Source organism: Rhinoderma darwinii, chromosome 6, assembly GCF_050947455.1.
Source record: "Rhinoderma darwinii isolate aRhiDar2 chromosome 6, aRhiDar2.hap1, whole genome shotgun sequence".
In the NCBI taxonomy this organism is placed as follows: Eukaryota; Metazoa; Chordata; class Amphibia; order Anura; family Rhinodermatidae; genus Rhinoderma; species Rhinoderma darwinii.
Genome location: NC_134692.1, coordinates 121,441,585 through 121,585,763, shown reverse-complemented (window position 1 = coordinate 121,585,763; position 144,179 = coordinate 121,441,585). Strand labels below are relative to the sequence as shown.

General features: G+C 42.7%; 4 protein-coding genes across 4 annotated transcripts in view; 3 read left to right on the top strand and 1 right to left on the bottom strand.

Annotated features, from left to right (window-relative positions):
• Nucleotides 1-17,994: 17,994 nt before the first annotated feature.
• On the top strand, nt 17,995-24,286 carry ANKS4B (ankyrin repeat and sterile alpha motif domain containing 4B). Its single transcript, XM_075831361.1, has 2 exons — nt 17,995-18,164; nt 22,757-24,286. The coding sequence occupies exons 1-2, from the start codon at nt 18,001-18,003 to the stop codon at nt 23,829-23,831; spliced, it is 1,239 nt and encodes a 412-aa protein (XP_075687476.1). The 5' UTR covers nt 17,995-18,000; the 3' UTR covers nt 23,832-24,286.
• Nucleotides 24,287-34,471: 10,185 nt separating this feature from the next.
• On the bottom strand, nt 34,472-71,675 carry CRYM (crystallin mu). The gene is made up of 8 exons (XM_075831360.1): nt 71,376-71,675; nt 69,738-69,888; nt 62,640-62,702; nt 60,395-60,496; nt 55,992-56,175; nt 50,228-50,349; nt 39,799-39,883; nt 34,472-35,184 (listed from the first exon to the last, which is right to left on the bottom strand). Exons 1-8 carry the CDS (start codon nt 71,540-71,542, stop codon nt 35,111-35,113), a joined length of 948 nt encoding a protein of 315 aa, XP_075687475.1. The 5' UTR covers nt 71,543-71,675; the 3' UTR covers nt 34,472-35,110.
• Nucleotides 71,676-81,707: 10,032 nt separating this feature from the next.
• On the top strand, nt 81,708-103,106 carry UQCRC2 (ubiquinol-cytochrome c reductase core protein 2). Its single transcript, XM_075830230.1, has 14 exons — nt 81,708-81,816; nt 90,238-90,315; nt 90,864-91,013; nt 94,668-94,732; nt 95,209-95,265; nt 96,270-96,394; nt 96,815-96,912; nt 97,079-97,136; nt 99,237-99,332; nt 99,922-100,121; nt 100,295-100,375; nt 100,606-100,682; nt 101,283-101,436; nt 102,792-103,106. Exons 1-13 carry the CDS (start codon nt 81,784-81,786, stop codon nt 101,359-101,361), a joined length of 1,197 nt encoding a protein of 398 aa, XP_075686345.1. The 5' UTR covers nt 81,708-81,783; the 3' UTR covers nt 101,362-101,436; nt 102,792-103,106.
• Nucleotides 103,107-118,434: 15,328 nt separating this feature from the next.
• The window catches only part of MOSMO (modulator of smoothened), a 46,553-nt gene continuing 20,808 nt past the window's right edge, over nt 118,435-144,179 (top strand). The window contains exon 1 of the mRNA XM_075831359.1: nt 118,435-118,812. Within this exon, the coding sequence (XP_075687474.1) occupies nt 118,707-118,812 (106 nt within the window). The 5' untranslated portion in view covers nt 118,435-118,706. The remainder of the gene's footprint in view (nt 118,813-144,179) is intronic.

Below are 144,179 nucleotides of genomic sequence, written 5' to 3'. Positions count from 1 at the left end.
CGCATTTTGCGAGGCTTCTCTGACAGCCGTAAATTTTGAGCTGTGCTTCATTGACTTCAATGAAGAACAGCTCAAATTACGTCTGAAAGAAGTGTCCTGCATATAATGTATATAAGTGCCCTGCACTTCTTTTGACGAGGCTGTATTTTACGCGTCGTCGTTTGACAGCTGTCAAACGACGACGCGTAAATGACAGGTCGTATGCACAGTACGTCGGCAAACCCATTCAAATGAATGGGCAGATGTTTGCCGACGTATTGTAGCCTTATTTTCAGACGTAAAACGAGGCATAATACGCCTCGTTTATGTCTGAAAATAGGTCGTGTGAACCCAGCCTAAGTCAATTAAAAACAGCTCCAAAAACGGCTCAAGTAGTGACATGCACTTCTTTTTAGAGCATGTTCACACGGGCTATTTTCAGCTGTTTTTCGGGCCGTTAAACGTCACGAAAAACGGCTGAAAAATCGGAAGCAGAATGCCTATAAACATCTGCCCATTGATTTCAATGGGAAATACGGCGATCTGTTCCGACGGGGCGTTATTTTACGCCTCATTTTCAAATAACGGAGTGTAAAAAATGCCCCGTAAAAAAAAGTGCATGTCAAGTGCCGCAAAAAACCGCTAGTTTCACTAAAAAAAACGGTTGAAAACAGCTCCGTATTTATAGACGTTTTGTTGTTAAGCGTGTGAACATAGCCTAACGGAACAGAACAGGCAGTTGTTTGTAGGCGTTCTGCTTCCGATTTTTCAGCCGTTTTTCTGGACGTAAACGGCCCGAAAAACGGCTGAAAATAGCCTGTGTGAACATACCCTTAGGCCTCATACACACGAATGTGTTTTTTGCGGCAGCAATTCACCTGCAGATCTGCATTCATTTCTATGGGCAGATGCACACGACCATGGTTTCCACGGTCCGTGCATTGCCCGGGAGCCTGGACCGAAAAAAGATAGGACATGTCCTACATTGGACGAATTTTGCGGTCCGGGGCTCATTGAGATGAATGTACACGGCAATGTGCACGGCCGTGATTTGCGGGTGGCCCGCGGGTGCCACTCATCGTGTGCACATGTACCCTTAAGCCGCAAATCACGGGATGTGCACACCACTACGGTCGTATGCATGGGGCCTTACTGCTCTGCAAAACCGTGCATCTTTTACCACGAAATGCCATAGTTTGTTAAAGCACGGCTTTTACCAGCTGAAGCAAGTCGGTTTTGCGGAGCAGTATTTAGCGGTAAATAAAGACTGTGCCATTCTGCACATGTGACGTTACACTAAGGCTGCTCGTACACGTACTGATTGTGCCGCGATAAGCACCAAGAACCGCACGGCAAAAACTAGAAATGGTTTACTGCAAATTGCAGCAGTTTCACTGCAAGTTTCAGACATTTAAACCATGTGCTTCCCCTGTACTTTCCACAAAACCACGGTAAACCACTTCTTTTTTTTTTTCGCCGCACTGTTCTCGACTGTGCAGCAATCGCTGCAGCACGACTGGTACGTGTACGAGCAGCTTAAGGGTGCATTGACATTAAATGTTTTGGGGTACACAGTAAAAACCGCATAAAAAAATCGCCATCGTTTTGTGATGTAAGTTTCACCTGTGCAATTTTTACAGATGAAACTGTAAAATAAATGTATCTTTCCTGTTAAAAAAAAAGCATGGTTTCGACGCAAAATTTGATGCTGTTTTTACCACGCAGCCACAAAAGTCTCATGTAAGTGCCGTGCGGCTGCAGCTTTTCACGGCAAGTTTCAGAAATAGAAACCATGTGCTTCACCCGTATTTACCACGAAACTGCGATAAACCACGTGCGGTTATTGCTGCACTGTTCAAAACTGGTACATGTACGAGCAGCCTAAGGGCTTATTCACACGAAAGTGAGGAAACTCGTATGTGAAAAACGGCACAACAAGTGCAAATCGGACGTGAAAAACATCAGTTTTTCACGTCCGAGTTGCACCTGTGTTGGTCCCGTTTTCCCGGATTCCCATAGACTTGAGTCAAGCTAATAGGATATGTTCTATTTTTCTATTTTTCAAAGGACCCTTCACACGGTCCGTTGAAACAACGGCCACATGAATGGCCCCATTGAAATACATGTGTCCGTTGTTTTCAATGTTCGTGTGAATAAGCCCTTAGAGTGTATTTATGTGGGATGTTTTTGGCCACGCATTGTTTTAGAGCGAATTGCCACAGCTGTGCGATGCGGATTTCACCGTTTTCGTTTAGTTTTTACAGGTGAAGCTGTACCGTAAATGTGTATCACCTGTAAAAATCACACGCCCGCAATTTTTTAAAGCCAAATATGCCTAATGTAAATGCACCATTAGGTCCTGTTTATATGGCAGAATTTTCACTCTGATTCCAATGCATTTTCCGCATCTGAATCAGTGTGAACACGCTTGTAAAAAACTTCCCCTTGTCTACAAAGAGAAACCACCCCATTGTATGAACAATAGGGACTAATTATTAGGGTATGTGTTTTCAATAGAGTCTATGAGAAAACGGCTCCAAAAACGTCCCAAGAAGTGTCCTGCACTTCTTTTGACGAGCCGTCATTTTACACGCCGTATTTTGACAGCGACGCGTAAAATGACAGCTCATCTGCACAGAATATGGTAAGACCCATTGCAAGCAATGGGCAGATGTTTGCCGACGTATTCGAGCCGTCTTTTCAGGCGCCTCCATTAAGGGTATGTTCACACGTAGTCAACAAAAACGTCTGAAAATCCAGAGCTGTTTTCAAGGGAAAACAGACCCTGCTTTTCAGACGTTTTTTTACCAACTCGCATTTTTCGCTGCGTTTTCACGCTGTTTTCGCAGTGTTTTTTACGTCCGTTTTTGGAGCTGTTTTCATTGGAGTCTATGAGAAAACAGCTCCAAAAACGTCCAAAGAAGTGTCCTGCACTTCTTTTGACGAGGCTCTATTTTTACGGGTCGTCGTTTGACAGCTGTCAAACGACGACGCGTAAATAACAGGTCGTCTGCACAGTACGTCGGCAAACCCATTCAAATGAATGGGCAGATGTTTGCCGACGTATTGTAGCCATATTTTCAGACGTAAAATGAGGCATAATACGCCTCGTATACGTCTGAAATTTGGCCGTGTGAACATATCCTAAGTCTGAAAAGAGGTCGTGTGCACATACCCTTAGTGTGAATTGCAATCTGCTTTGATGAGATAAAAGAAGTGACATGTTACTTCTTGATGCAGTTTCCACTGCATATTCCGACGTGAAAACAGCGTCAAGTAGCCATACGCAGATTATCTCCTATGAGGGTATGTTCACACGGCCAAATTTCAGACGTAAACGAGGCGTATTATGCCTTGTTTTACGTCTGAAAATAGGGCTACAATACGTCGGCAAACATCTGCCCATTCATTTGAATGGGTTTGCCGACGTACTGTGCAGACGACCTGTCATTTACGCGTCGTCGTTTGACAGCTGTCAAACGACGACGCGTAAAAATACAGCCTCGGGAAAGAAGTGCAGGACACTTCTTTGGACGTTTTTGGAGCTGTTTTCTCATAGACTCCAATGAAAACAGCTCCAAAAACGGACGTAAAAAACGCCGCGAAAACGGCGTGAAAACGCCGCGAAAAATGCGAGTTGGTAAAAAAATGTCTGAAAAGCAGGGTCTGTTTTCCCTTGAAAACAGCTCTGGATTTTCAGACGTTTTTGTTGACTACGTGTGAACATACCCTTAATGGGGCTAATCTGCGTGTAGAAACACGGCTGTTTATGCTACAAAACCACAGAAGAAATCCGAGGGTCAGCTTCAGATTTCTTTCACAGTATCTCGGCTAAATCCAAATTTTCACGGTTGTGAGATGCTGTTTTTGACCTTGCGTTTTTTAGGGTATGTGAACACGTAGTGACCAAAAACGTCTGAAAATACAGAGCTGTTTTCAAGGGAAAACAGCCCCTGATTTTCAGATGTTTTTTGAGCAACTCGCGTTTTTCGCTGCGTTTTTTGCGCCGTTTTCGCTGCGTTTTTTACGTCCGTTTTTGGAGCTGTTTTCATTGGAGTCTATGAGAAAACAGCTCCAAAAACGTCCAAAGAAGTGTCCTGCACTTCTTTTGACGAGGCTGTATTTTTACGCGTCGTCGTTTGACAGCTGTCAAACGACGACGCGTAAATGACAGGTCGTCTGCACAGTACGTCGGCAAACCCATTCAAATGAATGGGCAGATGTTTGCCGACCTATTGGAGCCGTATTTTCAGACGTAAAACGAGGCATAATACGCCTCGTTTACGTCTGAAAATAGGTCGTGTGAACCCAGCCTTACAGGATAAACACATTATATATATTCACCTGTAAAAGCCGAACGAAAACTGCATAGCAAACTGCAGCAATTCGCATGGCTTTTACCGCGCAGCCAAAAATGTCTCATGTAAATGCACCCTTAGGGCATAACCAGACGTGGCGGAATTGCTCTGGAATTCCGCTGCGGACAGTCCGCAGCGGAAATCCGCAGCGTACACGTTTCTCCATTGCTTTCCACAGCTTTTTAGTGAGGTTCATTTACACGCTGTGGAAAACTCCGCTGCGGATCATAGGCTGCGGTGCGGAATTTGGTGTCCGCAGCATACACTGGCTGTTGCGGACGTGTAGCGGACTTGTTGCGGACTCACTGCGGAATATCTCCATTGACTTCAATGGAGAGTGAAAATTCCACAATGAAGTCCGCAGATGTTATGTGTGCTGCAGAGCATATTTGTTTTACGAACATGACATTTCTTCATTCTGGCTGGACCTATGTATTTCTAGGTCTACAGCCAGACTGAGGCACCATGCACACTAACGTAAAAGCGCCCGTAATCACGGGCCGTTATTACGGCACGGGCAGGCCCATAGAAGTCAATGGGGCTCGCGTAATTACGGGTGTCTACGTGTGTGCACCCGTAATTACGGGAGCGTTGCTAGGCAACGTTAGTAAATAGTCACTGTCCAGGGTGCTGAAAGAGTTAAACGATCGGCAGTAACTGTTTCGGCACCCTGGACAGTGACTTCCGACCACAATATACATCAACCTGTAAAAAAAATAGAAGTTCCTACTTACCGAGAACTCCCTGCTTCTTCCTCCAGTCCGGCCTCCCGGGATGACGTTTCAGTCCAAGTGACGGCTGCAGCCAATCACAGGCCAATCACAGGCTGCAGCGGTCACATGGACTGCCGCGTCATCCAGGGACGTCGGGCTGGATGTCGAAAGAGGGACGCGTCACCAAGACAACGGCTGGGTAAGTATGAATTTCATTTACTTTTACTAGGCAAAGGGCTGTCCCTTCTCTCTATCCTGCACTGATAGAGAGAAGGGAAGCCCTCTTCCCCTGAATACGCAACGGCTAGTCCGCATCAATTTAATGCCCATTTTAGGCAAAGCCACAACAGAATCTGCAACGCAGATTCTGTGCGGCATTGATGCGGACAGAGTATGCAGAACTCCGCCACGTCTGGTCATGCCCTTAGGATCCATTAAGACATTACAGCTGAGGTGCTGTAAAAACCGCATTGAAAAAACACATATGAAAACAGCATGAGTTTTTAGCATGATTTGGTGTGTTTTTCTATGCGGTTGCGCTTTTACCGCATAGAAAACGCAATAAATTGCGATAAAAACACAATTTTTTTTTGGATGTGTTTTTTATGCGGTGTTAATTGGATCTCAACCACAAAGTCTGAATAGACCCTTAAGGTAAGTTCACACGTAGTGTAAATACTGCAAATTTAGTTGCAGAAAATTCGCAGCATAACACAGTAGCAGCAGAGTGGATGAGATTTGAACAAATGTCATCCACACGATGCATAAATGATGAGCGGAAAAACTGCTCAGAAATTGACCTGCGGTGCGTTTTTTTAAATCCGCATCATGTCAATTGTATTTGCGTAATCTCTGCTTATATGTTGCAGGTTTTCCCCATTGAACCCAATAAGGAGGTGAAACCTGCAGCAAATAGCAGATGTTGCGATTTTTGCGATGGAAAAGCTGCAATTCTGCTGCAAAATTCAAACCACAAAATCTTATACTTACCCAGAATTCTGTGCTTCTTCGTTCAGGCTGGCCTCCCATGTGACCGCTGCAGCCAATCACATGCTGCAGCGGTCACATGAGATGAAACGTCATTCGAGGAGGCCGGCCTGCAGGACGGCAGAGTGACGCGTCGCCATAGCTACGTAAGTATGAAACTTTTTTATGTGCAGTTTTCCGCAGCGGACATTAGGGCCTGAAAAACTGCACCACAATTTAGTGCAGGTTTTCGTCGAGAATTGTGTGCGGAGTCCAGAGCGGATACGCTGTGTGCTTTTACGCAGTGTATCCGCCCTGTGTGAACATACCTTAGGGTGCATTTAGATTAAAAGTTTTTAGCCCGCAGTTTCTGATGCGTTATTTATCTGTGCGGTTTCTACAGGTGAAACGTTAAATTAAGTGCGTTTCACATGTAAAAAGCGGACAGATGAAAAACGCATCAAAACTGCGACAATTTGCAGAAAAATTTGCGTGCATTTTTTAACATGACTTTTTTTTAACATGCGGTCAAAAACATCCCATCTAAATCACCCTTAGGCCAGGATCACACACGCAGTTTTAGTGCAGTTTTTGTCTCCGTTTTCTTTATCCAAACACAGGAGTGGACACAAAAGAAAGGCGATACATTAGTCTTTTCTTTATACCTCTACTTCCTTTTGATCCACTCCTGACTTTGGCTAAAAAAAACAATACCAAAAACTGCATCGAAACTGTGTGTGTGATCTTGGCCCTAGGGTCTATTTACATGTTGCAGTTAAGGTGCAGATGGAAACGCATTGAAAAAGCGATTCTGAAAACCACATTTTTACCGTGCTTCGGGGCACAACCGCATCGAAAATTAAATAGCAGTAAAACGCATGTCAGAGACGCACAGGAGCCGCTGTCAGTTGAGCTGTCAGTCCAGTTCATAGACGGTTTGGGCTCATAGTGGCATTATGCAGCTTCTATGTATTGTAGATATATACAAGCTGCAGCACTAAAACGGTAGAAAATCACTTTTTTAGAACATTAGGGCAAAACAGATTTTGCGAAAAAAGGGGCAAATAATTGACTGCGAGACTTCCCTATATACTTCCCCTCCCTTTATGATCCACACCTGGCATTGGCTTAAAAAACTGCATAAAAAAAGCACAAGTGAAACCACCCTACGAGTACATTTATATAAATCCTTATTTGTTCGGTTTTTATAACGTTTTTTACAAAAAGGGCGTACATTTGCCTCATGTACAAAAATTGTAGTGGAAAAAAACCCTTAACAACAACTCATACAAATGTACTCTACCTTTCTATTTCTTTTTTTTAAATTCACTCCCGGTTGTAGCTTAAAAAACTGCATAAAAAAATTACATTAGGGCCAAGATCACACACACACAGTTTTCATGCAGTATTTGGTGCAGTCTGATGCGTTTTTTTTTATATAGTTACAGCTGCACCTCAACCGCAACATCTAAATGGACCCTAAAAATGGCATCGGTAAAAATACCCAAACACTTGTGACTGTCGCACAGACGGCTGCAGTTGTTTCTGTGCAGTAAACTCCGCTGCGGATCATAGGCTGCGGTGCGGAATTTGGTGTCCGCAGCATACACTGGCTGTTGCGGACGTGTAGCGGACTTGTTGCGGACTCACTGCGGAATATCTCCATTGACTTCAATGGAGAGTGAAAATTCCACAATGAAGTCCGCAGATGTTATGTGTGCTGCAGAGCATATTTGTTTTACGAACATGACATTTCTTCATTCTGGCTGGACCTATGTATTTCTAGGTCTACAGCCAGACTGAGGCACCATGCACACTAACGTAAAAGCGCCCGTAATCACGGGCCGTTATTACGGCACGGGCAGGCCCATAGAAGTCAATGGGGCTCGCGTAATTACGGGTGTCTACGTGTGTGCACCCGTAATTACGGGAGCGTTGCTAGGCAACGTTAGTAAATAGTCACTGTCCAGGGTGCTGAAAGAGTTAAACGATCGGCAGTAACTGTTTCGGCACCCTGGACAGTGACTTCCGACCACAATATACATCAACCTGTAAAAAAAATAGAAGTTCCTACTTACCGAGAACTCCCTGCTTCTTCCTCCAGTCCGGCCTCCCGGGATGACGTTTCAGTCCAAGTGACGGCTGCAGCCAATCACAGGCCAATCACAGGCTGCAGCGGTCACATGGACTGCCGCGTCATCCAGGGACGTCGGGCTGGATGTCGAAAGAGGGACGCGTCACCAAGACAACGGCTGGGTAAGTATGAATTTCATTTACTTTTACTAGGCAAAGGGCTGTCCCTTCTCTCTATCCTGCACTGATAGAGAGAAGGGAAGCCCTCTTCCCCTGAATACGCAACGGCTAGTCCGCATCAATTTAATGCCCATTTTAGGCAAAGCCACAACAGAATCTGCAACGCAGATTCTGTGCGGCATTGATGCGGACAGAGTATGCAGAACTCCGCCACGTCTGGTCATGCCCTTAGGATCCATTAAGACATTACAGCTGAGGTGCTGTAAAAACCGCATTGAAAAAACACATATGAAAACAGCATGAGTTTTTAGCATGATTTGGTGTGTTTTTCTATGCGGTTGCGCTTTTACCGCATAGAAAACGCAATAAATTGCGATAAAAACACAATTTTTTTTTGGATGTGTTTTTTATGCGGTGTTAATTGGATCTCAACCACAAAGTCTGAATAGACCCTTAAGGTAAGTTCACACGTAGTGTAAATACTGCAAATTTAGTTGCAGAAAATTCGCAGCATAACACAGTAGCAGCAGAGTGGATGAGATTTGAACAAATGTCATCCACACGATGCATAAATGATGAGCGGAAAAACTGCTCAGAAATTGACCTGCGGTGCGTTTTTTTAAATCCGCATCATGTCAATTGTATTTGCGTAATCTCTGCTTATATGTTGCAGGTTTTCCCCATTGAACCCAATAAGGAGGTGAAACCTGCAGCAAATAGCAGATGTTGCGATTTTTGCGATGGAAAAGCTGCAATTCTGCTGCAAAATTCAAACCACAAAATCTTATACTTACCCAGAATTCTGTGCTTCTTCGTTCAGGCTGGCCTCCCATGTGACCGCTGCAGCCAATCACATGCTGCAGCGGTCACATGAGATGAAACGTCATTCGAGGAGGCCGGCCTGCAGGACGGCAGAGTGACGCGTCGCCATAGCTACGTAAGTATGAAACTTTTTTATGTGCAGTTTTCCGCAGCGGACATTAGGGCCTGAAAAACTGCACCACAATTTAGTGCAGGTTTTCGTCGAGAATTGTGTGCGGAGTCCAGAGCGGATACGCTGTGTGCTTTTACGCAGTGTATCCGCCCTGTGTGAACATACCTTAGGGTGCATTTAGATTAAAAGTTTTTAGCCCGCAGTTTCTGATGCGTTATTTATCTGTGCGGTTTCTACAGGTGAAACGTTAAATTAAGTGCGTTTCACATGTAAAAAGCGGACAGATGAAAAACGCATCAAAACTGCGACAATTTGCAGAAAAATTTGCGTGCATTTTTTAACATGACTTTTTTTTAACATGCGGTCAAAAACATCCCATCTAAATCACCCTTAGGCCAGGATCACACACGCAGTTTTAGTGCAGTTTTTGTCTCCGTTTTCTTTATCCAAACACAGGAGTGGACACAAAAGAAAGGCGATACATTAGTCTTTTCTTTATACCTCTACTTCCTTTTGATCCACTCCTGACTTTGGCTAAAAAAAACAATACCAAAAACTGCATCGAAACTGTGTGTGTGATCTTGGCCCTAGGGTCTATTTACATGTTGCAGTTAAGGTGCAGATGGAAACGCATTGAAAAAGCGATTCTGAAAACCACATTTTTACCGTGCTTCGGGGCACAACCGCATCGAAAATTAAATAGCAGTAAAACGCATGTCAGAGACGCACAGGAGCCGCTGTCAGTTGAGCTGTCAGTCCAGTTCATAGACGGTTTGGGCTCATAGTGGCATTATGCAGCTTCTATGTATTGTAGATATATACAAGCTGCAGCACTAAAACGGTAGAAAATCACTTTTTTAGAACATTAGGGCAAAACAGATTTTGCGAAAAAAGGGGCAAATAATTGACTGCGAGACTTCCCTATATACTTCCCCTCCCTTTATGATCCACACCTGGCATTGGCTTAAAAAACTGCATAAAAAAAGCACAAGTGAAACCACCCTACGAGTACATTTATATAAATCCTTATTTGTTCGGTTTTTATAACGTTTTTTACAAAAAGGGCGTACATTTGCCTCATGTACAAAAATTGTAGTGGAAAAAAACCCTTAACAACAACTCATACAAATGTACTCTACCTTTCTATTTCTTTTTTTTAAATTCACTCCCGGTTGTAGCTTAAAAAACTGCATAAAAAAATTACATTAGGGCCAAGATCACACACACACAGTTTTCATGCAGTATTTGGTGCAGTCTGATGCGTTTTTTTTTATATAGTTACAGCTGCACCTCAACCGCAACATCTAAATGGACCCTAAAAATGGCATCGGTAAAAATACCCAAACACTTGTGACTGTCGCACAGACGGCTGCAGTTGTTTCTGTGCAGTAAACTCCGCTGCGGATCATAGGCTGCGGTGCGGAATTTGGTGTCCGCAGCATACACTGGCTGTTGCGGACGTGTAGCGGACTTGTTGCGGACTCACTGCGGAATATCTCCATTGACTTCAATGGAGAGTGAAAATTCCACAATGAAGTCCGCAGATGTTATGTGTGCTGCAGAGCATATTTGTTTTACGAACATGACATTTCTTCATTCTGGCTGGACCTATGTATTTCTAGGTCTACAGCCAGACTGAGGCACCATGCACACTAACGTAAAAGCGCCCGTAATCACGGGCCGTTATTACGGCACGGGCAGGCCCATAGAAGTCAATGGGGCTCGCGTAATTACGGGTGTCTACGTGTGTGCACCCGTAATTACGGGAGCGTTGCTAGGCAACGTTAGTAAATAGTCACTGTCCAGGGTGCTGAAAGAGTTAAACGATCGGCAGTAACTGTTTCGGCACCCTGGACAGTGACTTCCGACCACAATATACATCAACCTGTAAAAAAAATAGAAGTTCCTACTTACCGAGAACTCCCTGCTTCTTCCTCCAGTCCGGCCTCCCGGGATGACGTTTCAGTCCAAGTGACGGCTGCAGCCAATCACAGGCCAATCACAGGCTGCAGCGGTCACATGGACTGCCGCGTCATCCAGGGACGTCGGGCTGGATGTCGAAAGAGGGACGCGTCACCAAGACAACGGCTGGGTAAGTATGAATTTCATTTACTTTTACTAGGCAAAGGGCTGTCCCTTCTCTCTATCCTGCACTGATAGAGAGAAGGGAAGCCCTCTTCCCCTGAATACGCAACGGCTAGTCCGCATCAATTTAATGCCCATTTTAGGCAAAGCCACAACAGAATCTGCAACGCAGATTCTGTGCGGCATTGATGCGGACAGAGTATGCAGAACTCCGCCACGTCTGGTCATGCCCTTAGGATCCATTAAGACATTACAGCTGAGGTGCTGTAAAAACCGCATTGAAAAAACACATATGAAAACAGCATGAGTTTTTAGCATGATTTGGTGTGTTTTTCTATGCGGTTGCGCTTTTACCGCATAGAAAACGCAATAAATTGCGATAAAAACACAATTTTTTTTTGGATGTGTTTTTTATGCGGTGTTAATTGGATCTCAACCACAAAGTCTGAATAGACCCTTAAGGTAAGTTCACACGTAGTGTAAATACTGCAAATTTAGTTGCAGAAAATTCGCAGCATAACACAGTAGCAGCAGAGTGGATGAGATTTGAACAAATGTCATCCACACGATGCATAAATGATGAGCGGAAAAACTGCTCAGAAATTGACCTGCGGTGCGTTTTTTTAAATCCGCATCATGTCAATTGTATTTGCGTAATCTCTGCTTATATGTTGCAGGTTTTCCCCATTGAACCCAATAAGGAGGTGAAACCTGCAGCAAATAGCAGATGTTGCGATTTTTGCGATGGAAAAGCTGCAATTCTGCTGCAAAATTCAAACCACAAAATCTTATACTTACCCAGAATTCTGTGCTTCTTCGTTCAGGCTGGCCTCCCATGTGACCGCTGCAGCCAATCACATGCTGCAGCGGTCACATGAGATGAAACGTCATTCGAGGAGGCCGGCCTGCAGGACGGCAGAGTGACGCGTCGCCATAGCTACGTAAGTATGAAACTTTTTTATGTGCAGTTTTCCGCAGCGGACATTAGGGCCTGAAAAACTGCACCACAATTTAGTGCAGGTTTTCGTCGAGAATTGTGTGCGGAGTCCAGAGCGGATACGCTGTGTGCTTTTACGCAGTGTATCCGCCCTGTGTGAACATACCTTAGGGTGCATTTAGATTAAAAGTTTTTAGCCCGCAGTTTCTGATGCGTTATTTATCTGTGCGGTTTCTACAGGTGAAACGTTAAATTAAGTGCGTTTCACATGTAAAAAGCGGACAGATGAAAAACGCATCAAAACTGCGACAATTTGCAGAAAAATTTGCGTGCATTTTTTAACATGACTTTTTTTTAACATGCGGTCAAAAACATCCCATCTAAATCACCCTTAGGCCAGGATCACACACGCAGTTTTAGTGCAGTTTTTGTCTCCGTTTTCTTTATCCAAACACAGGAGTGGACACAAAAGAAAGGCGATACATTAGTCTTTTCTTTATACCTCTACTTCCTTTTGATCCACTCCTGACTTTGGCTAAAAAAAACAATACCAAAAACTGCATCGAAACTGTGTGTGTGATCTTGGCCCTAGGGTCTATTTACATGTTGCAGTTAAGGTGCAGATGGAAACGCATTGAAAAAGCGATTCTGAAAACCACATTTTTACCGTGCTTCGGGGCACAACCGCATCGAAAATTAAATAGCAGTAAAACGCATGTCAGAGACGCACAGGAGCCGCTGTCAGTTGAGCTGTCAGTCCAGTTCATAGACGGTTTGGGCTCATAGTGGCATTATGCAGCTTCTATGTATTGTAGATATATACAAGCTGCAGCACTAAAACGGTAGAAAATCACTTTTTTAGAACATTAGGGCAAAACAGATTTTGCGAAAAAAGGGGCAAATAATTGACTGCGAGACTTCCCTATATACTTCCCCTCCCTTTATGATCCACACCTGGCATTGGCTTAAAAAACTGCATAAAAAAAGCACAAGTGAAACCACCCTACGAGTACATTTATATAAATCCTTATTTGTTCGGTTTTTATAACGTTTTTTACAAAAAGGGCGTACATTTGCCTCATGTACAAAAATTGTAGTGGAAAAAAACCCTTAACAACAACTCATACAAATGTACTCTACCTTTCTATTTCTTTTTTTTAAATTCACTCCCGGTTGTAGCTTAAAAAACTGCATAAAAAAATTACATTAGGGCCAAGATCACACACACACAGTTTTCATGCAGTATTTGGTGCAGTCTGATGCGTTTTTTTTTATATAGTTACAGCTGCACCTCAACCGCAACATCTAAATGGACCCTAAAAATGGCATCGGTAAAAATACCCAAACACTTGTGACTGTCGCACAGACGGCTGCAGTTGTTTCTGTGCAGTAAACTGGGCGGTTTTACCGCAAAATGCCACAGTTCCGCAGTTAGCACTGGTGAAACTCATTAAAACCTGGAAACTGCGCCAATTCGTGGTAAAATATATCTTAAGGCCATATTCGCAGTATTTTGGATCAGTATTTGTAGGCCATAACTAGGAGTAGAACCTACTCAGAAGAAAAGTATACTCAATAGATTTGCGCCTCTTCCAAGTCATGGACCCACTCCTGATTTTGGCTTCCAAATGCTGAAGCAAAATACTGACCAAAACACTGCCATGTGAATGAGGTTTAAGTGTGTATTTAATTTTTTTTGCTTATTTAAAACCGAGTCATTTTTGTAAAAACTGCGTCAGTCACTGCCGCGATTACGAAAATTGCAGCAAAAAATTCATAAAAAATTACTTATATAAATACACTCCAAGGGTATATTCAGACGGTGCAGTTAAATCATAGTTAATTACCGCAATTTCCATAAAATCGTGGAAATAAACCACACCATCTGAACAAACCCTTAGCCCTTATTCACACATTGCAGATTTGGTCAGTAGTTTGCATCAGTATTTTGAAGCCAAAACTAGGGGTGGATCCATATGAAGACGTAGGGGGAATTCTATGTCGGCCTGAAACACGTCAGCCAGGCCCTGTTTCTCCTAGATTGATGTGGTATTCTAGTGTTTTCATAAGGACTTTAAAAAGAACGTATATTTTTAGAAGCAAGCTGGAGCCGGTCTCCTTCACTTTTTGGAGAGTTATATGGCAGTGAGCATGAGCCCTTATTTCTTATTCACACAGTTCAGTTTTGGTGTCTTCATTTATGCAAATTTTGAAGCCACAACCAGGTGTGGATCATAAACAAAGAGGAAGCATATAGGAAAGATTCCATGTCCACTCCTTTTTCTGGCTTTAAAAACTGCACCAAAACTTCACTGTGTAAATATACCCTAAGGCAGGGGTCTCAAGCACACGGCCCCTGGGGCTGTCATCTGCGGCCCACGGAACAGAGAGCCGCTAGTACAGACTCTGCTCCGGGACTCTGGAATTCCCTCACATCGCTGTCCACATATGGACAGTGTGTCAGGGTCTTCCCCAGAGCAGAGTCCTGGGCAGAGCACTAGTATAGGCAATGCTCCAGGACTCTGTGGAATCTTCTGACATCGCTGTCTACATATGAACAGCGATGTCTGGGGCTTCCCCAGAGCCGGAGTCCCATGCAGAGCGCTAATATAGTCTCTGCTCCGGGACTCTGTGGAATTCCCTGACATCGTTGTCCATATATGGACAGTGTGTCAGGGTCTTCCCGAGAGCGGAGTCCCGGGTAGAGCACTAGTATCGGCTCTGCTCCAGGAATTCACTGTCATCGGTGTCCATGTTTGGAGACACGATGTCTGGGGCTTCCCCAGAGCGGAGTCCCGGGCAGAGCGCTAGTACAGACTCCCGGCGCAGAGCCTATACTAGTGCTTTGCTCTGGGACTCCGGCTCCGAGGATGCCCCTGATATCACATTCCCCTAACATCACTGTGTATGGACAGTGACGTAAGGGGCTCCAACAGTAGAAGAATCCCCAGCCAAAGCGTCGGCAACGCTCTGGCTGGGGATTCCACTCCTAGAGGGAGCACCAATGGAGCTATCTACTTGGGGGGGGTGTGGCATTATCTGCGGGGGGCACTGTGGCAGCATCTGCGGAGGGCACTGTGGCAGCATCTACGGAGAGCACTGTGGCAGCATCTACGGAGCGCACTGTGGCAGCATCTACGGAGGGCACTGTGGCAGCATCTACAGAGGGCACTGTGGTAGCAGCTACAGAGGGCACTGTGGTAGCATCTACAGAGGGCACTGTGGCAGCATCTACAGAGGGCACTGTGGCAGCATCTACAGAGGACACTGTGGCATTATCTAGGGGTGTGTTGCATTATCTACAAAGGGCACTGTGGCATTATCTACAGAGGGCACTGAGGCATTATCTGCAGAGGGCACTGAGGCATCATCTACAGAGGACTCTGGCAGCTTCTACAGAGGGCACTGTGGCAGCATCCACAGAGGGCACTGTGGCACTATCTAAAAAGGGGCTGCCCAATCTTGACATGTGTGTCTGCCAAACACTGCTAACTGAGCCGCCTGACTGCACTTAGCAACACTTAAACTGGAAAACTGGATTGCTGAAATAAGCATGTGGAGAAATCTCTCAAATTTTAAACCTAGCGGTATTATTATAATAATGTATTATTATTATTGAAGAGACAGAAGAAAAGTCCAGCGACGTACGGTGGGTAAGAGGAAATCCTGGTTTCCACTTTATTTAGGCAGTCTATGACATATACCACACGGGAGGAAGAACGCAATATAGGTGGTCATCCAAAGGCAGATAGTGAAAGCCTAAGCGTTTCGAATACACACAGTATTCTTAGTCATGGCTGATATCGGTCATGACTAAAAATACTGTGTGTATTCGAAACGCGTAGGCTTTCACTATCTGCCTTTGGATGACCACCTATATTGCGTTCTTCCTCCCGTGTGGTATATGTCATAGACTGCCTAAATAAAGTGGAAACCAGGATTTCCTTTTACCCACCGTACGTCGCTGGACTTTTCTTCTGTCTCTTCTATGTTGTTTGCCTTGTGCCGTCACGGAGATCCAGGCGAGTTCTGAGGATGGAACGCTGAGTTGGTGAGCTGGAGGATCCCTCCTTCCCCCATTTTCCTTTGTTGTTTCTATTATTATTATTATTATTATTATTATTATTATTATTATAGTAATGTAGTATTATTATTATAGTAATATAGTGTTATAGTAATTCAAATAACTACTTGATTAACAATAATTTTGTATTGTATCAAATTTGAAAGTAATGAGGCCCGCCAACTTCCAATTTTTTCTATATGTGGCCCACTTACCCGGCCGAGTTTGAGACCCCTGCCCTAAGGGTATGTTCACAAACTGACAAATTTTTGTTTGCAGAAATTTCTGTAACTGAAAATCCATTCCATGAATCTGAATTAGGTTATTTCTGCAGCAGATGCATGGATTTCTGAAAACCCAATTCAGAATAAATGTACAGTCGCAAAAATGTCTTCAACAAATTTGCAACATGTGAGCATACCCTTAGGCCTCAAATACAGGGCCGTATATGAGTGCATTAACATTAGTTATTTTTGTTGCATTTTTTTCACCACAATTTAAGGGAAAAATTGCATAAAAACCAAACAACTTAGGCTTCGTTCACATCTGCGTCAGGGCTCTGTTCTGTCTGAGCTTTCCATCGGCACGGAGCTCTGACTGACACATACTGAAACCGTAGGTTTCCGTTTCCATCACCATTGATTGGTTTCAGTTTTCATCACTCAATTTTATACGGTGTGTAATACAGCCTCTATTGTAACTTCGTATGCCTCTTTTTTCTTTTTTTCTGTTGGATTCCATATTGCTTCTAGGGGAGAATATGTCTGTACATACGGCACCTTTCCATTTATTGAGCATTGCCACGAGCATGAACCCTAATGCAACCATGTTAATTTCAATATTGCATTTAACATATTTCTATGGCGATGAAATTTCATGTGTGCATGCGGATTTACCTCAGGCAGACTAAAGCGTCTGAACATAGCCATATTATGGCTCCGTAATAAGCCGCCCATAAACCTCTAAGGGGCCATACTGTTCTATATGAATCTAAAAAATGGGGCATGTTCCATCGGATGTCATATTACACAGGTATAAATAACCCCGTAATAAAGCCCTCCACAGAGCACCATATGGAAGCATTCAGACTCCGTTGCGGCTCCATACTACAGAGTCATAAGGACCACATTTGACGCCGTATATCCTCCGGCATACTGCCTAGGTCAGCCACATTGTGTGAACAGGATTATGTAAAATCCCATTCATCACAGTGACACATCCAGCCAAACTTTACCCATTTTGCATTTAGAAAACCGGCATGGTAGACCCTTTGAAAATTTGGACTTGTAAGACATGATCTCGCATTTTGTTCTACGGTGCACATCTTGGGACACTTTCACACGGGTGTATTTTGATCAGTATTTGTACGGCAAAACCAGGTAGTAAATGATGCACTCCATGTTAAAGTTCATATACTGGTTTATTCTCTTGCTTGTCTAGCTGCGGACACCTGAAAAGGGACTTTGTGCCATCTTTATCATCAAGATAATAAATCAATTGCAGCCTCAATTGGCATTACTACATATAACGCAGTCAGTTCCTAGGGTTACTCCCTGTGCTAAAGTAATTTCTAGGGACTTTGAACCCAATCCTACTGCTGTAAATGAGCCATTCCTGAGTGTAATAATTAATCAGCCATTGGTTTAGAAGCTTCTTCCTGGAAACCCTACAGATTGTACGAGAACCCTGCTAAGGCTGGCGGAGCAGTGAGAATGTCCACTAGGTATCACCAAGCTGCCATAGATGGCTACTTAGATATCTTGAAAGAAGCTACTAAAAAGGATGTGAACACAACAGATGGTGATGGAATGACTCCCACCCTATTGGCAGCCTATCATGGGCATCTGGATGTTCTTGAGCTGGTGTGTCACAGAGGGTAAGTAGACAGCGGGATCTATTAGGAGAGCATGGCTAACATCATCATCATATGATAGTAACTAAAGACGTACAGTAAGGCGTAGCTAATAGGGGGTAGCAGTACCAGTCTTATTAATGGCACATGATAGGTGGGGGTTCTGATACAGATTTTGCATTTGGGTCCAGGGGACACAGTACAGAGAAGATGTCAATATATAAGTTCTATATGGTTTTTTTTTGTTTTTTCTATTCTTGACACCCAGTGCTTCAACACTTAATAAAAGGGCTTGTCTGGCCTTTATAGGAGATTTCCGGTTTTAGCAGATTCATGTTTTTTCTTGTATAATTAAAGGCTATACAATTTTCTAATGTACTTTCTGTATTAATTCCTCACAGTTTTTAAGATCTCTGCTTGTTGTCATTCAGTGGGAACATTTATTGTTTACTTCCAGTGGATAAAATTCTGTCCGTGGTCATGTGATGGACACACAGGTGCGGGGATCGTTACAGTTTGTGTATCAGAGCTGTGTCTTCTAATAATCCCAGCACCTGTGTGTCCATCACATGACCATGGACAGGATTTTATCCACTGGAAGTAAACAATGAATGTTCCTACTGAATAACAACGAGCAGAGATCCTGAAAACCATGAGGAATTAATACAGAAAGTATGTTGGAAAATTGTGTAGCTTTTAATTATTTTAAAAAAAAATGCGGCCCAGGCTAATTAATCCAAAAAGGGTCACTGCATGGTCCCCACCGAGTTCCACTTCAATGGGATCAATTTAACAGGCAATAATGTGCAATCATTGGGCCCATCAATTTCACAAGCCCCAGTCCAGTTTTCTGCCCCCTTCCGAAAAACCCATCCAAACATAAAGTATAGGCCTGAGAGCCCAATATCTGGGTCCAATACAGTCAAGGATCAGGGGCCACAGGGATTTATCCTACAACTTCTGTCCTCCATCTTATACCCCATATGTACATTTCATTGGCTTCTGAGGAAGGGTGTTTTGGTGGGATAACGTGATCCCCATTACACAATCTGTCAATGTGTGTGGGAATGGGGTTAACATCATGTAGCATATAATGTAGTGTACTGTATATATACACTATGTTCAATTCTCCAGAAGCAGAGGTATACAATATATCTTGCTAGAGTTGAGAATAACCCTTTTGCTTTATAGAGCTTGTTATACAGTATTACTGATGAGTATTTCCAAATTATTTTCTTTCCCCGGGACTGTAAATTCCATCCATGTCATCAGGACGTCAATCTCTATTACTAATATGAAAGAAAAAGAAAACATTGTCCAAACTCGGGGTGAGCAGCAATAATCGAAATCTGGTGAAATATTGGATTCTCCACCTGCAAATGTGTGACAAGGATCATTTCATTTTTGCTTGCGGCAATCTGTAATAATGCACTTAGAGAAAGCTCAGTGCCAGTTATTGAGCCTCATAAATCACCCGCGATTCTGTGACATAATATTCCATAATCAACACCAGGACGAAGAAATGAATTGCTTATGACATTTGTCACATTTGACAACCTCGTGTAGCTCCTCACTTCCCTCCAAATTCTTTATTCTGATTTTCAGAACAAGACAATTTTACCACCTGACTGAAAATACTATTCACATTTTTATTACTATTAGTTTTGTTGTTATTTGTATTATTTCCACATTGTATTACCAGTGTGCCCCTTTATACAGGACTTTGGTTTGGTACTGAAAACACTTATTCCTGAGTAGTCCGAGGAGTATGGGCTGTTTTTATGCTCATTAACGGGAGAAATTCTTATATATGTATATTAAATATATGTAAAATAGGGAATTGCTTTATATGCAGTAACTTTATATAGTATTGTAGGTTCACTAAAGGTGATCCTACCGTCATGTATCCACTCATGTAATCATTGTATGTATTATCTATCTATCTATCTATCTATCTAACTATCTATCCATCTATATTATATCTATCCATCTATCTATCTATCTATCTATCTATCTATCTATCTATCTATCTATCTATCTATCTATCTATCTATCTATCTATCTATCTATCGATCTTTCGTATCTATCTTTCTCTCTATCGTCGGACTGTGGTTCCTTGGGCCCACAAGACGAGATGATTCTGAAGGCCTACCCTCCATCTATATAGAACATTTACATGTCCATTTTTAATTTTATCATAGTCCTGGTTGTTATCATTGCACTCACAGGACATATCATCAATAAGGTTTCTTAGGTAATTTGTGAATCATCCCAAAAAAAATAGACCCAAGTGGCAAGTGATTGGCTCCAATGTCACCTCCAAATAGGGTTGTCTTCTGCTGGACCATAAGTTTAGAAGGGGCGGATATGCTGCATAAAGGTACACTGTGTATCTGCCCCAGTGACCGCAGGGTATTCTTGCCAAAAAAAAACGCACCAAATTGTGGTGCAGTTTTTCGCCCAGAATGTCCGCTGCGGAACACTGCAGCATTAGCCGGCCTCCTGGGATGACGTCCTGGGATGAGATAAGAATAAGATGGGTTTTTTTTATAAGTTGCATTTTTTGCGGCGTAATCGATGCGATTCTGCCGCAAAAGTCGCAACACTTGACTGTTGCGGCTTTTAGATCCCTATTAAATTCAATGAGGAAAACCTGCAACAAAATACCGGCAATTCCGCAACCACAATTGACATGCTGCGGCTTAAAAAAATGCACTGCTGGTCAATTTGTGTGCGGAATCTCCGCATATCACGTACGCAGTGTGTGGATAAGATTTCTTGAAATCTCATCCACTCCTCTGCTACAGTATTATGCTGCGGAAAATCCGCAATATTTACGCCACGTGTGGACTAGCCCTTATTGTGTCAGAGCCTGGGCCCACTGGAGGATCCTCTTGTTCTCTGATGGATCAGTCCGATTCTGTCTCTATCTATCTATCTCCCTCTCTCATACCCCTCTAAATCAGTCCCCGAGCAGAGCATCAGCTGATGCTCTGCCTGGGGACTCCACAACTTCTGCCCACGTCATTGTAACTGTCCATATATGGACAATGATGTCGGCAGAGCAGTACTGGAGTCCCGGAGCAGAGCATCAGCTGATGCTCTGCTCGGGGACTCCAGTTGTGCTGCCGACGTCATTGTCCATATATGGACAGTTACAATGACGTGGGCAGAAGTTGTGGAGTCTCCAGGCAAAGCATCAGCTGATGCTCTGCTCCAGGACTCCAGTACTGCACTGCCAACGTCATTGTACATATATGGGCAGTGACGTTGGCAGAAGTTGTGGAGTCCCCAGGCAGAGCATCAGCTGATGCTCTACTCGGGGACTCCAGCGATAGGAAACCCCTGAATTGACCAAACATGGACGTCGGAGCAGTACTGGAGTCCCGAGCAAAGGCAATGTGACAGCCCCTTGCAGTCATGTACACGAACAGCACATGAAGCAAGAGCTCAGTTACGTGGGGCCGTGTCGGAGCGTCATCACTTTTAGAAAAGCTCCAGCATTTCCTGAATAATTCATGAGGTTTGAACTGCACCATTTAGCACAGAATTTTTAATTAATGTATATTAGTAAGTTACTTAGTTTCACATAAAGATATTATTGCAATGCAATTTTTGGCACCCGGATAACCCCTTTAATAGTTGAACACAAATATTCCTTTAGCCATTTTTCAAAAAAATTCAGACAAGGGTGTACATACCATAGAGGCAGCAAAATGCTGATGCTATAGAGTCCTTGAAGAGAGGGGTCCAGTCCTGGTTGCTCCCACTCCCTTTGTCATTCGGTGGCAAGGACCTATGCAAAATGGACTCCCCTTCTCCAAGGGAACTGCATTGGGGATGGTGAGAGTTGTCCTGAGTTTCATCATAATGTGGGGCCTAGTTTGACCCTTCTTCTGTGAATACCACTGAATTCAAATAGGATAAAATTATAATTCAGGACTGGATTTCTGAAAATCCAATCTGACATTACTTAAATGGCTGGAATCTTCAGGCCAGGCAATAACAGAACTGAGAGCATAACCAAGCATTCCAGAAAATCTCAAAGATAGTTTTTACTTAAATTGAAAAAATGCCCATATATTAATAAATAAGAAGTGAGAGCAGCAGCAAAAAAGTAGTAATTATGTTTTATTCACTGACAGACATATTATCATTGCTTTGCTTTGTTGTGGCGGCCATTTTTGTAAAAGTGACAATAGAAACTGTCAGCTTGTACAATCAATGGCAAAGGAAAAATTTACCAAGAAGCTAATTCAAAGGTGGCAACCAATATGGATGTGCTTACTGTTGTCACCGCAAATATGGCTAAACTTTGGCTGCTTTGGTAGTCCATTTTTTGCTATCTTTTGCATATTGAGTGTCCTTTCTGTACAGCTACTTGCAAGAGGAATCTTCAGGTAAGAACCACATGAACAGCAGATGATGATTTTCACCATTTGTACCAAGAGTGCAACTCTCTGAAGCTGAGTTGCATACATCGATGGGTTTTATGGGTTTTTGATGCCATCCTTTAGCTAATGGGAGTTTACCCATTACATGACCCATTATGTAAATAACTGTAGGTTTTCCTTTAAGATTTAATACTAATTCTCGTTTGAATGTTTGTCTTTCAGTGGAGATCCGAACAAAAGTGACATATGGGGAAACACACCATTGCATCATGCAGCAGAGAAAGGCCATGCTAACGTTGTAGCATTTCTCATTAATTTTGGAGCAAATATTTTTGCCTTGGATAACCAGTTACGTTCACCACTGGATGTGTCCATCATGAAGGACCGTCAAGAATGTGTCAAAATTTTGGATGGATCAGCCAGTAAGCAAACATCCTTGAATCCAAAGAAGGTTGCTAGATTAAAAGAGCAAGCTATGAAAGATGCAGAACGTAAGATCAAAGAATGTGAGAAGCTCCAAGAGAAACATGAGAGCCAGATGAACAAAAACTATAACAGGAACAAGACTGATACAGTAAATTCATCAAAGGGAACCTTATCAGGCTCAGTAGGTGCCCAGTTTTCAACACCATCGACCATAAGCACACTAACCAGGGGTCTGAAGGACACCTTACAGTTTAAATTAAAACACAAACATAAAAATACAATGGATAGAGATACAATGAGCAATGTGATGTTTGCCCAAGGTGAAAACTCTACTGGCCAACGTGCTAAGGTCACTGATGTCTTCAGTGAACATGATGAAGATGATGAGGGAGCTATGACTTCAGGGGAAAAAGAAAAACAATCTATTTTTAATCGTCCTGGTCTTGGGAACATAGTTTTCCGGAGGAACCAGACAACGGGTATTAGCACTGATTTTGGTGAAATGTCTACAGTTGAAGATGATATGGGTTTCAAAGTCAACAGTGAATTGTTTAGAGCAGAGGCCAACGATGGCAATGAGAATGATAACGACAGTGACGACAATGTGGTCTGGAATGTAGATGATATGGAACTAGATACAGAAGAAGAAAGTTCTTCTCTTCAGGTCTTCTTAGCATCCCATGGCTTACTTGAATTACATGTCACTCTTTTGAGAGAAAAAATTGATTTAGATTCTCTTCTCATGTGTTCTAATGAAGATCTGCAGAGCGTTAACATCCAACTTGGACCAAGAAAGAAACTCCTTAATGCTGTAGATAAAAGGAAAAATGTTCTGTACAAGCGAGGAGAGATCACAGACACTAAGTTATAAAACAAATTTATGTAGGTGTAGTCATCATTTCTATGAGGGAATGGATGCACCAACTCATATATATGTAACTGGAGTGGAAACCATAATAGATGTAATCCTGATCACTCATAGAATGGTGCCACCAATATTATCAGTGTATATTGTAGCGCAATAATGTGAGTTGGTGCCAACTAAGAAAACCCCCAAAGGTGCATTTCATCAATGGAGTAGATAGTATTAAGAAACAGTTATAGAAGGCCCTAGGGTCATTAGGGCTGGATACGGACCTGCTGGATTCTTTATGCTCCTGACAATCCCTAAGAAACTTGCTCAAATCTATTGTATGCACTGTATAACATCATTTAACATTTAACTGTCTTTATTCCCGATGTAACACCCCAGAGGCGTAACTTGAAGCCCCTTGGCCCAATTGCAACAGTATAACAGGGCCCCTCTCCTACCATGTGCCATTTATAATACTGGTGTCTTCATGTGTGACAGAGGGGTCTTTAAGTCTCCTCAGGCAACAGGGTCCGGGCGTGACTGCTACCTCTGCACCCCCTATAACTATGCCCTCACTGTTTTGCTGAATCGAACTTACAGCACCTCAGGGATCTAGGGTGCTATAAGTTCGATTGATTAAAACAGCAAGTGGCTAAGGTGTTACGTCCGGAAAACAGATACTTATTGAATATATCTTACACATTTATAGCCACCTCTCCATTGAATTCTATGGGGTCATTGGCTGCACAGAATAGGTAAAAGGGGGACATGGGTCCCAGAAGTGGGATGTGCACCTTTCATGCATTTTTGAAACATAATAATAATAATAATAATATATTTATTGCTCTGGGTTACTACATTTTCCACTTGTTTTCCTGATAGATATCACTGTGTCATTTACTAATATTATATTCATGTCAACCAATAAATAATCAAAACAGACAATACAAAGAAAATAACTGATTGATTTGTTAAGTGGGGAAATAGAAGGAGTAATAAATAAAAAAGAATAGTGAACAGAATGGTTGTTATGGAAACAGCCGAGCAGCGGTTGCTCGGCTGTTTTTGTGACTCCCACTGAACAGAATAGAGATTGCGCACTGTAATAGTGGCGGGTCCAGTGGCAGATTAAGAAGACCATGGGCCCTGGGCTGTTACTCAAACTTGGGCCCCCCTTCTCCACCACCACCCTGCCGCGCCGTAACTATTGCTAACACTACCTAAACACTAGTACACAAAGTAGGCACATTATGCACAAAGTACACACAGTACACAAAGTACGCACATTATGCACAAAGTACGCACATTATGCACAAAGTACACACATTATGCACAAAGTACACACAGTACACAAAGTACGCACATTATGCACAAAGTACGCACATTATGCACAAAGTACGCACATTATGCACAAAGTACACACAGTACACAAAGTACGCACATTATGCACAAAGTACACAAAGTAGGCACATTATGCACAAAGTACGCACATTATACACAAAGTATGCATAGTACACAAAGTACACACGAGTATGCACATTATACACAAAGTACACCTTGTAAACACATGAATATGGACATTAAACATACATGAATATGGACATTAAACATACATGAATATGGACATTAAACATACATGAATATGGACATTAAACACACATGAATATGGACATTAAACACACATGAATATAGACATTAAACATACATGCACTTACCTTTTATGTCTTCACTGCAGCTCTTCTCCTGCTCACAGCACAGAGCCCGCCGACAGTCTCCCCTCCCCCATGTCCCGAAAGTTAGCAGCAGAGGAGAGATGTTTAGAGCAGGGAAGGGGGGCTGGAGGGGGAGCTTCTAAAGCAGCACAGACCATGGCTGGTAAGTAGAAGCGAAGCTCCCCTCGCCTGACAGGTGCGGTCCTGGCACCGGGGCTCCCTCCGGTGCTAGCGACGCCACTGGGCATCATGGGCCCGCTGGGAGCCTTGGGCCCCGGGCGACCGCCCGAAACGCCCTAATGATAATCCGCCACTGGGCGGGTCCCATTCCTGCTGGTGGGCCCTGCCGCCAGGTCTCGTGCCTCATCTCCCAGGCAGTTGGCATCTGCTGTTCCCAACTGCTTGCGGCCACAATGTCCCTAGTGCCTTTCAAAGGGCCAGCACGCACAAAAGTCAAAAGTACCTTATTCAATCCCTGTTGCCCCCAGTTCACCTCCACCATCCATCCTGGTGCCTGAGCAACATTGGAACTAACAAGTTGTATCCTGCATAGGTTCCTGTGTGCATCTGATTCCAGTTTGCTATAGCTATTACTCTCTGTTCTGAGCCTTTAGCCAGTTATTCGCTATCAGGCTGTATCCAGTCCATTGTTGCTGTCTGTTGTCAGTCTGTATCCAGTTATCTGCTACCAGCCTGTATCCAGTTCGCTATTGCTGTCTGTTGTCAGCATGTATCCAGTTATCCGCTGTCTCGCTGTGTCTAGCTACCAGTCATCAACCAGAGTCCAGCTAACCGCTACTTACTTGTGTCCAGCTGCCCGCTGTCTGTCGACTTCCATCCATCAAGGTACCTTCTGCCAGTGCCTGTTCCGCTTTGCCAGCACCTACTCCACCGGGACCACCTCAAGAGGTAGTGACCTGGTAGCCTCCCCGCAGCAAAGACCAGATCCTGTATAGGGGTTAAAGGGTAAAGACTAGGGAGGCTTTTTAGATAGCGCTCTTTGAGGTGGCCCCAAGCCAAACATGGGGAGGAGACCAGTGCGTCCACAACCTGCTGGTTGTAACCTGGCACAAGCGCGACCCTCTCTCCACTAGTCTCCGCCAGGATTCCGCGCCGAGTGGCCGCTGCACAGGGCGAAACGGGGGTTGGGAGACCCCAGTTCTTCATACAGGTGCGGGTCCCAGAGATGGATATGCCATAAATGTCTAAGATGGAAAAACCCCTTAAAGTCTGTGCTTCCAGAAAAGAGGCAGAGACTGAGGCCTGAAGGAAGTGAATTGTGTGGTTGTGGTGTGAACAGAGTCGGATTGCTGTGTGCTCTAGGCAAGTGGTGAGAAGAGCAGTTATTAAATAGCACTGTGAAGACTTTAAATCCCAGCTATTACCTAATGGGACTCATGGATAAAATTTACACAATATGTGTTATGGCGAACCAAGTATGCAGGCAGCATAACTGTGTAAAATCTGAAAGGTCTGTTTCAAGGCGAGTGCCAGGCCTGGCACCCGCTATCTACCGGTAGTACTCATACAGATGCCTCCCTACATCCTAGGCATAGGTCAACTTCAGTTTAACCATTGCAGGGCTGTTTTGTCGTGGAATTTGTACCCGTGATGACTGACCGAGATATAAAACCCGCTGGATCTGAGGTTATAGGACAGAGTAGAAACCCCAGGATCACTGCCAGTGTGATAATAAAGCTTAAGCTTGACTTGTTCCTTACATGAAGTTCAAGGATACACATATCCTTCCATGTGATTCCTTGAGTGCCCTAAAATGATCTCTGCAGTCGACAATACTCCTCTTTTGCAAACTACTAGAGGATTTGCGAAATGCTCCCTATTATTTTTACTGCTCCAATGCATTTATAATGAAAGGTAAAGCAAACTTTGCAAATGGTCTTAATTTAAAAAATTCTAATTGTTTTGTGTCTACAGCACCTATGCAAACATATAATCTCCATGGTTTCAGACTACAAACAAACCCTATGTTATCTGATCCTGTAGATACGTCATATACCTTTTCATCTTTCCCCTACTTCTTGCTTACCTACCGAAGTGTGTTAGCAAGTATGAATGCAGGATTTGACTACACAGGGTATATTTGTAGTCTGTTACCATGGAGACACATAGGTCACCATAGGAGCTGTAGACAATAAACAGTTGTACATTTTTAATCAATACTACAGGGTGGGCCATTTATATGGATACACCTAAATAAAATGGGAATTCTTGGTGATATTAACTTCCTGTTTGTGGCACATTAGTATATGGGAAGGTGGAAACTTTTCAAGCTGGGTGTTGACCATGGCTGCCATTTTGAAGTCGGCCATTTTGTATCCAACTTTAGTTTTTTCAATGGGAAGAGGGTCATGTGACACATCAAACTTATCGAGAATTTCACAAGAAAAACAATGGTGTGCTTGGTTTTAACGTTACTTTATTCTTTCATGAGTTATTTACAAGTTTCTGACCACTTATAAAATGTGTTCAAAGTGCTGCCCATTGTGTTGGATTGTCAATGCAACCCTCTTCTCCCACTCTTCACACACTGATAGCAACACTGCAGAAGAAATGCTAGCACAGGCTTCCAGTATCCGTAGTTTCAGTTGCTAGTTGCTGCACATCTCGTATCTTCACAGCATAGACAATTGCCTTCAGATGACCCCAAAGATAAAAGTTTAAGGGGGTCAGATCGGGAGACCTAGTGGGCCATTCAACTGGCCCACGATGACCAATCCACTTTCCAGGAAACTGTTCATCTAGGAATGCTCGGACCTGACACCCATAATGTCACCCATAACTCGTAAATAACTCATGAAAGAATAAAGTAACGTTAAAACCAAGCACACCATTGTTTTTCTTGTGAAATTCTTGATAAGTTTGATGTGTCACATGACCCTCTTCCCGTTGAAAAAACTAAAGTTGGATACAAAATGGCCGACTTCAAAATGGCCACCATGGTCAACACCCAGCTTGAAAATTTTCCCCCCTCCCATATACTAATGTGCCACAAACAGGAAGTTAATATCACCAACCATTCCCATTTTATTTAGGTGTATCCATATAAATGGCCCACCCTGTATTTATGAAGTTGCTTAATTTTTCATTATATATGCATTGGAGGTATAATAAAGAAAGATTGGTTCAGTAGATCCTGGTTCAGGCATTACATTAGGTCCCAGTGCCGTTTTGTGCATTTGCTTCATGCATATTGCTCGATGCAAACGGAAAACCACACCAATGCATATGTTTTATATGGACTCTAACTTTTCAAACAACTAAAGTGATCTAATAGTATACCTGATATAGATCAAATTAGAAATGTATTGTTAAAATTCAGTTGTTTTATCCACGCACAATCTGTGTTAAATTAAGGGGGTTTTACACTGGCCGATTATCGCGCAGAAGAGCCTTCGTATAACGCTCGTTGCCAATAATTGCCCAGGGCAGAGATCAGCGGACGAACGAGCTAATGCTCGATCATCTTCTGATCGTATAATTTAAAAAAAGTGAAATATTATCATTGTCGGCAGCACATCTCCCTCCTGCCGACATGATAATAACGTATGGGGACGAGAGATCGGAGTAACGATCGCTCGTCCCCATCCATAGCTCCATGTGACATTAGCAAACGATCGTCGATCAACGATGTCTCGTTTATCGGCGCTGTCGGCCGGTATTAAAAGGCCCTTTACTGCCACTAGGTGTCTCCCTTCCTGTAATCTGCTGTCCACGCCTGTTGTCTAATAATGTCTGCCCCTGGTTACAAAGCAGAAGGTTAGAATATATAAGTAATATGTAAGTGAATGTGCTGCCAATAGAAAATAAATTAAAGGCCCATTAAAAAAAACAAAAAAAAAACAAGATTAGGCATATATTACTAATTCAATTATTATATAGTAAATCCTTTAATCCTGCACCAATGGGATTTAATAAATGCCGGATTATCAGAGATTCTGTCTTTTCGGACTGTCATAATAAATATATGTTTAGAGAGAAAACTCAAAATACAATGTCAACACATATCCTTCTTATACGCTGCGTATTTTGAATGAATTCCGTTGCGGAGAATACGTAGCTAATCCGCCCTGTGTGGGCATCCCATTAATGTAGCACATTGCACACACAGGGAAAAAATTTAATGAAATTTAATTTGTCACACCAGTCATTATAATATACAGGACGTTAAAGTAAATAACCCTATCTGTTTAATAAACTTAAATCTAAATGAAGTTCGGATTTTATACAACCTTTCAGAAAATAACATAAATTACACTTGCTTTTTAATTAGAGAGTAGAAAACCTAAGCGATTTCTTCGGTCTGTCCATTAAGCAGTGTCAAAATCCATTAGCATTTCAAGTTCTCTAGTCCACATACCCAGTTAGTCATTAGTTGCATTGACAGAAGGCGATTTTGATTTATGGCCGCCTGGTAATACAGATAAAAAAAGAATTTTGGTTGCCAATGTAATTTGTATGAGTACAGAAAATCCAGTAACATCACGAAGGCATGAGGTAACCCCCCCCCCCCCCCCCCCACACACACACACACACACACATCTAATTTCACTTACGAATAGATAATAAATTACTTAATTAATTTATGTGCAGAAATATTTTGCGAGAGTAGGAATAGAAAAATGTATTAAATGTAAAAAATATTGTAGTACAAATTCTGCTATTCCGATAACAGTGTCCCTTCTTAGCACACGTAATTTATTTCCCATTGCTTATATAGCACTAACATATTTTGCCGTTCTGTACTGAGATTGCCATCACCCACATCAGTTCCTGTTCCAGTTCCTCACAATCTAAATTTCCCTATTTCAAACACATACGCAATGTCCCAATTTCATAGGAAGCTAATTTACCTATCACTATGTCTCTGGAGTTTGACAGGAAACCAGAGGACCCGGAGGACACCCCCACGAACACAGGGAGGACAGACAAACGCTATGCAGATGTTACCATTGGTTGTGTTTGAACCCAGCATCCCAGTGAAGATCCACCATACTGTACTTAGAGCAATGTGGTCCTGGGCAGATGATGGGACATGCCAGGTATAAAATTGTACATTCAAAGTGTAGTAAATGGTTGCCAGGATAACATACATCTATAATATTTATTCAGAGCTATAGACAAATGTAATAGTGAAGTTGATCGGATGTGTACACACTCAGATTTCACATAACAGATTTCAATGTATCCCATTGGGTACCATCTCTGTCAGTCCCTCCAACATAATGCTAGAATGTATGGTTTACACTTGATATATTAAAGGGGTTGTCCAGTTTAGAAAACCTATTTTCATACACCCTATTAAGGAATTCAGAGTTAATAGAGGGAGATCCCTGTTCAGGACTCTAATCTGTTGGTCAGAGTGGAGAGCGGTTACAAAGAGCGTTTCTTGCCCTGGAAGACCCATCCTGTCCGGCATTACACAAACAACCCATTGATTTCAGTGGGCAATGTGTACTACTTCATTTCCCCTGTGGTGGCACTGCAAGGAAATTGCACGTTTACTGAAAGGTTTCTCCAGATAACAGCTGATCGTTGGGGGACCCAGCAGGGGACACGTTGTGATCGGCTTATTGCATGGCCCCATGCACATGAACGTATTTTTGCGGCCGCAAATCTGCGGGTGAATTGCGGCCCCATTCATTTCAATGGGCACATGACGTGCATTGTCCAGGAGCCTGGACCGCAAAAAGATATGACATGTCTTATTACAGACGTATTTTGCGGTCCAGGCTCATAGAAATGAATGCACGTGGCCATGTGGACAGCCCACGATTTGCGGGCGGCCCCTGGGTGATACTCCGCGGCTGTCCGAGCAGCAAATCACAGCTGTGCACACCACTACAGTCGTGTGCATGAGGCCTTAAGGAAAACTTTTAACGAGTAGGGATTTTCCACAGTGAAGAACCTCTTTAACAAAGGGAATGCAATGTGGCGGATTTATCAATATATTTACTTTAGTTGTCTGGTGTGAATGCATTAAAAAAATATGGTGCTTGGACTGAATACAATATTTATGAAGCTCTAGTGCAGGGGTCTCAAGCACGCGGCCCGCGGGCCGCATGCGGCCCCTGGGGCTGTCATCTGTGGCCCGCGGGACACAGAGCCGCTAGTATCGGCTCTGCTCCGAGACTCTGGAATTCCCTGACATCGCTGTCCACATATGAACAGCGATGTCTGGGGCTTCCCCAGAGCCGGAGTCCCAAGCAGAGCGCTGATGTCGGCTCTGCTCCGGGACTCTGTGGAATTCCCTGACATCGCTGTCCACATATGAACAGCGATGTCTAGGGCTTCCCCAGAGCCGGAGTCCCGGGCAGAGCGCTAGTACAGGCTCTGCTCCGGGACTCTGTGGAATTCCCTGACATCGCTGCCCATATATGGACAGTGTGACAGGGTCTTGCCCAGAGCGGAGCAGAGCACTGGTGTCGGCTCTGCTCCTGGACTCTGCGGAATTCCCTGACATCGCTGTCCACATATGAACAGCGATGTCTGGGGCTTCCCCAGAGCCGGAGTCCTGAGCAGAGCGCTGGTGTCGGCTCTGCTCCGGGACTCTGTGGAATTCCCTAACATCGCTGCCCATATATGGACAGTGTGTCAGGATCTTGCCCAGAGCGGAGCAGAGCGCTGGTGTCGGCTCTGCTCCTGGACTCTGTGGAATTCCCTTACATCGCTGTCCACATATGAACAGCGATGTCTGGGGCTTCCCCAGAGCCGGAGTCCCGAGCAGAGCGCTGGTGTCGGCTCTTCTCCGGGACTCTGTGGAATTCCCTGACATCGCTGCCCATATATGGACAGTGTGTCAGGGTCTTGCCCAGAGCGGAGCAGAGCGCTGGTGTCGGCTCTGCTCCTGGACTCTGTGGAATTCCCTGACATCGCTGTCCACATATGAACAGCGATGTCTGGGGCTTCCCCAGAGCCGGAGTCCCGAGCAGAGTGCTGGTGTCGGCTCTGCTCCGGGACTCTGTGGAATTCCCTGACATCGCTGTCCACATATGAACAGCGATGTCTGGGGCTTCCCCAGAGCCGGAGTCCCGGGCAGAGCGCTAGTACAGGCTCTGCTCCGGGACTCTGTGGAATTCCCTGACATCGCTGCCCATATATGGACAGTGTGACAGGGTCTTGCCCAGAGCGGAGCAGAGCGCTGGTGTCGGCTCTGCTCCTGGACTCTGTGGAATTCCCTGACATCGCTGTCCACATATGAACAGCGATGTCTGGGGCTTCCCCAGAGCCGGAGTCCCGAGTAGAGCGCTGGTGTCGGCTCTGCTCCGGGACTCTGTGGAATTCCCTGACATCGCTGTCCACATATGAACAGCGATGTCTGGGGCTTCCCCAGAGCCGGAGTCCCGGGCAGAGCGCTAGTACGGGCTCTGCTCCGGGACTCTGTGGAATTCCCTGACATCGCTGCCCATATATGGACAGTGTGTCAGGGTCTTGCCCAGAGCGGAGCAGAGCGCTGGTGTCGGCTCTGCTCCTGGACTCTGTGGAATTCCCTTACATCGCTGTCCACATATGAACAGCGATGTCTGGGGCTTCCCCAGAGCCGGAGTCCCGAGCAGAGCGCTGGTGTCGACTCTGCTCCGGGACTCTGTGGAATTCCCTGACATCGCTGTCCATACATCGACAATGATGTGGCCTTATCTACAGAGGGCACTGTGGCCTTATCTACAGAGGGCACTGTGGCCTTATCTACAGAGGGCACTGTGTCCTTATCTACAGAGGGCACTGTGGCCTTATCTACAGAGGGCACTGTGGCCTTATTTACAGAGGGCACTGTGGCCTTATCTACAGAGGGCACTGTGGCCTTATCTAGGGGTGTGTTGCATTATCCACAGAGGGCACTGCGGCAGCATCCACAGAGGGCACTGCGGCAGCATCCACAGAGGGCACTGCGGCACTATCTAAAAAGGGGCTGCCCAATCTTGACATGTGTGCTAACTGAGCCGCCGGACTGCATTTGGCGACACTTAAACTGGAAAGCTGGATTGTTGAAATAAGCACGTGGAGAAATATCTAAAATTTTAAACCTAGCGCTATTATTATAGTAATGTAGTATTATAGTAACGTAGTATTGTTATAGTAATGTAGTATTATTATTCTAGTAATATAGTGTTATAGTAGTTCAAATAACTAATTGATTAACAATAATTTTGTATTGTATCAAATTTGAAAGTAATGCGGCCCATCAACTTCCCATTTTTTCTATATGCGGCCCACTTACCCGGCCGAGTTTGAGACCCCTGCTCTAGTGCCATTTTTTCTGACACAAAAAAGTGTGCGGGACTTCAAAGCTATTACTGTTTTGACCCCATGTTGCTTTAAAACTATGGCAGATTCATCAACAAAGCGTGCGCACTATTAATAAATTCGGTGAACGTTGAGAGAGAGATACTTGCACACGACACGTATGGTGCACCTATAGTAATAAATCTTCCCCTAAGTTGTGAGAAAAAAAAACAGTGTACATATGGTGGTATTGTATTTGGTGAATGAGATAAAAGACAAGTTAAACTTTTACATGGCAGAGATATGCAAGAGGAGAAGGGGACCCATAGTCATAGAACGCTGGTGCTGTTGTGCACCCATTATCATCCCCCGTCTAGTCGTGCTGATCCAGGTACAGCGATAGGAGATTAGGACCTGGTGCCAAACCACCCCCCAAACTTTCCAGAATCAAGACTAGGGGAGCAGCATTTATGTACCAGATTCCCCTGTTCATGGACCCCATAAACATGGTGTAACCAGTCTAGATGGCAGATACACCCCTGCAACAATAGGATTCAGAAATTATTAATTGTATTTTGTTTACTTCTATTTAATTAGATTTTTATCAGTCTGCAGGAATATTAAAATTAAAAGTCTCCTATGATGAATAGGGCTCATCCCACCTTTTGCCAAGACATTCACGCATTTTCTAGGCATGACTATAAATTGAATTTTCTGATAATCTTTATTGTAATCATTTCAAGCAGGAAATTATGATCATTTCAAAAATAAATATTTATGCTGAATTTAATTATATCCCTCAAAGCATTTTTTTTTTTTTTGCATCAGGCCACACTATTAATACACTGCAGTTTATAATATTTAAGAATCGTAAGTCTTACTATATTAACTAACATACACAAAAATTACATTTGGTAGAGGAAGAGGGAGGAGAGAGAAGGGAAGTGTCTATGACTTGTATACAGGTTGGGTGACTAGGTGACTGAAGAAAACTCTCCATTAAAATAATTGACAGACTACAAATATTTATTTAATAAATTACATTTTTAGTTGGTTGCTCAAAGATTAGCATAATTAGGACATTGACACATTATAATTATTATAAAAAGAACATCTTCATAAAAAGAGAGATAGCATGCTGATATACAATTTGCTGGCATATTACAACTACTAGGTAGCAAATTATGTTTAATTAGACAGCAAAACAATGTTGTTTAACATTTGCAGTAAAAATATAATTACTTGGGAATAATAGGAAAAATAAAAGCAGAACATATGCTTATTGGAAACATTTTCTATGGTAATGACTCCTAGAACTGATGAAGAATCTTAGTGTTTGTTTGTTTATTTCTTTCCATTACTTGATAGCCAGGAGTCGTAGACAAGTTTTGCAGAAACATTGTCTTCAATGGCCATGCCTTAAATGAGAAGTGAAAAACAACAAATGTAAGAGGCAAAAGATATTCCAGGCTTAGGATATAACATTAGGGATTGGGAATTGTAAACTCATCGTTTGCCAGTGTTGGATTGGGATACCTTTGACCCATCAGAGTAAATTATTATAAGGCTGGGTTCACACGACCTATTTTCAGATGTAAACGAGGCGTATTATGCCTCATTTTACGTCTGAAAATACGGCTCCAATACGTCGGCAAACATCTGCCCATTCATTTGAATGGGTTTGCCGACGTACTGTGCCGACGACCTTTCATTTACGCGTCGTCGTTTGACAGCTGTCAAACGACGACGCGTAAAATGACTGCCTCGTCAAAGAAGTGCAGGACACTTCTTTGAAATGTAACTTGAGCCGTTCTTCATTGAATTCAATGAAGAACAGCTCAAGATTACGGGCGTCAATGACGCCTTGCAAAATGCAAGGAGGAGCATTTACGTCTGAAACAACGGAGCTGTTTTCTCCTGAAAACAGTCTGTAATTTCAGACGTAAAAGCCAGTTATCGTGTGTACATACCCTAAGGGCTCACCATCAATTTCTACAGAACATGTACACAACTACTGTTAACTGGGATACAGGTCATATCATTAAAAAATGTCAAAATGTTACTTGTGACTCAACTTCGGAAAATTTTTGCATAGCAGCAAGTGGTTGTCTCTAGATGAGCTTCAGATGGGGTTGCCTTGTGTTGGACCTTTGAGGATCATTACTGTGTCTGATACTTGACTCACCGGAGCATCCTCTGGTCCGCAATTCCGGACGGAAAATACGCAGCAATTCCGCTACGTGTGGACAAGCCCAAACATGTAAAAGCTGCAGCCAAGTAAAACCTGTGTTGGCTTGTCATTGCTGCAGTAGGAAAAAAGGATCGGGCAGTGGCAGAATGGGAGCAAAGGATGATCGACGAGTAGGATTTTATTTTTAGGTTTTTCTTATGTTTGTACAACATTGTGAGCTGTTAAAAAATTATTTTTCATTTCCTGGACAACCCCGGTAAATTCTGGGATAGGCATTAAAAAATATGATATGGGGCCCTGCACTTACTAGTTATACCACTGTTCAGTACCAGACTGAGAAGAGCCAAACGAACTAGGATAGGTAAGCTACATTTTCCCATAAAGTTCCATTTGAGGTGAATCAGTGGGAATATTTTAGGGTATATTCACATGGTTTCTTTTCTGGCTGATTTTGGAGCGTAAAAGTCTCGTATTACGCTCCAAAATACATTTGAAATACGCCTGCAAACAGTTTCATATTGATTTCAATGGGAAATACACTGTGCTGTTCATATGAGGCGGTTTTTTTAAGCTGCTGAATTTAAAAAAAGGCCTCGTAAAGAGAAGCAGCATGTCACTTCTTGAGGCGTATTTGGAGCTTATTTTCCATTGACACTATGAAAAAGCTTCAAATAATAAAACGCTTCATTTTCAGCTTCAAAAACGCCCTTGAAAACAACCTCGTACTTTTCAGCCACTTCTTTTTGTACGTGTGAACATACCCTAATGGTGAAAATAGAATAGCAATATTACAGCAATATAAAAAGGAAAATCTCTAAATAACCTAGATTTGGGAGAACTCTCAGAAAAAACTGTTCAGCTCTGCAGCGAATGTCTTTAATCTTCTACCATCAACCTGTGATTGCGTAGCAGAGTTCTGAATCCTGATGACAACAGGTCTGTTCTTGGTATTTAAGCAGCTGCACGCAAACGTCCCCACAGCGAGGACCACTGACTGCTTAATAACTGAAGATGTAGAGGTGACATTCCTCAATTGTATCTCCTCAAATCAGCAGGGCGCACAACCCTCATTTATTTTCAGGACATGAAGCACAGATTATGTTTGCGAAAGTTGTTTTCTTACTTTTTCTATGCAGCTATTTTGAACTCCGTAATGGATTCCGCTCACAATGTAGCCATGACAGATATGCCAAGTCCATAATTTGAACGGATTTCAACGAATCCTGACGGATCTCAATGACTTATAATAGGGTCTGTCAGATTTCCCGTTTTTTTTTTATAGCAAGAATAGCATTGCAGACTACATTGTTTATGCTGTCAGAAATACCAGAACCCTGACGAGAATGCATAAAATACAAGTGTGAAAAGAGGCTTAAGCCATATTCACAGACAGCAAGTTTTGCTGCAGAAATGGTGTTGCATAAAACTTTCTACTTAGATTCCACCATAGATTTCACCAGGGTCGTAGCTAAAGGCCCATGGGCCCCAAGGCAAAAGTCCTTCTTGTCTCCCCCCCCCCCTCCTCCAACTTCTTCTGATGGCCGACGGCCCGCAGCATTTAGCTGCATCGCTGGGTCTCCTAAGTGGTCCAACGATGTAGCGCTAGCAGCCAGGGGCGTCACTAAGGGCTTAAATCATCAGGGGCAATAGCCCCAATACATATACACCTCCCAAAAAAAATTATGCGCGTGTATATATATATATAGACAGCATATCTATAGCACTATGACCTTATAGCTATGGATAGGATTAGATACAGTGGTTCAGCAGACTTTATCACATAAGATAGGCTTAGATATAGGGCCCAGCTCGCTGACATTGGGGCTCCAGCGCTGCACACAGGAAAGGTAAGTATAATGATTGCTTTGTTTTTTTATGTGATACTAATTTTTTTTCTGTGTTTGTGTTTTTTTTACAAGTTCGGTTGTTGGACTACTTCAGATTCGAGAACTACTTCGATGATGGCTTTTTTTTATTTTCAATAAAATGGTTAATGAGGGTTGTGTGGGGGTTTTTATTTCAATAAAATATTTTTTCTATCTCCTTGTATTTTTTTTAAACTTTATTACTACTGCCTTAGCAATGGCCGCTGGCTGATTGACAGCATCCATTACTAAGGCGGGGCTTAATGTTAGCCATTGATGCACATTATTACCCCGGTACCTCCTGCCACCAGGAGTGCCGGGAAGAGTCGGGTACGATCCAGTATCAGACCATCTGTAGTGATGGTGGGGCTCTGGGACGGCCGCAGGCTGGTATGATTAGGCTGGGAAGAGAGGTACCTGGTTCCCAATTACCACTAAAGAGTTGGTTGCACGTAGATGCGTAGCTATAAGACAACAGTATTAAAAATGGAACATGGTAGGTGGGGGTCCTGTTACAGGTTTTGTATTGGGGCCCAGGAACTTCAAGTTATGCCTATTGTGACACATGCATGGTCATTCTCTACTGAACTATATAGGAGACATAGAAATGCACACTGATGTGTTGTTTTTTTTGCCATATCTCCCATAGACTTCTTATATGCCATAATTATTTATCGTGACAAAACTCTTTTAATATAAATATCTGAAAGAACCTCCAAAAATAAATAAATCTCTAGACCTAGTAAGATATACATTCTCTGTGTAATTGCCTTCGATGGCCCTGTCATAGTTTGTTATTTTTGATGGCAAGAATAGCGCAGGATGAAGCAATATACTTGCTATCAAAATGACATATTTAAAGGGTAACTATACTTTTAAGGAAATTTTGACATGTCAAACTGACATATCAGAAGTTTTGATTGGTGGGGGTCCAAGCACTGAGTCCCCTGCCAATCACTTAAAAAAAGCGGCAGAAGCACTAGGGTGAGCGATGTGCCACTTAGTTTCTGATCAGCTTTCTGGGGAAAGCCGAGAAAGCAATATTCAGGCTCAATAAAAAGTCTATTAGCCCATGTACCACTCGCTCGGCTTTCAGAGGAAAGCCGTTCAAAAGCGAAGAGGCACATTGCTCGCCCGTGGGCTTCTGCTGCTTTGTTTTAGTGATCAGTAGGGGGACTCAGTGCTCAGACCCCTACCAATCAAAACTTCTGACATGCCACAATGACATGTCAAACTTTTTTAAAAAGTTTAGTTACCCTTTACGGGGTTCCCCAGGTTTAGAACAAAACGTCTGCTTTTTTTTTTTACCATTAACATCATGGGCTGTGTATGTTTTTTTTAAGCTCAGCCCCATTCACTTGGTGTTCAAGTTCACTAAACTTAAAAAAAAACTAAAGTCAAAGTAAACATGAGGCTGACAGAATATTTTAATTCAGGCACCATGCATGCAGCAATGGTCAACAAATACAACTCTGTGAGATGTTATCAATATTGGACAGCCATGGGGAAGAAAAATGTGTCTAACATGCCTTGCAAGTTGTAACAAACTGATTATGACAAGTGCACCCTTTTGACAAGTTTGGCGCAATTTGCTTAATTTTCCATACTTTTAGGCCCTTTTCACGCAGAGTTTTTTGCAGGTAGAAAAATCTGCCTCAAAAATTCCATCTGTAATTTTGAGGCAGATTTTGACTTGCCTGCAGCCGTTTGCCGCGTTTTTCGGCCGCGGCCATTGAGCCCCGCGGGCAAAAACGGTGAAAAATACGTTCTCTGCTTCCCATTAATGTCAATGGGAGGTCAAAGACGGAAACACCCGAACAAAAGGGCATCTCACTTATTTTTCCCGCAAGCATTTTTTTCCGCTCGACCGTCTTTTGCCGCGGATTCCAACGCCTTTTCCGCGGCAAACTCTATGTGAACAAGGCCTTAGGCATTCTATGACACTATTTATGAATCTCCCTGAATATATAACCTACCTACTGACTTAAAAACGGTTGTCTTATCTGGTAGAGCAGGTTTTTTTCCTTTCAATATTTCACCAATCTCTCCAAAAATAGATGCCTAAATGACAAAAGAAGGCAAACAATTTAATAAAAAATAAAATAAAAAATACACCACCAAAATATTGTTTAATAAATCATTTTCTAGCATGAGTAGTATTCAATAATACATATTAAATACAATAGAAGAATCCATTTGCTTAATTCAATATTTCCTCAATACATGGCACCAACCAGAGCCAGGTGGCTGCAGCAAAAGCAAAAACAAAACAATGTAATACATAAAAAGATGCTTATATGCACAAGATCAGATGTGGCTTCACTTGTTCTTACTCAGGTCAATGTGGAGCTTTGTGTATAGTTTCAGGTACCCAGGTAAAATAAAGATTTAGATCAGTTCAGATCAGATTTAGAGCAGAACGGTTGTCAATCTTATTAGTAGGAAATGCTTGGCTTTTAGTGAAATATTGCAAACCCTAATGATACTAGGGATACTTGGTATAGAAAAAGAAGACACCTGTGGGGTGACTTGTCAGTTCTACTGACATGTCCGTTTTCATAAATACTTGCATTCCCCATGAAATAACAATTCTCGAGCATCTTTTCTTGTGCTTTAACTCCTTTATTCCTTCTGGAAATGTATGAATAAACTAACAACTGGGTTGTCAATTGGTTGTGTCCCTACACAGTCTGACACTGTCAGCACTGATTGGACAGTCTTATACTGAGCCGTGCACCTTTGTATCACGTGACCAAAACAGATTCACTGGAAGTAAACAATCAAAGTTAGGTATATGGGTGCCATATATATTTTTTCAAAACTACTGTAAAAGGGCTCGTATTTCGTGTGGTTCACTGGGCTAGTGTCATCCGCTGTTACTTCCTCCTTTTATTAGGGTCACTAGGGTTCTGCCTAGCTCCCCTACCTTTTCCTTTGTATAATGTTATCTATTTGCCTTGACACTAAGTGTGTGTATGCGCGGTGATTCACGACACAATTGTATAGTAAATAAGGGTTTATTACTAAGGCCTCATGACCACTTCAGTGTTTTTCTTCAGGGTGCTAGCCGTTTTTCTGACGGCTAGCACACTGACCCATTAATTTCAATGGGGCCATGCACACTTCAGTTTTTTTGACGGTCCCGTTGCTCCGTTCCAATCAAAAGTAGAGCATGTCCTACTTTGGTCCGAGATTCCGTGACCGTAAGGACCATGCAAGTCAATGGAGCCGTCAAAAAAACTGAAGGCACACGGACGGTGTGTGACGGAGCCGGGCGGGCAGAAGTACATTACAGATATATTACACTAATCGGCAGCCACTTGTCTCTATCAATCACTGATAGGGAGAAGAGGCTGCTGATTAAAAATAAAATAAAAAGCAGTTCATATGTACCCCGGTCGTTGTCTTGGTGACGAGTCCCTCTTCTTCCTCCAGTCTGACCTTCCTGTATGATGCGGCAGGCTGTGATTGGCTGCAGAGGCCACTGCAGCCTGTGATTGGCTGCAGAGGCGGTCACGTGGGATGAAGTGTCATCCCTGGAGGCCGACCTTCTGACGTCATCCTGACTTGCGTGACCGCCACTACAGCCTGTGATTGGCTGCAGCGGTGACATGGGATGAAACGTCATCCCTGGAGGCCGGACAGGAGGAAAGTAAGTATGAACTTATTTTTTTTATTTTTTATTTCATTAAAATTGGATTTTCTGAGCGCCGAGCATGGTCATTCTAAAGCGCTAGTCACTGTCCAGGGTGCTGAAAGGGTTACCGCCGATCAGTGCAGCCCATTAAATCTTTCAGCACCCTGTACAGTGACTAGCGCTGAACAACCATGCTCTTTCAGCACCCTGGACAGTACCATGCTCGGAAACGCAAACACGGAGTGCACATAGGAGTGCACACGGCCGCTAAAATAGGCACACGGATCCGTCAAAAACGGCCGTGAAAACGGTGATGGAAGTGTGCACGAGGCCTAATACAAATTACCCTAACATATAAGACATATAATACACAAAATGTATGTATATATATATATTCACGGTATAGTATCAGTGTACCTCAATACAATAATAACTTAATATGTATAGAGTATACTAACACTACATGTGGCACAGTATTACAAAAAGATATTACAGTACTATGCTAACACCCACCCACTTACCTAAACATACATATATAATACAATGCAATCACGCTATCTTCTATGTCCCACCCCCACCTGACTGTAAGGCTGTGTTCACACACCCTATTTACGGACGTAATTCGGGCGTTTTAGCCCCGAATTACGTCCGAAAATACGGCTCCAAGGCGTCGGCAAACATCTGCCCATTCATTTGAATGGGCTTTACAATGTTCTGTGCCGACGGGAAGGAGCTGAAACGTTGCCTATGGGACAATAAAGTACCCTCTTTTTTTCACCTTTACAAACGGAGTACTGCCTGATTTTTGCTCTATACGTAATTGAGATCTTGGTCTATCCCTTTGGGCTTGCACCCTCACTATACCGGTGCTGCTAGATCCATTTGTCTATCTATATATATATATATATATATATATATATATATATATAGATAGATATTTTTTTCTCATATAAATGCAAGATCTGAATCTGCTGTAGTTCCGTTTCAGCAAATAAATGTTGTTCTTTGTGTAATGAATTGTTATACTATTTTCTAATCTGTATCAATTCCTTGTGGTTTTCAAGGTCTCTGCATTTCTGGCATTCAATGGGAACCTTCATTGCTTACTTTCAGTGGATAGAAATCTGCCCTGGTCATGTGATGATCACACAGGTGCACGGCTCGTTACTGTACAGTTATCAGAGATGTGTCCTGTAACGAGCTGAGCACCTGTGTGTCCATCACATGACCAGGACAGATTATCCATTGGGAGTAAACAATGAAGGCTCCTATTTAATAACTACAAGAAGATCATAAAAACGGTGAAGTATATAGGAACATTGTATAACTTTTCACTATACAAAATATAACATTTATTTTCTGAAACTGTAGTATCCCTTTAACAGCTGTAAAGGCATGAAAGATACATTATATGGACAGAAGTATTGGGACACACCTCTTAATAATTGAATTCTGGTGTTTCATTCAGTCCCATTGACACAGGTGTGTAAATCCAGTGCTAGCCATGCAGTACTGGGGCGGTACATCTGTCAAACCGTAACACAGGTGTCCTAAGGCAAGCTCAGGGAGGACAGAAACCTCCCGTTGAGCAGAAGGGCATTTTACAAATATTTATTAAAGAATGAGTTGTTCTAAAGAGATCACTGAATTCCAGCGCGGTCCTGTAATAGATGCAATCATTATAACAAGTCAGTTCATGACATTTCTTCCCTCCTAGATATTCCACGATCAATTGTGACTGGTATTATTGTAAAGTGAAAGCGTTTAGGAACGACAGCAACTCAGCCACAAAGTGTCAGGCAAGTTACAGAGCGGGGTCGCCGTGTGATGAGGGGCATAGTGCAAAAAAGACGCCAACGCTCTGCTGACTCAATAACTGCAGAGATTCAAACCTCCTCTGGTATTAACATCGGCACAATAACTGTGCTCCGGGAGTTTCATGGCATGGGAGCTGAGCAGCTGCATGCCAGCCTTACATTACCAAGTACAATGCCAAGCATCGGATGGAGTGGTGTAAAGCCGCAGCCACTGGACTCTGGAGCAGGGGAACGTGTTCTGTGAATCACACTTCTCTATCTGACAGTCTGATGGACGAGTCTGGGTTTGGTGAATGCCAGGAGAACGTTACCTGCCTGACTGCATTGTGCCAACTGTAACGTTTGGTGGAGGAGGGCTAATGCTATGGGGTGGTTTTTCAGGGGTTGTCCTTGGCCTATTAGTTCCAGTGAAGGGAAATCTTAATACTTCAGAATACCAAGACATTTTGTGGACAATGTAGCTTCCAACTTTGTGGGAACAGTTTGGGGTTCAGCCCTTTTCTGTTCCAGCATGTCTGTGCCCCAGTGCACAAAGCAAGGTCCATAAAAGCATGGTTGGGAGAGTTTGGTGTAGAAGAATTTGACTGGCCCACACAGAGCCCTGACCTCAACCCCATCCAACACCTTTGGGATGAACTAGAACGGAGATTGCGAGCCAGGACCTCTCGTCCAACATCAGTGTCTGACCTCACAAATGCTCTTCTGGATGAATGGGTAAAAATTCCCACAGACACTCCAAAATCTTGTAGAAAAGGCCACCCCCAAAAAGGCAGAATATTTCCTTAAAATAATCCTATCTATAGCTATGATCGCCTTGTATTGGCGCAAAGAGGGTTCTCCATCTGTTGCTCATTGGCTACAGAAAATAGCACAAATGTCCAGGTTGGAAGAATTTAGCTATCTGGCACAACGAAATATGGGTAAATACTATAGAATCTGACTCCCCTGGCTTAATTTCCATTCTGACCCTGATGGTTTCAATAGATGTTTGGGTGTCTAATACTTCTCACACCTTCAGAATTTTAGTGTATCTACTGGGATGGGTTTCTGCTCCTGTGCCTTTCTATATGATAATACTTTATTTGGGCAGAGTGTTGGTACTATGATGGATATGTTTACTGTTTTTATTTGTTATTGCACTGGGATCTACTTGTTTATGTAGATTTGTGATTTGCTCTATTTTGATGTGTTCTGCTGTAATTTCTTTATGACTGTATATGTCTATTGCAACTTGTCTTTTGTATATTGAAATGTTTGCAAGTAAAACTGTAAAATCAATAAACAAAGTTTTGAAAAAAATAAAAATAAATAATCCTATCTGATGATCATTTAAATATAAAAGTAGCGGGGGGCGTGGCCGGACAAGCATGGAGTGAGACGTGTGTGCCTCAGCTCTGTCACACCGGGCATTGTAATCGGCTCTAAGCGGCTCTAAACGGCTGAGAAAAGAATCAGCAAGTGCACTATCACCGGCGTCTAGGTTCTGCTTTCCGACCTGCAACATGGGGAAAGCTAAAAATAAAGAAAACTCTGCTAGACTCACGGAGTTCTTTCCCTCCATGAGGTCCCAAAATGGCGTCGGCGGCTTGCAGGATGTCAGGACGGCTGATGAGGGACCTTCTTCTCCAGCTTCCTCGCTGCTTTCTTCAGCTAGTGGGAGAGAACACCTCCGGTCCTCTCATGGATCCTCTCCTCAGATGCACAGTGATAAATCCAGGGGCCGAGTGAGTACTTATGCTGTTCCTCACATTATATCTCCTATGCCACATATGCAAAGTGCAGAGACTTGTCTATCCCCTGCTATACACGCTTCACAACCTATTGCTTCGCCTGTATCGGAAGATACTTTAAAAATTTTACTGGAAGGTCTGAGATCCTCTCTCCAGACTGATATTCAAGTTGCTTTTAAGAATATTCAAATGGAATTCGCTACTTTGGGAGAACGTACCTCTCATATGGAGGATAAAATGGCTGATTTTTCAGCAGCGCATAATGAGCTGGTAGACCTCAACAACTCTTTGGAAGAAGTGGGGTCATTACGTCTGAAGTTGGCAGATTTGGAAGATCGTTCCCAACGTAATAACGTGCGGTTTAGAGGCATATCTGAAGCGATAAAAGCGGAACAACTTGAAGAATTTCTTACTGATTTTTTTGTGGCGCTATTACCTGACGCTCCTTTGTCAGATCTGCTTATTGATAGAGTGCATCGTATACCAAAACCCAAAGAATTACCTGCCGCCATTCCACGGGATGTGATTGCTCGTTTACACTTCTATCGATTTAAAGAGAAGATGATGCAAGCTGCCAGACACCCATCTATTCTTCCAGACAGGTTTCAAGGTGTTTCCGTGTTCACGGATTTATCAGCGGTTACATTGGTGAAACGACGGGAGTTCTAAGATGTGGCGAAGATTTTAAGATCGCATAATGTCCAGTATCGCTGGGGATTTCCTGTCAAGCTAATTATCACTGAAGATGGTCGGAAGGTGATTGCAAACACTCCAGCCAAAGTTCTGCAATTGCTTCAGGGATGGCATTTATCTCCGATTGCTTCTTTTCCTAAGTCGCCAAGATCCAGATCATTACCTAGGTTGGAGAAGGAATGGGAAACTAAAGATCCTGACTGGCTGCCTCTTGTATTTCTTGATGAGTTTTGATATAATGCTCAAAGGTTATTGAAAAATGTTCTCTTTGCTTCTGCAATGGTTATGACATAATTGTATGCTGTATATCCTTGCTGTATTTTCTTAAATGCCATGGTATGGTTCACGGTGATACATTGCAAGTGATGTGTTTCACCATCCCCCCTTTACATCTCACCTTAGGGTTTGGTGTCATCCCCTTCAGGATACTGTTTAATTGTTGTATGTCTGTTTTTGTTAACTCCGGTCTATATAGGGCAGGTCAAAGCTATTCTGGAAATTTCTATTTCAGGGAAGTAGTAAGTCAGTGGGTCCCAGGTAATTGTCTTTTAGAAGATGCATTTCATGTTTCAAAATGGTGTTACAGGTAGTTTCGCTTAATACTAAAGGACTTACTAGTCCGTTTAAACGTTCTATGGTATGGAGAGAGGCAAGACAGTCTCATGCGGATATCGTATGCTTACAGTAAACCCACTTAAACCAGATAGATATCAGTAGGTTGCATCATAAGCAATTCGCGAATATATATGCCTCTCCGGCTTACCACAAAAAAAGGGGAGTTGCTATTGCTATTAAAAATTCTGTGGCTTTTCAACTCCGGGAGTCTCATATAGATCCATATGGGCGTTTTGTGATATTGATTTGTGACATTAATAATATTACCTACACTTTGGTTGCAATATATGCGCCTAATCAAAAACAGTTACGTTTTTTTCAATCACTTTTTAAACTTATCAATAAGCATCGGTTAGGTTCGGTGTTACTTATGGGAGACTTTAATAAAACAATGTGGCCCGCACTAAACTCCTCAGCTCCTTCAGGGTCAGATAAACCGTCCGACTTGTATAATATCATTCAAAAAGAAGTGCTATTAGATGTGTGGCGGCTCCAGCACCTTTTTCTCTCATCCACATAGGACATACTCACGGATAGATATGTTTTTTGTGGATGCTTTTCTGTTTCATAGAATAGTATCTACTAAAATAGGTAATATTGATTGGTCTGACCATGCACCCATTTACTTATCCATTGCAGAAAAATATAGTAATCCTCCTACGACTCAATGGCGACTTAACAATTATTTCCTATCTGCCCCACAATTTGCTAACAAATCCGCTGATTTATTACAGGATTTCTTCTTGCTCAATGAGACTGCTGACGTATCCTCGGCTACGCTTTGGTGCACACACAAAGCTTATATGCGGGGTCAATTTATACGTATTACAGCTAGAGATAAAAGACAGAAAAATGAATTGAGATTTCATTTATCATCCAATATTACTCAAATAAGTGCTTCCAACAAGCAGTTTTATTGCCCACATAGGGCTGCTTTGCTTAAGAATCTACAGAACCAACTCCACCAACTTGATCTTTATAAATATGAGCAGTCACTGAGAAAGGTGAAGGCACGTTATTATGGATATAATAATAAAACCAGCGCCTTATTCGTTTCGCACCTCAAACACAGATCGGCTCAATCTAGGATTCCTTTCCTTTAACAATTTTAACAATTAAGAACTAAAAGGTATTTGATCCCCAAGGCGTAGCTAATGTAATGGCAGATTACTATGCAGATTTATATAATCTTAAGGATAATTTAGATACCCCACATCCTACTATCCATGATTTCCTCCTTTTTACAGGATATGAACTTGCCTTCAGTCACCTCTCATCAGTTGGAGATGCTCTCTGCTAGTATATCTGAAACTGAAATCCTCCAGGCTATAAGATCCTTGAAGCATCATAATGCTCCTGGCCCCGATGGTCTCAGGGTGGATTACTACAAAAAATTTGGTTCTCTTCTCCTACCCCATTTATTAAGTTTGTTTAATGATGTACAGCAAGGTAGTACTTTCCCTGCTGAGATGTTAAAGGCCACAGTAGTTATTTTACCCAAACCTGGGAAAACTCCAGATAGACCGGGTAACTTCAGACCTATATCATTGCTGAATACGGACTTAAAATTGTTTGCTAAAATAATTGCTGAACGCCTAGCTATTATTTTGCCTGATTTGATACGTCAGGATCAGGTGGGATTTGTGATGGGGAGGCTCTCGTCTGATAGCACACGGCGATTTGTGGACTTGTTGGGATTGGTGGAGCGGGGTCAGACGCCTTCTCTGCTTCTTTCCTTGGATGCAGAGAAGGCCTTTGATCGGGTCCACTAGAGTTATTTGAGGATACTTCTGGAGGCATTTGGAATTCATGGTATGGGACATCATAGCATAATGGCCTTATATTCTTCTCCCTCTGCATTGGTGTTTACTTCTGGATGTACATTAAAAAATTTGGATGGAGCCATTGGCTACTTCCATTAGGTCATCAGTTGCTATTAGTGGGATAACGGTGGGGGATGAAAATCATAAAATTGGCTTATTTGCGGATGATGTGCTCATTGCTATATCAGATCCTGAGACATCTTTATTAGAGGTCACTAAGATATTAGAGGATTTTAGTGCAATTTCGTATTATAAGCTTAATATTACTAAGTCTATGGTTCTAAGTATGAATATTCCTCGTCTCCTTTTGGATTCTCTTCGGAAGAAATTTCCGTTTGTTTGGGTTGAGCATTCTCTCTCATGTTTAGGAATACAACTTACATACCCCACCTCTCTTTTATATAAATCTAATTATATACCATTGGTATCTGCGATAGAAGCAGATTTATCCAAGTATCTGACGTATGAGGCATCTTGGGTAGGGAGAATTTCTGCTGTTAAGATGATGATTCTCCCAAAAATACTATATTTATTTAGAAACTTACCTATTTTGCTATCGGTATCCTATCTTAAAAGACTTCAAGGTATAATTAACAAATATACTGTATATGGAAAAATTCCCGTCCTAGAGTAGCTGCGGAGGTATTATATAAGCCAATTGTTAAGGGAGGTTTGGGTCTCCCGAATTTGGCTCATTATTATTATGCAGCAATTTTGGATCAAGCTAGAATGTGGGAAAACTAAGGTTCCTATGAAACATTGGATTTCTATGGAGAAGGAATTACTTGAAGGATCTTCTGTGGAAGCGCGCATGTGGTTATTGTCCATAGGTGCCAAACTTCCAAAATCTTCTTTTTTAACAATCGAAGCAAGATCTTCTGATCTTCCTCTCCGACTGCTTCCGTTTCTGATACCCGATGCTGATATCCAAAATTGGTTGTCGTCAGGTATTGAGTATATTTCTGACATTATGGAGCGCACTCATCTAATGAGGTGTGTCTGAAGTACAACATACCTCGCAGGGATTTCTATAAATTCCTTAGAATACATCACTTGTTGAGTACCTTACCTCCTCTGACCACTTCCCCTAAAACGCCTTTTGAATTGTCATTTACTAATCTGGATAAAACATGTAAGGGGATATCAAAAATGTATAAGGTATTGTGTGAGGGTTTCCTTTGGGATGAGTTTCTGTGTCTGGGGCATTTGGAGAGAGATCTGGGAATCCCTATAAGTACGCAGGATTGGGAAGCAACTTTCAATCTAGCTTGTTCTCTTTCTAAGTGTGCTACACATTTGGAAGCGTGTAGGAAAATAATGTATAGGTGGTATTACACTTCTAGTCGTTTGTCGCGAATATATCCAACATCATCTGATAGGTGTTTGAGATGCCTTACCTCTAAGGGTACTATACTTCATAATTTCTGGGATTGTAAAGTATTGTCCAGCTTTTGGCAGCAGGTAGAAGATTTTTTACGATCTCTTCTAGGGGTTGACATTAAGCTCGCCGCTGCTTTAGCCCTATTGCATGTGGGATTGGTGGATTTCTCTCCGGGTGACAGAAACTTAATTTTTCATGTATTGCTGTCTGCAAAAATATTACTTGTAAAATACTGGAAATCTACAACAGTGCCTAGTATGAGTGAAGTGATATTATATGTTAATAATAATTGTGTTATGGAACGCTCTGTAGCCTCTATTAAACGGTCCTATAAACGTACTTTCTTAAGGGAACAGTGGACCAATTCTAACTATTTTGCTGCACTCTTATGATTTCCTCGTTCGAATATATGGTCATTTTACCATGCCTGGATCGGGAGTTAGTTTGTTTGTATGTTTACCTTTTGTTTATTTGTAAAAATTGTGATCCTAATTCCTATGCTTTATTTGCAATGTTTCATTGCTGTATGTAATGATTGGATGTATATTGGATCAATAAAAAAATTTGTTGATTAAATATAAAAGTAGCTCCAATAGTCATATTGTATTAGCCCTGGGATAAAGTGCAACTGAAGAATGACATTTTTATCTTGAGTCAGTTCTACATATTGATAGGTTAGTACTAAAACACTTTTATAAAAACTTCTTACCCCGGAAAGCACTATATCCCCAGACTCCTTCTGGCTGGCATCTCTGGTGTCCACATATAGCACACAATTCTTCATGAGGGTATCATCCAGTTCTCTCCAGTCCGGCCGGCAAGCACCAAGAGCTGAAACCACATGTTTTCTTATTTATTCACTAAACTCTAAATGTTCTCAAGCATATGATAGATTAATTAGATAGATAGATTAATTAGATAGATTAGATAGATTAGATAGATAGATAGATAGATAGATAGATAGATAGATAGATAGATAGATAGATAGATAGATAGATAGATAGATAGATAGATAGATAGATAGATAGATAGATAGATAGATACCGTGTTTCCCCGAAAGTAAGACAGTGTCTTACTTTCTTTTTATCCCCAAAAGCCCCACTATGTCTTACTTTCGGGGTATGTCTTATATTGTAAAAAAATTGTCGAATTTATTTATTTTTTTTTTTCACAAACTTTATTTAACTGTTTTACATTTTTTTTTTTAGTCCCACCAGGGGACTTCACTATGCGATGTGCCGATCGCATATATAATGCTTTGGTATACTTAGTATACCGAAGCATTATTGCCTGTCAGTGTAAAACTGACAGGCAACCTATTAGGTCATGCCTCCGGCATCGCCTAACAGGCAGATGCTGAAGGCAAACCTGGGGGTCTTTGTTAGACCCCCGGCTGTCATGGAAACCCGACGGCGACCCGCGATTTGTTTGCGGGGGCGCCGATCGGGTGACAGAGGGAGCTCCCCCCTCTGTCAAACACATTAAATGCCGCTGTCACTATTGACAGCGGCATTTAATGGGTTAAACTGCCGGAATCGGCGAGCGCTTCGATTCCGGCAGTTGCAGCAGGAGCAAGTGCAGGGGACGGCGCGGTGACGTATGGAGAGGGGGGCGGCGCGGAAGTGGGCAGGAGGCCGCAATACCCCCGTGTTTCCCCGAAAGTAAGACATATGTCTTACTTTCGGGGTACGGCTTATATTAGCCGACCCCCCTGAAACCCCCGATACGTCTTACAATCGGGGGTGTCTTACTATCGGGGAAACACGGTAGATAGATAGATAGATAGATAAAGTTGATGTATTGTTTAGTGCAAACCAATAAAAATGTAAGGCCCTGTTCACACTGAGGAATCTGCAGGCAGAAAAAATCTGCCTCAATATTTCTTCAGCAAATTTGAGGCAGATTTTGACCTGCCTGCACTGTCTTGCTGCGGTTTTCGCGGCGTGAAAAACGCTTTCTCTGCCTCCCAATGATTTCAATGGGAAGTCGGAGGCGGAACTGTGGCAAGAAAGAGCATGCCGCTTTTTTTTCCTACAAGTGGCTAAAAGCCGCCGTGGAAAAAAGACGCCTCTGTCTCCCATTAAAATCAATGGGAGGTGGTTTCGGACATTTTTTGGTGCTGATTCAGGCACAAACACTGCATAGTTGCATAGCAAGAATCCAGGAATGTACTGGGTGACAACCGCAAATTCTCATAGAGCTGCAGTGGGCTGGTGTTTGCATGCTGTCTGTGACATGCTGCTGCATACGGAAGAGTCGGCAACTTCAAGTACCAGCGAGAAACACGTACCGGTGGATCGTTTTTTCTGCATGCTAGCTGGGGGAAGTTCAAACCCTTGATGGATACTTCAGACTTTACATCAGGGGTGGGCAAACTTTTTGACTCGCGGGCCACAATGGGTTCTAAAATTTGACAGAGGGGCCGGGCCAGGAGCATTTGGAGGGAGTGTTTGGGCCGGATATACTAAAGCATTAAATGTAGTGTGTGCAAACCTCATAGCACAGTAAGAACACTACAACCCAATTTATTAACTGTCTTTCAAATGTGAAAAATAGCCCTTATCAGTTAATAAATTTGTCTCAAGGAATATGCAAGATATGGCATTTACATACTATTTCGCAGATACTGGGAGAAGGAAATGTAAATAGATTAAAATAACATACGCACTGTGATTTATCAAGAAAAAAGTTCTGTTGACTCTGTAAATTAGCTGCCAACCTCTGAGCAGTAGCCGCCCGTTCTTGTGTTGACTGCTTGCTAGCATAGTTTGCATGCTTCGTGGCAAAGTGACGGCTGATATTGTACTCTTTGAAAACCGAAGGGCTTAATGGTGACGTGAAACGAAGTGAAAATTAAAGTGAAATAAAGAGAAATACGCGCCACATTAACCCCTTAATGACCGGGCCATTTTGCACGTTAATGACCAAGGATTATTTTTTGTTTTTCCACGGTCGCATTCCAAGAGTCGTAACTCTTTTTTTATTCCGTCGACATAGCCGTATAAGGGCTTGTTTTTTGCGGGACGAGTTGTATTTTGTAATTGTACCATTTTTAGATGCTTATAACATATTGATTAACTTTTATTAACTTTATTTTAGGAGAGAATTGAAAATAAGCAGCTATTCCAGCATTAATTTTCACGTTATAAATTTACGCCGTTTACTATGCAGCGTAAATAACATGTTAACTTTATTCTATGGGTCGGCACGATTACAGGGATACCAAATATGTAAAGGTTTTATGTTTTTTCTACGTTTGCACAATAAAAACCCTTTTAGAAAAAAATTACTTGTTTTTGCATCGCCGCGTTCCAAGAGGCGTAATTTTTTTATTTTTCCGTCGATGTGGCCGTACGTGGGATTGATTTTTGCGGGACAATGTGTAGTTTTCATTAGTACTATTTTGGGGTACATAGGACTTATAGATTAACTTTTATTTTATTTTTTATGGGGGGAATGGGAGAAAAGAGAGAATTTTGCCGTTGTTTTTTGCGTTTTCTTTGGACGCCGTTCATCCGGCGGTTTAATTAATGTGTTCATTTTATTGGTCAAGTTGTTACGATCGCGGGGATACCATATATGTGTATGTGTGATTTGTTTTGACCGTTTTATTAAATAAAACCACTTTTTGGGGCAAAAAAGTAGTTTTATTTGACTTTGACTGTAATTTTTTTTATTTTTTTTTTTCACAAACTTTATTTAACGGTTTTACTTTTTTTTTTTTAGTCCCACCAGGGGACTTCACTATGCGATGTGCCGATCGCATATATAATGCTTTGGTATACTTCGTATACCAAAGCATTATTGCCTGTCAGTGTAAAACTGACAGGCAACCTGTTAGGTCATGCCTCTGGCATCGCCTAACAGGCAGATGCTGAAGACAGACCTGGGGGTCTTTGTTAGACCCCCGGCTGTCATGGAAACCCGACGGCGACCCGCGATTTGTTTGCGGGGGCGCCGATCGGGAGACAGAGGGAGTTCCCCCCTCTGTCAAACACATTAAATGCCGCTGTCACTGTTGACAGCGGCATTTAATGGGTTAAACTGCCGGAATCGGCGCGTGCTTCGATTCCGGCAGTTGCAGCAGGAGCCAGGCTGTGTATAACAGCCGTGCTCCTGCCGCTGATCGCGTGGGTAAACTGTCAGTACCCGCGCGATCACAGGACGGATATATCCGTCCTCCTGCGCGAACTAGCAGCTGCTGAGGACGGATATATCTTGGACAAGTTCGGCGGGCCGGATTAAAAAGCCTAACGGGCCGTATGTGGCCCGCGGGCCGTAGTTTGCCCATGTCTGCTTTACATCCACAACCGTCTGAGCGGTAAAAAACGATCAACTTCTGTGCCTTTTCTTACGCTTTAGACCTGCATCTGTGGCTCTCCAGCTTAATTGACACAATTTGGAGCAACCTATATAACTATAGCTTCTGATAGAAGTGATCTGGCCGCACCTTACTATGTGATACTTGGGCAAGGCATTATGGGGCATGTAGTTAAAGGGGTTGTCTGGGCACGAGGCAGTTTTTCATACTGATGAACTATCCACAGGATGATTAGTGGGAGTCTGACACCTGGATCCCGCACCGATCATCTGTTCCGGCTTCCTTCAGGCACCGGATGTCTGTGCCAGAAGCAGATGACTCCGTCCACAGTATAGCGGCCGTGCTGCAGTACTGCTCCTGCTCAAGTGAATAGGAGCAGAGTTGCAGAACTGCAGCACGGCCGCTATACAGTGCACGGAGCCATCTGCTTCCGACACTCCCCACTGCATAACATCCAGTGCAGAGGCAGAAGCAGCCGGAACAGCTAATTGGTGCGGGGTCGTGGTGTCGGACTCCCACCAATCATATACCGATGACCTATCCTGTGGAAAAACCACCCTGTGCCGGGACAACCCCTTTAACAGAGCTACTGCCTGATTTCTACAATCAAAATGTTACTCATGATTATAATATGGTTTAGGTTAGTGAGCGGTGGGAATAATTTCATATGCCTGCTGAAGTTGATCTAGTTTTTATTTCATGTACATTAAGGCCTCATTTACACGAGCGTAATATACGCGCGTGCTTTTCACGCGTGTCGTACGCACCTATATTACTCTATGGGGCAGTTTAGACGATGCATGAATTTTGCGCAGCGTGAGTGCGTTGCGTAAAACTCACGACATGTTCTATAATCGTGCGTTTTTCATGCAACACGCACCCATTGAAGTCAATGGGTGCGTGAAAACAATGCATGCCACACGGACGCTACTGCGTTGCATGCGCGAAAATCACGCAAGAGCTGTCAAAAGGATGAATGTAAACAGAAAAGCACCACGTGCTTTTCTGTTTACAAACATCCAAACGGAGTGTCAAATTAGAGATGAGCGCACCGAACTTCACCGGGTTCGGCCGAACTCGTTTTGACCGAACCCGGCAAAAAATGTTCGGGTACGCGACGTCAGGAGACAGTCACTGCCCACGGTGCTCAAAGACTTAAACTGTTTCAGCACCATGGACAGTGACTTTCGATCACAATATACATATACGTGAAAAAAAAAACAGAAGTTCGGACTTACCGATAAGTCCCGGCTCCTTCCTCCAGTCCGACCTCCCGGGATGACAATTCAGGCCAAGTGACAGCTGCAGCCAATCACAGGCCAAGCACAGGCTGCAGCCAATCACAGGCTGCAGCGGTCTCATGGCCTGCCGCGTCATCCTGGGAGGTGGGGCCGGATGACAAGAGAGGGACGCGTCACCAAGGCAACGGCCGGGAGACCGGACTGGAGGAAGCAGGCAGTTCATGGTAAGTTTGAACGTCTTTTTTTATTCACAGGTTGGTGTATATTGTGATCGGCATTCACTGTCGAGGGTGCTGAAAGAGTTACTGCCGATCAGTTAGCTCTTTCAGCACCTTGGACAGTGACGGGCGTCGACTACCTCATCTCTATGATGGCGGCTGCGTGAAAATCACGCAGCCGCGCATCATACACGGATGACACACGGAGCTGTCAAATGCCTTTTGCGCGCGCAAAACGCAGCGTTTTTTGCGCGCGCAAAACGCACACGCTCGTGTAAATCAGGCCTAAAGCAAAGGAAAAAGTGTTTGCAAAGATGCACTTACCCTTTAAAAGGAAAAACCCAGCAGAAAATATCTTCCTGAATGTCATACATAAATGATAGATAAAATCGGTGTCATGACCTTGGAATCCCCACTGATTCTTACAATAAAGAGGCAGCAGTACTCTGTAGCTCACCAGAACAACTTTTCCACTGTTCATGTATTTCCAACAAAAGAAATATCCGAAACGACATTCAAAGCAGAGCACTATTGAAAACAATGGTACTTTATCAGGAGCCCTGTGCCAGAAATCTCCAAACAAAGCATAAGAGATTGGAGTGCTCTACAGAACTGCGGACTCTATTTTTCCATTTTGAATATGAATATTACTCTTCCACAGGAAAGAAAAAAAAACAGTATTAACCACGGTACCGTTTATGTGTGCACCCGGCTTGACCCAATCCCCGAAAAGAATCGGCTCTATAGACATTGTAGCTGTGATAATTACATCTGCATCAGTCACTGCTTCTTGTGCCGTCGAACAAACACAGACATTTCCTTCTACAGCTTTTGCAAATTTTTCAGCTTTTTCCCTTGTGCGACTCCAAATCCTGACCTTTTTGGTGACGAGAAAAAAAGAGCTTCATAGGCAGCAATTTTAAGAATATGCTTTTTCACTATTATGAAAGAAGTTTACTGAGCCACTGTGACAACAGTTTTATCACCATAGAAAACCACAAATGCCATCCAATCTTAAAAATGTTGACTCTTGAATGACCTTTTTTTGAAAAAAAAAAAAAAAAAAAAAGGTTTGAAATTCTGTGCTGATTAATTATGTCTTATATCTTCAGAGCAGTCAGATCTGTTTTTCTGAGCTCCAAATCCCCTGCATAGACATAGATTTAAAACATAAAGTTTTAGCTGTCTGCAGCCACCAGTAGAGGGAGCATGGGAGGTTACTGCATACTGTAATTCATTGAACTCAATAATAGTACAGTATGCAGTAAGCTCTTAGACTCCCTCTAGTGGTGGCTGCAAACGGATAGAATGTTATGTTTGAAATCTACTGTATCTCTTTGCAGGATAATTTGAGCCCTATATCAGAAAAATAGAGATCTGACTGCTATAAAGCAATATTAAGAAATTATTCAGCACAGAATTTTGGACCTTCAAACAACATAATGATAAAAGAAACACTCCAGTCATTATATAATGCCTTATTGATGACTCTTTTTGGAAACCATTGATAATCAGTGTTCAAAACTTAATGAAAAAATATTAACACCTTATTCTTCAACATTCTCTTTCTTTCGTCTTTGGCATCCTGCGGTAGCTTGGTAGTCACCTGACTGTTTGCTTGCCTAGTGATACCTAATGAGGAGTAGGGAAGCAACATGAGAGGGTGGGGTCTCTCACACTGTTCTTATGTGGGAAAATAGGTGTCAAGATGATAACTTTTACAATAAAAAAACAATACTGTAAAAATAGTTAGCTCAAAGCCTTTACAATGTGTAGTTATGGAATAGATTATATATATATATATATATATATATATATATATATATATATATATATATATATATATATATATATATATATATATATATATATATATATATATATTGTATACACATCTAGTTGCATTGTTAGCTAAACATTTCCTGTAATACTTGGGCAGATTATAGTTAGTGGGAATTAAGCCGAGTCAAGTCAACTCATCCGTAAGCAGTTGAAGAATTTGAAAGCATTTTGTCAAGGCCGCTTATAACATTGCTGTCAAAGATGTCAGCGTTTGGGAATGCAATCAAGCATACCGGTGAGAATGACATTGGTGTCTCATAACTGTGCTGCAGGACTCATGAATGTATAAGGGGAGTATGAGGAAATGTAACGAGGAGGTGATATGTGGGTTCAGTAAACCTGACTTGCAGGGGCTGTATGATTATGATGGCGTCAGTGTTTTGTGTAATATCTGACTCTTTTCATGAATATTGATATATCTGGTCGGATGTCAAGGATCACAATATCCTTTTTTTCTAGCCAATTTGTAAATATTTTCACTGCACTGTTTTATGGATTCCAAAATGTTTGCATGGCTCGCAAAATAAGGAGAATCCGTACCTTCCAAGAGCAGCATCAAAGGCGTTTCATTCAGCCAACCAGAACCCTACTCTGTACTGATGAGGAGCAACCACTCTGAAACAGTCATGTCTAAAGATGGGTGTCTCTGGCTTGGCTATAAAACTGAGTATTGTTTCGAGGCTCTATAAAGGGTCAGACATTGACTTACAGTCTGTAGGCAGCACTAGAGAGACAGTGTTCTTCCTTCTAGAGGAGAGCTATTTTGTGTACTTAATTTCCAGGGAGCATTGCCCTTAAAGGCTATGGACACCTTTGGGGTCTTTTTTTTATGAAATGTAATTATTTTGTGTTATATAAAAAAACTTTTGTAATATACTTTTATTTTTGAAAAATGTACAGTTTTACTTCTGCACATGGTGTATCTGCAAATATACACGGCAGCCATCAATCACTGGTGGCAGGGGCGGGGGTGCGCTCCCCACATGAATACAGCAGACTTCTAACTATGAGTCGGCTGAATTCTTTTTAGCTGCTATTAGAAAAATGTGCCATTGGGCTAATGGTAGAGCGGACCAGATTTGCGTTAAGGTTATGTAATTGCATTGAAAGGAATAAAAATATAGAAGCACATGCCAAAGCAATTGGCTCCGTTATGGCCGTCTGTAGTGTGTGTCCCATACCGTAAAAAGTGGTCTATAGTTAGATTAAAGTGTAGCTAAACGTTCGAAAAACTTCTGACATGTCATAGTGATATGTCAGAAGTTTGGATTGGTGGGGGTCCGAGCACGGAGACCCCCAACAATCGCTAGAACGAAGCAGCTGAAGCACTCGTGTGGGCACTCAGCTGCTTCGTGTCTGTTCGTTTTTTTCCGGAAAGCCAATGTATCGGAGTACGGGCTCATAGACTTTGTATTGAGTCCGTACACCGATACATTTATTTCCGGAAAAAGCAGAACAGACACGAAGCGGCTGAGCGCTCACACGAGCACTTCAGCTGATACTTTCTAGCGATTGGTGGGGGTCTCAGTGCTCGGACCCCCACCAATCCAAACTTCTGACATGTCTCTATGACATGTCAGATGTTTGTCAAACGTTTAGCTGAACTTTAAGTGAATTAAAAAGATGTAATTCTGTGTTCCCTGCTCTATAGTCATACTGCTCCCAATTACAGACAGAGCAATTCAGGCAATAAAATATTACTATCCTTATGAAACTTCCTAATAGCTTAGCTAAAGTACCCTCAAACAGTACACAGCCGTTTTATTTCAGCATTGTAATCCATGTCATACAATTACGGGATGGTAATGAGGACTGTTTGGCAGTTTTTGCACATTTTACAAGTCCCTTTAAGCCATCGAGTAAAGTATCTGCACATATGGACCATGCCATTACTCTTTGGGGCACTAGCAAACTTATGTAGGTTGTAATAAAACTGACAATACTAAACATGAAAAATGATCTGCTCTACTGTATATTTCAGCAAACGTTGCTGATCTTCTGTGAGGCCTACATATCAGATAGAGATTCAGCAGTGGAAAGCAATGCGTATTCTGTATGCCAATGTTACTTCTTAATGTTATTTAAAGGGTAACTAAACTTTCAGAAAACTTTGAACATGTCAGTGACATGTCAAAAGTTTTGATCGGTGGGGGTCCGAGCACTGAGACCCCACTGATTGCTATAATGAAGCGGCAGAAGCGCTCGGGTGATCGCTTAGTTTCTGATCCGCTTTATTCAGAAAGCTGATGTAATGGTGTACGGGCCCATAGACATTCTACTGAGTCCGTACACCATTACTTTGGCTTTCCGAGATCTTACTTAGCGCTTCGTTCTAGCGATCAGTGGGGGTCTCAGTGTTTGGACCCCCACAAATCAAACTTCTGACATGTCACAATGACATGTCAGAAGTTTTCTGAAAGTTTAGTTACCCTGTAAATAGAAAATCTACAACATATGCTCAGCATTAGGCCTGATTTACACGAGCGTGTGCGTTTTGCGCACGCAAAAAACGCGGCGTTTTGCGTGCGCAAAAGGCACTTAACAGCTGCATGTGTCATCAGTGTATGATGCGCGGCTGCGTGATTTTCGCGCAGCCGCCATCATTATGACACTCCGTTTGGATGTTTGTAAGCAGAAAAGCACGTGGTGCTTTTCTGTTTACATTCAGAGTTTGACAGCTGTTGTGCGAATCACGCAGTTCGCACGGATGCGCTTCCGTGCGGCATGCGTGGTTTTCACGCACCCATTGACTTCAATGTGTGCGTGATGCGCGAACAGCGCACAAAGATAGAACATGTCTTGAGTTTTTTTCAGCGCACTCACGCCGAGCAAAACAAACGGACTGTCTGCATGCCCCCATAGACTAATATAGGTGCGTACGACATGCGTGAAAAGCACGCGCGTCGCACGCACGTATATCACGCACGTGTAAACGAGGCCTTAGACTGCTACTATCCCATATCCCGCCAAAACACAGAACATTTTTAACCTTTCAGCTTTTGACAGTAGCATCCCATCCGCCCACCCCCAGCTCATCGCTTGGCTTCATTCAAGAAAGTATTTGGATTTAGCAATAACCTATATTGGCTTTTAGAGTACATCCTCTACATTTTATTTCATTGAATTCCTGAGTGTAAGAGAAATGAAAACATTTAATAGGCTACTTGGCATTGTTGTACATAATATGAGCAATTCTCATCTCAGCCAATGCAAGGGCGTCGGATACTTTAGTTATAATGACGGCTTTTATTTACCTCTCTGAATAAAAACTGCTGTGTAAAGGCTTGGTAATGACTGTGTGCCTGAGCTCCGGAGCCCAGAATGCAGAGCACTTCAGCAGACGAGGGTTTCAGCAGCTGGAACAGAAACAGATCACAGCACAGGCTCATCACCTCCTTTATGAATATATAAATTAGCAAATTATTCTACATTGAACCTGAGTCAGCAGTAAATGACACACGGACATTAAGTGCAGTTGATAGACACATAACCTATCACAGTCCCCCCTAAAAGAAAAAAAAAACACATGCCAAACACATTGCCTCCTTGAACAGGGGTCACGGAACCCATGTTCTACCCGTCGGTGAGGGCCTCTGCATCTGTCACCCATTTATGGCATATATGTACTGTACATCATGGGAATAGGGGAATAGGGCCAAATATCTTTAGAATATGCCATAAATTATAGGTGTCGGTCCCACCTTGGAAATCCCAACTATTGCAAGAATGGGGTCTAAACCCCTGTTCAGCTCAGAGTTGGACATACTGCCTATGTAGCCGGTCTGCTGCACAGGTGTCTGAGGGGATAGGACACAGCCACAAAGCAGTAACTTGAGATTTAGGCAAAGGAAGGTCAGATGTAGTTTTATTTTATTGTTTTAGCATGGGCAGTAATGGGCAGTTATAGTGTGACAAGAAGTGGGGCTTTATTGACATGGTGAAGGGCTTCTCGGGTTTGCATCAAGGACTTAGCAAGATATTGGTTCCCAGGGGTCAGCAGTCTACAAAAAAAGAGCGGGGATATATGTGACTTAAAATTTGTATTTCAGTGTGAGTGATAGGAGTGTAGAGTTTACAGTGTATGTTCAACATATGAGTATAATAGGCCCTTTGTGTGAGAATAATATCTGCACTATTTGTCTAATGTGCAAGTAGCGTCAGTCTGCGCCATGTGTTCAGTGTGTTAGTGGCGTGTGTGGCATGTGTCCAATGTGATAATGGTGTGTACGGCACGTGCTCTGTATATTAGTGGCGTCGGTATGTGCCCAGAGTTTGAGTGGCGTTTATGTTATGTGTCCAGTGTGTAAGTGGTACCTTCTGTGCATCATGTATTCAATGTGTGAATTGCCCATGACTCATGTATCCAGTGTGTTAGTTGCATATGTCTAGTGTGTTAGTGGCATGTGTGGTATGTGTCTCATGTATTAGGTGGCATGTGAAGTTTGTGTCTAGTGTGTTAGTGGTGTGTGCGGCATGTGTCCAGTGTGTGAGTGGTCTACAGAAAGTATCCTGTGGGCATGGTGTACCGTTTTTTACATTGAATGGGGAGGTGCCCAGACACACTTCTTGCACAGGTGCCCTTTGTTGTAAGTGACAGCCCCTCGATAAACTGTAGCGGTCATCTGGTGGCAGCCGCAAACAATTGTAGAATCAAATGAAAGATGGCCGTGACTAGAACAAGCTCTCTCCAATATAGTCTTTGAGAGTTCCAGAAACAGCCAATCAAGTGCAACCAGCTCTCCTGTTTCTCCACCTCTTTGCGGCCACTGCTGGCTTCTACTAGAGTTACGCGGACCCACATTCTCCCAATTAGCTCTGGAACCACCTATCAGACATTTATGGTCTACCCTATGGATATGCCATCATCAGACTACTCCTTCAAATTAGACACTGGGATTTGTGAAGAAATTTCACAGCAGGCTCTGCAGGATAAAGGAAGGTATGTAGGGCTCTCCTAGACCCCACAGAGGCAATGACTGAGAAGTTTGTCAACATGACCCATCACAACACAGGCCAAGAGGACAACTGGCGGGAGCTTCGTCAATGAGTAAGACCTACAAACATCAAAGATAAGCAAGTTTAGGAGGATAGGAGATTAGTAAAAATTCCATTTAAGTTTTAGGTTCGTTATATGGTTTCAGTTTTTGCTAAATATTTGGAGCTTGCTTTTATAAAAATATTATGAGACATATTTTGCGGTAGACTGTAGTTAGAGCCATGTATGCGGCAGCCAGCAGTCTGAAGTCAGAACCTACGTACTTTTAGATAGATACATTGCTGAAAAAGATCAGATGTGCTAACACAATAATATAATGGAAATGATACAAAATAAGTTTTCTAAAAATGTAATGTAACGCGGAAGTGCGGTGTTTGCCTTTAAAAAGGCATTTGCGTGTGTCTTAGTGTTACTCAATGGCTCTTTGAACAATATAAATATGTATTTTAAACATGTAGAATGCTTCAGAGATCTGATAAAGGAATAAAACACCGTGCTCTCACCCTTGTTGCGATTGCTGAAACTGCAGCTGTTCTCTTATCTGTAATGACTTTGCCATCGATTACCTAGAATCCCAAAATAACAGTTCAAAAGAATAATAGAGAAATAAGTTTGTAAGCACTTGTGGAACAAGGAGACAGCACGGTGAAAGCAATAAACACAGTAAATACCCGTAGACTGAAAATAAAATATACCTACCAGGAAATATAGTTCAAAATACACCATAGTTTGGAATTAAAAGGCTACTTTACTGGAGCAGTGACACTTTACACAAGTTCATCTAAGGCTACGTTCACACCTGAGTCAGCGTGTTCTGTTGTTCTGCTCCGTCAGAGGAGCAGAACAAGGTAATAACGAAAGCAACGGTTTACACTGCCAGCGGCCAACGAAACCCATTGACTTTTATGGGTTCGGCCGGCTTTCCGTCGGGGTGTCCATGGTTTTACCGGAGGCAATAGCACAGCATTTGTAATCTCGGCCAGATATGCGACGGGGGCCCCTAAAGGAGCCTCCAACGCAGATGTGAACGAGGCCTAAAAAAGCCAGCGGGCTTTTGGGGGTGCTATACATCACATCTGTTATCATGCTGAATTGGGCAACACATCCTGAAAAAACTCAGTCATTAAGAGCCCTTCTCCAACGAGCATCGCTGGTGAACTAAGAATTTGCAATAGACAAGAAAAAAATAATTTTCCATAGTGTAACACATATGTAGTTTTCAGCAAGTTACAGTTATATGAACCTTTCCTTAAAAAGAGGTTTCCAGTCCCTAAAAATTGATGGCCTATCCTCATAATAGGCCATCAATAGATGATCGCTCGGTGTCCGACTGCCGGGATACCCGCCGAACAGATGCTGCTGTGTCGCAGTACGAGCAATGATCGGAATGAAGGGGCCCCTTCAAAACAGATGATCGGCAGGGGTTCTGGCAGTTGGACCCTGAGCGATCAGCTATTGATGGCTTATTCCGAGGATAGGCCATTAATTTTTAGGGACTGGAAAACCCCTTTAAAATAAAACCGTAATCAGAGCAGTATCTCCCTTTCTACCCTATGATTCACAGCAGTGTGCGCCCTCTTAAAGCCTCAAAAGTATTCAATGTAATGGCCTCTCAACAGCACAATCACTGCATTGTTCCAACGTACGATATCTCCCTGTATTAACAACAATGCCCCCACTTTTTCCTGGTAGCTACAGCAGTGCCCCTAGTAGTCCCAGCAATGCCCTCCCATTCCCTTGTAGTCACAGCAATGCATTCTCCTCCCCCCAGTAGTCACAGCAGTGCATCCTCCTCTCTTCTCAGTAGTCATAGAAGTGCATCCTCCTCTCCCCAGTAGTCATAGCAGTGCATCCCCTCTTGACCACAGAAGTCTCCAGGGCCTCTCATCTATTTATGTACTCTCTTCCCCCAAGCTTCCCAGATAAACCCTCTGCGGGTTGGAAGCTACATGTGCACAGCGTATTTTTACCTACTGCAGGTAGATTCCTGCTCCTACATCAATCTTTGCTAACAGAGGAGTGTTGTTTCTATAAATGAATTAATACATGTACAATATGTTGATGGGGAAGCGCATTTCTCTGAGTATTCCCAATTGTGGCAGCCCGCATGAAAAATAAGGCGTAACAAAAAGTGCCACCTGGCAGAGGGTTTGCTGAGAAGATCGCCTGATCAGGATTACGCTAAGTGAGGATTGGGTTGATTATTGCAGTTTTTTCAACAATCCCATCAAAAATGACAACTTGCAGGGATAACTGTAAGTAAATAAAGAATTATATTATACCCATTGGAGAAGGAAATTATCACCTCCACATTTTCGCTAATAAAAACAGGTTTACATAATAAAATGTTTTTGCATTATGCACACTACCGCATTACGGCCTCGTACAACCTGGGTTGTACGGATCAGTAATAGGGCACCCATAGTAGCTTATGGGGCCTACTATATCTTGGTTTGCCTGAAATTTCATACGGAGGCACACATAGGTTTTCCTATGGAATTCGACAGAATTAAAAGTGCATATTACAGAATTATTCTCCTCTAGAATATCCAGAATACCCCACCATATGAAGGTACTGTAAGGGATTCCATAGAGCTTCTTTCCACATGGTATGAGGCCTTCATCTACAAAATGGGACACCTTAGAATTAATAAAAACGTTGACAATTTTTTGTCTATCATTGAAATATGTAAAACTAGCTCAAGGCAAAGACCCTCCTTTGGGGCTGTTTCATAATGGCATTTTTGTTTTGCTTTACAGTTCGGAACAGTAAAATGCTTTAATCCAGCAGAATGCACAGGATTATCAAACCTGTAGGAAAAAATGATATTCAAAATACAGATCTTCCAACTCTGCACGGAAATTATTAGATAGTTCTTATAAAACAGCAGTTTTTGAGTTGTAATTTAAATGAAAAGAAACTAAGGTAAAAGAATCATCATAAGAAGATACACTAATCTACTAGCACAGGCTAGTATACACAGAGCAGCATAAGGGCATGACCACACGTGGCAGATTTCCTCCGCAACTGTCCGCATCAATGCCGCACAGAATCTGCGTTGCAGATTCTGCTGCGGATCTGCACAAAATGTGCAGAAAATTGATGCGGACTAGCTGCTGCGGACTGCGGGAAAAGTGCTTCCCTTCTCCCTATCAGTGCAGGATAGAGAGAAGGGACAGCACTTTCCCTAGTGAAAGTAAACGAATTTCATACTTACCGGCCGTTGTCTTGGTGACGCGTCCCTCTTTCGGCATCCAGCCCAACCTCCCTGGATGACGCGCCAGTCCATGTGACCGCTGCAGCCTGTGCTTGGCCTGTGATTGGCTGCAGCCGTCACTTAGACTGAAACGTCATCCTGGGAGGCCGGACTGGAGACAGAAGCAGGGAGTTCTCGGTAAGTATGAACTTCTATTTTTTTGACAGGTTGCTCTATATTGTGATCGGTAGTCACTGTCCCGGGTGCAGAAACAGTTACTGCCGATCGCTTAACTCTTTCAGCACCCTGGACAGTGACTATTTACAGACGTCTCCTAGCAACGCTCCCGTCATTACGGGAGCCCCATTGACTTCCTCAGTCTGGCTGTAGACCTAGAAATACATAGGTCCAGCCAGAATGAAGAAATGTCAAGTTAAAAAAGCAAGACGCATCCGCAGCACACATAACATGTGCATGACAGCTGCGGACTTCATTGCGGAACTTAGAATCTCCATTGAAGTCAATGGAGAAATTCCGCCATGAGTCCGCCACTGCTCCGCAACAGACAGAGCATGCTGCGGACACCAAATTCCGCTCCGTAGCCTATGCTCCGCAGCGGAATTTTACGCATCGTCTAAACGAACACTGCTAAATTAAAGTGAAAGTCAATGGACAAACGGCTCCGCTGCGGATTAACGCTGCGGAGTGTCCGCAGCGGAATTTAAGTGAAATTCCGCCACGTGTGAACCCAGCCTAAGGGAATGTTCACATGCGGCAGATTTGTTGCAGAAATTTCTGCGACTTGACATCTTTTACATACATCTGAATGGGGTTGTTTCTGCTGCATGTACATGGATTTCTGCAAATGTCATTAAGGTGAATGGGACAGTCGCAGAAACTAATGTACAGAGATGTTTTCTACTTTTATGTATATAAAGCATAGTCATTGTATTATAAAATGCTACACACCTTTATACATTCTATTTGCTGAGAGCAAGCACAGATCTCAAAAATGGCCAGAAAGTCAAACACAAAGTATATTAGAATTTTTCAAGAAAGCAGAAAACTCCTTTAAAGAAGACGTCACCTCTCCTTACGTGTCTGTCTTAGTAAATAATTGTTCAATTACTAAATAATTCCAAATGAAATAACAAATCTGGAGCATCTTTTCTTAGAACTCTGCATTGCTCCGTTCCTCTGTTATTCCTCCTTAATATTAATGATTAAATTGACAACTGGGTGTTACTAGTTGGGGGCGTGTCCTTACATACTGTCCAATCGGTGTTCACAGTTTCAGACTGTGTAGGGACACGCCCCTTTGACAAGGGGAATGGTAACACCCAGTTGTCAATTCATTCATACATTTCTCGGAGCAATAACAGAGGAATAACAGAGGAACGGCACAACGCAGTTCTATGAAAATGTGTTACAGAATTGTTAGCTTATGGGGAATACAAGCATTTAATCAAAATAGACATGTCATGAGAGGTGACAGGTGCTCTTTAAGATAGAATTAACAAGTGTGCACAGAGCAGCATAAGATATGCAATAGTGTGTATGGAGACTTATTGTATATTGTATATTGTCTACTCAGTCAGGTAAAGTAAATGTCAGTAGGTTCCATCACTTTAATCTTTCATTCTGAATTATCATTCACTTATTACAAGGCGTTAAATGTGAACAGGCCAGACTCTATGAGATGACTGTTCTTATTATCATTATTTGATCGATTTCAACAATTACCTTTTTTATCTTATACAATGTGAAAATGGAAAGTAAAAGTGACTAGATGTGGCATACACCTGCTGGCGTATCTATATCATGCTTTGTGGTTTAGCATTATCCATCATCTCACTACTGCTTCATTAATAATATATTTCCAAATGCTCGCTTCTATTCCCAGCACAGTTTTCTCGACTTCTATATATGCCTACTTGTAGGGGGAAGGGAGGTGAGTCATAAAACACCTAAGGATTGATGGAGAGTGTTGGGAAAAAAAGTCCTATAGATGTCAATAAATAATTTTATAGCATAAAGAAGATTAAAGGGATTTTTCAGCCAGTAAAAATTGATAGCCTAATGGCTATCCTCAGGATAGTCCAATAGCTGATCGGTTGGGGTCCGATTCCCGGGATCCCCGCCAATCAGCTGTTGTCTTGAAGGGGGTGCAGTGCTCGTACGAGTGCTGCTTCCCCTTCATTTTTACTTGCTCACTGTGAATCTTCAACATGCATTTATCAGCGATTCACAGGTATTGCAGCCTTCTATTCACATCAATGGGAGAAGGCGACTGCAATAACTGTGAATCGCCGCTAAATGCATGTCGAAGATTCAGTGAGCAAGTAGAAATGAAGGGGAAGCAGCGCTGGTACGAGTGCCGCACCACCTTCAAAACAGCTAATCAGCAGGGGTCCTGTGAGTCGGACCCCGACCGAACAGCTATTGATGGCTTATCTTGAGGATAGGCCATCAATTTTTACTGGCTGGAAAACCCCTTTAAAGTCTATGTAAACATTGCATGGCATTTTTATTTTATTTTATTTTTAATAAAGAGGTCAATCAGTGTGTTTGGTGCATTTTTATAAATAGTTTTTATTAAAAATTATTTTTACTTTTTGAGATACAACTGCTTTGTATTCTCTATACAGAGCAGCTGTAGCTTTCGTTATGATCTGAATCCGTCAGTCCCGCGGATCTGACGGGTTCATTGTCAGCAGGTCCTGCTTGTCTCTGACACAAAGAATCCACCTGTAATCGATCACATCTAAGTTACGAACTTAGATATGACAGATTACAGGTGGAACCTGCGTGTCAGACAGGCAGGACCCTCTGACACTGGACCTGTCAGTCCCGCGGATATGACGGGATGTAGAGAATACAGAACAGCTGTATCTCAAAAAGTGAAAATAATTTATATTAAAAACTGTTTAGAAAAATGCACCAATCACACTGACTGAACTTTTTATATAAAAAAAAATATAATAATAATAATAATAATAATAATAATAATAATAATAAATGCCATTCAAAGGTGTACACAGCCTTTAAAGTATTGGTCTAATTTTGATGAACCTTTGTCTAAAATGCCGACCATTAAGAAAAACTATTTTGTAATATACATGTGCTGCAGTAAATGGGACCTGCCAGGAGTAAACCAATCGAACCCTGGACACAAATCTTTCATCTTACCTTTAACGTACCAATAAACCCTCACCATAGGATTTTAATTCCTTTTCAAACGCTTCCTTTTTATTCCTCTCGCTCCCCTATTGCCCCTTATGCGGATTCTTCTTTCTTCCTTTTTCTTCTACCTCTTTTTCTCATCTGTCTATTGCACAGGTGCCCCCTTATCCTTCTCACCAAGCATTACTTATGTACTAGCTCCCCCTTTCCCAACCAGTGTTTTTTGGGTGAGGAGTCTCCCGACAATAAGCAGATCACAGGATGTCATACTTCGGAGGCACCTGGCGATCAGATGTAATCTGTTGGAGAACCTGGTAGCATGTGCTCAATTTGCCTGCAGCACCACCGCAGACGAGGTAAAGAATTACACAGTGCCCACTGAATTAAATGGGCTGTCTGTGTAATGCTCGGACATGCTGAGACACTCTTTGTGGCTGCTTTCCAATCCCCTAATAGGATATTTGAAAATGGCCTTTTTAATCTAGATAACCCCTTTAAATAGTAATTGTAGACTAAACCCAGCAGCATGGGCCTGGTCATACATACAATGGTTATCACAAGCTATGAAAAAGTGTTATTCCCATTGCGATTGAGCCTTCCGTCTTAGGTATACGTCAGGAGGATTTTCCGATGTATACCTCCGAAGGAAGGCTACAATGTATTCCACTATATAGGCATACAGCGGCATACGTAGCCAATAGGCTCCCATGTTAAAGAATGTTTACTTCTTTTGTGAGATGCCTCTGTATGGAAAGTGCAGTCGACTACACTTTTCTCTACAATTGAAAAAAGTTATACCGATGGATAACAATCCGAAAGATGCCGATAGGACAACCTTTTGGCATCCGACAGGTGAATAGAACCCTATACGGTAGATACATTTGGCGTACGTGCTGGAGTTTTCAAACGCAATAGCAACACAGCTGTAAAGATATCGTATAGTTTAAAATAGTGTCGGAATATCTGAGTTTCATAACTTAAGTGCTATATCAGTTAAGGTATAAATTGCTGTTAAAATGCTAACATTCAACTAAAATAATTAGAGAAAGAACATTCGACACAGTAAATATTAACACTTCCCCTACCACTTTCTAATATCGCATGAGAATAGAGCAAATAGACAGGCATAAAGAGCTTTGTTGCCCCCTGCTGGAAATGACAGAAACTGAACAAAATCTAAAATTTCACTATAAACTTGGAGCAAATTAGAATTTTACTTACAGCTTTCAGAGTCCCATTGGATGGCTCAAATAAGAGGACAGTTGCCTGGTGCGAGGGTATGTCTGATGACGTGCCAGTATCATAGAATGTTACCAACTTTGTTGTTAAGGCATTGTCCTCTGCACTGTAAGCTGGCATCACCCCTAAGAAACTAAGAGCATATAATACTTATTGTTTGGTCCAGTGTACCACGCATACTGCTATAAAACATCAGTAAATATTCAAGTAGGATTGCGCAAACTGCTGCATTTGCCTAATCACGTGTAGTTATAGAAAATCATCATCCAGATAAAACATTTTTGTGTGTTGCTAGATAAGTATAATAAAATAACGAAATGTTACTCAATGCTACAACGGTTCCATGGCAAGTCTTGGTAGGAGCTTTCAAAATAGCTCCACATATTTACTTTGCAATCACTTTAAATGAGAGGTTTGCTCTTTGTCTGCTGTTTGGACACATGGCAGGGCACAGAATGGAAGGAGCGCTATTTGGCTTTTGGAGCTCAAATTTAGCTGGAATGGTTTCGCAGAGGCCATGTTGCGTTTGCAAAGCCCCTGAGGGGGCAACAGTAGAAACCCCCCAAATGTAACCCCATTTTGGAAACTACACCCCTGAAGGCTCTATCTAGGGGTAAAGTGAGCGTTTAGATACCACAGGTCTTTTGCAGTATTTATTGGAATTAGGCCGTAAAAATGAAAATATACATATTTTCATTTTCAATGCCTAATTCCACTTTGCAGAAAGGGAGCATGACTTCCCATAAGGGGACGGGGCCACAGCAGCCCAGCAAATTTATTATAATTTATGTCAGAAAACTGGCATAAATTATAGTGAAAATCTATGCCATCTCATAGTTGGTGTAGATTTTGCTCTGTGGGCTGTAGCAAAGTAGAGGCTCGTGCCGTGCCCACTACCTTAATCCCCCATAGGACAATTTTTTAAAAAAACTAAAGAAAATGGTGCTCACCCCACTGCTCCTCTTCTCTCCTCCGGGGCTTCTCAGGCTCCCTCAGTATATTGCAGCTCACACAATGCAGCGATGCCGGGCAGAATCAGGACATTGTATGTGACACAGCACTGATGACATTGAGTGCTGCGTCACATATAAGGCCCTGACGATTCTCAGTGACATGACTTTGTATGAGCCGTGCAGCATACTGAAGAAGCCTGAAGGGACACGGAGGGGAGAAGAGGAGCAGTGAGGTGAGTATGCTATTTTTTATTTTTTGGCCCATAGGAAGAAGGGAATGGATGGTGCACGGCCCCAGTCATTGTGCCATAATTGTGGCACACAGCTGCCCGAAAATGCGACACATTAATTAAAAGGCATTCACTTCTTAATAAATGTGTCCTATCTTATTTCAACTTTTTTTATATTAAGACTGGCATATCAAAACGCCAATTTTAATTCCCCCCTTAGTGTTTTATAACACTAAATGTAAATGATCCCTTATAGCTAATAGAAAATTGACATTTTATATGTAACAAAATTTACATTTTGCATTAATGTGTTATATAAATATATTCGTGCTATAAGAGCGCTGATTATGTTGCAGGTATTCATGATAAATATATGATAAAAGTTATAAATAAACACACATAATATTATATTGTGTAAGTAATAGGATTACGCTTACCCACTGTACTTTGCTACTGGCACAATGGTCCGGATAGGTTGTACAACGCCTCCTTCCTTTCCTCTAGAATAGTTAACCAGGGCCCTTTCCAGCAAGGGGATCAGAGTTGAGTAGTCTAAATACTTTTCCACTATGTCAGCCCCCAGGAACACCGGCTGACCACTCATACTGACAGTCTAGAAGGAAACTTGAGCGTCAGCTCTCTAGGTCACTGGCCATGTAAGACAAATGCCAGCTGGGAAGCTCTCAGCTACTTCTTAAACCCCAGTGCAATTTCTGATGACGCCTCCTCTCCCGACACTCCTCTCGCACTGGTTGGGTGAACTTTTCTGAGGTTACTTTTTAATCCTTTTGCTGCCAGAACAAGTTTGTAATGACCGTGTTATACCCCTGCACTGCATATAGAGCCCTTTGGTGGTCCCAGATGACAGATGTGAACTTTTCATAGGTATCTATGACCTATCAGTAGAATATTTTGACAGCATTTCCACTATTTAAATATGTTTACCGTGTCCATTACTATAGGTAAATAGCTGATTTTAATTTCTTCCGTTTTTACAGTCACTCATCTATGTCCACACAAGACGGAAATGCTGCCGATTTTTTGCACGTGAAAAATCTGCAGCGGATTACAGTACCAGCCAAAACAAATCTCATCCATGTGCTTCTGAACATTTTCCGCACGGAAATCAGATCATGCTGCAGAATTATGGCACATTCAGACCTGGCGGAATTGCTGTTGAATTCCGCTGCGGACAGTCCGCAGTGTAATTCTGCAGCAGCCGTTTTTTTTATTTCTTTCTATACATTTTTAGGAAAGTTAGTTCAGACGTTGCAGAAAATAACTGTGCGGAAATTAGGCTGCGGTGCAGAATTTTCCCTCCGCAGCATGCTCAATCCATTGCGGAGAAGAAGCGGAATTTCACTGCAGATGCAATGCAAAAACTGAAATCTGTGGCAAGTCCGCTGTGATATCTGCAATGTCTGAATTACCTGTCAAATATGCAAATGTTGGTGCAGATTCGTTGCGTAATTGCCTCAAATCTGCACCAACATCTGCAGCGTAAAAATTCTGCCACGTCTGAACATGGCCTTACAAATCTCCAGCATGCTCATTGTGTTGCGGATGTTCACATGTACATGTAACAAGTGCAGATTTTAGCTGCGAATATAATGCAGGAAAATCTGCAACAAATTGCTATCTGCACATTTTCTATCCAGATTTGCATGCAGAAAATCTGCAGCATAATACGGTCCGATCTGCAGGCAGCATGTTATGGAGCAGGAGCTGAGAGGAATGATATTTTCAGTAGTTTTGTGGCAAAAATGACAGGTTCTCTTTAGGCCAATAAGACAGTGACATCTAGTGGTCAAAACTGTAATTTCTAGTTAACAAAATGAATGCTATCTCATTATGTGAAATAATTTCTAGTGAGTATTGGTAATATAATATCAACAGTAATGATAATGCAATAATAAATGTAAAATTTTACATGGAATCAGTTGCCCCCCGAAAAAGCACCCAATTTTATTTAGAAAAACTGGGGGTTTATCAACGTTTCTACGCCTGTTTTCTTGTGAAGAAAGTCGTAAAATGGCCCAAAAGTCATAACTTGCATAAAAAATGTATATGTTTTTACGCCACCGTCAGCACTTTTGCAAAAAATGGTATGACATCGCGTAAAGGGGCGGGTCACAGCGGCTCAACAAGTTTATTGTAATTTACGCCAGAAAGCTGGGGTAAATTATAGTGGAAATCTATTCCTCAAAAAACACCTCAAAAGAAGCTTCAAATTAAAATAAGCTCCATTGCTTCAAAAACAGCAAAATTAGAGACTGTTTTCTCTGATTCCTTGCCCATCCCTGATCGGACTACCACCACAAACCCATTTGGCCAATTAAGCAAAAATTAAAGAAAATTATGCTCACCTCGATGCTTCTCTTCTCCCTTCCGGGTCCTCTCAGCAATTTCAGCATGCGACAGATGTTGTATGTGAAGCCACACTGATGACACTGTGTACTGCGTCGCATTTGAGGGCATAAAGCTGCTCAGTGTCAGAACCTTTGTCACGATCTAGGGGTATGTGGACCCACTAGGTCGCTCTGCCGTAGCGGAGAGGCAGCTGACCAACTTAGTCTATGCAAAGTCTATGGAAGGAGTGTAGCACCAGGGTACCTGGGGTAGTACAGATGGCGGCAAGGACTCTGGCACAGATGGGGCTAGATGTGGTGGGTTTCGCCAGACGTGGTAGATGGTATCTGGTATGGCGGATGACACCAGACGTGGTGTGTTCCAGCAGGCGTGGCAGGTTGCGCCAGACGTGGCGGATGGTATCCGGGATGGTAGATGACACCAGACGTAGTGTATTCCAGCAGGAGAGGCAAGACACGGCTCCGATACTAAACAGGCTCAGGAACGAAACATAGAACGGGATATAGGAGATAGGAGGCAGGGCACGGGAACACAGGAAGCAGGAAAACACTAAGGGACCATTTGCAATACAAACATGGGAAAACTAGAACAACACTCAGGCAAGGAGTGGAAGGGCAGAGCCCTTATAGTGCAGGATGAACAGGGGTTAATTAACGAACTTTAACGCGTGCGCGCGCTGGCCCTTTAAGGCCAGGACCGAGTGCACGTGCGCACCTTAGCACACAGAGCAGGGCTGGACAGCCACAAGTGCTGGCATCTCCTAGGACAGAGCCGCTGGTGGGATGCCAACGGTCTGTGGTTGCAGCCATCTCAAGGTAAGGAACGGTGGTGGTCCGCGACCATGGACGTGACAGCCGCACGCTGAGGGATCCTGAGGAGACCAGGAGGGGAGAAGAGGTGAGGTGAGTATACTTATTTTTATTTTTTGTCCAGGGAGTAGGGATGGATGGCACATGCAACAGTCGTTGCGCCACAATTGCGCCACACAGCCCAAGGGAAGATGCAACAATTTATTAAGAAGCGTGCACTGCCTAATTCATCTGTTGTATCTTACTCCAGCGGAACAGAAAGCTAAGACTGGCGTATGAAACGACAGTCTTAGTAAATTTGCCCCCTAGTGTATAAAGGTAGGTGCTCAGTTCTACTGGTCCCAGGAAATGTAACCAGAGGTATAGCCATAAAGGGTAGCATAGCAGTTGCCACATAAGGAGACACCATTATTATAAATGTGCATGGAAGATAGGAGTACTTACCATTTTGTATATACAGCTCCTGTGCAGATCTGTGTCTCCATGGTTACAAATCACAAATAAACCCTGTATGTAGTTTTATTCTGCAGTCATTTGTTACTCTCTTCCATCTGTCCCCTCTTCTGGTTAATCTACAGAGAAGATTAGACTAACCTACAGACTATTATTAGCTAAATTTATGCCAGAAGAATGTCCTTTTGGCATACACTTGCCCGGTATATGTCGTTATAGCGACTGAACTTTCCAATATGAGGGGATTCCACAAAATAAAATTTACCGTGCAGTATACTTTTTAGTTACCGCGCAGTATACTTTTTATTTTACAATAGCAAGCAATGTTAGACATATGAAACTCTACAAACATACAGGTGCATATGTCTAAAGGTGCTTTTACACCAGCCGATACTCGGCCAATGCAGAGAGCGCTGATCAAGGAGTCATCGTTGATCGGCGCTCGCTTGCTCCTGTCACAAGGAGCTATGCATAGGGACGAGCGCTCGTTACTCCGATGGAAATGCAGCAAATTTCATGTGGTAGAAAATGGTGTGTAAATTACTGTGTTTTTCCCAATGTTAGGAGATGGAGACATCTACTATGAAAAACAGCAATTCTGCACACTTTCCATAGCAGGAATTGACATGCTGCGGTCCGAAAAATACGCACCCCGGGTCAATTTGGGCTCGGAAACTTTACGCAGCATGTGGATTAGATTTTCCACTATGCTGCTACTATATTCTGCTACGAAACTCTGCGGCATTTCCATTACGTGTGGACGAGCCCTTAGTACTGAAGAAATCATGTCTGCTCCAGACTGTGCATTTGCTATATTAAATAGGTTACTGAGCGCAACCTTTGGTAATACTCAACTATGGAAAACAAATGACAGAACTGCATGTTGCGGGTAATGATTCCGTCTCTACCCACTTAAGGAATAATTGAGTATTGTGGCTGAATTTCCATTCAGTGAAAAGTGAGTGTACCAAAAGCGTCATTGAGTTATTTTTGGCACGTCAGCGTGGGAATCTGGCTCTCCTGCAGTTCATATTCAGTCCTTTCAATTGTAGATGGAACATTTTCCTTTTTCCAGCTGAGTGCTCCTCTAATCGATTTTGATTTAGAAGTGACCCAGTCCAGATCTCCCACCGCTGCCCAAGTTCCCACTATGCTATTCAACATGCACTGTGTAGTCCTGCAAGTGTAGCCATAATGTTTAGTGTGTGAACAAATCACAAAGGGCTTTTCATTAAATCCCAATATTCAGAAATGTCTATAGAAAAATATTAAAGGGTAACTAAACGTTCAACAAACTTCTGACATGTCATAGTAACATGTCAGAACTTTTGCTTGGTGAGGGTCTGAGACCCCCACCAATCAATGTAGCGGTGTACGGACTCAATAGAAAGTCTATGAGCCCTTACTCTGCTACGTCGGCTTTACGGAAAAAGCCAAAAACAAACTAAGCGTCTTGGTGCTCACACAACCTCTTCTGCCACTTACATAGTTACATAGTTACATAGTTTGTACGGTTGAAAAACGACACATGTCCATCAAGTTCAACCAAAGGATGGGAAAGGGGAAGTAAAAATTTCTACACAAAGGAGCTAATATTTTTTTGTTCTATGAAATTATCTAAGCCTTTTTTAAAGCCATCTACTGTCCTTGCTGTGCCGGCTCCTGCGGTGACTATTCCATAGATTCACAGTTCTCACATTAAAGAAGGCTTGTCGCCTCTGCAGGTTGAACCTTTTTTTCTCCAGACGGAGGGAGTGCCCCCTTGTTTTTTGAGGGGGTTTTACAAGGAACAGGATTTCACCATATTTTTTGTATGTGCCATTAATATATTTATATAAGTTAATCATGTCCCCCCTTAGTCGTCTTTTTTCAAGGCTAAATAGGTTTAGTTCTTTTAATCTTTCCTCATAACTTAGATTCTTCATGCCCCTAATTAGCTTCGTTGCTCTTCTTTGTATTTTTTCCAACTCCAGGGCATCCTTTCTATGAACTGGAGCCCAGAACTGAACTTCATATTCTAGATGAGGCCTCACTAATGCTTTGTAAATTGGTAATATTACATCCCTGTCCCGCGAGTCCATGCCTCTTTTAATACACGACAATATCTTGCTGGCCTTTGAAGCAGCTGATTGACATTGCATGCTGTTATTGAGTTTATGATTTACAAGTACACCCAGATCCTTCTCAACAAGTGACTCCCCGAGTGTAGCTCCCCCTAGGACATATGATGCATGCAGGTTGTTCGTACCCAGGTGCATAACTTTACATTTATCTACATTAAACTTCATCTGCCAAGTGGACGCCCAAACACTTAGTTTGTTTAAATTCGCTTGCAATTCACGAACATCTTCCATAGTCTGAACTTCATTTTAGCGATTGGTTGGTGGAGGTCTCGGTGCTCAGACCCCCACCAATCAAAACTTCTGACATGTCACTATGACATGTCAGAAGTTTGTTCAGTGTTTAGTTACCCTTTAATATAGTTTGAATACCCAGGGAATGAATGGGGGCCTTACTACAAAATTTGGAATTTGTCACAACTAGTAACCCTATAAACAATGCCAGACAGTGGCCCATAAATAGGGCCAAAGTCCCTCTATAAACAGTGTCAGACAGAGAGCTCCTACAAACAGTATAATCCGGACAGTGGCCCATCAATACGCTAGAGTGCCCCTATTATCAGTGCCATGTAGAGAGTGCCCCCATAAACATTGCCAAACAGTGGCCCATAAATCTGGCCAAAGTGCTCTTTCAAACAGTGCCAGCCAGAGAGTGCTCTTAGAAACAGTGCAATCTGGACAGTGGCCCATCAATACAGCCAGAATGCCCCTATTAGCAGTGGCAACCATAAAGGGCTTCCATTAACAGTGACAGTCAAAGAGAGACCTCACTTATTTTCAGTGCCCCAAGGAGCAAGTCTATTACAAGTTCCATTCAGAGAGTGCCTCTATAAACAGTACGAGCCAGAGAGTGCCCACAATAACTGTCCCAGCAAGAGGCTGCTCCCCATTAATAGTGCCCCAAAAAACAATCCCAGCCAATATGTTTCCATTAAAATAAAGTCCATACTCACATCCTCCATCCAAGATCTCTGCTGCCAGGAAGTGACATGTGAGGGTCCAGCAATAAGCTGCTTATATGCCCCTTCCTCTACTGGCGCTGATCTCTATTAGCAGAGATCAGTGACCGGAAAGTGTTTCGTTTAGCAGAGCAGTCTCTCCTAGCAGACAGATTTCTTTATTTGTGGGAGACGTGCCTGGAGTCTAGGAGCTTTCCCCTCTTTTCGGCAGAATTCTAAACAATCTAGCTGGACTAGAAAGCATAATACAAACATAGATAAACACACAAATACACATGCAACAAAACACACATCAGATATGCAGAACACACGCTTCATAGCTATATAAAAACTAAGTCTAGTAATGCAAGGAACAGGAGCTCCCTAAGAACTGGAGCTGATGAGTGATGTGAATCCCTTAGGCCCTGTTCATATTTGCGTGTGTCTTCCGTTTAGTGCTATATCCGTAGTACAATGGATACCAATGACACCCATTGGATACCACTGACTTACAATGGGGTCCATTGGAGTTCTGTCGTTTTGACGTCAAGAATAGCACTACATGCTGCGCTATATTTACCGTCTAATCTCAGAAAACAAAGCGCTATTTGGCACTGTGATGAAATTGGAGTTATACTCCCAGTCGGGTGCTCAGCTTCCAAGGGTTGATTCAAATTCACTTAAAGAGGCTCTGTCACCAGATTTTGCAACCCCTATCTCCTATTGCAGCAGATCGGCGCTGCAATGTAGATTAGAGTAACGTTTTGTTTTTTTAAAAACGAGCATTTTTGGCCAAGTTATGACCATTTTTATATTTATGCAAATGAGGCTTTCTAAAGTACAACTGGGCGTGTTTAAAGTTAAAGTACAACTGGGCGTGTATTGTGTGTGTACATCGGGGCGTTTTTACTTCTTTTACTAGCTGGGCGTTGTGAATAGAAGTGTATGATGCTGACGAATCGGCATCATCCACTTCTCTTCACAACGCCCAGCTTCTGGCAGTGCAGACACAGCGTGTTCTCGAGAGATCACGCTGTGACGTCACTCACTTCCTGCCCCAGGTCCTGCATCGTGTCGGACGAGCGAGGACACATCGGCACCAGAGGCTACAGTTGATTCTGCAGCAGCATCAGCGTTTGCAGGTAAGTAGCTACATCGACTTACCTGCAAACGCCGATGCTGCTGCAGAATCAAATGTAGCCTCTGGTGCCGATGTGTCCTCGCTCGTCCGACACGATGCAGGACCTGGGGCAGGAAGTGAGTGACGTCACAGCGTGATCTCTCGAGAACACGCTGTGTGTCTGTGCACTGCCAGAAGCTGGGCGTTGTGAAGAGAAGTGGATGATGCCGATTCGTCAGCATCATACACTTCTATTCACAACGCCCAGCTAGTAAAAGAAGTAAAAACGCCCCGATGTACACACACAATACACGCCCAGTTGTACATAACTTTAAACACGCCCAGTTGTACTTTAGAAAGCCTCATTTGCATAAATATAAAAATGGTCATAACTTGGCCAAAAATGCTCGTTTTTAAAAAAACAAAACGTTACTGTTATCTACATTTCAGTGCCGATCACATGCAATAGGAGATAGGGATTTGAGAATCTGGTGACAGAGCCTCTTTAAGTAGTACAAGGAGGACAAAGGATGAGGCAGCACTCCAGAGAATTCCAAAAAATGTGTAGGCTTTATTCAGCCATGGTACATGAAAATGCACCGTATCAACCCACTTGAGAATGACTCCATTAAGGGGTTGAAACGTTGCATTTTCATGTACCATGGGTGAATAAAGCCTACACATTTTTTGGAATTTTCTGGAGTGCCGCTTCATCCTTAGTCCTGCTTGTACTGTCGAATCTGTCGGTTTCGGAGACGGAGGCTCTGAAGATGTGAACATAGCCATACACCTCCTACAAATCACTGTGTGTATGTGGAGAAGGATGGAGGAACTGTGGATGGTTCTTCTGGACTGGCACTTCTGATGCCACCCTCAGCTGACTGGCTCCATATGAATGCAGTGTACTGAAGCTTTATAAATGTGTTTACCACAGACTGCAATCTGGTTCATGTGAAGGTAGATATGGTTGTGGACAATTATGAGTGATGATTTGGACAGATTTCTTTATAACCGTGTTCATGTTCACATAAAAGAAATGTATTTTAAAAAATATACAATAAAGAATAATATAAAAAGAAAGTTTATCCTGCAGCATGGTCGTCCTGTGGATCGCAACTGCCTCGCTGCATCGGGGTCCTGGGTTTGATTTTGACCATAGTAACTTCTGCATGGAGTTTGTATGTTCTTCCCATGTTTGTGTGGGTTTTTTTCCCTGGCTTCCTATGAAATTACAATCTAAAACTCCATTATTTTCAAGGCATCTACACCAAAAAAAATGGCGCAATTATATTGATAAATCAATGCAGAATATGTTGGTTGTCACGATACGGGGTGTGGACCCACTGGGCCGTACCGCGTAGCGGGGTGGCAGCTGGCCAAACAGGTATAGTACAGAGTCTATAGTCCAGAAAGGGTACCTGTGGCAACTCGGACAGTAGCAAGGCAGGCTCGGCTGGGACCAGGCGGCAGGTAGACGTCAGGCGTGGAATACAGCACAACATGACAACAGCTCAGCACGGCACTTGACCAGTATAGCACGGGATACAGGAACAGGGAACACTTGGAAACTGGAAGACACTAGGAGACCATTTGCAAGAGAAACTTTGGGTAACAAACAACGCTCAGGCAAAGAACAAGGGGGCAGAGCCCTTTTTATAGTCCAGTAACATTCTGGGCTTGATTGCAGACTTCCTGCAATTATGCGTGCACTGGCCCTTTAAGACCGTACACGCGCGCGCGCACTCCGGGAGACGGTCTCGATACCAGGAAGTGAGTGACGGCACCTCACGGGGGGGTGGCGCTGCAGGGAACTCACATTTCCATGGCTGTCGAGGGGTAAGTCAGAACGACGGGCCGTGGCCATAGACGTTACATTGGTGCTATAAAATTCATAGGAAATGTATAATTCTATATGTGAAAGACTTGTCTATAAGCAAACTCACCAAGACAACTCCTTTCCATACGCCATTAGGGCATGTGAACGTCATAGAGGAGGGGGTCATCTGTTAAGGCCCCCCTCTAAATGAGCCAAATCAAAGAGCCGTTAACAAAGGGTCGCTTTCGCCCTAACGAGTTATTATTTTCATGCTACTTGACTGGATTGTTGGCTGCGTTGTTCCCTGGCAACAAGAGAAAATCGGCAGTGTGAGTTGTAAAAGTATTTACAACTTAGGCTTCGTTCACATCTGCGCTAGGGCTCCCTTCCGACGTTGCGTCTGAGCTTTCCTTCGGAACGGAGCCCTGACTGACACAAACAGAAACCATAGGGATCCGGTGCCAATGGTTTCCGTTTGTCTCCGTTGTGCAAGGGTTCCATCGTTTTGACGGAAACAATAGCGTAGTACCCTGCGTAGTAGCGTAGAACGTCGGAACGGAGCCCTAGCGCAGATGTGAACGAAGCCTAAGACACACCTTTAATCGCAGTATTTTCTTTTTGCGCTGCACGATGACGCAATTCATGCAATATGATTGGAGTTTTTGCACCTGACAAATTGCGAGTACATGAACTAGCATTTTATGTGACCCCCGTATACTAATATTTACCGTGTGATCATAAAGTACAATAATCGCGGTGTGTAAATCGCTGTGGATCTTTGTTTCTATTTCGGGGTGAAGGATTTGAAGTGATGATTATCGACAGGTGCAGTCTGCCGTAAACTTAGGTTTTCAGACGGTCGCAATACCAGGACCTCACGAGGTTCTACCGAACCAGACGTAGATCATCATAGGATCATATGCTCCTAATGTGTCCTTATAACCTGTCCTACAATGTAAGATCAGTCATGTACTACACTAACTGTAAAGAATCACAGCAAAGGTCAGTAATACAGTACTGCAGACAGTAGTCTGTTGGGAGTTGTAGTACTATCAAAGCCCTTACTTTATTGACCTTAGACTACGTGTGTGAGGGAGGGACAGTGCTCAGAGCCACACAGCGACAGGGTTAAAGTGAAAGGGGGCGGCGCTGGGCATGCCGGGTAAGCGGACGCGGCCATCTTGTTTTCCTGTCAGCGGCTGAAGGAGAGAGCGCGGTCATGAAGCTGTTCAGCAGTGCCCGGTACCTCTCTGTAAGGACGTGTCCCCGTGTTACCGTCCTGTCCCTCCACCCGGTGTTCATACTGCGGCCCGGGGGCTGTTATGTCTAGGGCTGTAGTTATTTATAATGGAGGGAGGCGGAGGGTAGCGCAGGCCTTCACCCCCAGTATATATTAACAGTATGCACCCAGTTACCCCCGATGACAGGCGGGCTCTTCGGCGGTGTGTTAGGGGCTCAGTGCGGGTGTTGGTGGAGGGGAACACGGTGCTGTGTGTGAGAATGACCGGGGCACGGTGAAGGTGACCCCGCTGCCCTATGTGACTGCTCCTCTCATCTGCACTACAGGCTGCTGCTACTGCACTTCCTGATGTCTTTACCAGACTACAAACCCCGGCATCTTTTACTTGGCGGTACTGAGTTTGTGTGGTGTATTTTTTTTTCTGAATACATTTGAGTTTTTTACCTGTCCCTGCTGCTAATGTGTTCTTTGTTTTGTGGTTTTTTTTTTAATGAAAAGTTGAAGAAGGTTGATATGTATGGAAACTGAAAGAGGGAAAGCAATTGTCCAAGTATCCACCAATTTCAATGTGGTTTTTTTTTAGTTTAATTTATGCTCCGTTCGGCTCCTCAGTCAAGTTTCTGTCTTTTTGTCGAAAACAGCATAGTCTGCCTTTCTATGGCTGGATTCACACCTGTGTTCAGCTGTCAGAGGAGCAGACCATTGGAAGTGCCGATTCCGCTGCATGACTGACCCCACTGGTGGCTGACGGGACCCTTTGACTTCAATGGTTTTCGTCAGGGTGTCTGGTTTTACAGGAAACTATAGCGCAGAATGCTGCGCTATTCTTCCTGGTATTTTTTACCGTATCTGAAACTGAAAAAGAAACCTGAAAGGTATTTTTTTTTTTTTTTTTTTAGCACATCTAACAGATCTGTCAAAGAACTGTAAGGCTATGTTCACACAGAGTATTTTGTAGGAGGAATATCTGCCTCAAAATTCAGTTTGGAAGTTTGAGGCAGATATTCCTCTCCCTGCTCGGCGATTTTCGCGCCGTTTTTCGCCCGCGGCCATTGAGTGCTGCGGGCATAAAACAGCGCGAAATACGCTTTCTCTGCCTCCCATTGAAGTCAATGGGAGGTCAGAGGCGGAAGCGCCCGAAGATGGGTCATGTCGCTTCTTTTTCCCGCGAGGCAGTTTTACTGCTCGCTGGAAAAAGACGCTGACGCCTCCCATTGAAACTAACGCTGACGCCTCCCATCGGAAACTAATGCAAAACCAGATGCCAAACAAACGGAAGGTACACTTAGGCTATGTTCACACGGAGTATTTTGCCGAGTTTTGACGCGGAAACCGCGTCGCAAAACTCGGCAAAAACGGCCCGAGAACGCCTCCCATTGAAATCAATGGGAGGCGTTCTCGGGCCGTTTTTGCCGAGTTTTGCGACGCGGTTTCCGCGTCAAAACTCGGCAAAATACTCCGTGTGAACATAGCCTAAGTGTACCTTCCGTTTGTTTGGCATCTGGTTTTGCATTAGTTTCCGTTAAGTTTGACGGAACTGTTAAAAATGGAAGGGCCAACACAGATTTAAACAACCTTACTAGTAACTATACAGCATTGCACTGGTCCTGAGTTACTGTCTGTATTGCAGCCCTGACCTACATTAAAGGGAATGTCTTTTTTTTTTTTTGTTAAACAGTTAGTGTATAAGTGATTAAACATTGTTCTAATTTTTTTCACGAGTCAGGAAATATTATAATTAGATTCTAATTTATATTTCCCAATGTTGGTCACTAGATGGAGCAATTCCCAAAATTGCAGCATTGGCATGTGATAAAGCAACCACATTGCTTTATGCTGCAAAATTTGAGAATACACACTCGCTCTAGTGAGCTCACAGAATCCCCCCTCCTTTATTCTGGCTAGTGCCGGGAGAAACGAGGGGATTGAATGTTCAATCCTCCTACACTGTGTGCCGCCATTTTTTGAGCTAACACACAGTGTGGTAGGTTTACATACAGTAGTAATCACACACTAAAACACGTACATACACAGACCTAACTTACCTGCTCCTGCCGCCGCCGCTCCCTCCGGTTCGTCTGCTCCCTCCGCTCCAAGTGCACAAGTCCGGAAGCCGCGACCGGAAGTAGTAATCTTACTGTCCGGCCGCGGCTTCCGGTCCACAAGAAAATGACGTCGCTCGGTCGAAGACCTTCAATTTAGAGTGTGTGGGAGCGGCGCATGCGCCGTTCCCACACAGACGGTGTACACCATAGTGAATGGAACGGGCCCCGTTCGCATTCACTATGGGGCTGTATGTGCCGTATTCCATGTCTGTATGTGTCGTTAATCGACACCTACAGACATGGAAAAAAAAATGGCAGCCTCCATAGACAAGATAAAGTAAAAAAAATGAAAACACAAATAAATAAAACATTTTTTTAATAAAACACTAAAAGCAAATTGATATAAAAAATTATTTTTTTTTCGCGACACTCGTCCTTTAATAATACTGGTGGCTTCAGAGCAGAAATCTCTCAATATTTGCACAATTCTTCCTCTGGTGGTTTGATTTTCAGGAAGCGTGATGCTGCTTGTGGAGTGAAACAGTCCCACGCAATATGGGAGTCGCTAAGGCTCTGTTCACATCACAATAATGGTCTCCAACAGAACCCCTAAGAATAATGAAGGCGATCAAGCTGTTCCTGGCCATTTAACCTCTTAGATGCCGCGGTCAATAGCACCTAAGCCGTTAGAAAGAGGGGGGCTGCCCCATCCTAGAGCCCATCGGGTGACGATGGTTGTCATGGAAGCCTAGGGCCCTAATGAAGGCACCCAGGTCTGCCTTCTCTCTGCCTCTGTTAAAGGCAATGTATACCTTTGAAAAAAATAAGTGTATCTGTGTGTTTGCAACTTTGTAATTACTATTTAAAAATTGTTTACTTTTTCAAAAACAGCTGCTTTGTATCCTGTATACACAGCAGCTGTATGGTGCGTTGAAATCTGTATCCGTCAGGTCAGCGGGACTGTCGGCTTAGTGATCGATAACAGGCATTAGTATTGCAGTGTATCTAACGATCGCTGGTTCAGATCCCCAAGGGGGACTAATAAGTGGGGAAAAAGTTTAATAAAGTTTTCAGCAGTAAAAAATATTAAAAGTTAAATAAAATCTTTCCCCATTTTTCCTCTGAAATAATGTAAAAAAAGAAACCAAATTGGCATCGCCGCTTCCGTAAAAGTCTAAACTAATACACAATTTAAAACCCCAAAACTGCTGTTTTAAACTTATGGCTTTCAGAATATAGCGACCGAAAACGTTTTTTTATTTTTTTTCTCTGTAAAAGTGCTAAAATAATATATATAAATTTGGTATCACTGTAATCATACTGAGCCGCAGAATAAAGTTAACTTGTCGTTTTTACCGCACGGTTGAAGCCGTAAATACGAAACCATGGAGGAATCTTTTTTTTTTTTTTTTTTTTTTTTTTTTTTGTCTTTTACAATTCCACCCCACAAAGAATTTTATTTTTCAGTACATTAAATGGTGCCGATAGAAACTACAACTCCTTCTTTAAAAAATAAGCCCTCGCACCTCTCCATGGACGGAAAAATAAAAAGTTCTGGCTCTTGGAAGGAGGGAAGTGAAAAACGAAAATGACAAAGCAATAAATGGCTTGGTTACGGAAGGGTTAAATATTTTTGTTAGGTGATTAGTGAGAGACTGGATGAAGTGTGACAGAATAGTATCATGAATGCAGGTAGGACGAGCAGAAGAGAGGAGCTTAGAGACGACTTCTGTTATTGGCTCAAATACTGAAAGTGAAGAATAAGTGTGGGAGGGAATGGGATCAATGCTACTATAGGACTGGGGGACTATATCATGCCTGTTGATAAATCTACCCCATTGCCTATTGTGCCCCAAATGTTAAACGGGTTTTCCAAGATAAAATGACTGTGTTAACCCCTTAATGACCGGGCATGTTTGTACCTTAATGACCAAGCCAGATTTGTCAAATCTGGTATGTGTGACTTTATCAGAGAATAACTCTGTGAAAGGTTTGAATATCCAAGTAATTCTGACATTGTTTTTTCGTCACATGTTGTACTTTATTTTAGTGGTAAAAGTAGACTGATACGATTTGCGGAAATTAATTAAAAAATAGAAAAATGGAAGAAATTTTGTAAAAATTACCATTTTCCCCTATTTTTAACTGCAATATGTCACATATGTACACACATACTGTACAATTTTTTTAATTAAATATATATTTCTATCACTTTACTCCATTTTGGCAGCACTTTTGAAAAAATAAAATAAATTTTCAGCAATTTAGAGGACTTACAAATTGAATAATAATTTTATAAATTTTGAAGTACATTTTGTTTTCCTGCACCAAGCCAGGTTTTCAGAGGCTCATAGGTCTCAGAGTGATGGAAACCCCCACAAATGACCCCATTTAGAAAACTAGACCCCTTAAGGTATTTACCTAAGGGTATAGTAAGTATTTTGACCCCACAGTTTTTTGCTAAATTTAATACATAGCAGGTGGAAAAAAAAATAATTTCACTTTTTTTCATAAAAGTATCAGTTTGAAGACCAATTTCTTTGTAAAGCGACCATGAGAATGAAGAAACACACCACAAAATCTATCACTCTGTTTCTCCTGTTTTCAAAAATACCAACATTGTGGCCCTAATACGCTGCCTGGACACACGGCAGGGCCCCAAAGGAAGGGAGCACCCGGAGGCTTTCAGGACTCATATTTTGCTTGAAAATGTTTTAGGCCCCAATGTACATTTGGAGAAGCTTTGAGCTGCCAGAATGATAGAAACTCCCCATAAACGACCCGATTTAGAAAACTAGACCCCATAAGGTATTTATTTAGGGGTATAGTAATTATTTTGACCCCACAGTTCTTTTCTAAATTTAATGCATATCAGGTGAAAAAAATAATAATTTCACTTTTTTCATAAAAGTATTTGTTTGAAGACCGATTTCTTTGTAAAGCGACCATGAAAATGAAGAAACACACCCCAAAATCTATCACCCTCTTTCTCCTGTTTTCAAAAATATCCACATTGTGGCCCTAATGCGTTGTTTAGACACACGGCAGGGCCCCAAAGGAAGGGAACACCCGGAGGCTTTCAGGACTCATATTTTGCTTGAAAATGTTTTAGGCCCCAATGTACATTTGGAGAAGCTTTGAGCTGCCAGAATGATAGAAACTCCCCATAAACGACCCCATTTCGAAAACTAGACCCCTTAAGGTATTTATCTAGGGGTATAGTTAGCATTTTGACCACACAGGTTTTTCGCTAAATATATTGAAATTAGTCTGTAAGAATTAAAATGTACTTTTTTTCTGAAACAACATAGAAATTTTTATTATTTACAAGGAATAACGAAGAAAATGCACCCCAACATTTGTAAAGCAATGTCTCCCGATTACGACAATACCCCATATGTGGTAATAAACTGCTGTTTGGACCCACAGCAGGGCTCAGAAGGGAAGGAGCGCCATTTGGATTTATGATTAGGCTGGAATGGTTTTCGGTGCCATGTCGCATTTGCAATGCACTGGAGGGACCAAAACAGTGGAAACCCCCAAAAAGTGACCCCATTTTGGAAAAACCTTCAAGGAATTTTTCTAGGGGTATAGTGAGCATTTACACCCCACGGGTCTTTTGCAGAGTTTATTAGAATTAGGGCGCGAAAATTAATATCAACATTTTTCAACTAAAATGTTGCATTTTCTCATTTTCACAAGGGATAAAGGAGGAAAAAAACAACCATTTTTTTATAAAGCAATTTCTCCCGAGTACGGAAATACCCCACATGTGGTCATACGTTTTTTCATTAGAAATGAATTAACCCTTTCAGGACTGATCCATTTTTTGCTTTCATATTTTAGATTTTCACTCCCCGCTTTCCAAGAGCCATAACTTTTTTATTTTTCCATCAATAGAGTGGTGTGAAGGCTTATTTGTTGCGGGACAATCTGTAGTTTTCATTGGTACCATTTTGGGGTACATGTGATTTTTTTTTTTATCACTTTTTATTCAATTTTTTTGCAATCCTGAGCAAAAAACAGGAATTCTGACACCGTTTTTTAGGTTTTCTTTTTGCGGCGCTCACCGTACGCTATAGGTGACATTTTTACTTTATTCTGCGGGTCGGTACGATTACGGCGATACCATATGTATATAGGTTTGGTCCTTTTTTTTAGTGTTTGCGCAATAAAATGACTTATTTATAAAAAAAAAAATTTCTGTGTCACCATATTCTGAGAGCCATAATTTTTTAATTTTTTAGTCAAAAAAGCTGTGTAAGGGCTTGTTTTTTGCGGGACGGATAGAAGTTTTTATTGGTACTATTTTCGGGTACATGCGACTTTTTGATCACTTTTTATTCTTTATTTAGGGAGCCGTGGTGACCCAAAAAATTCTGTCGTAGTTTTTTATTGATTTTTTTTTGGGGTGTTCATCGTGCGGGGAAAATAACATTATAGTTTTATAGTTGGGGTCGTTACGAACGCGGCGATACCAGATATGTGTACTTTTTTAACGTGTTCATTTTTTTTCTATAGTAAAAGTCTTATTATAGGGAAAAAAAGCATTTAGTGTTTATAGAACTTATAACTTTTATTTTTACACTTTTTTTAAAACATTTTTATTACTTTTTTTTACTTTTTTAACTTGTCCCACTAGGGGACACTTAGTCTTGCAGCTTTGATCGCTGCTAGAGTACATTACACTACACACGTAGTGTAATGTACTCTGTCATTGTGACGTGACTGTCACACTGACAGGAAGCAGAGGAGGAACGGCCGGAGGCTGTTCCTCCGTGGCTTCCGTGCATGGCAACCCGGAGGTCATTATCTGACCTCCGATTGCCGTGACAAGCATCGGTAGCCCCCACGATCACTTCGTGGGGGCTGCTGATGTGCTTCAAACCACTTAAATGCGGCGACGGCAATCCGTCGCCGCACTTAAGGGGTTAACTGCCGAAATCAGCGGCGATGGTCCGCTGTCCGGCAAGACTGATGTCTCAGCTGTCGGGGACAACTGTCAGCGCGGGTCTGTCACTCTGTGTTTACACAGAGTGACAGTTTGAAATGCGGACGAAAATGAACGTCATGGTGCGGGAACTAGCAGCCGACCATGACGTTCATTTTCGTCCTTGGTCGTTAAGGGGTTAATGTTTGTAATTTATTGTAAATACATTTGTAATATACTTACATTTTCCAAATTGGCCCTGTTTTCAGATGCTGCCGTGGGTTACTTGCCTGGTGACGTCGCTCTCTGGCCGCTGTGTTGATCTTCAATTCACTTCCGGGTATTTGACACGTCACTTGTGGCGTGCCGTGTATGGGCTGTTCTGTTGTACGGACCATGCATGCACGTTACAACAGAACAGCCCATACACGGCACGCCACAAGTGACGTGTCAAATACCCGGAAATTAAATGAAGATCAACACAGCGGCCAGAGAGAGACGTCACCCGTCAAGTACCCCACAGCAGGATCTGGAAACGGAGACCAATTTGGAAAATGTAAGCATATTACAATTGTATTTACATTAATAAATGACAAACATTAACACATTCATTTTATCTCGGGAAAACCCATTTAAAGGTATTTTCCGTAACTTTAAATTTGATTGCCTATTCTTAGGCCATCAATTTTAGATCGGTGGGTATCCGACTCATGGCACCCCCACCGATCAGCTGCACTGCGTTCCCGTTGTTTACCAGACACAGCGCTATACATACTATAGTGGCTGCGCCTGGTATTGCAGCTCACTCAAGTGAATAGGACAGCTGCAATAGCAGACACAGCCAGTACCAAATGTACAGAGCTGTACCGCGGATTCTTCAGTTAGCGGATTGGTGCGGTGTCATCCCACTCCCCAACGATCTGATATTGATGGCCTATTTTAAGGTAGGCCGTTAATATGAAAGCCCTGGAAAACCCTATGGATAGGCGATAACTGTTGATTCTAGGGATTTCCCCTTTTTAAATGATATATCTAATGACAAGGTTGTGTACTGTTACCGGTAACAGCCAAGAATGGATTCCTAAGGCCTAGTTCACACAATATTTTGCAGGCAGCTGCCTGCACTTCCTTGCGCTGTTTTTCGCTCACAACGCAATAAAAAAACGCTTTTTCTGCCTCCTATCGATTTTCAATGGGAGATCAGAGCCAAAACCGTGGCAAGAAAGACATGTCGCTTTTTTTTTCCCCCCGAGAGTAGCTAATTGATTTCAATGGGAGGCATATTCGGCTGTTTTTTAGTGCTGAATCCGATGCGGTTTCAGTGTCAAAATCTGCGCCAAAATACTCTGTGTGAATTGGGCCTGTTATTCCTTGTATACCTGATTAATATAATATTGTTACTTTCACCATAATGGAAGCTTTAAGATATGAAGTAACTGTTACCGTTCTTTCTTGTAGAGAAGGCTGTACTCTGCAACAGCAGCCGCAAAGTCAGAAGTTGCTGGAGGTGCACGTCTTCTGCCCGAGGAGCTTGAGGTAAGTAAGGTGTTGTCTTCAGTTGATGATGATGATGATGAAAAGCCAGACCAGATTTTAGTGTGTATGTGTATATAAGCACACACATACATAGCAATTACATATCGGTAACCCCCTTTGTAATTCTACACTCCCTTTATCAGTAGAATTTGCTGCAGTGTAAAAGGTCTTGCCAATGGTGACTAGTGTTCTCGCAAAATTATTAGTGCAATATGAAGATAGCCTGGCGTGGGACATCTACCCAGTTGGAAGTCTCATTAGATGGTTTATTCTCTGCACTTTCCCAAACTCCGAGAATGCACATTAGCAGCATGCTATCCGCCGGCAGACAGAAGTGAATCCGCTCTATCCTATAGATCAGTGGGACCTCTGCAAATCTGTGCATTATGATATGTCCTAAAGCCTGTTTTTACTCTTTTAAATAGACACAAGCACCCAGGAACTAGTATGGAGCTAATGTCATAAAGTCATGTGCATGAACTCTAAAGGTGGCTTCTCAAGGTTAACAGGCTGCATATTTAGATGTACATTGTGCTTGGGTTTTACAGATCACGAAGTTGCCAAATGGACTAGTAATTGCATCTCTAGAGAACTACTCCCCTGCTTCTAAAATTGGAGTATTTGTAAAGGCCGGAAGCAGAACTGAAAATGTCAACAACTTGGGTGTTAATCATGTGCTACGCCTCGCATCTAACCTGGTAAGTGTTTCACATGGTTAACCTGTTAAGATTCTTGTGGATGTTCGTTCGACACGTACCACCTACCTAAACTGTGTTGCAGGCCAAGTACACCCCATCATGGCAATGGTATTTTCTATTGGCAATGCCCTCTTTCAGCAGGATAATGCCCCTGTCACACTTTAAAAATTGTTCAGGAATGGTTTGAGGAACATGAGAGTTCAAGGTGTTGACTTGGACTCCAAATTCCCCCAGATCTCAATCTGATCGGGCATCTGCGGGATGTGCTGAAAACACAAGTCTGCTCCATGGAGGCCTTACAGAACTTAACCCCTTCCCCCTGCTGGCATTCTGGGCCCTAATGTCCAAGCCATTTTTTAGATTTTTCCATTGTCACATTCGAAGAGCTGTAACTTTTTTATTTTTGCGTCGGCATAGCTGTATAAGGTCTTGTTTTTTGCGGGACGACTTGCAATTTTTATTGGTACCATTTGAGAGTAGATGCGACTTTTTGATCACTTTCTATCACATTTTTTTTAAGTCAGGATTAACAGAAAACAGCAATTTTTCCATTGTTTTTTATTTTATTTTTTACGGCGTTCACAGTGCGGGTTAAATAATGTAACAGCTTTATAGTCGGGGTCGTTACGGACGCGGCGATACCAAATATGTGTAACTTTTTTGCTTTATTGTAGTTTTTTTTAATAGTAAAGCATTTTGTAAGGGGAAAAGCTGGGTTTTTCTTTTTTTTTTTTCACTTTTTTTTTTAATTAACTTTATTAAACTTTTTTTACTTTTTTACTAGTCCCACTAGGGGACTTCACTATCCTCCGATCGCTATTATAATACACTGCAATACTTTTGTATTGCAGTGTATTACTGCCTGTCCGTTTAAAACGGACAGGCATCTGCTAGGTCATGCCTGCGGCATGATCTAGCAGGCATTCGCTGCAGGCAGACCTGGGGGTCTTTATTAGACCCCCGGCTGCCATAGAAGACACAGACACTCGGCGATTTTATCGCCGGGTGTCAGTGAGATGAGAGGGAGCTCCCTCCCTCTCTCCAAAACCATTGAGATGCGGTGCTCGCTATTGTGCACCGCATCTGAAGGGTTAAACAGGTGAGATCGATACTAATATCGATCTCACCCGGCAGAGCAGGGACGCCCCCAGCCCTCAGCTGCTTCTGGCAGCTGAGAGCAGGGAGATTTCACGGCTCCCTGCTCTGTTTACTTTATTCTACAGCAGCGACGTAGTTTGGCGGCGCTCTAGAATAAAGCCCACTAATGACCGCCGTAAAAAGACGTATCGGCGGTCATTAAGGGGTTAAAGGATCTGCTGCTAACGTTTTGGTACCACATAACACAGGACACCTTCAGAGGTCTTGGGGAGTCCGTGCCTCTGCTCCGAGCTGACTTGGCGGCAGGAGGGGGACATACAGAATATTAGGCATGTGGTTTTAATGTTACGGCTGATCAGTGTTTAGAGGCTCTGTCACCAGCCTATAAGTGCCCTATCTCCTACATAATGTGATCGGCGCTGTAATGTAGATAACAGTGGTTTTTATTTTGAAAAACGATAATTTTTGAGCAAGTTATGAGCAATTTTAGATTTATGCTAATTAGTTTCTTAATGACTAACTGGGCGTGTTTTTTACTTTTGACCAAGTGGGCGTTGTGAAAAGAAGTGTATGACGCTGACCAATCAGCCTCATACACTTGTCATTGTTCCAGCCCAGCGTGATTGTGAAGTGAAAGAAGATGGGCTGGAACAATGAGAAGTGTATGAGGCTGATTGGTCACTGATTGGTCAGCGTCATACACTTCTCTTCACAACGCCCAGTTGGTCAAAAGTAAAAACACGCCCAGTTGTCTATTAAGAAACTAATTAGCATAAATCTAAAATTGCTCATAACTTGCTAAAAAATGATCGTTTTTCAAAATAAAAACCACCGTTATCTACATTACATCACCGATCAGGTTATGTAGGAGACAGGTCATTTATAATCTGGTGACAGAGCCTCTTTAAGACTGAACAACCTGTTTAAGCTGAAACAAAACAAAGTTGTAACACGTGTTATTCCTACCTATTTACAGAAGTATATTTGCTCAGTTAAATAGTCAATATTTATCACCTATCCACAGGATAGGTGATGAATATCTGACTTCTGTGCCCCATATGAATGTAGTAGTACTGTGCATGCTCAGCCGCTGCTCCATTAATTTTCCAAGCTCCTGCCCGACTCTATCTCTGGCAGCCCCATAGAAAGTGAATGAAGCGGTGGCCGAGCATGTGCAGTACTTCTCCATTTATATAAGGAGCACAGGGACGGCCAAGTAAGCTCGTTCTCAGGACCAGTTTGTGTCCCAGCGGTCGGACCGCCACCGATCAGATATTTATCACCTATCCTGTGGATAGGTGGGAAATATTATAGTTTAACCCCTTAATGACCAGGCCATTTTGACCAAGGATTATTTTTTGTTTTCTGACGGTCGCATTCCTATTTTGTAACTTTTTTTTATTCCATTGACATAGCTGTATAAGGGCTTGTTCTTTGCGGGACGCGTTGTATTTTTCAATTGCATTTTTGAATACATATAATATATCTATTAACTTTTATTAACTGTATTTTAGGAGAGAAATGAAAATAAGCAGCTATTCCAGCATTGATTTTCACGTTATAAATTTACACCGTTTACTATGCAGCGTAAATAACATGTTACCTTTATTCTATGGGTCGGCGCGATTATGGGGATACCAAATATGTATAGGTTTGCACAATAGAAAACCCTTTTAGATAAAATGTACTTGTTTTTTGCATCGCTTCATTCCAAGAGCTGTAACTTTTTCATTTGTTCCATCAATGTGGCCGTATGTGGGCTTGATTTTTGCGAGGCATGGTGTAGTTTTCATTAGTACTATTTTGGGGTACATGGGACTTATTCATTAGCTTTTATTTTTATGTGGAGAGTGGGAGAAAAAAAATAAGTTCGCCTTTTTTTTTTTCTGGACGCCGTTCATCCGGCGGTTTAATTAATGTATTAATTTTATTGTTCAAGTCGTTAGGATCGCGGCGATACTATGCATGTGTTTGTTTTGACACATACTAAATAAAACCACCATGGCCTAATAGGCAATTGCTGAAGGCAGACCTTTTTTTTTTTTTGCGGGGGTGACAGAGCATTTAATGGGTTAAACTCCGGGATCGGAGAGCGCTTCAATTCTGGCAGTTGGGGCAGGAGCCAGGCTGTGTATAACAGCCGTGCTCCTGCCGCTGATCACGTGGGTACAGTGGCAGTACCCACGCGATCGGAGGACGGATATATCTGTCCTTATGCGGGAACTAGCTCCTGCATAGGACTGATATATCCGTCCTTCGTTGTAACGGGGTTAAAGAATTAGTGTTATGTAAATGTATTCACCAGGCATTTGCAATCTATTGTAGTTTGTTTACCCCTGTCTATATATTTAGCATTGTCAGTACTTTTAGTGGATGGGAAATTGTGTACATTTTGTAAATTCAGTGTTTCAGACAACTTGCACATATTTGTAATAAAAATGCAACAATTACTGTAAAATTCTAGTATTTTGTGGTGGCAGTACAATACTTCTAACAATGTTAAAAGTATGCATAGATATTTGGCCTGCAGTTAATTTTTGGTCCGTTTTCTTTCAGACTACAAAGGGAGCCTCCTCTTTTAAAATAACACGAGGACTAGAAGCTGCTGGTGCAGGATTGAGGTTTGTTTTAAATGTGTAATTTTTATTGGAACATAGCTTGCAAAGAAGACCGGTCCTGTAGATGAGCATTTAAAGAGAACCTTTCACCTCCACATATATGTGCAAATGTAAAGTGCCCCAGGGTTTGTGCAGCCCTCCCCATTACATGCTGCACATGTATGGTGAGGTGAAAGGTTCTCTTTAAGGCTGAAAGAGTACTCCTATCTTAACCATTCTTGGTTCCACAGAATATGCCCTAAATGGTGTAGGGTCCAAAAAAATGGCAGCCTATTTAAATATGAAGCGAGTCATCTGCAACGGTTTTCAGGGCATGTTCACACTAGTTTTAAATCTGACACATTGATTATTCTGCCCCACTAAACTACGTATACAAGGTGTAAATGTATGGCTCGAATGCGTCATTAGTTGTAACAATAAGGCTATGTGATGAATTTACGTATAAATTAAGATAGATAACTAAAAATTTTTGTTTGCAGTGTAACATCTACAAGGGAAAACATTGTGTACTCTGTGGAATGTCTGAGAGACTATGTGTAAGTAACTCCATTCTCCTCACGGCCACTCAGAGCACCGTGCCCACCTGCCCCTGTGTTTAATTGGGGGGGGGGGTACAAAGTAGAAGAGTTTATATAGATATATATATTTTTGTAATCACTTTAACTCCTTAACGACCGCCCTCCGTCTTTTGACGGCAGGCGGTGCAGGTGCTTCGTCTACAGCGACGTCTTTTGGCGTCGCTGTAGAAGAGGCTGATGAGCGCTCCTGTGAGCACTCAACCTCTAAGCAGGAGCTGTAACTTACAGCTCCTGATCTTAGAGCAGCCTGCTGAATGCAGCTGGGGTCGGAAAACATTGATTCCGTGGTCAAATCCCTCTGCAGTCAGCCCTGGGGACCTAGAAAGGACCCCAGGGCTGTCTGTTTGGTTTGCCTGCTGTTAGGGCACACTGCGCTGCCCTAACAGCAGCCTGTGTCATAGTGACACAGTATGATGTATTCGCATACAGGAGTATGCAAATACATAAGTAAAAAACTAAAGTTATAAATAAAGTTATCCCTTAATGGGATTGAAAGAACGTAACAAAAATATAAAAAACAATGTCCCAAAAAAAGTCATTATTTTGCATAAAATATATTTTATTGCCCCCTACATTACATAAAAACGCGTATTGTTTATCTACACCACCTTAATAACCTCAAGAATTAATTTAACAGTTTATTTAGTGTAAAACGTGAACGGGATAAAAAAATAAACAAGAAAAACTGTGGAGAATCGCTTTTTCCTATATTCACGCTGTAAAAAAAAAAAATTCTACTTCCAAACTGTAGGAAAAAAAATAAATATTATTTTTCCCACATAAAACAAGGCCTCATACAGCCACGTTCATTACAAAATAAAAAAGTTATGGCTGCTGAAATGCAGAGGCAAAAACAGAAAAATCTATCTAGTCATTAAGGGGTTAAGAAACACACACGCAATAAGTATGACGAGTAACTGATTCTGAAAGCAAAGCAAAATAATTATTGTAATTTGTTTCAGTGATACTGTGATGGAATATCTCATTAATGTCACTACGGCCCCTGAATTTAGAAGATGGGAAGTGTCTGAAGTTAATAGCAGAATAAAGCTTGATAAAGCTCTGGCTTATCAAAACCCACAAGTCGGTAAGTAGTAGACAAATTAAAACACTGGGGCAGATTTATAAGGGTGTAATTATAATGACCGTCCAAAAATGACGACAAATTGAAAGAATGTATGAGAACTTATTAGATTCTGTTAGATCATACTCCCTAAACGTCATCAATGCTGCGTCACCTACAACGCTGATGACGTGGAGTGCCCAGCATCCATACCTTGAATGAGCCGCGGCATGAAGAGGAATGGTGAGGTGAGAATGTATTTCTTTGATTTTATCTGATTGGAGGGGTGGATGATGCGTCATCTTACTCTGTGAAACACCAGTTTTCATAAATCTGCCCCGTTGTCTGAAAATTAACATTACATTTTATCAAACAATACTTCTAGTTATGCTACATACAGTTTGTGCTTGATGTCTGTGGTTACGTAGTATTGTTTATTCACAGGTGTCTTGGAAAACCTACATGCAGCATCTTACCGCAATGCACTGGCTAACTCCTTGTTTTGTCCCGACTACAGAATTGGAAAAGTATCACCTGATGAGGTAATAACTTAAAGTAAATGTATATTTTATTTTATACTGACTCATTTAAAAACAAAGGTATATAAATGGACGTGGTTGGTGTTAAAGCATTCTAGATACCGATTAATTGTTGTGAAGTAAATCTTAAAAATATAATTTTAAATAAAAAGAACAACTTTTTTTGCAGCTCCAGCAGTTTGTACAGAATCACTTTACAAGCTCAAGAATGGCACTGGTTGGATTAGGTGGGTATTATGAGGACAATTCAGTGCGGCAGGCAGAACAAGTTTTTGATGCTTCTGAATGAAACAATAACTATAATCTTGAAGGGGTATGGCTGCATGCACACGACCGTAAAAAAAAAGCTCTAACTGCGGGCCACAATACGGTCTGCAATTACGGACCCGCCCGGTTCTATTGGCTGCGGACACCTTTCCTGATCGCTACGGAAGGGTGTCCGTGCCGGGAATTATGGAGCATGTCCTACTTTTCGATTTTTATGGGCCCTGCTACCATACTTTGTATAGGAGCATGACACGAAAGTGCGACGGTCAACCGTGCTCGCAATCGCGGGCTGTGATTACGAGCACGGCCGTGTGCATGAGACCTTACTAAACGTTCAACCAACTTCTGACATGTCAGAAGTTTTGATTGGTGGGGGTCCGAGCACTGAGACCCCCACCAATCGCTAAAACAATGCAGCAGCTTAGTTTCTGTTTAGGCTATTTCTGGAAATCAAGGTAGTGGAGTACGGGCTCAATAGAAAGTCTATGAGCCCGTACACCGCTACATCGACCTTCCGGATAAAGCCAAACAGAAATGAAGCGGCTCAGCGATTACAAGCACTTCATTTTAGCGATTGGTGGGGGTCTCAGTTCTCAGACCCCTACAATCAAAACTTCTGACATGTCACTGTGACATGTCAGAAGTTTGAACGTTTAGTTGCCCTTTAAAGTGTACCTAGAGTTATAGACAACCCCTAAAGTGTCATAGAGCTGTTAGAAGTTCTCGTTGTGGTTGTCTTTTCACTGAGACCCCTCACAGGCTAGAACAATGGAGGTGAACTTATAATACCTGACATCAGCTGTTTCCCATCAGCAAAAAAACATTTGGGATCAAAATGCTCACTATACTCTATTCCTCAATGGGTTAACTTTTGGGGCGTTTCCACTGTTTTGGTCTCAGGGGCTTTGCAAATGCGACATGGCACCCGAAAACCATTCCAGTAAAACTTGAACTACGAAAGCCAAATGGTGCTACTTCCCTTCTGGGCCCTGCCGTGTGTCCAAACAGTTTATTACCACATGTGGGGTATTGCCGTAATCTGGAGAAATTGCTTTTCAAATGTTGGGGTGCTTTTTCTCCTTTGTCTTGTAAAAGTTTAAAATGTCTATGTTTTATTGGAAAAAATAAAGATACCCTGCTATAAATTCATTGAGGGGTGTAGTTTTCCAAATGGTGTGTTTTTGGGGTGTTTCCTTTGTTTTGGCACCACAAGACCTCTTCAAACCTGAGATGGTACCTAAAATATATTCTAATAAAAAGGAGGCCCCAAAATCCACTAGGTTCTCCTTTGCTTCTGAGTCCGGTATTTCAGTTCTTTACCACACTAGGGCCACATGTGGGATATTTCTAAAAACTGCAGAATCTGGGCAATAAATATTGAGTTGAGTTTCTCTGGTAAAACCTTCTATGTTACAAAAAAAAATGGATTAAAATGGATTTTCTGCAACAAAAAAAAAATGGAATTTGTAAATATCACCTCTACTTTGCTTTAATTTCTGTGAAACGCATAAAGGGTTAAGAAACTTTCTAAATGCGATTTTGAATACTTTGAGGGGTTCAGTTTCTAAAATGGGGTGATTTATAGGGGTTTCTAATATAGAAGGCTTTCAAAACTGAACTGGTCACTAAAAAAAAACTAGGCTTTTGAAATTTTTTGGAAAATGTGAGAAATTGCTGCTAAAGTTCGAAGCCTTGTAACGTCGTAGAAAAATAAAAGGATGTATAAAAAAAAAAACGGCCAACATAAAGTAGACATACGGTAAATGTTAACTAGTAACTATTTTGTGTGGTATAACTGCCGGTCTTATAATCAGATACATTTAAATTTAGAAAAATGCTAATTTTTGCGAATTTTCTCTCAATTTTGCTGTTTCACAAATAAACGCTGAATGTATCGACCACATTTTACCACTGCTTTTAAAGTACACACATAAAGTGACACATGTCAGATTTGAAAAAATTGGCCTGGTCCATAAGGGCAAAACAGGCTTAGTCATTAAGGGGTTAAAGTAAGAATACCAGTTTTGCAGACCTCTTAATTGTTCAATGTCCTATTTCAGGTGTCAGTCATTCTGTCCTTAAACAAGTTGGAGAGCAATTCCTTAACATCAGAAGTGGTGCTGGTCTTGCCTCTGTGAAGGCTCAGTATCGTGGAGGTTTGTGTTTTTATGATTCAGGTTTTTATTTCCCTTTTTATTTATACATGGATAATTTATGCCGGGTGAAGGAATTTATAACCAGCCTTTTATCTTGTTGCGATCCACAGCCAAAATATTGCATGTTGCCCTCTCGGGTCAGCTGTATTTCAGCCTCTGCTCGCTGCTATGGTTGCACGCTATGGGAGCACCTAAATAAACAAATTGTTAACAAGGCAATTGTATATTACTGTGGACAAAGTACATATGTCTTCATACAGCCAATAAAAAAATAAAATTGAACCAAATGGTAGTGGTACTGGCCATGCTGACCATAAGGCTTCTTGCACACAGGACATGGTACGACAGCACACTGGGGCCATACAGAGCTGAAGGTGATCAGTATGCTGCTGTGCCATGCCGTCATGTGCCACATGTGCTGAGCAGTTCGTTCCGCCCTAGAAGCATTACTTCCAGCAGAAAAATATCTATCTATGAAGGAGATATAGTAAGGACTCATATACTTGTTTGGGTGGTTCAATACGGCCGTGAGACCTAAATCTGAGGAAGCAGGTAAACAAAATTGACCTGATTTGATCTTTCCCACCAGGTGAGATCCGAGAGCAGAATGGAAACGATCTAGTCCATACTGCTGTTGTTGTAGAAGGGGCATCTGTAGGGAGCCCTGAAGCAAATGCATTTAGTGTGCTCCAGCACGTCCTCGGTGCAGGACCTTACATCAAGAGGGGAAGCAACACTACCAGCAAATTGTCTCAAGCCATATCCAAGGCAACTAATCAGCCCTTTGACGTAAGTATAAAGCTGAAGGAGGGGAAATCGTGAGCACTTTGTTTATGGTGAAAATCTCACTGGTGTGATCACAACTGTTTTCATTGTCAGTGTGTTATGCTGACGCACACTTTGTAAATCTCCTGTACAAATAAACGTTTCTTATTTGAGCTGAATCTTTATTTTTTTTTTAGGTTTCTGCATTTAATGCCAGCTACTCAGATTCTGGTCTTTTTGGAGTGTATGCTATATCTCATGCTGCCACAACAACTGATGTAAGGGGGGAAAAAACTTATTTATTAAGTGTTGCTGCTTAAAGTGTTTATTACTATTGACATGCATTAACAGCGCATGTCCCATGAGCAAATCTTGGCTCTGGACTTCAAACTATATATATATCAGTAGAAAGTGATATCTGTGCAGTGGGATCCATGGGATAGATCACTAATGGTATTTCTAGTTATAATTACATGTTCTAAAACCTCCTGTATTTTTTTTATTTTAGGTGATTAAAGCTGCCGTTAACCAGGTAAAAGCTGTTTCGCAAGGCAGTGTCACAGAGGCTGATATTACAAGAGCCAAGTGAGTAATAAGAGACAGTGCGGCTGTGTAGGTACAATATGTGGCTAGATATAGTATAGTGACTGATCAATGTTTGCTGGCAGAAGGTAGTTCCCGCCCAGCACTTTAACTGTATGGCAACGGGCTCAAGAGCTGACCAGCAGCAGGTGTCAGCTGTAACAAACCGGGAATCAAGGGCTGCAATTGGAGCAATCTCTGGGGCGCTGTGCTCCGTATCAATGGCAGTACCTAAGTGATTTTACAGTGGGACAGTGCTACCTCTGATAGCACATCATCGCCGTGATTGCGGGGTGCCGATGGGTTATGGACTTAGATGTATTTATTTTGTATCTGGCTTATTTTGTATCGGTATTTGTAAGCCAAAACCAGGAGTGAGGACATGAACGTACTTTATAATAGACTTGTTCAGGCTTGCAAAATACTGACAAAAATATGCCTTCATGTGAAGGTGGCCTCACTGAAAGCCTAATAAAAAGCTTCATTGTCAAATGAATGCACACCTTGGTAAATGGTGTCTAGTCGTTGAAACACAATAATGCAATGTCATACCAAGTGGTTCATCTTTGAAAATGGTGAGGAAAGTAATTGATGTCATTTCAGGAACCAGCTGAAATCACATTACCTGCTGTCTGTTGATAATTCCTCTGGGCTATTGAACGAGATCGGCTCCCAGGCATAGGCATCCGGTTCTTACTCATCGCCAGCTGCCGTCATCCAGATGATCGATGCAGTGGCCAGTGCTGATGTTGTAAATGTGAGTTTTCAATCATTTAAGTCCTCTTTCAAATATTACGTGATATTAAAAAAGACAGGGACCTTGTGAGATGACAGAAGCCGTAATTAATTTTTTTCTCCACTTCAGCTTACACAGTGCTTAAAGGGGTTGTCCGAGATTAAATGACTTTGTGTTAATGCATGTAATTTATAAATGTAAATACATTTGTAATATACTTACATTTTCCAAAGTGGCCCCGTTTCCAGATCCTGCCGTGGGGTACTTGACGGGTGACGTCACTCTCTGCACTGGCTCTGGCCGCTTTGTTGATCTTGAATTCTTTTCTGGGCATAAGACACGTCACTTGTGACGTGCCGCGTATGCGCTTGTTCTGTTGTAACGCGCATGCGCGGCCCCTGCTGTTCTCTCGAGAACAGCAGGGACCGCAAGAACAGCAGTGACAGCGCATGCACGTTACGGGCTGTGAAACAGAATAGCCCATACATGGCACGTCACAAGTGACGTGTCGTATACCCGGCAAAGAATTCAAGATCAACAAAGCGGCCGGAGCCAGTGCAGAGAGTGACGTCACCCGTCAAGTTCCCCACGTCCGGATCTGGAAACGGGGCCACTTTGGAAAATGTAAGTATATTACAAATGTATTTACATTTATAAATGACAAGCATTAACAGTCATTTAATCTTGGACAAGCCCCCTTAGCAGACCCAGATCAGCTCGGTGTGACTGTTACCACAGGGAGCGTTGTTTTTTTTTTCTATCTATAACTGGGGCTACTATGCATGCACACGTAACAGTGGAAAACTGCATTAAAAAAAAAAGAAAAATGATATGGAAGCCCAAGAAATAAAATACTTATGGCCTTTTAAATTATTTTGCTAAATCGTAAAAAAAATATCTGGTCATTCCGGACCAAAGCTCTGGTTGTATGGGGTTTAAAGTTCTAGACTACTCAGGCAATGTTCACATGAGGGAAGGGCTCCTGGCATATATGTGCAGAAGGTATCCATAGCCTAAAATGGGCTGGAAATAATCCAAAAGCGTACTTGAGTCATAGGTACATGTTGTTTGAATCAGCTTCTTTTTTTTTTTTATTATTTATTTTTTCCTCCAGTGTATTGAAAAGGATATTTAACTATGGAATCTCGCCAGAAACTGCGCAATCATTTTTTATTTATGTATTTAACTATATGGCATGCAGCTGTGTACATCAGGGTTTTACATTAAACTTGTCTGGAGATTTTCCTGCAGTATATGCCGTACATGGAACATAGAATTTTTCGAACCAAATTCGGTTTTAAATTCTATTTCTAGTTTTTTTTGTTTTTTGTCATGTTTACAAATTGCTATTTATTTTTATGTTTCCTTTATTCTAGGCTGCAAAGAAGTTTGTCTCTGGAAATAAATCTTTAGCAGCAACAGGAAACTTGGAAAATACCCCTTTTGTGTCTGATCTGTAAGACACCTGTATAAAAGCCCAGGTCTCTGGCTAAGAATTGACAAATGGACCCTTTTGAGTAGATGTCTTTGATCTGCACCACGTAACTCAAAATTATTTATAACGTCAAGCCCTACATGTAAATGCTGACGTGGAATCAACATAGGCTTCAGATCATGATTTATTGGGGGAGAGATCTCGCGTGTCTGTGTTGGCAGCACTAATATACAATAAAAGATTACTATTTCTACCATTTCTTGAATTATTTTATGTAAAATCTTTAATTGTACTAATGCAGAGAGCATCTCTTCTTTTTTCTTTTCCACACCCCACCCACTCACTTCTAAAGTTGCTCTGATACCGTATTTTAAAGTTGACCTGCCTACTTGGTTACGGAAATTGCTGTAAAATTAAACATTATTGCTTTTTAGAAGAGTTTTCTATGATTAGAAAAAAAAAACAATTATTAAAATGAAATGTATTACGTTTTTTACCCTTTCACCTATAACCGCACCCCTGGAGAGACGTCCCATCCACTGGACAGGAAACCTGAGGGTATAAAAAAGGGACACACCTCTCCACACGACCAGTCAGGTTTCCTGTCCTCCGGATGGAAGGATTGTCCTGAGGAAAAGCACTTCTCCAGGGGTTGCAGACCCCCTAGCAAGGTCTTACCTTATTCCACAAGGGGTGCTCTGGAAGGTACAAGTCTCCTTTGGAGGGAGCAACCTTGAGTCTGGTACAGGTACTCCCTCCTCTCCCGGTCCATCGCCTCCCTCCTGCAGCCTGCAAACGGAGGTGGTTTAAGGTCCACACTGGTCCTTCCTCTAGCGGGGAGCTCAGCTGGACCATGCCCAGCGTTGGCGGCTTTCCGGCGCATTCACAGGCACTTCCGGTCGCCGCGAAGCGTCACTTCCGGCTGGGTGATGCGTCCAACACTTCAGGAGGCGGTGGTTCCGGTGACCCATGCGGGGAGGAGGTGCTTCAGCGTTCCGGAGCTGAGGGCCTCCCAGCCAATGCATGGCCTATTTATGCCTAAAACAGCAGGAGCTTCACTCCAGTCGTCTTCCTCCATTATGGAAACTCCAGGAGAAGCCCCAGGACGCACTGACCGCTCGGATGCCAATCCTCCAGTCCGGTACTTGAGGACGCCAGGAATGTGGGATAAGATAAAAAAAACCTCTTCCTTACTAAATACTGTTCCCTTTCTTTTGTACATATGTTTAGGCCAGAGATTGTCCTAGAAAAAACAGGATAAGGCCCATAACAAGGAATGTGCTATATGTAAAAAGAAACTAGCATCATCCTATAACAAAAGGCTTTCAGAAATGTTTAGACAACATCATCTCAGAAGAGTCTACAAACTTAGCCACAAGTATCAAGGATATTGTGAGGGCTGAAGTTAGAAACTCACCAAAGTCCCTTAAGAGGAAAAAAGATCCTCCGTCTGCCTCTTCTGGCCGGATGGATTCTGATTCCTCAGCTGAGGAGGATCCTCAACTAGATGAAGAAGGGGAGTACAGCTCCTTAGATTCCTCAGGTGAGGATGAGGGAGAAAGGAATTTGTTCCCAACTGAGGACATAGACCTACTCCTTAAAACGGTAAGGACTACTATGAACATAGATGATCCTAAGGAACCTCTGTCTGTCCAGGACATAATGTTTCAAGGCCTAGGACCTAAGAAGAATAGAACCTTTCCCATCCATAGAAACATATCTAACCTAATTAAAAGAGAATGGAAAAATCCTGATAGTAAAGCAGGTATTCCTAAATTTCTCAAAAGGAAGTATCCCTTTGAGGACGAGGTATGCAAGGACTGGGATAACACCCCTAGACTCGATTCTCCAGTAGCTAAGATTTCAAGGAAACACTCCCTTCCCTTTGAAGATCTAGGCTCCTTGTCTGACCCTATGGATAGGAAGGCCGACTTCTATCTAAAAAAGACCTGGGAAGCTTCTACAGGGGCCTTTAAACCAGGCATTGCAGCCACTTGTGTGGCCAGATCTCTGAAAATTTGGCTCGCACAATTGGAGCTTCATCTAAAAGACAAGACCCCTCGGGATCAGATCCTAGCCTCCCTTCCTACACTTTCCAAGGCCGCAGATTTCTTGGCAGACGCCTCAGTAGATTCTGTACGCCTTTCCGCCAGATCAGCAGCCCTGTCAAATTCTGCTAGACGAGCAATCTGGCTGAAAACCTGGATAGGGGACACTGGATCCAAAGGGAAGCTGTGCACTATTCCCTGCTCGGGAGATTATCTCTTTGGACCCCCGCTTGACGACCTGCTGGAAAAAGTGTTGAATAGCAAGAAGGGGTTCCCTGCACAAGCAAGACCAGCAAGAGATTCCTTTTGTCCCAAAGGGCCTAATAATAAAAGACCTAACCCTAGGGGACAGGACTTTAGATCCTCAAGATTTACTAGGAAGAATAAGTCCTTTCTCTTCAGGCCCCAGAAGGACCCTAAAAATAGGGACCAACAATGACGCCATAGAGTCTGGTGGGGGGGTCGTCTTTCCCTGTTTCTCAAGGATTGGCAGAAAATATCAGCAAATCCTTGGATTCTAGGAATCCTAAAAACTGGGTACGTACTAGAGTTCAGGTCTCTTCCCCCAGACAGATTTTTTCCCACAAGGGCCCTAAGGGACCCAGAGCAGCAAAAGATCCTAGAATTAGAAGTCCTGTCACTCATAAAAAAAAAAAGGAGTCCTAATTCAGGTTCCAAGCATAGAGACAGGTCAAGGCTTTTATTCCCCTCTCTTCCTCGTGAACAAACCAGGAGTAAAACACAGGGTCATTATAAACCTAAAAAGATTAAATCTTTATCTGACCTACAAAAATGTTTGCATGGAGAGCATTGAGTCAACTATAAATCTCCTCTCCAGGGATTGTGTGATGGCCTCAATAGACCTGGAGGACGCTTAATATCACGTACCCATATGTCTTCATCAGATATCTAAGGGTAGCAGTGACTCAACCTTGTCTGTAATTCACCTACAATACAGAGTCCTCCGCTTTGGCATCTCACAAGCCCCAAGGGTATTTTCCAAACTGATAGTGGAAATGACCTCTTACATCAGGACGAACGACATCCTCCTGATCCCATACCTGGACGATTTCCTGTTCGTTTCAGAAACATCTCAAACCTTGACCCTATAGATACAAATAGTTTGCGCTATACTAACAAAATTAGGATGGAACATAAATTGAAAAAAATCTAATTTAAACCCATCAAAAAGATGTGTATTCCTAGGAACTCTGCTCGACTCTTCCAAGCAGATGTCTTTCCTTCCAGAAGAAAAAAATCGGTCCCCTGATAGACAGGATATCGGAGATCTACCTAGGCCATATGACATCTTTCAGGAAAGCTATGTCTGTCCTGGGCCTCATGACATGCATCCAAGCTGTACTATGGGCTCACTTCAGATCCAGGCCCCTACAGTGGGACATTTTAAATCAGTGGGACAGGAGCACTCTCTCCTTAGACCAGCCCTTACCCATCTCTTCCGCAGCAAGGCTGTCCCTCATATGGTGGTTGAACAAGGAGAACCTCATGTGGGGTATTTCCATGGAAGTTAACCCCTACTCTCAACATTATCACAGATGCGAGTCCTTGGCGGTGGGAAGCTCATTATGACTCCTCTTCTTCAGGGTCAGTGGGATCAAGAGACCGTTCAGAGATCCTCCAACTTCAGGGAACTGGCGGCAGTTCTTCAGGCCTTGAAGAGATCCATACCTGCAATTTCAGGTCGACACTTAAAGATCTATTCCGACAACACGACCACAGTGTCTTATATAAATCGGCAGGGGGGTACAAGATCGGCCTCGCTGATGGACTTATCCTCACAGATCTTTTTTTCTGGCAGAACACCACCTATTGACCCTATCAGCTGTCCGTCTGAAGGGAAAAGACAACCTGGTGGCAGACTTCCTAAGCCGAGAAAGGCTTCGCCAATCAGAATGGTGCTAAATACAACAGTATTTCCGGAAATCATCCTCAAATGGGGGACCCCATCAATAGATCTATTTGCGTCCAAGGAAAACAGAAAAACCCAAAGATTCTTCTCCCTAAACACTTTAGACCACCCAACAGCAATAGACGCATTCTCCCAGTGTTGGAGTCAAGAGAGGGGCTATGCCTCCCTCTTCCCCCCCCCCCCCCTGAACCTCCTCCCAAGAGTGATAAGGAAGGTCAGAGAAGACCAGGCCAGTGTGATATTAATAGCCCCCTCCTGGCCAAAGAGACCATGGTTCACGTGGTTGAGGAAAATGTCTTCAGACCAACCATGGGTTCTCCCGAACATGCCAGATCTCCTATATCAGGGCCCAGTAATGCACCCTGACATTCAGAAACTCCATCTGATAGCCTGGAAACTGAAAGGATAATCCTTCGGCAAAGAGGATTATCAGAATCTGTCATTTCCACCCTACTAGCCAGTAGGAAACCGGTTACCTCAAAAATATATCTGAGGTCCTGGAAGGCATTCTTGAATTTTGCAGGCAAGGATATTAATCCTTTTAACCAGACCAGATATTCCCTTTAATATTGGATTTCCTCCAGGCAGGATTAAATAAAAACCTTAGGCCTAGTACGTTAAAGGTTCAGATTTCTGCTTTAAGTTCCTTCTTCAATTCTAAATTGGCAGAACACCCCTGGATCAAGAGATTCCTAACCGCTGCCTGCAGACTTAAACCCCAGATAAGATCCCCAGTTCCTCCCTGGGACTTAAATCTCGTTCTCCAGGCTATGATAAATCCACCATTTGAACCAATAGACTCTCTCTCCTTGAAAATGCTGACCCTCAAAATGACATTCTTGTTAGCCATTACATCAGCCCGTAGAGTGAGTGAGATTCAGGCCCTCTCTGCCTTCCCTCCACATAACCTACTGTTAGACGATAGTCATCTTAAAAACCTTACCAGGATTTCTTCCTAAAGTGGTCTCCCCCTTTCATTTAGACCAAGATATTGTTGTTCCCTCCTTTTGTGATTCCCAAAAAATCAGAGGGAACAACCGTTTAACTGCCTAGACGTAAGAAGATGCCTAGTCCAGTACCTAAAGATTACCCAGGACCTAAGATCCTCAGAAAATTTGTTTGTCCAGGGTCATAACAAAGGTTCGGCAGCCAGTAAAGCCACTATAGCGAGGTGGATTAAGCAGGCCATACAATTAGCCTACATAAATCAGAAGCTCAAGCCCCCAGAGTTTTTCGGAGCTCACTCCCCCAGGGCTGTGTCCACTTTGTGGGCAGAGAGAGCAGATGCATCTCTAGACCAGATATGCAAGGCTGCCATATGGAGTTCTCTCACCTTTTTCAAGCACTACTGATTACAACTGTATACAGCCTCTGACTTGGCCTTTGGTAGAAAGGTGCTACAAGCTGTGGTCCCACCCTAAAAATACTGATTTCTATTTTACATCTCCAGGGGTGCTGTCATAGGTGAAAGGGTAAAAGATTACTTACCGGCAATCGGTTTTTCAAGAACCTATGACAGCACCCCGCTGTTACCCTCCCTATGGTTTGTGGCAAATGAGCCCTCATAAGGTAGATCGCTAACCTAAATGTAAGCGTTTCTTGTGTGTGTGTGTGTGTGTGTGTGTGTGTGTGTGTGTGTGTGTGTGTGTGTGTGTGTGTATATATATATATAAAAGGTGTGAGGGAATTTCACTATTGGTTAATAAAAAAAACAACAATATAAACAAAGCTACTTCTCATCCTGAGTTCTTTCTAAAGACTGGGCGTGTGGAGAGGTGTGTCCCTTTTTATATCCTCAGGTTTCCTGTCCAGCGAATGGGACGTCTCTCCAGGGGTGCTGTCATAGGTTCTTGAAAAACCGATTACCGGTAAGTAATCTTTTTCAAGTCCCACTAGGGGACTTCACCATTCCATAGCTTGAGTGCATAAATATTGCTTTAGTATACCCAGTTTACCAAAGCATCATTGCCTGTCAGTTTAAAACGGACTGTCAATCCATTACATCATGCATTAAGACATGGCAGGCCTCGTTAGGCCTCCAGCTACCATAACAACCAATGGCACCCTGCAATCGCGCCACAGTGGGGGGTGGAATATGGGAACAGGGAGCCCTAAGATGCAACCACAGCATCTATGGGGTCAAACAGCCGGGATTGGAGTTACAGTTGCGGGTTTTCAGCTGTATAGTACAGCTGGCACCCACTGCTGATGGTTCGGGCACTTACCTGTACGTCGACATGCGGGAAGTTAGTCCTCACCACAACGCCCAGTAACGTTGTGCAGAAAGTAGTAAAGAGCTGGTAATCTGCAATTCAGATCAATATACATAAATCCTCATTCTCACTGTTTGAGCCTAATGGTCATATAGTTTGTCTGCAATTAAGGTCTATCATTATCACCACCCCTCATCTCTGTAATTGATGAAACCTGATATTGATTGGTTATGACAATCGATGAAATGTTCTAATATGTAACTAAGTTTGTTCTTCCAACATAATATTTCATGCATAGATACCACCACTGTGGAGATGCAATTTAAGAAAGACCTTACAGCAAATGCTTTTAAACCCGAGGAGTCAGAGAAGGTATTCTGTTTCATAGTGTAATTGCACATCAAGTGATCTCCACATTTGAACATACCCGCAGGGTTATTGCTTAGTCTAGTCAGGGCCCATTCACACAAACATGAATAACGGCAGTGTGCTGCGCATGGAAATCACGCACCGCACATGGACCATGCGTAAGTTTGTCCGCTGTATATATAATATCTCTATTTTTATTTTTATGTGATTTAAGTCGAGTTGTCACCAGAGAGATCACTCCTGTTTATATCCCTATTTCCTTTTGTCACCCCTTCTTAATAGCTTTTTTGCTATAGACACATTGGTTGACTCGAGAGGTTAGATCTTATGCTTCCATGAAAAAAGGCTTCTCTTTGGAATAGTTAGTTCGCAAACAGAGAAACTGTCAAATTGGGATCCCTCTGAGTGACTCCTGATGACGACTTTGGGCCGACAAAAGGGATTTGCCTGCTGTTGGTTTTTAATGTGTTTGTGAGCTGTCTCTTCCCCTCAGTAATTTGGAGGTCACAGAAACTGATGTTATGCTGCATGTATATATTTTGAACTTTGGGTTTAGATCATTGGAATTTAGACATTCAATAAATATGGACAGTTCTATCTGTAACTGTCTATATTACAAGGACATCATCTACTGTATATATCGTAGTCTTGTGGCAATAAATTAGTCATACCACTGGCTGCGATATACAATGTTCTCCTCCCACCACTCCAAATGCAGGCGTACGACCAGGCACAGGATGACCCAATCGCTGTCCCCTGCACCTGAAGGTAATGTTTACCGTCAAATGTAACGTGATTATGGCTAAGAATTAAAGGGGTTTTCCCATGAGGGACATTTATGACATATCCACAGGATATTTCATAAATGTCAGATAGATGTGGGTCCCACCTCTGGGACCCATACCTATCTAGAACGGGGTCCCCTAAACCACGTTCTAGCTTTTTGTGCTCACGCTGCCTCCCGGCCACTGATTACATAGCTGGGAGTTACGGAAACAGCATTACTCGCTGAGCTACGCTGTTTCCGTAGCTCCCATAGTAGTGAATGGTACTTACGGAAGAAGCATAACATGCGAGCTACGCTGTTTCCGTAACTACTATTTAATTCTATGGGAGTTACAGAAACAGCGTAGCTCAGCGAGTAATGTTGTTTCCGTAACTCCCGGCTATGTAATCAGTGGCCTGGAGGCAGCGTGAGCACAAAAAGCTAGAACGAAGTTTAGGGGACCGCGTTCTAGAGATATGTGCGGGACCTGCATCTATCTGACATATCTACAGGATGTCATAAATGTCTCTGATGAGGAAACCCCTTTAATTCAAAATAGTCCTAATTTTTCACTGATCCTACACACGCTCCGTTGAAACGATGGCCGTGTGAACAACCCCATTGAAATACGTGAGGTGCTCCTTTGCTTCTGAGGCCGGTGTTTCAGTCCAGTACCACACTAGAGCCACATGTGGGATATTTTTACAAACTGCAGCATCTGGGCAATAAATATTGAGTTGCATTTCTCTGGTAAAACCTTCTGTGGTACAATTTAATTTGTAAATTTCCCCTCTATTTTGCTTTAATTCTTGTGAAACGCCTAAAGGGTTAAGAAACTTTTGAATGCTGTTTTGAATACTTTGAGGGGTGCAGTTTTTAAAATGGGGTGATTTATGGGGTTTTTCTAATATATAAGGCCCTCAAAGTCACTTCAGAACTGAACTTGTCCCTGAAATAATAGCCTTCTGAAGTTTTCTTGAAAATGTGAGAAATTGCAGCTAAAGTTCTAAGCCTTGTAACGTCCTAGAAAAATAAAGGGACGTTCAAAAAACGATGCAAACATAAAGTAGACATATGGGGGATGTCAACTAGTAACTATTGTGTGTGGTATAACTGCCGGTCTTACAAGCAGACAAAAATTATAATTTTTGCTAATTTTCTCTAAATTTTGGTGTTTTTCACAAATAAATACTGAATTTATCAACCACATTTTTTCACTAACATAAATTACAAAATATCACAAGAAAACAATTTCAGAAACACTTGGTAGGTAAAAGCATTCCAAAGTTATTACCAAATAAAGTGAGAGGTGTCAGATTTGAATTGTCACTTTACTATATTGTTTTAACAGCCGTCACATGGACGTGATACACGCTCGCCTGAATGAGCCCTAACTGGGTCTTTCTCTTGAGAAAGACCCTGTTAGGGTTGAAACGTTGCAAGGTCATTCTTGATGAATAAATAATAATACTTTTTTTTAACTGGAGTGTTGCAGTCGTTTTCTTTTATTAAGAAGCATTTTAACTATGAATTTGTTCTGACTTTCGCATTCAGAACACCTATTTTATTTTTTTATTTTTTAAAAGGAGCGATTGCAGCCAATCCTTTATGGTGTGGAATTTATGTATACATTTGGGGGAATTTATTAAAGGGGATGTCCCAAAATTGACAATTATCTCCTAACACAGAATAGGTGATAATTGTCTGATTGCTGGGGGCCCCACCGTTGGGATCCTCATCGATCGCAAGAATGGGGGTTCCGAAACCTGTATTGCTCCTTACAGCACGTCCGTTGTAAAGAGGAGCTTGAATGGTGCGTAAGTCAAGCCTGTGCATGCTGCTCTATTAAATGTTTATGGGACTGATGGAAACATCTGAGTGCTGTACTCGACTATTTCTGTTGTTCTCATAAACTTTGAAATGAGCAGCAGCACGCATGCTCCTCTGTGGCTCCATTCAATGTCCTCAATGTGGACAAGAAATGAGAAGTAACTGGGTGCGGGATACCTGTTCTCACGAACGGTGTGCGGGCCAACAGCGATCAGACTATTACCTATCCTATGGATAGGTGATAATTGTCGATTCTGGAAATACCCCTAAGTACTCTACGTTGAAAGTTCGCAATTTGCACAAAATACTTTTGCATTTTGAGGCTGTCTCCATCCCGCCCAAAAAAAGTGGGTAGGGCTTAGTGGCAGGGGTGGGGCTATTCACGGCCTATAATTTACGCCAGAAACTGGAGTAAATTATGGAAAAAATCTCCTCTAGCCCATAAATTTGTTGCATCTTCGGCTATCTGTGTGACACTGAATGTAATCTACGCCGAATTTCCACTATAATTAATGCCAGTTTCTGGTGTAAAGTATAGTAAATGTGATGCTGGAGGCCATGCCCCTTTACTAAGCTCCACATGTTTTTTTGAAAGTGGGGTAAACGGCCAAAAAGTTACAATTTTTGGGTCATTTGCAACGTTTCTTCGCCAGAAAACTGGCATAGAAACTAACTTCCCTCTATATGCATGAAATGCTAGTTATTCACCTGTTTATTATATCAGTCCAGTAGGTGGCAGCACTTTCATTCTGAACATGTTCTCCCTTTTCTAATAGTGTTATTTTATTTTTGCATTTTTTTTACAATTCTGTAAAAATCTGTTCTTGCTGCATATATTATGAGATATTTAGTGAATAAGAAAATAAAAAACATTCAGTTCTTCAAAGGAGGGTTACACGATCCAACCACCTTTAACATTTTACCTATAAACATCAGATGATAGTCGTCCAATGATGTGTATGGGGGTGTCTTGACTTTTCTTTCGACATCTGCCGCCGGGAGTTCAACATGCCCGATCCTTTGTTCCTACAGGAGATGAGAGATTTCTGGCAGCGGCTTATTCCCCTCTCCCCATTGAATACACTGGCCGAGCGTGCATATGTATGCGGGAGTTTGTATGGAATAGCAGTCTCAGGGTATGTTCACACGCTTAGCAAAAAACGTCTGAAAATACGGAGCTGTTTTCAAGTGACGTGCACTTCTTTTTTGCGGCCGTTTTTTAACGCAGCTGTTTTTCAAAACGGCTGCGTAAAAAAAACGCCCCGTCGGAACAGAACGCTGCTTTTCCCATTAAAATCAATGGGCAGGCGTTCTGCTTCCGATTTTTCGGCCGAAAATAAGCCGTGTGAACATACGCTTACCCTTCAAAGCCTATACTTGTTTAACGCATGGATCAATGTGTTTGAAAGCAGACGGCACAACACAATCCCCAATAATGGCTTCTGTATTTGTATTCCCGACACTGCATTCTTTGCTCGGTGAACGTAACAGCAGCCAATTTTAGGGATCATTGAGTTGAATGTGAAACGAATTTTTGGAACACACGGGAGAAGATTTATATGTGTAGTGATTAAAAATTGTCCTGAGGGGTTATTAAAAGACGTCAGAAAATGAAAACACTGACTAGAGGCTTGAAGAGAACCTGTCACTATATAAGGGATTGTTCACACGTACAAAAAGAACTGGCTGAAAATGACGAGCCTGCTTCAAGGGAAAATTGAAGCTTTTTTTTTTAATTTGAAGCTTCTTTTCAGGCTTTTTTTAAGCAGTTTTTTTTTAGGTTTTTTTCATATTATCAATAAAAAATCAGCTCCAAAAAGACACAAGTGTAAAAATACACCTCATGTGAACAGCACAGTATTTTTCCCATATAAATCAATAAACTGTTTGCAGGTTTATTTCAAATGTATTTTCGAGCGTAATACGAGGCTTTTATGCTCCAAAATAAGCCATGATTACGGGCACGTACGGCCGCGGCTGTTACTTGCATTTGCGGGCTGTTCTCCCATTATTTGGCGGGTCATTTCTACGGCACAGACACATTCCCGTAAATATACGTAATCAGAATTACGGTCGTGTGCATGGGGCCTTACAGACTGATTTAAAAGTGCGCATAAAGCCTTATTTACACGAGCGTATTTAACGTCCGTGATACGCGCGTGAAAATCATGCGGGTCGCATGGACCTACGTAAGTCAATGGTGCCGTTCAGACATTTCGTGATTTTCACGCAGCGTGTCCGCTGTGTAAAACTCACGACATGTCCTTGACATGTCCATGTCACGACTTGAGTGTTTTTCACGCATCACGCACCCATTGAAGTCAATGGGTGCGTGAAAATCGTGCATGACACACGGACGCACTTCCGTGTGCCGCTTGATTTGCGCTACAGTTGTTGACGAAATGAAGGAAATAATAAAACTACCTTCTTCATTTGTTTCTAAACATTAAAACCACGTGTCATAACGAAGCCATACGCGCAAAAAACACGCAGCCATGCACCAAACACTGATGCCACACGGAACTGCAACGCGCGCAAAATGCACACGTTCGTGTGAATTTCGCCTTAATGTGATAACTGGATAGAAGTATACTAGTAAGTGTAATTACATCCAATACATAGCCCCCTAAAATCATACTTGTCTACTTTTGAGAAATGTCTTCAAGGAAAAATCGTGGGTCGGTGTACAAAATCAGCCACGCCATCTTTCTTTCCAAGTGAGATTCAGGGTGGAAGTCAAGGGGAAAAAGAAAACTTGGCAAAGCCGGGAAGGATAAGGCATGAAGCACATGGACGTACTTTTTCCTAGCAACTGGAGGTCCGTTGTCTAGGATGGCATTCAAGCAAAGCGGCACGGGCAGTCATAAGAAATATATATAAATATATATATATTTTTTTAAATTAACGCAAGCCCCGGCACACAATGTCCTGATGCCGGGCCTTGACTTTATTCAGAGGCTTTGGGCCTTATTCGCACGTGCAGCGTTTTTCTTGCATTGCAGTTCCGTGTGACATCCGTGTACGGTGCACGTCTGCGTTTTTCACGCGCGTATGTCATCCGTATGTCACTTGTTTTTTTACGTCAGCAAAAAAAACTGAAGGAGGTGGTTTGTTTTTCTCATCATTTCTTTAGCAACGATTATACATGGCGTGAAAAATACATGGTACGCGGATGTGCGTCCGTGTGCTGTCCGTGATTTTTACGCACCCATTGACTTCAATCGGTGCGTGATGCTCAAAAAACACACAAGTATAGGACATGCAGTGAGTTTCACGCAGCGTGTGTCCGCTGCGTGAAAAACACTGAATGTCTGAATGGCCCCATTGAATTGCTAATATCCATGTGATGTCCGTTGTCTTAACGCGCGTAACACGGACATGAAATACGCTTGTGTGAATAAGGCCTTAGTTGTCTGGTCTGGGGCCTGATTTAATTTCAGGGTCTGGTCTGGAATCTGAATTAAAGGGAATATGTCACCAAATTCTGAGGGCAGCATGAAATAGTGCGAGAGACCCCGATTCCAGCGCTGTATTACTTACTTGCCAATGATCAGTAGTTTTTATAAAAATCACTTTTTCTAACGCAGCCTATATTAATGAGCTGCAGCTAGCCCAGCCCACCTGCCGCTGATTGATCATTTTCTCTCTATACTGGGAGAAAGCTGCCAATCAGTGGTCGGGGCTGGCATCAGCTCATGAATATGGAGGATTGCATACCGTGCGCTATGTAGTTTTTGAAATTTATAAGCTGCGGAAAGCCCCGCCCACGTGACGCTACAGCGGTATTATCCAGTCGCTGTATGGTGTTGTTATCCAGACACGGTGTTTTACAGCTATGGTATGGTGGTATTATCCAGTCACGGTATGGTGGTAATATCCAGTCACTGTATTGAGGTGTTATCCAGTCACGGTATGGTGGTATTATCCAGTCACGGTATGGTGTTGTTATCCAGTCACTGTATTGAGGTGTTATCCAGTCACGGTATGGTGGTATTATCCAGTCACGGTATGGTGGTAATATCCAGTCACTGTATTGAGGTGTTATCCAGTCACGGTATGGTGGTATTATCCAGTCACGGTATGGTGTTGTTATCCAGTCACTGTATTGAGGTGTTATCCAGTCACGATATAGTGGTAATATCCAGTCACGGCATAGTGATGTTATTTTGTCACCTTTACGGTAATGCTATCCAGTCACAGTATCCAAATGTTATTTAGTCACGGTATAATGGTGTTATCCCGTCAGTCACTGTATGATGGTGTTATTATCCAGTCACTGTATGTGGTCTTATTTAGTGACTGTATGGTGGTGCTATCTTGTCACTGTATGGTGGTGCTATCTAGTCACTGTATGGTGGTGCTATCTAGTCACTGTATGGTGGTGCTATCTAGTCACTGTATGGTGGTGATGTCCGGTCACTGTATGATGGTGTTATTTAGTCACTCTATGGTGGTGATGTCCGGTCACTGTATGGTGGTGCTATGCAATCAGGTTATGGTGGTGATATCCAGTCACTGTATGATAATGGTGTCCAGTGAAGGTATGGTGGTGATTTCCGGTCACGGTAAAGTGGTGTTATCCAGTCACTGTATGGTATGGTGGTGTTACCTAATCATGCGTAATGGTATTAATTAGTCACTGTGTGGTGGTATTATGAATTATTTAGTCACTGTATTTATTATTTGGGGGTATGGCTAATCTTTCTATACAGATTCCAGATTTTGGTACAGCGTAGCGTGCCCTGTATTTACCAATTGAACACGAGTCTTGGGAAACACAGTCCACACCACTGAACACCAGCACCTGACTGTACGGTAGGCAGAAATACCTTGTGTAAATGTCACTGAGCAGAATTTACATTTATAAATCGTGCTACTGATAACAATTACTTTTACGCCATAACAATTGATGATCAACGATAAATGATAGTTTTATCGTCGATTTTCTCTTATGTTAAAACTGACCAATAATCATTACGATTGTTTAGAAATGAGCGAATCATGGCGATAATTGGCAATTGTAAATGGGCCTTTAATAGGGGCGTATTCAGACTTCGTGCCCACGGCAGCATGATCAGTAAATACGGCCCTGACACTGCATTGTATCGACCTAATTTTGAAAAACCTTTTCAATATACTGTAACATGTGACCCTACAGATCCTAATAGATTATCCCAACATTAGCTATGACATTTTTACCATATGGGATGGCCGGCATGTTGCTGTTGGAAGAATTGCAATAAAATGTATGGTAGTTATCAAGGATAGAAAACGGCTGCACCCCTAACGCAAAGGAATAGTGATCCGCCATTTACCTATAGTTGTAACGTTTCATCCCCAACCGGAGTCTTTCTTTCCATTTGGGGTTGAAACTTCGCAACAATCTGTAAATAAAGGATCACTATTCTTTTGAGTTTGGAGCGCTGCCGTTCTTTTATCTTTGATGTGTTTTTCGAGGTTACCGTGGGAAGAAGCCAAACAAGCATCCTGCAGGTACGTCATAAATGTTTAAAGTAGGAAAACCCCTTTAAAGGCAATGTGCACTTTTTTATTTCGCCAATAGATCTAAAATATAAAACTAAACCAACTTTGCAAATAATCTCGATTTAAATGATCCTGCCGTTTCACGTATACAGCTCCTATGCAGTCCTAGGACTCTCCGTGGTATAAATGTCCACACTTAATGGAATTGCTGCAGAAAGTTTCTGCAGCATTTCCATTAAAACGAGCGCAAATTCAGTTGAGGAAAAAACACACCAACTCCTGCGGGTTTTTAACGGCACAAAATGGTGCGGATTTTGCTGCGTTACTTCAATGCTGGGAGGTGGTGACATCTCCTCTGAGAAACGCAGCAATTCAGTCCACTTTCCGCAGCAGGAATTTACTTTCTGCGGTACGAAAAATACGCACCGCAGATTAATTTCTGCTCGGAAATTTTATATAGCAAGTGGAAGAGATTGGTTAAATCTCACCCACTTTGGTGCTACTGTATTCTGCTGTGTATTTTCCAACCACCATTCCAGACGGAAAATACGCAGCAATTCCGTTACATGTGGACAAGCCCTTAAAGGGGGGTTTCTGACCTATAACATAAGTTGGCATGTGTGTTATTATTATTAAAAATTGTTATTAATAATAAACCGATACTTGGTTGACTACTAGCATAAGCTTAGAAAAAATAGATATTTTACACATTAGACCCACAAGAAGGAGAATTTGTGTAGGGGGGGGGGGGAGGATTTATCAACACAATAGTGCAAGTAAACATTGAGCAGTTGCATGTGGCAACCAATGAGGTTGCGGCTCTTAGTTTTCACAGGATGTTTGGACAATGAAAGCTGTAGCCTGATTGGTTGATTTGGACAACCAAAGTTTTTTCACTTGCAGTAGTTTTGATAAATCATCACACGCATCATACGTCAGTCTCATCGCCCTGTATCACGTGATCGCTGTTGCTAGGGTGCTATGTTCTCCGTCAGCTTCCGTAGTAACAAGGAGAGGGCGGAGCGGTCAGTATCTGGAGGAGGAACACTGAGCGCTGTTTACTTCCGGGGGTTTCTCAGCAGAGGTGGTTTGTGTTCCGGGGCAGTATCCGGCCCGGTCCCAGCGCTGGGTTGGTGTTTTACACGGAGGGATCGCCCCCCTCCGTCTGAGAGGGGAGCGGGCACCGGGAGGCCAAGTGGCGGCGGGGGGGAAAGATATGGATAAACTGACCATCATTTCAGGATGTCTGTTTCTGGCTGCGGATATCTTTGCTATCGCCAGCATCGCCAACCCGGACTGGATCAACACCGGGGAGTCCGCGGGTGAGTGTTGGTAACACGGGTGTCTGGAGGAGACGAGATGGCACTGCACGATCTATGTGCGTGTACCCGGGAGGGCAGAGCTGGCACTATGTATGTGAGGGCATGGTGTCTGGCAGTGAGATGAGAATGTAGTATATAGCCGCGGCGGAGGAGAGGTGAGGACACCGTATAGGGGTGGCGAGGCATGGGGCAGATTTGGTGGGAAAGATAGAGACCATAGGTGTAACTGGCAGAGGAGCAGACCTGGTGAACGAGGGATTTAAATGTGTTCTCAGGTTGCAGAGTGTCATGGTGGCCGTATGTGGGAGTCCCTGTGCTGAAACCTCTGATGCTCTGAATAATGGGGTCCCAGTTCTCCACATGTTCCCACTCCTTGTCATGTCTGCTAAGTAAAGCCATTTATGTCAGTGGGCAGTGGCCGAACCAATAACGTATTCGTTGAGATCAATGGGTTTTGGTGCATGGTGACAAAAATAATGGGATATGTCCAGGAACTGGATGTCCCTTTCTAACTATAGAAGTGGTCCCCGTTCAAGAAAAATCCTCTGAATAACATTTTTATGGCTCTGGTTCTTGAGGAAGAAGGGTGGCTGTAGGGACGGCACTGGTTAAGAACATGCAAGAAATTTGGGGACAGCCCTGGCTGAGGATGTTGTGTGGATGTGGGGACGAGCTCTGGCTGAGGCGATGGATGTGGGGACGCGCTCTGGCTGAGGCGATGGATGTGGGGACGAGCTCTGGCTGAGGCGATGGATGTGGGGACGAGCTCTGGCTGAGGCGATGGATGTGGGGACGAGCTCTCGTTGAGGCGTTTGATGTGGGGACGAGCTCTGGCTGAGGCGATGGATGTGGGGACGAGCTCTGGTTGAGGCGGTGGATGTGGGGACGAGCTGAGGAGGTGGCTGTGGGGACGAGCTCTGGTTGAGGCGGTGGATGTGGGGACGAGCTCTGGTTGAAGCGATGGACGTTGGGACGAGCTGAGGAGGTGGATGTGGAGACGAGCTCTGGTTCAGGCGGTGGATGTGGGGACTAGCTCTGGTTCAGGCGGTGGATGTGGGGACTAGCTCTGGTTCAGGCGGTGGATGTGGGGACTAGCTCTGGTTCAGGCGGTGGATGTGGGGACGAGCTCTGGTTCAGGCGGTGGATGTGGGGACGAGCTGAGGCGGTGGATGTAGGGATGAGCTCTGGTTGAGGTGGATGGGGGGACTAGCTCTGGTTCAGGCGGTGGATGTGGGGACGAGCTGAGGCGGTGGATGTGGGGACGAGCTGAGGCGGTGGATGTGGGGACGAGCTCTGGTTGAGGCGATGGATGTGGGGGCGAGCTCTGGTTGAGGCGATGGATGTGGGGGCGAGCTCTGGTTGAGGCGATGGATGCGGGGACGAGGTTTGGTTGAGGTGATGGATGTGGGGACGAGCTCTGGTTGAGGCGATGGATGTGGGGACGAGCTCTGGTTGAGGCGATCGATGTGGGGACGAGCTCTGGTTGCGGCTGTTGGAGGGATGTGGGAACGAACTCTGGTTGCGGCTGTTGGGTGTGGGGACGAGCGCTGGTTGCGGATGTGGGGACAAGGTCTAATTGAGGATATTGGGCCGATGTGACAAGCTCTGGTTGAGGGTGTTGGGTGGATGTGGGGACAAGGTCTAAATGAGGATATTGGGCTGATGTGGTGACAAGCTCTGGTTGGGTGGTTGTGAGGACAAGCTCTGGTTGGGTGGATGCGAGGACAAGCTCTGGTTGAGGGCGGTGGATGGATGCGAGGACAGGCTCTGGTTGAAGACAGGAGTTGGATGTTTAAATGGTGAGGACATGGGGCAGATTCGTATTATTTACATATAATATGAATTCTATCTGAAGGTCTTTTATCGAGAATACAGTAGGTTTTGTTTTATTTAGTTCCTTAGATCTATTAGTTGGGGATTATGAAATATGGACCTATAGTAAAATACTTTGTAGTGATAGACGAGATGATGTGGACTAGAAACCAGGAATAACTCTTTGCACTGTCCTTAAAGAGGCTCTGTCACCAGATTTTGCAACCCCTATCTGCTATTGCAGCAGATCGGCGCTGCAATGTAGATTACAGTAACGTTTTTATTTTTAAAAAACGAGCATTTTTGGCCAAGTTATGACCATTTTTGTAGTTATGCAAATGAGGCTTGCAAAAGTCCAAGTGGGTGTGTTTAAAAGTAAAAGTCCAAGTGGGCGTGTATTATGTGCGTACATCGGGGCGTTTTTAATACTTTTACTAGCTGGGCGCTCTGAAGAGAAGTAACATCCTCTTCTCTTCAGAACGCCCAGCTTCTGACAGTGCAGATCTGTGACGTCACTCACAGGTCCTGCATCGTGACGGCCACATCGGCACCAGAGGCTACAGTTGATTCTGCAGCAGCATCAGCGTTTGCAGGTAAGTCGATGATACCTGCAAACGCTGATGCTGCTGCAGAATCAACTGTAGCCTCTGGTGCCGATGTGGCCGTCACGATGCAGGACCTGTGAGTGATGTCACAGATCTGCACTGTCAGAAGCTGGGCGTTCTGAAGAGAAGAAGATGTTACTTCTCTTCAGAGCGCCCAGCTAGTGAAAGTATTAAAAACGCCCCGATGTACGCACCTAATACACGCCCAGTTGTACTTTTACTTTTCAACACGCCCACTTGGACTTTTGCAAGCCTCATTTGCATGACTACAAAAATGGTCATAACTTGGCCAAAAATGCTCGTTTTTTAAAAATAAAAACGTTACTGTAATCTACATTGCAGCGCCTATCTGCTGCAATAGCAGATAGGGGTTGCAAAATCTGGTGACAGAGCCTCTTTAAAGAGAAGCTGTCCCCTCTCCTGACACGTCTGTTTTAGTAAATCTATTAAATCATTCTGACAGATCTTTTCTTAGAACGCTGTGTTGTGCTATTCCTCTGTTATTCCTCCTTGAAATGTGTAAAGAAATTGTCAAGTGGGTGTTACCATTTCCCTTGTCAAAAGGGTGTGTCCCTACTGGGGATGCATCGAAACTTCGATACTGTGCATCCCCAAACGGTTCGATACCGTTATTTCATGTATTTTGATACTTAGCTGTGCGGCCGCACAGCTAAGTATAGTAACACATGAATGTATGAGAGCGGGGCTGTGGGTGTATAATACAGCCATTGTCACTCTCAGGAGTCCTGAGAAGTGCACGCGGTCAGGATTATGCGATCGGCGCTGTACTAATGAGCGGCGGCACTGAAGACAGAACATGGCGGGCGCGCTGCAGTCTGTAATGTTTAGTTAATCCTTTTACCTACAGTACATTTTACTCTATGTGCATTGAGATTGCACTGGGACAGTCACCACTTAATTGCCCTAAGAAAAACAAGCCATTGGGGGCTCCTGCACTCGCTGATTAGCCTGCTCACTTTCTTAAAGACTATGGAAATCTTTTTTTCTTTTTTTTAATTAAATCAATTTATATAGTGATTTTTAAAATTCTTAGTTTCACTTCTACAGCTTCTATGTATGCCAATACATAAAATCTACAGAAAACCGTTGTGAGCTGAATCCGTCAGCGAGCTGCACTGACGTCTCGGCTGACAGCAGCTCCTGAAAGATTTTCTAAGCTTCGTTCCAATGAAGTCCAAGTGGATCCACTTTGACTTGATCACAACTTAGATTAGTAGAAGATCCATAAGAAGCATACAGGAGCCGCTGTCAGCCGAGACGTCCGTGCAGCTCGCTGACGGATTCAGCTCAGAACGGCTTTCTGCAGCTTCTATGTACTGTGATACATATAAACTGCAGAGATAAGTAATTTTTTTTTTTTTTTTAATAAGTCAATTGTTAAAGTAATTTTTAACACTAAATTGATTTCAATAACCAAACAACAACAAAAAGACACCCAAAGATTTACATAATCTTTAAGTCTAATTATTCACCAAGATTTTTGTAAGGTCCTGCAGATGTGGCCACGTTGTCCTTCTCATCCAGTCCAGCTGAACAGGAAACTATAGCATAAATGGTGCGCTTTTCTGACGTTGCCCCAAATGGTGGGCTTGCTTGTTTTTCTTAGGGCTCTTGGTGACAGATTCTACAAAGGTATGGTTATATCCTTAATACAAGGTAGAACCAGGTAGCCAGTACTTGGATATATTTTTTTAAAAACTTGAAAAAAAATCTAACTGCCTCACTCAAGTTCTTTCACACCTTGTCTTTATGGACCTCGCTTTGTGCACTGGGGCACAGTCACGCTGGAAAAGGAAAGTCCCGAACTGTACCCACAAAGTTGAAAGCAAACAGTTGTGTAAAATGTCTCCATATCAATTTTACACTTTAAAAACCGTCTCAGGCGTATCTCTACACGAGACAGATCCCTTGTGCAGCCAGGTCAGTGGAGCGAATGAAAATCTCTTTACTTACAGCCTATGGTCATTGGCGCCGGAGGCTAGTAAGGAGCTTTCTCTTTAACAAGCAGACAGCAGCCGATTGGTCTGTTTGGGCAGGCTGCAGGATAATGTACAGCGCAGCCAGTGAGCGAGACTATAGTGAACACCGCCGCGGCGGCGTTATCCTCCGCTAGTGACTAGTAAGTAGTAAATGTGCTTATTCAATGAAATTCATTACTCATGGAAACGTTGTAGAGCACCAACCTGATAGATCACACTCCCCCACTCAAGCATGGCAATAGAATCTTCCTTACGTATATACTACTGCTGTACAGTAGCAGTATATATGTATGTATGTATGTATGTATGTGAAGCGAAGGTTCTATTGCCATGCTTGAGTGGGTGGCATTGGCAATTTGATCTATCGCCCTCGCTCAATCTACTATGCTGCCCTTCTATTGTGTATCGGCATAAACGAAATAAAATACTATTCCAGCATATAAAGATATGATTTTTCTTTCATGAAGGACTTGACATTATTTTCCGCTAAGTTCGTTTTTCGTATCTTATCACAGCATAAGAAACGTGCATTTTAAAGGGAACCCGTCAGGATGTTTTAGGCCCCTAAACCGCCACCATGACGTTGTACCGTCCCTATAACCGGGCTCCTATGTTATCTATACAGTCACACTGTAACGGTATAGGCCGTATGCACAGTCAACCAGTAGAGTATAAAATGCTTTTTCTTCACAAGTTAATGGCGATCGATGACTGGTAGTGTATGGTGCATGCTAGAGACGCTGCTCTGGTTTGCAGTGGTTGGTGAGGGGGGTGTAGCAGTAGTGCCCTCTCCCATCGATGGCTACGTATTGTTAATATGAATTACTGTAAATTTACGTACTTCTCCTTGGCAAAAAAAACCTCAAACATGCTGGAAAATATGTAGTGCGACCACTGGCAGTAACATCACTCTTCACTTGAGGGGCCAAACCCTGAAACATCCCTAGACCATTGTCCCTCTTCAACCAAATGATACAGTATGCATTTCGGTAGTTAGCGGCTTCCTGGTATCCGGCAAACCGAGATTCCTCCATCAGACTGCCAGATAGTGAAAGAGGATTAACCACTCCACAGAACACGTGTCCACGTTTTTGCTCCAGAGTCCAGTGATGACGTGCTTTACACCACTCCAGCTGACGCTTGGCATTGTGCATGGTGATCTTAGGCTTCTGTGCAGCTGCTCAGCCATGGAAACCCATTTCATGAAGCTCAAGACACACCGTTCTTGTGCTGATGTCCCTTGCTGAGGCCGTGTGATCTCTGTAGTGAGTGATACAACAGAGGATAGATGAGTAAAAATAAAACTGTTCTATACAGTGCACTGTTTCTTAGTGCATTAGTGCTGTGTTTCCTGCAACCTAGCTTTAGGCCACCATATCCACATGTAGCGTATTTGGTGCAGATTCTACAGCAAAGTACACTACATGTGAATGGAGTTTTTGTCCCATGCAATGCAAAGGTTAAAATCTGCAGCAAAATTGGCTTGTAGCACACGCAATAGGTGGTGATGCAGGAAGAGATGACTATGAATCATCAACACTGAGTGAAGAAAGGAGCATTCCTGATTTACCCCCATATTAAGCTGCTCGTACACATGACGTCAGCCTAGGGCTGAATTCGCACTGCGTTTGCGGTGTCCGCTTGACGTATGCTTCGGGACTCAAGTGATGAAGGCAAGTGGCATTTTGGGCTCAGCCGGGTTGGTATATACGTTAGAATTTATTTTCAACGTTCTGGAACTGCGCTCTGCGCCATTCCATGCAGAGACATCTGGCAAAGAACGTATCCCACACGCAATGCTTTTTTTTTTTTTTTAAATTTTTCAAACATGATGGGAGCCTATGGCCAATGGATGCTAATGTATGCCTATACAATGCTATCTGTTGGAGCTATTCGGCAGGTAGCGCTCCCGCTGTATACCGCCAACGCACACTGCACCACCTCTCGTCTTGAGGCATAGCAAGTTGTTAACCCCACAAATCACTATATAGGAGACCGTTTCGTGTCGACCACTACCTGCACAATGTAATGTCGTATTGTAGATGCCTATAGTTTACTGCAAGCCTGTCTGGAGCGGATGTTTTCCACAGTGAGTTTTTCCTGACCAGCCATAATTAATAGGAAATGGGGTTGTACATACAGTGCTGGGAGCGTACAACCACCTACACATGTGTACTTCATGGCGGCAGACTACAAGCTTTGCTTTTTTAGAAGAGCTTTTTCTTTACTCGTAACCAAAGAATTAAAATTGATTTTGTATAGTAACTGAGCTATTTTCTTTGTTTCTTGGGCTTCGTATCGACCGTCTGGCTGCACCATTAGTGGATTATTTTAACGTTCCCTTTAATCGGAATTGTTCAGGACTTCAACGTCTTGACTTGATTTTTCATAATATCTGCATGGAACCTGCTGGTTATTATATTCATATGCTTGTTTGATTACTTTGGTAATGCCTGGATAAAGGGATGTCCGATTTGGAAAGGTCCTCCTTGATTTGGGATCCGCTATTGGCGAAAGAAGTGGCCGACGTAGGGTCTTGGAGAGCTGGGTGACAACGAATATGGCCTCTAGTCCAACGTCTAAAGGGATGGTCATCCAGCTTTTTAAAGCAAACGTTTTTTAGTGGATTAGTTAGGTCTACTATGCTAGGGGAAATTGAAATATATTTTTTAAAATTGTTACAGTATTTTTATGTAAAAAATTGTTTAAAGTGTACCACATTTAAAAATAGGCTGTCTTCACACAGAGTTTTTTGCAGGAGGAAAATTCTGCCTCAAAATTCCGTTTCGGATATTCAGGCAGATTTTGACCTTCCTGCATGCCGTTTGCCTTGTTTTTCGCTCGCGCCCATTGAGTGCTACGGGCAAAAAACTCAGCAAATTACGCTTTCTCTGCCTCCCATTGATGTCAGAGGCGTAACCGTGCCAAGATAGGGCATGTTCCTTCTTTCTCCCGCGAGGCGGTTTTACCGCTCGCGGGAGAAATCCGCCTCCCATTGAAATCAATGGGAGGCATTTTCGGACGGTTTTTGACGAGTTTTGCGGAGCGGTTTCCGCGCCAAAAAACTCTTCAAAATACTCCGTGTGAACAGGACCTTAGTGATCAAATTCTTGAACCGCTCAGAATTGGTTCTGCGGCTTGGCTGAAGGAACGGGATCACGCTGCAGCGTTTGCCAGCTTGTGTACAAACGTTGCTGCCCTCGGTGCCCACAATTCATCGCAGCTGGCATAGTCTTTACTGGCAGAAAGTACTTCAGGAGGAAAACTGGTGCGCGCGCGCGCGCTGAGCAGGACATTATGCAACATAATGGGGGGGGGGATAGGGAGGTGAATATACTGGTTGCTAAAATGGTTGTTATACTATATTAGGAAGTTGTTGATTTACCAATGCAGAGTTTGAGTATTTAAATTTAAAAAAATGATAGTGACCCTTTAAATGCAACCATCGAGAGACCCTGAGAGTCCCGCTTACCCTGCCCACACTGTGATTGACAGCTTTTCCTGTATGAACTTGTATACCTGACAGAACTATATGTGACTACAAGTTCACAATTAATTTAAATTAGCACCACAAAAATGTAATTCAGACGACTACTTTAATCCATGGTCAAACAATATGGTCATTGCTAAACTGGCTGTATCAACAACATGTGGTCTGAGCTGGAAGATATTGCGACCATCTATTGGAAAAACGACCCAACTCCATGATCACCATTATATACCACTACCAGCAGCGTGTCTATGGGGAATAAACTAGGGAGCATTTTTGTTTTTGTTTTTTTTATTACTTGGCCTCATATGTATAATTTTTATTTGCTAAAGCAGTTTCCATTTATTCCACTGTGAACTGATATCAGTGCAGTGAATATAATGTAATAAATCAGATGTTTTCAGTCTAGTTGTATCAAAGTGACTCCTAGAGTTTAGCCCGTGCAGCATTAATTGGATAAACCAGGTCTGCCTGGCAACTTGACCGAAGAACCTCGGCATTGATCCGAACATGGGAAAACTTCCAGATCTTCTCAAACATTATGGATTTTTATGTATGGATAGGACTTTTTAATTAATAGTTACATTATCTTGTCGTCTTCATTGCAACAACATTTTCTTTTTAGAAGTGTTGAGGGTCCAGGGAAACATAAACTCATCTAGGTACAAACAGATGAATATTCCCATATCAAAACCTTTTAATAAACCGCTAAATACATACCCATTTTACAAGGATGAAAACTGTTGTCCTATGGCAGACTTTACGTGTCTGTTATTTTGACGTGTCCGGATTCAATGTGATAAAGCTCGTTGCAGCTTTATATATATAAAGGTTATTCACGTTTTAACAAAGTCCATGAACCATCCAGATACCCTTTTTCTGGGAGGTTATGGTTCTGTGCGGAGACTCCACGGGGACAAAAGATTGGCGTCTTGCTACACCGGTGCGACGTTTTAGCGAACTGCCCCCTTACTCAGGGGATAACAACCTGGAACGCAGAATAAGGTGGTGGCAGTGCCCTTAAAAAGGACCTGTCACTGCCCAAAAAACTATTAGATATCTCCTTTAGATTGCCAGCGCCTCACAGATTATGGTGCTTTTTTTCTTCTTCTAACCCACACGGTTCTTGAGATATTGGTGTTGTTCGTTTTGGCCCGATATGCAAATAAGGCCTTTGACTGTCAAGTGGGCCAAGGTAGAGTTAGTGCCGGTTCACATCAGCATTCTCTTTCCGTTGAGGGGTTCCTCCGGAGGTTTCGTTTGCATCACCATTGATATCAATGGTGACGGAAACCTTGCTAATGGTTTCCGTTTGTCACCGTTCCGGCAGGTTTCAGTTTTTTTGACGGAGTCAATAGCGCAGTCAACTGAAATTCCTCTTTAAAGCCTCTGGTTCTTTGGCACAGTTTCGAAATGACTGTTGTAAATTGAAATCACTAGCACTACGCTTTTCCAGATACGCCATTTCTTCCATTGATAACTAAAGGTGGAATTTCTCATTACAGTGACTCTCTGTGTGACAGTCACTTTAGATAAGTCAGGTCCGAATAGCTTTATTTTGCCGCCCTCCTTATTTCACTAGGATCACACAGCTCCAACCCCATCAGTGTTTATGATATAGTATTTTTACGTGACTTTGAATCTACCTCTTACCTTCATTACGAAGTGGAAGACTGTGCTAACACCTTTACAGTCTATGTAGATAAAGCAGATAAGCACAGCTGATGACGTCGATCACCAGCGTCTGATCATCCGCTTTATTCTGGAAGCAGCCGGAGGAGAGGTTAATATTTATTTGAAGCCCCCCCAACTTTTCTTTAAATACCTCACAGGGGACTCAGATTGACTGTCCAGTCAGCAGACTCGAAAGTCACTCTAAAGGGGTTATATAAAAAAAAGTATTTTCTTAAATATGAAACTGTACACTGCGCTATTGATTCCGTCGAAAAAAATGGAAACCTGCCGGAACGGTGACAAACGGAAACCATTGGCAATGTTTCCGTCACCATTGATATCAATGGTGATGCAAACGGAAGCTGTGGTTTCTGTTTTGACTTTCCGTCGCGGGGTTCCACGACGGAACCCCTGAATGGAAAGTGAACGCTGATGTGAACCGGCCCTTATTTTGGTAATCATAATTTTAATTGATTCCGTTTGTTTTTCTCCTTTACTTACTATTTTGTTCACTTGCACGTTTTCTGGAGGAAGCAGCAGATAGCGTGAATATCATTCATGATCATGGCTCCTCTGAAGGCAATTTTAAAAGGCTTCCCCCGTAGGATCTCACACCGTATTAACGGTTTGTCTTTCTAGTGTTATATATCGGTTAGATTTATCATCGGGAATCTAATTAAGCTTCACAGAGAAGGCGGCCAGAGGTAATTTTTAGTCCGGCTTCCTGTAAACAGTCATGGATGGTGGAGTGAGGTAAACGTCTGAGGAGAACATCTCTGCTCATCTGAAGCAGGTTTCCGAATAGGCAGAATAATGGGAATTGTAATCCAATGTTCCATATTCCCCTGAATTTACTGCCTACCTCACTCTTATGTGTAATCTGGCATCTGAATAAAATATATTTGGCAGTGGAACGTGTTCCAATATAAGTAAAATATTGATAAAATCTGAATTATTAATAAATATAAATTAAGAATTCATTGCAATCTGTTTTGGCTGCTAAAGTCTTTCTCTAAGGAAAGTATTATCCGGACACCCATGAAAAGGGAAATTATACTTTCGAAAAGCAATTTATAGGCATTAAAGTTGTTATTCCAATAGGTAAGCTCAATAATGCCTGGATCACATACAATATGGGAAAGGACCCTAATGGCCTGTTTGTGCGTGATGCGCGAAAAACGCCGAAATATAGAACATGTCGCTGCGTGAAAATCGCGGAATGTCTGAACGGCCCCATTGACTAACATAGGTCCGTGCGTAAAGTGTCGCGAAAAATTATTTTTTTACGTCAATTTGCTTTTAGTGTTTTATTAAAAAAAAAATTATTTGTGTGTTTGTGTTTTTTAATTTTTTTTTTATTTAACTTTTTTTTGGCTATGGGGGCTGCCATTTTTTTTCCATCTCCTGTATGTGTCGATTAACGACACATACAGACATGGAATACGGCACATACATCCCCATAGAGAATGCGAACGGGGGCCGTTCCATCAACTATGCTGTACGCCGTCTGTGTGGGAACGGCGCATGCGCCGCTCCCACACAGTCCAAATTGAAGCCGCGGCCGGATAGTAAGATTACTACTTCCGGTCGCGGCTTCCGGACTTGTGCACTTGGAGCAGACGGACCGGAGGGAGTGGCGGCGGCAGGAGCAGGTAAGTTATTTCTGTGTATGTACGTGTTTTAGTGTGTGATTACTACTGTATGTAAACATACTACACTGTGTGTTAGCTCAAAAAATGGCGACACACAGTGTAGGAGGTTTGACCGTTCAATCCCCTCCTTTCTCCTGGCACTAGCCAGGATAAAGGAGGGGGGATTCTGTGAGCTCACTAGAGCGAGTGTGTATTCTCAAATTTTGCAGCATAAAGCAATGTGGTTGCTTTACCACATGCCAATGCTGCAATTTTGGGAATTGCTCCATCTAGTGACCACCACTGGGAAATGTTATAAATTAGAATCTAATTTATAATATTTCCTGACTCATGAAAAAATTAGAACAATGTTTAATCACTTATATACTCACTGTTTAACTTAAAAAAAAAACATTTTCTAGCGACACATTTCCTTTAAACACGTTCATGTGAATAAGGCCTAAATGTGAGTGGGCTGTGCGTGGCACTGCTCTCTCACAATTCCGTGTGTAAACTCCATGTGCGGTGCTTGTCTATGCAACATTAAGCACTAACCGTTCCACTATAGAGTGGAGACGGAAACACTACTTATGCGTGAACACCAAACTGGATTGCCGCTGGTAGATGTTACAAATGACAACATTTCTAAACCAAGGAGGTAAGTTGATAACTTTCCAGCCATTCAATACTAAAAATAGAACTATATTACCAACGTGTTTATTTTCTGATAATGCATATATTTAGCCCTGTTTACCTTAATGGGAAAACCCCTTTGTTTGACCACTTCATGGGGAGACAAGGCCAAGTTTCCAAGATTGGACCAAACGGACAACAGAGCAATGCTCAAGTGCCCAACAGCTGAAGGAGCCTATTACCCCCTGCCCACCCCAGCCCAGCCATATGCTACTATTACTAGACGTACAAGATATGGTTGCAAAATGTACATACTCTTCAAAACCGCATTTGTACCCTTCTGTCCCTAAAGTTTTACTAACATACATTCAAAAGTTCATCAGGAACTAGGATAGATTGATACTATAGGGTTTGTTTGTAGTTTGTTACCATGGAGACTCATATGTCTTCAGAGGAGCTCTAGACACAAAACGGTAGGTTTAATCAAGAACTAAAGCAAAGTTGCTTCTTTTTTTTTACATTTTATTTTTGAAGCATTAGAGCAATAAAGAATGGTGGCATAAGTGGACATTGCTGTTAAAGATGAGCATAGACATGAAGATAGTTGTTCCACAATCAAGAGCAGGGGTCCGCAACCTTCGGCACTCCAGCTGTTGTGAAACTTCAATTTCCAACATGCCTTGACAGCCTTTAGCTGGATTAATAAAGCTTTTGGTCAAAGTATTCTAGGAGTTGTAGTTGTAACTGCTGGAATGCCAAATGTTGCTGACCCCTGATTTAGGGATTGGAGTAAGAATCCTTTTGTCTGTGGCAAATCTGTTTCTTCTCTGTGGTCTAGGAAGCTATTAAGTACAAGAGTGGTCTTCAACCTGTGGCTATCATGCCCTGATGACTACATGCTGAGTGCTGTAGTTACAAAACTGATGGAGAATCACTGGTTGGAGACTAGCGCAGTACAGGCATCCTCGCTGTGCCTGTTTGAGACCACCTTCATACAGGCATCCACGTTGTACCAGTTGGAGACCACCTTCATACAGGCATCCACGTTGTACCAGTTGGAGACCACCTTCATGCAAGCATCCACGCTGTACCAGTTGGAGACCACCTTCATGCAGGCATCCACGTTGTACCAGTTGGAGACAACCTTCATGCAGGCATCCACGCTGTACCAGTTGGAGACCACCTTCATGCAGGCATCCACGTTGTACCAGTTGGAGACCACCTTCATACAGGCATCCACGTTGTACCAGTTGGAGACCACCTTCATGCAAGCATCCACGCTGTACCAGTTGGAGACCACCTTCATGCAGGCATCCACGCTGTACCAGTTGGAGACCACCTTCATGCAGGCATCCACGTTGTACCAGTTGGAGACCACCTTCATGCAGGCATCCACTCTGTGCCAGTTGGAGACCACCTTCATACAGGCATCCACGCTGTACCAGTTGGAGACCACCTTCACGCAGGCATCCACGCTGTACCAGTTGGAGACCACCTTCACGCAGGCATCCACGCTGTACCAGTTGGAGACCACCTTCACGCAGGCATCCACGCTGTACCAGTTGGAGACCACCTTCACGCAGGCATCCACGCTGTACCAGTTGGAGACCACCATAGTACAGGCATCCTCTCTGTACTGTGGCTGTTAATCTATGTGCAGATTAGAGTCTCTGTTGGGACTGTTTTTACATTCTACTTGACCTGTGCCAATAGGGGAAAGAAAATTGTGACCTTACTCACCCCAACCGACTCCCTCACCATAAGCTTGGAATAACTGTTCTGTGAATAAATACGTTGTTATATGATGCAGATCCAAATATCATAGATTTACCTTTAAGGGAGTATTTCTCCACGCTTCCAATGCATATGTTACAAGCACACAATTAATCTGTGCATGCTCCGCTAATAGAAAGGAAATGTCATTTGTATCCCTCCAGGACTGGAACAAGGAGACCAGGCAAATGCAGTTTGTGTATTGCTGATTTTTGTCTGCAGAGCTAAATGTAATGTCTTGACCTCAGGCTATTAATTCTTGAATCTGTGTCCTATTTTCTGTGCCTTACTTAGTTTTCATCCATCATGTCCAGACACCCTAAATGTGGAGTTAGGCACAATTAATATCAAGTTTTTGCCCTACGTTTAGCATGTTGGGCTCCCGACGTACATACTAAACTTGTCAACGGAGCACCATCGAGTAGGTGTAAGTCAGGACCCCTTGGGAGCCTTTGGTAGACGTATAGCAGATGTCACAGGCATCCGTTTAAGCTATAAGTCATGGGTTTTTCTAAAGGTTTTTATGATGGTCTATGGGTGGCGAATGCCCAACGGTAGTATCTGTCGCCCATCTTCTATAATTCTGTCCATGTCGGTTTAACGTATACAATTCTAGTCTGAGTAATGAATGCCACCTTGGAGCTTTTCCTGGTATATACGCTAAATGTAGGACAAAAATGTGATGTGAACATAGTCTTATATTTGGTAAAATATGGAGGAACAACTTGAACATGTCCCTGGGCCTATGATTTTATCGTCTGCCATTGTTCACATGGAGTTTTCTGCAAGCAGAAAATTCTGCCTGGAAAAATCCGCTCTGTTTTTTTAAAAGTGGTTTTGCACCACAAGCTTTTTTTTGCTGCGATTTTAGACTTGTTTTTTGCCGCTGTTTTTTTAAGGCATTTTTTCCCCCTATTTCTTTGAGACCAAATTAATTTCCGCACGCGTTTTTGCCTAAAAACGCATAAAAACCGTGTTTATTTCCGTCTCCCATTGATTTCAATGGGGTTTTCGCGGCGGAAAACGCCTCAAGATAGGGCATGTGGCTTTTTCCCGCAAGCGTTTTTTTTTGCTCGCGGTAAAAAAAACGCCTCCACCTCCCATTGAAATTAATGAGTCAATTTCGGCCGTTTTTTTGCCACGGCAAAAAACTGTGTGAACAGGGCCTAAGACGACTTAAAGGGCTTGCCTAAGATTAGAGAAAATGTCTTCTATTTTCCCAGAATCTGTGCTACTCTTGCTTATCGACTGTCGGATATTGCAGCACTCAAGTAAATGGGGCTGAAATGTAATAAAAGACACAGCCCATGGCCCAGTAACTTCTCTCCATAGGGGTTGTCTAGGGTTAAAGTGGGTCACTTGGGGTAAAACTAGCTTAGGGTTAACCTCACAGCCCTCTATAGAGATCTCCGAGGCTCCCCGGTCTGTTTTCTAGACCATGAAGCTTATCTTTTCAACGTGTCATGCCATGAACCTTGCAATGATTGGACCAATTTTCCTATGGGTAAAGTGGTTTTAGATGATGGTAAACATCATCACTATTAAACATTTACGTTATAATAAAAGCGAAAACGGCCAAGTGAGTCGGTGGTTATCAAGCGCTAAGAAAACGCTAGTCGACCAAGAATAATTAAGCAGATCCAGTACATTTTCCAACTGGTGGGATAGCATTGGTCGGAGCTGTTTGTTGCTATTGATATGACTAATGCTCCAGCAGCCCTGACATGGTCGGATTTGCCAAAGTTTTGACACATTAGTGCCACTGTTCTCACAGACTTGAGATTATATATATTTTTTTAGTTACCTTGGTACCACTTCCCTTCATGTATTTGTTCCCTACTGGAGTGACGGGCTCTAGGTTTACAGCTGAGACACATCTCTGGGGGCCTTTTATGTGCTCCTTGAACCTCCTTCGCCTTTGACCTTGATTGACATTCAAAGTCCGTTTCATCAAAGAGGTTCAGAGGGTGCAATTCATTTCCTGAAATGTCACACGTCTCAAATTAACTTGGCACATAAGGAGGTCCGCTCTACTGACACGTCTGTTATAGTAAATACTTGTAATCCTGATGAAATGATAATTCTGGAGCGTCTTTACTTTGCATTGTGCCGTTCCTCTGTTGTTCCTCCTGTGAGGATGAATGAAGTGACTACTAATCATTAACATTCCCCTTATCATTAGGGTGTGTCCCTATACAGCTTGACACTGTCTGCAATGATTGGACAAAAAGAGACTGTAGGGACATGCCCCATTGACGAGGAAAATAGTAACAACCAGTTAATTCCAGGAAGAATAAAAGAGGAACAGCACAACAGAGGTCTAATAAAAGACGCTCCAGAATTATTGCATCTAAGGAAATATGAGTATTTACTCAAATAGACATGTCAGGAGAACCGACGGGCTCCTCTTTCATATTCGTAAATATTCAAATATAACACCCTTCAGAATTTTACAGAACGTTTAAAAAAAAAAATGTAAAAAAAAATCGGCAAAGTTTTACGGTGTTCTTGTAATATAGCCATGTCAGATTCCAGCATTGTATCTAGCGGTCAGAACTGAAGGCAAATAATGAATTTCTTTGTGTCTGGGAATTAATAGGAAGCTCTTTATTCTGCCGTCTGTGGAAAGATTACCGGCTCTATGCAAAATCCAGATCTCCTAATATTTTATATTCTGCACAGTGTCGTCTTTGTCTTTCAGTTTTCCCTCTTTACAGTGTCTGGGGATTTGGGGGAAAAAAAAATAGCTTGGCACAATTCATCAACACAGCAATGATACTAAACTGCAGCATTCTTGGCTTTACTGCAGGGCAGATGCTGAGGAGAAATGCGCTGCCTGTGGCGGGGATGCAGGCGTGGGTTAATAATGGAATATCCACCTTCATTACAACACAGCCGATCCTGTGATCGCTGCTGAGTGGTTTGGTTTCTCGTTTGATATGTAATACGGCTGGTCTCATACCTCCTTGTGATCCTATGTAGTGTTGTACGTGGTATTGGGTCCTGAGCTTCCCCCATATGAGTGAAGTATCGCATCCATGTAAAAATCGTTGTATGGGTACCATACAAGAAGCATTTTTCTCCTCTAAACTACATAGCCCTATGGAACACTATACATATGGGCAACAATAATAGGATACCTGACGACCTGTAGTTTTCGCATTGTACAGGGCACTGATTATTAATATGGTCTTGTCCCTGAGGCCTTAGGATGGAGATACATTAATTCAAATCAACATAAGCAGGTGGTGGTGGTGGTGGTCTGCAATGACTCTCTACCACTCTTTAGCACCATCATCTTACAGCCACTGGTACAGACCAAATTTTGGCCGGATAGGTACTAGAAAATGTGTGCACATACAGTGTTCAAGGAAATTTGGTGTTGGATCATAAAACCGTATTACAACAGACGCTTACCCGGGGTCTTTTGATGTTTAGATTGTGGCATTCTCTGGGCAGTTGTGACCCCGTCAGTGCTTTTACACTTGGCGTTTGTCCACACGTAACGGAATTGCTGCAGAAAAGTTCTGCAGCATTCCGTTGACCGTAACACCCTTTTCCGGCGGTTTTTACTGCAGAAACTGGTGCGTCTTTTGCTGCGTTTCTCTCAATGCTGGGAGATGGTTACATCTCCTGAAACGCAGCAATTCAGTCCACTTTCCGCAGCAGGAATTAACCTGCTGCGGTACGAAATATACGCACCGCAGGTGAATTTCTGGTCGGAATATTTACGCAGCGCGTGGATGAGATTTGTTAAGCCTCACCCACTTTGCTTCTACTGTATTCTACTGCGTATTTTCCGTCTGCAACTCCGGATGGAAAATACGCAGAAATTCCGCTACGTGTGGACAAGCCCTTACCAGCACCCCGGGGTTCATACCACGTTTTGCTTGCATTTGTGCTTCTTATCCAGTGTAGGTGTAAAGACTTTGCTGTCGGTTTCAGATTGATTTGTTTCTTGGCTCGTCTGCTTACGTTGCACTTGGAACTATGTGATTTATTAGGAGGAATGTGACGCCTAAGCTTTTTGTCAGTGCTTTTAGAAAATTAAAACATGCCGATGTGTCGGGGGGGGGGGTTTGATGTCATGATGTAGCCAATGTTATTGCTCATTGTATACTGAAAATCTACAATTTGCTGGATTCAATAATGGATTCCACTTTTAGTGCATTTTTTTTTTAGTAAATAATTTGCCTGCAAATCTGCATTAGGCACCATGATCAAAATAGTTACATGTATTGTTTTCTGAATGGGACAACGTCCGAAGTAAGAAGAGCGAAGGAAACTTTGAACCGGATCCAAAAAGGGCGAGGAGTATTAGGTTTTTTTTTGGGGGGGGGGGGGGAAATTTACATGTCCATACTACAGATGTCTGTTCTACAGAGCCGTCGTATGCTGTCATATGGCGGCGCCTTGGAAATATTCTCCCCCAGTCAAACTTTTTTTTTTTTGTCGAAATTCATACGGAATCCAACATAAAAAAAAAATCTCTCCATGTCTCTATATGAAATCATAAATATTGTAGGATCCCATAGGCTTCTATGGATGCCCCGTACATCTGGGGTTGTGAGGAACCATGATACTGTTGTGTGCATGAGTCCGGGATATGGCCACGCAGCTCAAGGCCGGATCACAAACTGCGGTTGTTGTACGACTTGTTAGACAACCCAAAAAAATAATTTCCTTCATACCGCTGTCCTCATCTCTTTGGTCAAACGATTATTGCGACATGCTCTGCTTATACGTATACATTTGGAGAGGCTTCTATAGTGAAAATCACTACGTTTCCCCTAATGGGGTCTCCGCCAATTCCCTACAGGGCTCCTGCAGCAACATATTGTACACTATACCCCAATGCCTGTAGCCTAGTCCTCAGCATATTGGGGGTGATTAATCAATGTTCTTACCCCAGTTTTCTGGGTTAATTTCATTGATAACAATGGTGTTTGGCAGGGGTGCAGTCTTGTCATGCGTCGTGTGAATAAATAAATTTTTGGCGCCAATTTTCGTTTTTAGAAAACGAACAACGGTAGTATGCGCCACGTTCATAATGCAGTTCATGCTACGCAGTTTGTGTGCCAGTCCTAACGATGCCTGTATTGCTTTGCGAATGTACAGGCTGCCATAAACAGCAGCTTGCATTTTGTAAACCGCACCTGTAGAGCCACTTGCAAGTTATCATTACCCTGCTGCCTTTTCAAATAAAAATATTATATGTGCAATTCAATTTATGGCTTTTGATCGAGGATAGCGTGTTCATGGCTACACATCTTATCATCCACACGTACGTTATACCGTCTGCCTGGTAATGTCGTTTTGCTGTCGATCACGGCTAGTAATAGGCACCGGCCACCTGTGGTAATTCTTTTCAACTCCTCCACAGTATACAAATTCCCTTCAGTCAAACACCATGTCATCGTTCCCGTGCAGTGTACATGCTTTTTTTATATTCCGTTCCTTAAGATGAAAATGTCAGGCTCCATAATTAAAGCTATTGAGTAGACTATTATATAATTGCGTACGCTGTGGCGTGATTGACACTGCAGTTAAGCGGCATTCATGTTTTACTTCTCGCTGCCGTAACGCCTCATGTATTCTAATCGGCCTGTGACCGTATCTATGCAAATAACTTCCATATGAAAGGGAACTGCGATACAAAAAATCCCTACAATAGGAACACTCTGGAGGAGTGCGGGTGCTGAACACCCATTGCCTGGCCTAAAGCAGACAGGATAAACTTTAACTTCGCTTATTGTATGGCAGTGAATGTATGACCACTATATAAAGTTATAGCTGCGTATATAAACGCATGTAACGTACAGCGAACTATAAATATTTGCTTCATGCTTTAAACATCCGAGCAGTCAAATAAAACCTATATACATGTATTAGCTGAGGTAAATATATTCGTATAATAGATCACATGTATCGTGAATGGAAATATGGAGTAACCTTGTCGATTGTGCGGACTGTGGGATAGCTGTGATCTCTTTTTAAAAGGCCTAGTTCACAGTTTTTTGCCGGCAGAAAAAAACTGCCTCAAAATTCCTTCAGGGATTTTGAGGCAGATTTTGACCTGCCTGCGTTTTTTGCCCATGACCATTGCAGCCAATGGGCAAAAAATGCTCGGAAACTAGCGCCGCAGGTTTGTTTGTTTTTTGCCTCCTATTGATTTCAGTGGGCGGTCCGAGACAAAACCGTGGCAAGAAAGGACATGGCACTTCCCTGTAGGTGGCTTTTAGCTGCTCGGGAAAAATAACGCCTCTCCATCACATCGAAATCAATGGGGTGCAATTTCAGATTTTTTTTTGCCGCTGATTCAGACGTGGTTTCAATGTCAAAATCGGCGCAAAAAAAATGTGTGAACAGGGCCTGATGAACATATCTGATAAATATCTGACTTACATAAACCTTTCCCATATTTTATCACTACAGTAGTAACATGCATCACTAATCACATACCTTCCAGGGGTGAAGAAAATAAACTTCTCAGTATACTTTACCTTTAGAATTCTTCATCGTTCCCTCGCTACCACTGTTCAGATTCTCCAAAGTATCATGTATATGTGTCATGACTTGCTGTCCAATAGGGACAATGTGTCACATGAGGGGACCAGCTAGTCATAACCTGCTGTAGTGACGTCACTATGTCTGAGAAGTGATTGGCCAGCTCGCTCACGTAATGTAGTGGGGGAACCGGGCAGTGAGGGAATAGTGAAGAATTTTAACGGTAAGGAGATTTAAAATGTCATTATTTTGGGCAGAATTTGTTTTCCCCACCACAGTAAGTGACAATATATCCGTAGAACCTTCTCCAAGTAAATGATAGCAAACATTAATGTCCCCTTATACTACCTCCAATACCTATAGGAGTGGAAATGAGATGGATGCATTACTTTTATTTTCCATATCTCTTCACTGTAGTTCGTGGCAAGCTGCAAGTTATTAATGTTCCTAGTGTCCGATCGGTGAAATACAGAGGTCCGATGACTTGTCTGATCCATCCATTATTTCCCACTATGCTTAGGCTGCAAGTATACAGCTTTGTAGATTAATTTCAGCAGGAAATAAGTGTGCCCCAATGCTGATACATGTACATGATGGAGACCTCACTGGTTCTATGGAACTCGTAAACCAAAGACTTGTACTAACTGGATTGCAATTAAATCCATTAAGAAAATTGCAGCAGAAGAAGTCTGAAGGAAGTGCAACTTTGCAAATTGGCTTTTAAAAAAATCTGCTGTTTGTCTACAGCTCCTGTGCGCACAATTAGGTCTTGTTCACACGGAAAAACCTGTCAAAAACGCATTCTTTAAAGAGAACCTGTCATCAGCATTTCACCTATTAAACTAGCAATACCTGAGGGACGTAGGTGAAAAATTAATTTTTATGTAACCTATAATTATCTTCTAATTCGGCTCTGTACCTTTTAAATATTCCGTTTTTTTTAGTGTTCCTGTGCCGTATGATAATGAGCAAAAAAGAGTCCTATCTTCATTCCTCAAGCCTTTCCGCGTTAACCCCGCCTCCTTACTTTTGATTGACAGCTCCTCGCCTTTCCCCCAGCACACACAAAATCACACGCTTGCGCATCAATGTCCTGTTCTGGTGCGTGCGCACAACGGGACACCATAGCGGTGCATGCACGGTAACTAGATTTGAGGCCCAGATGAAGCAGGGAATGATATCGAACCATACTTGACGGGCACATGCGCTATCTCAGACAATATTTTGGCATTCAGGGCGGGCCAGTTTTCGGCGGTGGGCGGGCATAAGAAGAGGACCGAATGAGACGGCCGGATTATCACCATAAAAGGCGTGAGATGTATGCAGACTGTTATTTGTTGTCGGAGGGGGATAACGGCAATGAACTTTTGACAACAGCGGCCAGCAAGGGGTGAGGAGAGTTTAATAGGTGAAATTCTGGTGACCGGTTCCCTTTAAGCTTCCCATTGACATTGATGGGAAAGCGCATTGTAGTGCTTACATGTTGTTTTTTAAGCATGATTAAAAATGCATCGTGTAAAAAAAGCAGTGTAAAGTCAATTCCTGGCGAGTAAAACGCGCCTAATTCTCTTAGTCAATGGGAGTCCTAATTACGCGCCAAAAAAAGTGACAAGACGTGTAAAAAAGCCTGTACCTTATAAAGCGCTTTTCAAAAACGCTAGCGTTTGACACGTTCACATGGCACTAAAAAAACAACAAGGCCTTATTAGGCAAGTTATATTTTTAAGGATTCATTTTATTATTGAACAACGACAGTGAGATCGGTCAACCCAAAATGTTAATAAACTTCAAACCTGAATATTTAAGAAAGTGAGGTTTTGGCTTTCTTAGGAGAATATATGTGTGCGTAATTTTTGGGCAGCTATTACTGTGCAGAATTATTATATCAGGCTTCTTTCACACTACTGTAAGTATACGTTTACCTCTCTTCCATCAGAGGAAGAGCAGATCGAAAGGTAAAACGGAAAGCAACGGTTTTGCTAGGATTACCATTGATTTCAATGGTAATTCTTTTGTTTGCTTTCTGTTCGCTAGGTTTCCGTTTTTTGGAACGGAAACAAAAGTTCTGCAGACTGCATTGGTCTGCAGAATCCATGGTAATTCTAATGGAACCGTTGCTTTCTGTTTAAAATCTTTCGATCCACTTCCTATCGCGGAAGAGAGATCAATTTATACTTACAATAGTGTGAAAGAAGCCTAACTTAGGCTTCGTTCACATCTGCGCCAGGGTCCCGTTCCATCCGAGCTTTTCGAGCGTAGTCGACTACGCTATTGATTCCGTCAAAACGACGAAACCCTTGCACAACTGAGACCACCTGAAACTATTAGCACCGGATCCGTCACCGTTGAAATCAATGGTGATGGAAACGGAAACCTATGGTTTGTGTCAGTCAGGGATCCATTCTGACAGAAAGCTCAGACGTTCCCTCGGAACGGAGCCCTGGCGCAGATGTGAACGAAGCCTAAATGAAAAAGCAAAATTTTCCCATCTCACTTGTTTGTTTTAGTCTATTAAAGTGAGAATAATAAACAAACAACTTGAAATTTACATTTTCAAAAAAAAACTAAAAACTGACCAATATAGGCACCCTTCTTTTCAATGAGTCATAAGCCTTCCATCCATGGAGTCAGTTTCTTAATCTGTTGGCAATCAAAGTTTTGAGCAGCAGCAACCACAGCCCCCCCAGACACCGTTCAGAGAGGTGTACTGGTTTCCTTCACCATAGATCTGCTGTAAGGACCCACAAGTTCTCAATAGGGTTTAGGTCAGGTGAGGAAAGACCCATGTCCTTATTCTTTCATCTTTAAGGCCTTTACTGGCTCGCCATGCAGTGGAGGACTTTGGTGCATTTTCCTGCATAAAAATCATGGTTTTCTTGAAAGTTTCAGACTTTTTCCTGTACCACTGCTTGATGAAAGTGTCTTCTAAAAACTGGCAGGTTTTGGAGGTTTCTTTTTTGTAGTCCATCTTCAACACAAAAAGTCGAAGTGGAGCTCTGTGCCAGTTACTGATCCAACCACGAGCCCATCCATCTGGTCTGTCAAGAGTCACTCTTCTCATCAGTCCATAAAACCTTCAGATATTTCTTGGCCCAGTCTTGGCGTTTCAACTTATGTGTCTTGTTCAGTGGTGGTCGGGTTTCAGGCTTCCTTGCCTTGGCCAAGTGGCTGAGCACTGAACACCTTGTACTTCTGGGCACTCCAGGGAGGTTGCAGTTCTGGAATATGACAACACTGGATGATAATGGGTTCCTGGTCGCTTCACGTTTGATTCTTCTCAAATCTTTGGCGGTTAATTTACTTTTTTTTTCTCAACGCTTTGCAACAAAACGTTTGGTTCCGTGATCATGCCCCAATATGTTAGCAATTTCAAGAGTGCTGCATCCCTCTGAAAGACTTAATAATTTTTGGCTTTTCAGAATCTGTAAAATCTCTTTTTTTGGCCCACTTTGCCAGAGGAAAACAAGCTGCCTAATAATTCTGCACACCTTGATACAGGGTCTTGATCTCCTTCGGCCACACCCTCCCTCATTACACAAATATGCATCACCTGATATGCTTCATCCAATAAGAAGTCAAGTTTATACAGCTTGGAGTTGGAAAATATGCATAAAAATAATATGGTCAAAATACTCACTTGCCTAATAATTGTGCACACCGTATACGTGTCTCTGTGGTTACTGATTACAAGTAAAAACATTTGTAGTCTGATCTGCATTTATACTCCCTTCCATCTGATAAAGAACTGATTATAACATATTCTAGAGTACTAAAAGTATAGAACGTGTTTTGAAAGAGTCGACAATCTCCTAATAGGTGACCTGAAATATTTGCGATCTTCATTTAGATTTTTTTAATCAGATTCTCGTAATTGGTTATCTTTGCTCAGTCTTGTGAGAATCCAATTTTCTAGTTCTGTGGCGGAATACCAAAATATTGGCCTTTTTACGTGAGCGTTGTATTGCTGTCAAATGCTGATGATTCCAGGAGCTTACAGAATAACTTGCCCTTTGTTTTACTGTACTTGTGGTAACTGCACTGGGCCAAAACCACATTTATCCGGCCCTTCTAGGAACTTGTCTGAATCTGTTCCTCGACGGGAGTCTGGAGCGATCAATTATTGATGAGCAACTGACTTGGCCTGTTCTGACCTTAAAGTATTAAAGTAAAGACCATAGAATGTATATAGTGGATGGTTCCAAGTTTAGCAAAACAGGGTATATGAAAAAAACGAAGGCCTAGTTCATACAGTTTTTTTTCAGGCAGAAAAAAAATCTGCCTCCTAATTCCTTCGGGAATTTTGAGGTCGAATTTGACCTGCCTTCGGTTTTGTTGCCACCGTTTTTTCGCCCGTGGCCATTGCAGCTAATTCAAGGACCGTGGGTGATAAACGCTGCAGGTTTTGTCTGACTCCCATTGGAGGTTAGAGACGGAACTGCAGCAAGAGAGGATATTCTGCCTTTTTTCCCCACGAGCGGCTAAAAGCTGGCCCGGGGGGGGGGGGGGGACGCCTCTGCCTGCCATTGAAATCAATGGGAGGGGGCGCAATTTCAGACATTTTTTGTCACTGATTCTGATGCGGTTTCCGCGTCATAACCTGTGCCAAAAAATTCACTGTCAACAGGGTATAATACATGTGCATTTTATCTGAGTTTAATGACCATTAGGGGCACAGCATAGTCTGCCATTTTCCTGAGTTAAATCGATGGAGAAAAAAAATAAAAATCTGCCGCTGAAACGCAGCCCATGGGGCATTCCAGATTTTTTTTTTATAAATTCAGTATGTCTTTATGGTTGATCCAGTTTGTGAATAGGATTTTGTCAAATCCTATTAATTTCAATAGTGGTAACAGGCTATGGCCTCATGCACATACCAATTCTGTGTATAGATCTACTGTAGGCACCACATGAAGTGCCACCAGTCTGTATTAGATCCATTGACACTACATGTACTGCCCAATGGTGCATCGCTCGTAGCGGGAACACCTCCGTAATTTAACATGCGTTGAACAATTCTTTTTTTTTTGTCTATGTACAATAGGCACACAGAAGTACAGTATTGCCAATAGAACTCTGGCTGATTTATGGTTGTGGTGGATTTTTGTTTTTTTCTTCACATAGGATTTTTTTTCCTAATGTTCATCTTTGAGCAGTCTCCGCGTCTGTTCCTTATAAAATTCCCTTTTGTTTCTTATAAGAAATGTGTAAGCCAAGAATAGCTGCTTTTAATTTAGATGGGCCA

Excerpts from the sequence above, each read along its gene's own strand:
- CRYM (XM_075831360.1), bottom strand. The coding sequence starts at position 71,542 with ATGAGTGGTCAGCCGGTGTTCCTGGGGGCTGACATAGTGGAAAAGTAT. Across the intron at positions 60,497-62,639 it reads TTTCAGCAATCGCAACAAGG|CTGCTGAAACCCTCGTCTGC; the intron begins GTGAGAGCACGG and ends TTTCTGTTCCAG. Across the intron at positions 35,185-39,798 it reads AACCGTTTTTAAGTCAGTAG|GCATGGCCATTGAAGACAAT; the intron begins GTAGGTTATATA and ends TTCTCATTTAAG.
- ANKS4B (XM_075831361.1), top strand. The coding sequence starts at position 18,001 with ATGTCCACTAGGTATCACCAAGCTGCCATAGATGGCTACTTAGATATC. Across the intron at positions 18,165-22,756 it reads GAGCTGGTGTGTCACAGAGG|TGGAGATCCGAACAAAAGTG; the intron begins GTAAGTAGACAG and ends TTTGTCTTTCAG.
- UQCRC2 (XM_075830230.1), top strand. The coding sequence starts at position 81,784 with ATGAAGCTGTTCAGCAGTGCCCGGTACCTCTCT. Across the intron at positions 91,014-94,667 it reads TACGCCTCGCATCTAACCTG|ACTACAAAGGGAGCCTCCTC; the intron begins GTAAGTGTTTCA and ends GTTTTCTTTCAG. Across the intron at positions 97,137-99,236 it reads AATGGCACTGGTTGGATTAG|GTGTCAGTCATTCTGTCCTT; the intron begins GTGGGTATTATG and ends GTCCTATTTCAG.